The sequence below is a fragment of the Bufo bufo genome, chromosome 2, assembly GCF_905171765.1.
Source record: "Bufo bufo chromosome 2, aBufBuf1.1, whole genome shotgun sequence".
NCBI classification, from domain to species: domain Eukaryota; kingdom Metazoa; phylum Chordata; class Amphibia; order Anura; family Bufonidae; genus Bufo; species Bufo bufo.
Window position 1 is genome coordinate 529303900 of NC_053390.1, and position 144179 is coordinate 529448078.

The 144179-nt window shown below is 44.1% G+C and overlaps 1 protein-coding gene and 2 long non-coding RNA genes across 3 annotated transcripts; 1 reads left to right on the forward strand and 2 right to left on the reverse strand.

Annotated features, from left to right (window-relative positions):
• Nucleotides 1–29782: 29782 nt before the first annotated feature.
• Nucleotides 29783–49342, forward strand: LOC120989701. The gene is made up of 3 exons (XR_005776309.1): nt 29783–29793; nt 42969–42972; nt 49117–49342. It is a non-coding gene; the product is annotated as an uncharacterized LOC120989701 (long non-coding RNA).
• Nucleotides 39422–96037, reverse strand: LOC120989700 (17-beta-hydroxysteroid dehydrogenase 13-like). The gene is made up of 7 exons (XM_040417961.1): nt 95772–96037; nt 66062–66169; nt 56383–56514; nt 55242–55348; nt 49650–49787; nt 40481–40597; nt 39422–39795 (listed from the first exon to the last, which is right to left on the reverse strand). Exons 1-7 carry the CDS (start codon nt 95979–95981, stop codon nt 39705–39707), a joined length of 903 nt encoding a protein of 300 aa, XP_040273895.1. The 5' UTR covers nt 95982–96037; the 3' UTR covers nt 39422–39704.
• On the reverse strand, nt 79822–91905 carry LOC120989702. The gene is made up of 3 exons (XR_005776310.1): nt 91771–91905; nt 90649–90651; nt 79822–79832 (listed from the first exon to the last, which is right to left on the reverse strand). It is a non-coding gene; the product is annotated as an uncharacterized LOC120989702 (long non-coding RNA).
• Nucleotides 96038–144179: the final 48142 nt, after the last annotated feature.

The following is a 144179-nucleotide window of genomic DNA, read 5'->3' on the forward strand; positions in this document are numbered from 1 at the left end:
CCCCTCATAATCTGACTTCGGGGAAATCCTTCCTCCCAATCTCCTGGACAGTCGTCTCCACCGATGCCAGTCTCCTGGGTTGGGGCGGCGTTCTCCGGGCTCGGATGGTTCAGGGGGTGTGGTCAGAAGTGGAAGCTCGCCTTCCGATCAACATATTGGAGCTCAGAGCAATTTTCCCCTCTCTGTCTCATTGGACCCCCCTCCTAACGGGTCTCCCGGTAAGGATCCAGTCGGACAATGCCATAGCCATGGCCTACATCAATCACCAGGGCGGAACCCGCAGCCGGCCGGTGATGCAGGAGGTGAAGAGGATCCTCCAGTGGGCGGAGGCTCACGTTCCAATATTGTCTGCAGTGTACATCCCAGGGGTCGAAAACTGGACGGCGGACTTTCTCAGCCGCAAAGGGGTGGATCCGGGAGAGTGGTCTCTGCATCCGGACGTATTCGAGGACGTCTGTCACCGTTGGGGCCGCCCCGGACGTGGACTTGATGGCATCCAGGCTCAACAACAAGGTTCCCACGTTCCTGGCCCGAGCTCGGGATCCGGAGGCATACGGGGTGGACGCTCTGGTGTCTCTGTGGCAAGACTTCGCACTCCTCTATGTCTTCCCACCACTGCCTCTATTCCCAAAGGTTCTTCGCAGGGTCGCGGCAGAAGGAATCTCGACTATCCTCATCGCCCCCGATTGGCCTCGCCGCGCCTGGTTCTCGGAGGTCACTCGGATGCTGGCGCACGTTCCGTGGCCTCTTCCTCTCAGGGAGGACCTGCTGTCTCAAGGACCTCTCTTCCACCAGAATTTACAACCACTTCGTTTAACAGCGTGGCTGTTGAGACCACCATCTTGAAGAAGAGGGGCTTCTCGGACTCTGTCGTGAAGACCATGATCAAAGCCAGGAAACTAGCTTCCTCCCGGATATACTATCATACCTGGAAGGCCTTTCTTGCCTTTTGTGATAAGATAGGCGTTTTTCCCCTTCATTTCTCCGTTCCGGTGGTCCTCTCCTTTCTCCAGTCGGGTCTTGAAATGGGAATGTCCCTGAGCTCTCTGAAGGGTCAGGTCTCCGCTCTGGCCATTTTCTTTCAGCGCTCTCTGGCTCTGCTAGGTCCGGTGAGGACCTTCCTGCAGGGGGTGGCGCATTCGGTCCCTCCGTATGTCCCTCCTCTGCCCCCCTGGGATCTGAACCTGGTTCTGTCTTCTCTCTGTCTTTTTGGTGGCCGTCACCTCTATCAGGAGGGTATCGGAGCTGGCCGCCCTTTCCTCTAAAGAGCCCTTTTTGGTCTTCCACAAGGACAAGGTGGTACTGCGCCCTGTCCCTTCCTTTTTGCCCAAGGTGGTCTCCGCCTTCCACCTTAATGAGGACATAGTCCTGCCATCCTTTTGCCCCGCTCCGGCGAACCAAAAGGAGCGCACTCTCCATTCTCTGGATGTTGTCCGTGCTTTACGGGTGTACCTGTCTGTTACTGCTCCATTTCGTTGCTCGGATCCCCTTTTTGTGGTTCCCGCGGGGTCCCGTAAGGGTATGGCGGCCTCCAAGGTCACTGTGGCTCGGTGGATTCGGTCCACTATTGATATGGCCTATCGGTCCCGGGGTGGGGTTCCCCCGGCTGGGGTCACCGCGCACTCCACCAGGGCGGTGGGGCCTCCTGGGCTAGGCGCAATCGAGCCTCTATATCGCAGCTTTGTAAGGCGGCCACCTGGTCGTCCTTACATACCTTTACAAAGTTCTACCAGCTTCACTCTCTGGCGTCGGCTGATGCTGCCCTAGAGCGCAAGGTATTGCAGGCTGTGGTTCCTGTTTAACCATTGGATGTTTTCCCTCTGGAGGTGCTGGTCTTCCCACCCCATGGACTGCTCTAGGACGTCCCATGGTCTGTGTCCCCCAATGGAATGGGAGAGAAAAGGATATTTTTTGTGAAACTCACCTGTAAAACCTTTTTCTCGTCTTTTCCATTGGGGGACACAGCTCCCACCCATTCTTGTCTTTTGCAGGAGGGGTTGGTTCTATTCTATTTGGACCTAATGGTTTACGGCCCGATGGCGGTATTCCTCGGTTCTGTCTTTCTTTATTGCTATTGGTTTTTGGTCTCCTTCTCCTACTGCTTTTGAACGCACTGAGGTCCTCCTGTTGGAGCATGGGGGTATAGCCAGGGAGGAGGAGCTGTTTTTTCTTATTTGCATAGTGTCTCATCCTAGTAATGGCCTAAGCTATACCCATGGTCTGTGTCCCCCAAAAGATTTTACAGGTGAGTTTCACAAAAAATCTCCTTTTTGGCCCATCCTGCGTGTTCCCCTGATCTAAATCCAATTGAGAACCTTTGGGGATGGATGGTAAGCGAAGTTTACAAAAATGGACAACAGTTCCAGACAGTAGATGGCCTTCGTACGTCCGTCTTCACCACTTGGAGAAATGTTCCCACTCACCTCATGGAAACTCTTGCATCAAGCATGCCGAAACAAATTTTTGAAGTGATAAACAATAAAGGAGGAGCTACTTATTACTGAGTTCATGTTTGGAAGTTGGATTTCTGTTTTGGGGGAGGGGGGGGGGGTTAGTTTTTCTTTGGAGGTGTGGTCCTAAACTTTTGATCAGCTGAAAAACAGCCTGTTTCAGTTTATTTGTTGTTTTCATTAAATTTCCCCCCTCTGCATACAATATTATATGGGCCCCCCCTCTGCATACAATATTATACGGGGCCCCCCCCCTCTGCTTACAATATTATATGGGCCCCCCCTCTGCATACAATATTATACGGGTCCCCCCCTCTGCATACAATATTATACGGGGCCCCCCCCTCTGCATACAACATTATACGGGCCCCCCCTCTGCATACAATATTATACGGGGCCCCCCCCCCTCTGCATGCAACATTATACGGGCCACCCCTCTGCATACAATATTATACGGGCCCTCCCTCTCTGCATTCAATATTATACGGGCCCCCCTCTGCATACAATATTATACGGGGCCACCCCCCTCTGCATACAATATTATACGGGGCCCCCCCCTCTGCATACAATATTATACGGGGCCCCCCCCTGCATACAATATTATACGGGGCCCCCCCCTGCATACAATATTATACGGGGCCCCCCCCTCTGCATACAATATTATACGGGCCCCCCCTCTGCATACAATATTATACGGGGCCCCCCCTGCATACAATATTAAATGGGCCCCCCCCGCATACAATATTACACAACCCCCCGGATACAATATTACACAACCCCCCCCAAAAATACAATCCCACACGGCAGCCCCCCATCATACAATCTCACACCGTAGTCCCCCCCATCCCACGTGTCAGCCCCATCATACAATCTAACACGGTAGTCCCCCCCATCCCACATGGCAGCCCCCCGATCATACAATCTCACACCGTAGTCCCCCCCATCACACATGGCAGCCCCCATTATACAATCTCACATTGTAGACCCCCCCATCCCACATGGCAGCCCCCCCCATCATACAATCCCACACCGTAGTCCCCCCCCATCCCACATGGCAGCCCCCCATCATACAATCCCACACCGTAGTCCCCCCCATCCCACATGGCAGCCCCCATCATACAATCCCACACAGAAGCCCCCCATCATACAATCTCACACCGTAGTCCCCCCTATCCCACATGGCAGCCCCCCCATCATACAATCAGACACCGTAGTCCCCCCATCCCACATGGCAGCCCCCCATCATACAATCCCACACAGCAGCCCCCCCATCATACAATCTCACACCGTAGTCCTCCCCATCATACAATTCCATACAGAAGCCCCCCCATCATACAATCTCACACCGTAGTCCCCCCTATCCCACATGGCAGCCCCCCATCATACAATCCCACACAGCAGCCCCCCATCATACAATCCCACACAGCAGCCCCCCATCATACAATCCCACACCGTAGTCCCCCCCATCCCACATGGCAGTCCCCCCCATCATACAATCCCACACCGTAGTCCCCCCCATCCCACATGGCAGCCCCCCATCATACAATCCCACACGGCAGTCCCCCCTCACACCTCATAGAATTGTCAGCCCCCTCCACAGGCTTCACATGTACCTCTCAGGCAGACACTCTCCCCTGTTAGTGCTAAAGACGCTGGTGCGCAGAGCAGCCATGCCTAACTTTCCTACTGTAATGGTAGCACTGTAATAGAAGCGCGCGCTGGCTGCCGACCCACGTGACCTAGAAATGTCACGTGATAGTGTGACATCAGAAGGTCCGTTTCGTGTCTGGAGTTTAGCCGCTACCGTGTAATAATGTAGGTCAGGTGACCGACCCGGGGTATGAAGCGGCCTACAAACCAGAGCTGTCAGCCAGCAGCAGGATACAATGACTACACTGTGTCAGGGGGTGATACCTGTCTTTACAAACAGGGTGACCTGACAGAGCTGTGTGTTTTAGGGTTGTATGAGACCCCTCCCATGAGACAGCAGGGGTACGCATCAGTGATAACTGGCATGTGATACGGTACCACCTCAAAGATACCAAAATAATACCGCCACATTGTGCTTATATAGTATTTTAGTAAGGGTACTTTCCCACTAGTGTTTTTCTTTTCCGTCCTAGGGGCTCTATACCGGAAAATAACAGTTTTATCCCCATGCATTCTGGATAGAGAGCAATCCGTTCAGGATGCATCAGGATGTCTTCAGTTCAGTCTTTTTGACTTTTCAGGACGGAGATAATACCACAGCATGCTGCGGTTTTATCTCCGTCCAAAATTCCGGAACACTTGCCAGAATGCCGGATCATTAATTTAACCCCTTAAGGACCGGGCTCATTTTCACCTTAAGAACCAGGCCATTTTTTGGAAATCTGACCAGTGTCACTTTAAGTGCTAATAACTTTAAAACGCTTTGACTTATCCAGGCCATTCTAAGATTGTTTTTTCGTCACATATTGTACTTCATGACACTAGTAAAATGAAGTCAAAAAAATTATTTTTTTTGCACAAAAAAATACCTAATTTACCAAAAATTTGGAAAAATTTGCAAATTTCAACGTTTCAGTTTCTCTACTTCTGTAATACATAGTAATACCCAAAAAAATTGTGATGACTTTACATTCCTCATATGTCTACTTCATGTTTGAATTGTTTTGGGAATGATATTTTATTTTTTGGGGATGTTATAAGGCTTAGAAGTTTAGAAGCAAATCTTGAAATTTTTCAGAAATTTACAAAAACTAAATTTTTAGGGACCAGTTCAGGTCTGAAGTCGATTTGCGAGGCTTACATAATAGAAACCACCCAAAAATGACCCCATCTAAGAAACTACACCCCTCAAGGTATTCAAAACTGATTTTGCATACATTATTAACCCTTTAGGTGTTGCACAAGAGTTATTGGCAAATGGGGAGGAAATTTGAGAATTTCATTTTTTTGTCTAATTTTTCATTTTAACCCATTTTTTCCACTAACAAAGCAAGGGTTAACAGCCAAACAAGATTGTATCTTTATTGCCCTGACTCTGCCGTTTACAGAAACACCCAATATGTGGCCGTATGGTTTTTTGGAGGCTGATTTTTATGGACTGGTTTTTTGACACCATGTCCCATTTGAAGCCCCCTGATGCACCCCTAGAGGAGAAACTCCCTAAAAGTGACCCCATCTAAGAAACTACACCCCTCAAGGTATTCAAAACTGATTTTACATACGTCGTTAACCCTTTAGGTGTTGCACAAGAGTTATTGGCAAATGGGGATGAAATTTGAGAATTTCATTTTTTTGCCTAATTTTCAATTTTAACCCATTTTTTCCACTAACAAAGCAAGGGTTAACAGCCAAACAAGACTGTATCTTTATTGCCCTGACTCTGCTGTTTACAGAAACACCCCATATGTGGCCGTAAACGACTGTACGGGCACACAGTAGGGCGTAGAGTGAAAGGTGCGCCGTTTGGTTTTTGGAAGGCTGATTTTGCTGGACTGTTTTTTTGACACCATGTCCATTTGAAGCCCCCCTGATGCACCCCTAGAGTAGAAACTCCATAAAAGTGACCCCATCTAAGAAACTACACCCCTCAAGGTATTCAAAACTGATTTTACAAACGTTGTTAACCCTTTAGGTGTTGCACAAGATTTAATGGAAAATAGAGACACAATTTCAAAATTTCTAATTTTTGGCAGATTTTCCATTTTAATATTTTTTTTCCAGTTACAAAGCAAGGGTTAACAGCCAAACAAAACTCATTATTTATGGCCCTGATTCTGTAGTTTACAGAAACACCCCATATGTGGTCGTAAACAGCTGTACAGGCAAACGGCAGGGCGCAGAAGGAAAGGAATGCCATAAGGTTTTTGGAAGGCAGATTTTGCTGGACTGGTTTTTTTGACACCATGTCCCATTTGAAGCCCCCCTGATGCACCCCTAGAGTGGAAACTCCAAAAAAGTGACTCCATTTTAGAAACTACGGGATAGGGTGGCAGTTTTGTTGGTACTAGTTTAGGGTACATATGATTTTTGGTTGCTCTATATTACACTTTTTGTGCAGCAAGGTAACAAGAAATAGCTTTTTTGGCACGTTTTTTTTTTTTGTTATTTACAACATTCATCTGACAGGTTAGATCATGGGGTAATTTTATAGAGCAGGTTGTCACGGACGCGGCGATACCTAATATGTATCCATTTTTTTTTATTTATTTCAGCATAGATCTGTTCAGCACCATGGACAGCAGGACGCCTGAGCAGGCGTCCTGTTGCCATGGGAACCCTCCCCGTCTGCTCAGAACTTCGCAGACGGGGAAGGGTAAGCACGGGGCTAAGGGGGGCTCTCTGGGGGCTCTCTCCCTCTCCATCGGGGGGCTGCAAAGGCACAGCAGCCCCCCGATGGAGAGGGAGGGAGCTCCCTGACCGATGACAGATAACTTTTTCCATACAGCGGTCCGTACGGACCGCGGTATGGAAAGGGTTAAACGGCTGACATCTGCACAGATGTCAGCCGTTTATACCAGGGTGCCAGCAATGTGCTGGCACCCTGGTATAACCACTAGAAGCCAACGATCATTCATGGGGAGGCGGGCGGGGGATCGCGATCCCGCCTGCCGCACCGCCCGCCTCCCGCAACGCCCCCACCGCATGCGACACCCCCCCCGCACCACCCGCCGGCATCAAATCATGATGGGGTGCAGGGGGGGGGTGAAAAATATAGATTATAGGCACTCAAAAGTTTCTGATCCCCGCGGTCAGGGACCGCGGGCATCAGAAACTGCAAAAAGCGCAGCAAACCGCAGGTCTAAATTGACCTGCGGTTTGCTGCGATCGCCGACACGGGGGGGTCACATCACCCCCCCTGGCGTTGTCACAGGATGCCGGCTGAAGGATTTCAGCCGAAATCCCGTTCCGTTTAACCCCTCGGGCGCCGGAATCCCGATTTAAAAGTTAGGACGTACCGGTACGTCCTTGGTCCTTAAGGACTCGGGAAATAGGGCGTACCGGTACGTCCTATGTCCTTAAGGGGTTAAATTGAAATGTATTAGTGCCGGATCATAAAAAATACCGCAATGCCGGATCCGAAAAAAAATGTGAATAAAATAAATGTCAGATCCGTTTTCCCGGATGACAGACGGATCCTTTCTTGCAATGCATTTGTGAGACGGATCCGTCTACAAATGCTGTCCGTTTGCATGCAGATTGCCTGATCCGGCAGGCAGTTCCGGCAACGAAAGTGCTTGCTGGATTACTGTGCCGCAAGTGTGAAAGTAGCCTAAGGCCGGTCTCCCAAATACATAGTATCGGTGCATTTTAGCATGTGAATTACACACATAACACCAAGACCCCCGTGGATCCACTGAACCAAACATGGATCACCGTCAGGTTCTCTGGACTAGTACAGTTGTGAGGTCTTGGTGTTGCAGGCAGTAACATTTAATGTTAAAAGGGTTAAAAGAAATGTAGAAAATACTGCTTCAGTTACCTGACATCAGTGATGGTGTCATGTATTAATGGAGAAAACGCAGCAGGTGCACAGTGCACTCTCCTTCAATTCAGGGGGCCTGTTCTGGAGATAGGAATGGGTCCCAGAGGTAGGACTCACACCTATCTGATATTTGTGGCATATCCTGCCGATATACCATAAACGTTGAGATGGGACAACCCCTTATGAAGTTAAAGGGGGTTGTCTGGAATTTACAAAAAATACCAAATATCAAAATAAAATCCTGTATTCTTGTTTAGCCCAAGGGTGCCCCTTTAACCACCTCAGCCCCCATAGCTTAAACACCCTTAAAGAGGACCTTTCACCGATTCTTACCCTATGAACTAAGTATACAGACATGTGGAGCGGCGCCCGGGGATCTCTCTGCACTTACTATTATCCCCGGGCGCCGCTCCGTTCTCCTGCTATGTCCTCCGGTATCTCCGTTCCCTAAGTTATGGTAGGCGGAGTCTGCCCTAGCGCTGGCCAATCGCATTGCAGAGCTCACGGCCTGGGAGAAATTAACCTCCCAGGCTGTGAGCTCTGCGCTGCGATTGGCCAGCGCTAGGGCAGACTCCGCCTACCATAACTTAGGGACTGGTATCTCCGCCTACTATAACTTAGTGAGCGGAGATACCGGAGGACATAGCAGGAGGTCGGAGCGGCGCCCGGGGATAATAGTAAGTGCAGGGGGATCCCCGGGCGCCGCTCTACATATCTGTATAGTTAGTTCATAGGGTAAGAATCGGTGAAAGGTCCTCTTTAATGACCAGGCCACTTTTTACACTTCTGACCTACACTACTTTCACCGTTTATTGCTCGGTCATGCAACTTACCACCCAAATGAATTTTACCTCCTTTTCTTCTCACTAATAGAGCTTTCATTTGGTGGTATTTCATTGCTGCTGACATTTTTACTTTTTTTGTTATTAATCGAAATTTAACGATTTTTTTGCAAAATAATGACATTTTTCACTTTCAGGTGTAAAATTTTGCAAAAAAAAACGACATCCATATATAAATTTTTCTCTAAATTTATTGTTCTACATGTCTTTGATAAAAAAAAAATGTTTGGGTAAAAAAAAAATGGTTTGGGTAAAAGTTATAGCGTTTACAAACTATGGTACAAAAATGTGAATTTCCGCTTTTTGAAGCAGCTCTGACTTTCTGAGCACCTGTCATGTTTCCTGAGGTTCTACAATAGCCAGACAGTACAAACACCCCACAAATGACCCCATTTCGGAAAGTAGACACCCTAAGGTATTCGCTGATGGGCATAGTGAGTTCATAGAACTTTTTATTTTTTGTCACAAGCTAGTGGAAAATTATGATTTATTTATTTTTTATTTTTTCTTACAAAGTCTCATATTCCACTAACTTGTGACAAAAAATAAAAACTTCTATGAACTCACTATGCCCATCAGCGAATACCTTGGGGTGTCTTCTTTCCAAAATGGGGTCACTTGTGGGGTAGTTATACTGCCCTGGCATTCTAGGGGCCCAAATGTGTGGTAAGTTGTTTGAAATCAAAATCTGTAAAAAATGGCCGGTGAAATCCGAAAGGTGTTCTTTGGAATATGGGCCCCTTTGCCCACCTAGGCTGCAAAAAAGTGTCACACATGTGGTATCTCCGTACTCAGGAGAAGTTGGGGAATGTGTTTTGGGGTGTCATTTTACATATACCAATGCTGGGTGAGATAAATATCGTGGTCAAATGCCAACTTTGTATAAAAAAATGGGAAAAGTTGTCTTTTGCCAAGATATTTCTCTCACCCAGCATGGGTATATGTAAAATGACACCCCAAAACACATTGCCCAACTTCTCCTGAGTACGGAGATACCACATGTGTGACACTTTTTTGCAGCCTAGGTGGGCAAAGGGGCCCACATTCCAAAGAGCACCTTTCGGATTTCACCGGTCATTTTTTACACATTTTGATTTCAAACTTCTTACCACACATTTGGGCCCCTAGAATGCCAGGGCAGTATAACTACCCCACAAGTGACCCCATTTTGGAAAGAAGACACCCCAAGGTATTCCGTGAGGGGCATGGCGAGTTCCTAGAATTTTTTATTTTTTGTCACAAGTTAGCGGAAAATGAGGATTTTTTTTTTTTCTTACAAAGTCTCATATTCCACTAACTTGTGACAAAAAATAAAAACTTCTATGAACTCACTATGCCCATCAGCGAATACCTTGGGGTGTCTTCTTTCCAAAATGGGGTCACTTGTGGGGTAGTCATACTGCCCTGGCATTCTAGGGGCCCAAATGTGTGGTAAGTTGTTTGAAATAAAAATCTGTAAAAAATGGCCGGTGAAATCCGAAAGGTGCTCTTTGGAATATGGGCCCCTTTGCCCACCTAGGCTGCAAAAAAGTGTCACACATGTGGTATCTCCGTACTCAGGAGAAGTTGGGGAATGTGTTTTGGGGTGTCATTTTACATATACCCATGCTGGGTGAGATAAATATCTTGGTCAAATGCCAACTTTGTATAAAAAAATGGGAAATATGACACCCCAAAACACATTCCCCAACTTCTCCTGAGTACGGCGATACCACATGTGTGACACTTTTTTGCAGCCTAGATGTGCAAAGGGGCCCAAATTCCTTTTAGGAGGGCATTTTTAGACATTTGGATACCAGACTTCTTCTCACGCTTTGGGGCCCCTAAAATGCCAGGGCAGTATAAATACCCCACATGTGACCCCATTTTGGAAAGAAGACACCCCAAGGTATTCAATGAGGGGCATGGCGAGTTCATAGAAAAAAAAAAAATTTGGCACAAGTTAGCGGAAACTTGGGACAAAGATTTCAATCTTTCATGGACTCAATATGCCTCTCAGCGAATACCTTGGGGTGTCTTCTTTCCAAAATAGTGTTATTTGTGGGGTGTTTGTACTGCCCTGGCATTTGAGGGTCTCCGCAATCATTACATGTATGGCCAGCATTAGGAGTTTCTGCTATTTTCCTTATATTGAGCATACGGGTAATGAGATTTTTTTTTTCCTTTCAGCCTCTGGGCTGAAAGAAAAAAATGAACGGCACAGATTTCTTCATTCGCATCGATCAATGTGGATGAAAAAATCTCTGCCAAAAAAACAAAAAGGAGGGGAAAGGTGTCTGCCAGGACATAGGAGCTCCGCCCAACATCCATACCCACTTAGCTCGTATGCCCTGGCAAACCAGATTTCTCCATTCACATCAATCGATGTGGATGAATAAATCCTTGCCGGGATTTTTTTTTTAATATATACAAAGTGTTTGCCAAAGTATATGAACACCGCCACCTCCTCAGCTCATATGCCTCGGCAAACGTATCTTTTACTGCAGAGGAGAAATCTCGTCTTGCAGCGCCGCATACACCGACTTGCGTGTAATCTGACAGCAGCGCAATGCTTCTGTCAGAATGCACATCAGTGCTGCAGCTAGTCGATCGGTTGGTCCACCTGGAAGGTAAAAAAAAAAAAAAAAAAAAACCAGGCCGCAACGCAATAAATTTATTAACTTTTGAACAGAACATATAAACTTTTTTTAACTTTTTTAACTGAACGTTAACTTTTTTACTTACCGGTAATTTTTTTTTGTTTAGTTTTTTTTTACCTTTATAGAACAAACCTCTCCTTCCCCATGGGAAAATGTGCAAAGCGCAAATCGCCCAAAGATGTGGCGAAGTACGTTATGCACTTTATCCCAGGTGAAAGGAGAGGTTTGCAGCAGCTGTGAGTAAAAGGGCCCTAATAGCCCTGTGTGCCTGTCCTGTGAGATGCAATCTCTATGCTAAGTGTACCTGTGTGTGGTACTTCCGGAAACACTCTCCAAAGCATAGGGCAGGGTGGTCAGGACAGAAATAGCGGGTGTCACGCCTTATTCCACTCCTGCTACAGACACGACATCTTTTTCGGGGTGACGGTTGGGTTGAGGTACCAGGAATGACACTGGGGAAATGTCGCTCGTGTAGACGGCTAACTACACTGGTGGATGGGGACACGGAACCTTCTGGATACAGGAGGTTCTCGATGATCTCTTCCTGGAATTTGAGGAAGGATCGTGTTCTCCCAGCCTTACTGTAGAGAACAAAACTATTGTACAGAGCCAATTGAATTAAATATACAGACACCTTCTTATACCAGCGTCTGGTGCGTCGGGAAACTAAATACAGAGCCAACATCTGGTCATTGAAGTCCACCCCTCCCATGAGCAAATTATAGTCGTGGACTGAGAGGGGCTTTTCAATGACACGGGTTGCTCGCTCAATTTGTATTGTCGTGTCTGCGTGAATTGAGGAGAGCATGTAAACATCACGCTTGTCTCTCCATTTCACCGCGAGCAGTTCTTCGTTACACAAGGCAGCCCTCTTCCCCCTTGCAAGACGGGTGGTAACGAGCCGTTGGGGGAAGCCCACGCGACTAGTTCGCACGGTGCCACAGGCACAAATCTGTTCTAGAAACAAATGCCTAAAGAGGGCCACACTTGTGTAGAAATTGTCCACATAAAGATGGTACCCCTTGCCAAATAAGGGTGACACCAAGTCCCAGACTGTCTTCCCACTGCTCCCCAGGTAGTCAGGGCAACCGACCGGCTCCAGAGTCTGATCTTTTCCCTCATAGATCCGAAATTTGTGGGTATAGCCTGTGGCCCTTTCACAGAGCTTATACAATTTGACCCCATACCGGGCACGCTTGCTTGGGATGTATTGTTTGAAGCCAAGGCGCCCGGTAAAATGTATTAGGGACTCGTCTATGCAGATGTTTTGCTCTGGGGTATACAAATCTGCAAATTTCTGGTTGAAGTGGTCTATGAGGGGCGTAATTTTGTGGAGTCGGTCAAAAGCTGGGTGGCCTCTGGGACGGGAGGTGGTGTTGTCGCTAAAATGCAGGAAACGGAGGATGGCCTCAAATCGTGCCCTGGACATAGCAGCAGAGAACATGGGCATGTGATGAATCGGGTTCGTGGACCAATATGACCGCAATTCATGCTTTTTAGTTAGACCCATGTTGAGGAGAAGGCCCAGAAAAAATTTTATTTCGGAAACTTGGACTGGTTTCCACCGGAAAGGCTGGGCATAAAAGCTTCCCGGGTTGGCGGATATAAATTGTGTGGCATACCGATTTGTTTCTGCCACGACTAAGTCCAAGAGCTCCGCAGTCAAGAACAGCTCAAAAAATCCCAGGGCCGAACCGATCTGAGCCGTCTCAACCCAAACTCCAGACTGGGCGGTGAAAGGGGGAACTAATGGTGCGGCTGAAGTTGGTGACTGCCAATCAGGATTTGCCAGCACCTCAGGGACTCTAGGGGCTCTACGGGCCTGTCTGTGCGGTGGCTGCGACGGGGTAACTACTGCACGTGCCACCGTACCAGCTTCAACTGCCCTTCTGGTGCTCGCCACGTCACCATGTTGTACGGCAGTGCTGGTACTAGATCCAGGGAGGGCTGCGCTGCTGGTGTATGCCTCACCACGTGATCCGACAGCGCCAGCCCCACTCTGCTGCTCTTGAAGCGGATCCTGTGCAACCTGTGGTCTAGCGACACGGGGCCGGGTACGCCTGGTTCTATCAGGGACCTCCACCTCCTCGTCCGAACTTTGGGTCAGAGAGCCACTGCTTTCTACAGGTTCATATCCTGACCCGCTAGATTCATCAGATGAGGGTTCCCATTCCTCATCCGACTGGGTCAGAATCCTGTAGGCCTCTTCAGAAGAATACCCCCTGTTTGACATTTGGACTACTAAATTTAGGGGTATTCCCTGAGACTACCCAAGAAAAAAAGCAAGCCTGTCTTACAAAGGGGAGGCTAGCGAAGTACCGGAGGCCGCTGCGGTTGATAAAAAATATCAAAACTGATTTTTTTTATCGCCGCAGTGCGTGTAAAATGAATGTGCAGTGATCAAAAAATATATATTTTTTGTCACTGCGGCGGGGCGGGCGTGGGTGAACGCACGTGTGGGCGACCGATCAGGCCTGATCGGGCAAACACTGCGTTTTGGGTGGAGGGCGAGCTAAGGTGACACTAATACAATTATAGATCTGACTGTGATCAGTTTTGATCACTTACAGATACTATAAAAGTACAAATGCTGATTAGCGATACGCTAATCAGTGACTGCGGTGCGGTGGGCTGGGCGCTAACCGATCGCTAACTACCTAACCAAGGGGCCTAAACTATCCTAAAACAGCCAATACTAGTGAGAAAAAAAAAGTGACAGTTTACACTGATCACTTTTTGTCTTTCACTAAGTGATTGACAGGGGGCGATCAAGGGGTTAATTTGGATGATGGGGGTGATGGAAGGTGATCTGGGGCTAAGGGTAGTGTTTGGTGGGTACTCACAGTGATGTCTGCTCCTCTGCTGGAACCAACCGACGAAAAGGACCAGCAGAGGAGCAGACAAGCCATTTAACACATCATATTTACTAATATGATGTGTTATGTGGCTTCTGATTCGTTTTTTTGAAAATCGCCAGCCTGCCAGCCAATGATCGTTGCTGGCAGGCTGGTGACGAACTTGTCCTCTAACTTTTGCCGGCCCGTGATACGCATGCGCGGGCCGGCTTTGAGCGAAATCTCGCGTCTCGCAAGATGACGCGTATATGCGTGACTGTGCGCAGCGCTGCCGCCTCCGGAACGCGATCCTGCGTTAGGCGGTCCGGAGGCGGTTAAAGGGGTTGGTCTATCTCACACATTGTAGTATATCGCTAGGATATGCCACTAATGTCTGATAGATGTGGGTCCCACCTCTGGGACCTGTACCTATCTCTAGAACGGAGTCTGCAAAGTGAAGAAGAGTAGACCACGCAAGAAAGAAAATAGAAATTAATGGGAAGTGCAACATGCAAGTGTGACTACCGCTCTGTTCACTTCTATGGGACTGATGGAAGTAACTAAGCCAGTATTCAGCTATTTTTGGCAGTCAGAAATTAATGGAGGGTGGCTAAGCACGTGCTGTCTGCTCTCCTTCACTTTGCAGGCTCCATTCAAGAAGTGTGAGTCCCAGAGTTGAGACCCGCAGCTATTAGACATTGGTGGCATATTCTAGCAATATGCCACTAATGTGTGAGATGGACCAACCCCTTTAAGGATTTTGTACTTTAGGGCTTCTCACCTTTCCTTGTTTTTCCACCTCTGCCTTACAAGAACTTTTTTACCTTTACATTGTTGTAGGGCTGCCTTCTACTGGGTGTGTTGTATTTTTAATGGCACAATTTTAAGGTACTGTTGACAACGTCAGCTTTGAGATGCTGATGTGTTGTTAAACCCACACAGTGGTCTGGACCCACCTCCTGCTGTCATCTTTTGAGCGGGCCTAGCTGCCAGGCCCATTCATCCCTACTTTGGCCTGTTTGTGTCACGAGGGTGTCAAGAACCACGCCTGACTCCGTTATACCCGGGGTCAGGAAGTCGCAGCGGTTAGCTGCGCGCTCTATGTAAGATAGGGCTGTTTCCTTATGGTAGCTTTCTGGGTTTGCTTTGCAAACCCTTTTGGCTCACTCAGGGATCCGTAGCTCCTTCTCCTCAGCTGTTCCTTGTCCAGCACTCCCAACCTCCTTATATTCCCCTCTCACACTTCTCTGGTTGCCAGATATAGAGCTTCCTGCCTGGACATCTATTCTGACCCTCTGGAGCTGTGTTGCTGCGTTCTCTGGTTGTTGGTCCAGAAAGCTACCCTCCGGATCCCTGTTGGACCTTTGTGGTCTGCTGTGGTCGCCCACCTGGGTGTATGTGTTTGTCTGTATTGTCTGTCCTCTCCCTGGTGTTTCCCTCTTAGTGTCAGTGGTGCGGACTAGCGATCCCACCGGCCCGTTCACTATCTAGGGCTCATTTTAGGGAAAGCCAGGGTTTAGGCACGTGATCGCCGCACGGGTGAGGAACCCGTCTAGGGACGTCAGGGCAGTCAGGTGCCAGCCGCAAGGTGAGTCAGGGGTCACCACCTTACCCTCTCCCTTGGGCAGGGCTTTCCCTTTTCCCTCCCTGTGCATGACGCTGGTCATTACATTATATCTGGCCCTTATTTTGTGTAGGTAAAAAAAATAAAAAATAAAAATAAAAATATATATATATTTTTTTTACCTACTTAGAATCCAGTATGGATCAAATTGCTGCTCTGTCCAAACAATTTCATGGCCTGTCTTTGGAGGTGGCAGGATTGAAGGCGTCGGTCCTCCAATAACAGCAGCAATTACAACAGACCGCAAGCCCAGCGGTTGCTACTGGTAACCAGGTTGTTGCGGAACCCAAGGTCCCTCTCCCTTTTCTGGGGGAAGGGACAAGTTTTTGACATTCCGTGAGGCCTGTAAATTATACTTTAAACTGCGCCCTTACTCCTCTGGTAATGAAGAACAGCGGGTGGGGGTTGTTATTTCCCTGCTGCAGGGGGACCCGCAGTCATGGGCGTTCTCTTTACCTACTGATTCCCAGGCTCTTCGGTCAGTGGATGAGTTTTTCGGGGCCTTGGGTCTCATATATGACGACCCTGACCGAGTCACACTGGCTGAATCAAGATTACGGAGACTCCTACAAGGAGAGCGGCCGGTAGAGGAGTATTGCTCTGACTTCCGTAGGTGGGCTACGGATACCCAATGGAACGACCCGGCTCTCAGGAGTCAGTTCTGCTCTGGGTTATCCGAAAGGGTTAAGGATGCGCTTGCATTATATGAGACCCCCCTTTTCCCTTGATGCGGTTATGTCCCTTTCTATCCGAATAGATAGACGCCTTAGGGACAGGTTGAAAAAACCGGAGCCATTGGTAACCCCTCCCAAGCAGCAGTTAGTCTGTACGGACTTAGACGAGCCTATGCAGCTAGGAGGAACTACTCGTCAGGTCCGGCCTCCTGAGGCTCGCCGTAGGCGTGGGGTTTGTTTTTTTTGTCGGGAGAGGGGTCATTTCATTAATGTCTGTCCTTCTTTCCTCAGAAACAAAAGACCGTCGGAAAACTACTAACCCCAGGCTGTGTGGAGGATGTCAGCCGGGGGGTATACGTTTCCTCCATACGTACATCGCAATTTGTGTTGCCAGCGGTTATTGTTTTTGGTGATAAGACGGAGACTATTTCTTTCTTTCTAGACAGTGGAGCAGGGGTAAATTTGATAGATGCCCATTTTGCCCGCACTATGGGTTTGTCTCTCTGTACGCTACAGAGACCTATTCCCATATTCGCTATTGATTCTGCTCCTCTGTCTCAGAGAAACCTCACCCACATTGTTCATAATTTACACCTTCGGGTAGGGGACCACCATAACGAGATGCTTTCATGTTATGTTCTGGAGGGGCTTCCCACTCCGGTAGTGCTGGGTCTTCCCTGGTTGGTAGCACACAATCCAGTGGTGGATTGGCAGGCCAGGGAGATATTGGAGTGGAGTGAGCAGTGCAGAGAAAATTGCTTAAATAGCAATTGCTTAGTCGCCTTCATAACTACCCTACCTACATTTATTTTGGATTTTGAGGACGTTTTTTCTGAAAAGGGTTGTCAGAAGTTACCACCTCATCGTCCTTATGATTGCCCGGTTAACCTTATTCCCGGCGCAAAATTACCCAAGACCAGGTTATATAATCTTTCAGGTCCAGAGAGACAAGCCATGAAAGATTATATCTCCGAGAGCTTGGCTAAGGGACACTTCAGACCCTCTTCTTCACCCGTGGCTGCAGGGTTTTTCTTCGTTAAAAAGAAAGATGGGGGCCTGCGTCCTTGCCTAGATTTTCGTGAATTAAATCGGATAACCATCCGAGACCCATACCCTCTTCCTCTCATTCCTGACCTGTTTAACAGATTGCGGGTGCTAGGTGGTTCTCCAAACTTGATCTTAGGGGGGCCTACAATCTGATTCGTATTAAGGAGGGGGATGAGTAGAAGACAGCTTTTAACACCCCTGAGGGGCATTATGAAAATCTAGTTATGCCTTTCGGTCTGACCAATGCTCCTGCCGTCTTTCAACATTTCGTTAATGACATTTTTAGTCATCTAATCGGCAGGTTTGTGGTAATATACCTAGATGATATTTTAATTTATTCGTCTGATCTGAGAACACATGAGGTGCATGTCAGACAAGTACTGCAGGTCCTACGGACTAATAAATTATATGCTAAAATTTAAAAATGTGTCTTCGCCGTTCAGGAGATACAATTCCTAGGTTATTTTTTATCTGCTTCAGGTTTCCGTATGGATCCTAGGAAGGTCCAGGCAATTTTAGATTGGGATCTTCCTGAGAACCTCAAAGCACTACAACGGTTCTTGGGCTTCGCGAATTTCTATAGGAAATTCATCAAAAATTATTCACTTATTGTAAAACCCCTTACTGACATGACTAGGAAGGGGACTGATTGTTCTAAATGGTCTGACGCCGCTAAAGTTGCTTTTTCCTCTCTAAAAGAGAGGTTTACCTCAGCACCTGTACTAGTCCAACCTGATGTCTCTCAGCCTTTTATTGTTAAAGTCGATGCGTCAGAGGTGGGAGTGGGGGCGGTGCTGTCTCAGGGTCCGTCTCCTGGCAAATGGCGTCCTTGTGCTTTCTTTTCTAAAAAACTATATGCAGCAGAAAAGAACTACGATATTGGCAATAGGGAACTATTAGCTATTAAACTTGCGTTTGAGGAGTGGCGTCACTTTTTAGAGGGGGCAGTCCACCCCGTCACTGTGATTACGGACCACAAAAATCTTCTGTACCTCGAATCAGCTAAGCGTCTCACCCCTAGACAGGCTAGGTGGTCGCTATTTTTTACCAGGTTTAACTTTGTGATTACCTATCGTCCTGGGGCAAAGAATACCAAGGCTGATGCACTATCTCGTTGTTTCCCTGGAGGTGGTAATGTGAGTGATCCGGTGCCCATTCTTCAAAGAGGAGTGGGTGTTAGAGGCCCATGGGGACGCCCCGGTCTCTTGCCCCTCAGAGAAATTGTTTGTACCGTTGAACCTACGTTTCGAATTATTAAAGGAACATCATAATTCTTCACTTGCTGGGCACCCGGGTAGTAAAGCAACCTTGGAGCTATTGTCTCGTCGTTTTTGGTGGCCAAGGTTGCGTCAGGATGTATTGGATTCTTGTTCTACCTGTGCGCGCGCAAAAGTTTCACATACACGTCCTGCAGGGTCTCTATTACCACTCGTCATTCCCAATAGACCATGGACACATCTGTCAAGGATTTTATCACTGACTTACCTTTGTCTGCAGGTAAAACAGTTATTTTGGTAGTAGTGGACAGGTTTAGCAAAATGGTACACTTCATTGCGTTACCCGCACTACCTAATGCTAAGACTCTTGCTCAGGTATTCGTCAGTGAAATCGTGAAGCTTCACGGGGTCCCCTCCGATGTTGTTTCGGATCGGGGTACCCAGTTTATTTCTAAATTTTGGAAAGCTTTCTGTTCCCGTTTGGGGGTACACTTGTCCTTTTCCTCAGCTTTCCATCCTCAGTCGAATGGACAGACTGAGCGTACCAACCAAAACCTGGAGACATATCTAAGATGTTTTGTGTCTGAAAACCAAGAGTTGTGGTCATCATATTTACCGTTAGCTGAGTTTGCCATAAATAATCGTCGTCAGGAATCCACTGGCAAGTCACCATTTCTTGGTGCATATGGTTTTCATCCCCAATTCTGTACTTTCAAAGAGAAGGGGTCTTCTGGGGTTCCCGAGGAGGAACGGTTTTCGTCATCTCTTTCATCGGTATGGCAGAAGGTGCAAGCTAACTTGAAAAATATGGGAGGTAAATACAAATGCATGGCTGATAAGAGACGGTCGCCAGGTCCGGACCTAGGAGTGAATGACTATGTGTGGTTGTCTACTAGGAATATTAAATTGAAGGTTCCCTCTTGGAAACTGGGTCCTAGGTTTATTGGTCCTTACAAAATTGTAGCCATCATCAACCCGTGGCTTTTCGCCTGGAGTTACCTCAGACTTTTAAAATCCATAATGTCTTTCATAAGTCGTTACTCAAAAAATATGTTCCACCTCTAGAACCGTCACCGCTGCCACCCCCTCCTGTTGTCGTGGATGGTAATCTAGAATTTCAGATATCCAAAATTGTTAATTCTCGTCGGGTCCGCTGCTCTCTTCAATATCTGGTGCATTGGAGAGGTTACGGTCCCGAGGAAAGAATGTGGGTTCCTGCGTCTGAGGTAAACGCCGACAGGCTAGTTCGGGTTTTTCATGCCTCTCATCCTGAGAGACCTGGTCCTGAGTGTCCGGAGGCCCCTCGTAGGGACGGGGGTACTGTCACGAGGGTGTCAAGAACCACGCCTGACTCCGTTATACCCGGGGGGCAGGAAGTCGCAGCGGTTAGCTGCGCGCTCTATGTAAGATAGGGCTGTTTCCTTATGGTAGCTTTCTGGGTTCGCTTTGCAAACCCTTTTGGCTCACTCAGGGATCCGTAGCTCCTTCTCCTCAGCTGTTCCTTGTCCAGCACTCTCAACCTCCTTATATTCCCCTCTCACACTTCTCTGGTTGCCAGATATAGAGCTTCCTGCCTGGACATCTATTCTGACCCTCTGGAGCCGTGTTGCTGCGTTCTCTGGTTGTTGGTCCAGAACGCTACCCTCCGGATCCCTGTTGGACCTTTGTGGTCTGCTGTGGTCGCCCACCTGGGTGTATGTGTTTGTCTGTATTGTCTGTCCTCTCCCTGGTGTTTCCCTCTTAGTGTCAGTGGTGCGGACTAGCGATCCCACCGGCCCGTTCACTATCTAGGGCTCATTTTAGGGAAAGCCAGGGTTTAGGCACGTGATCGCCGCACGGGTGAGGAACCCGTCTAGGGACGTCAGGGCAGTCAGGTGCCAGCCGCAAGGTGAGTCAGGGGTCACCACCTTACCCTCTCCCTTGGGCAGGGCTTTCCCTTTTCCCTCCCTGTGCATGACGCCGATCATTACAGTTTGCTGGCAAGGCCTCTCCTCTCTTCCAGTAGCATGTATCCATTGATACAAAGGGGATATAAAGGGCTAGTGAGCGCACCCTTATCTTCACCAGCCAATGACTGCCAACCCTGGGGTACTCAGGCATCTTCCCCAGTTGGATAGTGACTGAGCAATAGGTTCCTTAGCTTGCTAAGTTCCTGTTAAGGTGTGCTGTATCCTTTCCCCTGGCCGTGTACCAATCTCTGCTTGTTTACCCTTGTCTGCCTGAGCTGACCCGTGCCAGTTACTGCATTGACCCTTTGTCGCCTGACCTGTGCCTGTTACCATATTGATTTTTCTCTGCCTGCCCTGACTTTGGTCTGATTCCTGTATTGCACGTTCTCTGCCAATCCTGACCTCAGCCCGTCACGGACTATGATTCTACCTGACCCCTCGGTGCCTGCATCAGTGTCTCTAAACCATGTGGGTCAGCTGTCAATCACACAGAGATTACTCCAAGAGGTTGCAACCTGGTGGTTCCCCTGCAGCAAAGTCCAGATCACTTGATAGGGGTTGAAGGGTGAATACCAGGGAACTGCCAGGATAATGCCCTCTGAATTAGTCCTAATCCAAATCTGTTGGTTAACACAGTGGTTCCAGTTGGGATCAGTGGGATGACAGGAAGTCCCCTTCTTCTGTCTAACCACTTAGAGGCCATGGTCACTATTAACTACAGTCGTGGCCAAAAGTTTTGAGAATGACACAAATATTAGTTTTCACAAAGTTTGCTGCTAAACTGCTTTTAGATCTTTGTTTCAGTTGTTTCTGTGATGTAGTGAAATATAATTACACGCACTTCATACGTTTCAAAGGCTTTTATCGACAATTACATGACATTTATGCAAAGAGTCAGTATTTGCAGTGTTGGCCCTTCTTTTTCAGGACCTCTGCAATTCGACTAGGCATGCTCTTAATCAACTTCTGGGCCAATTCCTGACTGATAGCAACCCATTCTTTCATAATCACTTCTTGGAGTTTGTCAGAATTAGTGGGTTTTTGTTTGTCCACCCGCCTCTTGAGGATTGACCACAATTCTCAATGGGATTAAAATCTGGGGAGTTTCCAGGCCATGGACCCAAAATGTCAACGTTTTGGTCCCCGAGCCACTTAGTTATCACTTTTGCCTTATGGCACGGTGCTCCATCATGCTGGAAAATGCATTGTTCTTCAACAAACTGTTGTTGGATTGTTGGAAGAAGTTGCTGTTGGAGGGTGTTTTGGTACCATTCTTTATTCATGGCTGTGTTTTTGGGCAAAATTGTGAGTGAGCCCACTCCCTTGGATGAGAAGCAACCCCACACATGAATGGTCTCAGGATGCTTTACTGTTGGCATGACACAGGACTGATGGTAGCGCTCACCTTTTCTTCTCCGGACAAGCCTTTTTCCAGATGTCCCAAACAATCGGAAAGAGGCTTCATCGGAGAATATGACTTTGCCCCAGTCCTCAGCAGTCCATTCACCATATTTTCTGCAGAAGTTCAATCTGTCCCTGATATTTTTTTTGGAGAGAAGTGGCTTCTTTGCTGCCCTTCTTGACACCAGGCCATCTTCCAAAAGTCTTCGCCTCACTGTGCGTGCAGATGCGCTCACACCTGCCTGCTGCCATTCCTGCACTGGTGGCACTCCGATCCCGCAGCTGAATCCTCTTTAAGAGACGATCCTGGCGCTTGCTGGACTTTCTTGGACGCCCTGAAGCCTTCTTAACAACTTTCCTTGAAGTTCTTGATGATCCTATAAATTGTTGATTGAGGTGCAATCTTAGTAGCCACAATATCCTTGCCTGTGAAGCCATTTTTATGCAACGCAATGATGGCTTCATGCGTTTCTTTGCAGGTCACCATGGTTAACAATGGAAGAACAATGATTTCAAGCATCACCCTCCTTTTAACAGGTCAAGTCTTCCATTTTAACCCAATCAGCCTGACATAATGATCTCCAGCCTTGTGCTCGTCAACATTCTCACCTGAGTTAACAAGACGATTACTGAAATGATCTCAGCAGGTCCTTTATTGATAGCAATGAAATGCAGTGGAAAGGTTTTTTTGAGATTAAGTTAATTTTCATGGCAAAGAAGGACTATGCAATTCATCTGATCACTCTTCATAACATTCTGGAGTATATGCAAATTGCTATTATAAAAACTTAAGCAGCAACTTTTCCAATTTCCAATATTTATGTAATTCTCAAAACTTTTGGCCATGACTGTACATGTCAAATGGTCAGAATATGTCTATATTCACTATAAGAGACCCTTGCCTGTAATAACAACAGTGGAGAACTACTGGAAAGGGCAGCTCTGGGGGCTTAAAGGGGATGTTTTAAGTAAATTTAAATCTTGCAAAAGCCACAATGTTATGCTTGGACAAAAAGGAAATAAAAAAACCGCAATAAAATTATTGTAATGAAATCTTGGTTAATTCCCCCCTGTTTCTCCAGCGTTGTTCTCTGTGCCTCCAGTCCAGTCCTGATTGTTTACTGTCCTCAACGGAAGAACTCACATATCCCGCTGCCCTGTTGATGCCATTGCTTCTCACTATCCCCTGTGTGTGCAGGGCTTTGATCAACAGATCAACAGATTTTGGCACTAAACTTGACTTCAATCATATATTTTTGCACTGATACAAAGTTTCCTGAATGTGCTCTTGAGCGTCAACTTTCATTATTGAGAATTTATATAATGTTCATGCTGCATTCCAAGAGCCATTACTTTTTTATTTTTCTATTGACATAACCATTTATTTTGAGAGACAAGTCTTTTTTTAATGGCATCATTTAGTGTTAAGAAAAAGGGGGTCAGTCAGCACATCCCAAAGCGCAGGGGCACGTTGCTATGGCTGAGAACAACACTGTAAAACAAAACATGCAATGCAACAGCTCTCTGCAAACCAAATAAAGTACAAAAAGGCATAATAATTGCTAATGCTATACTTATAAATTAGAGATGCTTGGCAAATCATTTTGTACAAAATTATTTGAGCCCGTCTGCCGCACCTCAAGGCGATCTCTGTAAGACGGCTTCCTAACACTAAATTCTATCTGTTGTGTGCCATGATGGCTACCATACAATTCAGGGAGTGTAGGTACCAACATGCATGCCGGGCCCAATTTTGTACAAAATGATTTGCCAAGCATCTCTAATTTATAAGTATAGCACTAGCAATTATTATGCATTTTTGTACTTTATTTTGTTTGCAGAGAGCGGTTGCATTGCCTGTTTTGTTTTACATAATTTAGTGTTACTTATACTGTATTATAAAGCTGTAAAAAAATTATTTGTGGGGCGGAATGGGAAAAAATGCAATTCTACCATTGTTTTTTTACGATATCCACTATGTGCTAAAAATGAGATAACCAAGTTTGTATAGTTTTTGTTAGGTTTTACTACTTGAATCAATTGACTACAAGCCAAATGAGCAGGAATTTAAATGGATGAAATATAAGTTTTACTGAACCTTTTCCCATAAAAGTAAAGTCAGGTCCATAAGTATTGGGACATCGACACAATTCTAAATTTTTGGGCTCTATACACCACCACAATGGATTGGAAATGAAACAAACAAGATGTGCTTTAACGGCAGACTGTCTGCTTTAATTTGAGGGTATTTACATCCAAATCAGGTGAACAGTGTAGGAATTACAACAGTTTGCATATGTGCCTCCTACTTGTTAAGGGACCAAAAGTAATGGGACAGAATAATAATCATAAAACAAACTTTCACTTTTTAATACTTGGTTGCAAATCCTTTGCAGTCAATTACAGCCTGAAGTCTGGAACGCATAAACATCACCAGACGCTGGGTTTCATCCCTGGTGATGCTCTGCCAGGCCTCTACTGCAACTGTCTTCAGTTCATGCTTGTTCTTGGGGCATTTTCCCTTCAGTTTTGTCTTCAGCAAGTGAAATGCATGCTCAATCGGATTCAGGTCAGGTGATTGACTTTGCCGTTGCATAACATTCCACTTCTTTCCCTTAAAAAAACTCTTTGGTTGCTTTTGCAGTATGCTTTGGGTCATTGTCCATCTGCACTATGAAGCGCCGTCCAATGAGTTCTGAAGCATTTGGCTGAATATGAGCAGATAATATTGCCCGAAACACTTCAGAATTCATCCTGCTGCTTTTGTCAGCAGTCACATCATCAATAAATACAAGAGAACCAGTTCCATTGGCAGCCATACATGCCCACGCCATGACACTACCACCACCATGCTTCACTGATGAGGTGGTATGCTTAGGATCATGAGCAGTTCCTTTCCTTCTCCATACTCTTCTCTTCCCATCACTCTGGTACAAGTTGATCTAACCATAGGATATTGTTCCAGAACTGTGAAGGCTTTTTTAGATGTCGTTTGGCAAACTCTAATCTGGCCTTCCTGTTTTTGAGGCTCACCAATGGTTTAAATCTTATGGTGAACCTGTAATGACCGGCGTCACGCACAGGGAGGGAAAAGGGAAAGCCCTGCCCAAGGGAGAGGGAAAGGTGGTGACCCCTGACTCACCTTGCGTCTGGCACCTGACTGCCCTGACGTCCCTAGACGGGTTCCTCACCCGTGCGGCGATCACGTGCCTAAACCCTGGCTTTCCCTAAAATGAGCCCTAGATAGTGAACGGGCCGGTGGGATCGCTAGTCCGCACCACTGACACTAAGAGGGAAACATCAGGGAGAGGACAGACAAACACATACACCCAGGTGGGCGACCACAGCAGACCACAAAGGTCCAACAGGGATCCGGAGGGTAGCGTTCTGGACCAACAACCAGAGAACGCAGCAACACAGCTCCAGAGGGTCAGAATAGATGTCCAGGCAGGAAGCTCTATATCTGGCAACCAGAGAAGTGTGAGAGGGGAATATAAGGAGGTTGGGAGTTCTGGACAAGGAACAGCTGAGGAGAAGGAGCTACGGATCCCTGAGTGAGCCAAAAAGGGTTGCAAAGCAAACCCAGAAAGCTACCATAAGGAAACAGCCCTATCTTACATAGAGCACGCAGCCAACCGCTGCGACTTCCTGACCCCGGGTATAACGGAGTCAGGCGTGGTTCTTGACACCCTCGTGACAGAACCCTCTCTATTCACTCTGGTGAAGTCTTCTCTTGATTGTTGACTTTGACACACTTACACCTACCTCCTGGAGAGTGTTCTGGCCAACTGTTGTGAAGGGTGTTTTCTTCACCAGGGAAAGAATTCTTCGGTCATCCACCATAGTTGTTTTCCATGGTCTTCCGGGTCTTTTGGTGTTGCTAAGCTCAGCGGTGCGTTCCTTCTTTTTAAGAATGTTTCAAACAGTTGTTTTGGCCACGCCGAATGTTTTTGCTATCTCTCTGATGGGTTTACTTTGTTTTTTCAACCTAATGATGGCTTGCTTCACTGATAGTGACAGCTCTTTGGATCTCATCTTGAGAGTTGACAGCAACAGATTCCAAATGCAAATAGCACACTTGAAATCAACTTTGGACCATTTATCTGCTCATTGTAATTGGGATAATGAGGGAATAACACACACCTGGCCATGGAACAACTGAGAAGCCAATTGTCCCATTACTTTTGGTTCCTTAACAAGTGGGAGGCACATATGCAAACTGTTGTAATTCCTACACCGTTCACCTGATTTGGATGTAAATACCCTCAAATTAAAGCTGACAGTCTGCAGTTAAAGCACATCTTGTTCGTTTCATTTCAAATCCATTGTGGTGGTGTATAGAGCCAAAAATGTTAGAATTGTGTCGATGTCCCAATATTTATGGACCTGACTGTATATACCAATCTGCTCAGCTCCCCCTGCTCTATAACATGCAGCTCAGACAATGTGTCCAATGTGACAAATTTCCATTATGTTTTATTAATCTTTATTTTTTATTTTTTTTGTACCCATAGAGTCCCCCTATATGTCATTGCTAGGGCTGCTCCATATTCCACTGTATTGTTGTCCGAAGGATATAGTTGAATACTGCAGCGGGGAACGGGAGTTAATGTCTCCCTGCCCTGTTATTCACTCTCGTAAGCCACTAGGCCTGCAGCGTATCAGAGGACAGCACATCCTATACAATAATGTCATCATTATCGCTGCTGACTGTGCCAGGATGCAAGTAAGGCTACTTTCACTCGCGTTTGGTGCGGATCTGTCATGGATCTGCACAAACGCATCCGTTCAGACAATACAACCGCATGCATCCGTTTAGAACGGATCAGTTTGTATTATCTTTAACATAGCCAAAACTGATCCGTCTTGAACACCATTGAAAGTCAATGGGGGACGGATCAGTTTTCTATTGTGCCATATTGTGTCAGTGAAAACTGATCCGTCCCCATTGACTTACATTGTGGATCAGTTTGGCTCAGTTTCGTCAGACGATATTATACTGGATAGCGGGGGGCACACCAAAAATGATATATAGGCGTGCAGGCCTGGCATAAGAACAAACATGAGCTAAACCAAGAAAAGAAATACCATAACAAAGCCGCACATCCAAAAATAAGATATAATTTATTTAGACATATAGATTAAAACCATAGAAACATATGGCCTGACCCCACAGAAGGGTAAAATAGAATCAACAATAACATCCATGAGCTAAACAATGCTAAAAAGACAAGATACAAATCACAATTTCTCAAAAATATACTTATCAGAGTAGCACAGTGGTAACACAAGGAGGATAAGCAATCCTTCAGTGAGGAGGGCAGGAAAAACCCTCACGCGTATCGCTAGTGCGCAGACTAGCTTCATCAGAGGTCCATATGGATACAACACACAGTTTCAAGATTCTAAGGCTGGGTTCACACTTGAGCGCATTTTATATGCGCGTTTAACGCACGTTTTTGTCGCACGTTTTTATGCACGTTTTTTGCAATAGTAAACGCGCGTTTGACGCTCGTTTGTGTGATTGACTGCAGTGTCCTATGGCCACAAACGCGCGTCAAAACGCCCCAAAGAAGCTCAAGAACTTGTTTGAGCGTAGGGCGTTTTTCAGCGCGTTCAAACGCGCTGTAAAACGCTCAAGTGAGAACCAGGGCCATAGGGAAGCATTGGTTTTCATGTGTTGAGCGTTTTACAGCGCGTTTGAACGCGCTGTAAAACGCTCAAGTGTGAACCCAGCCTTATAGTTACAATAATTAATCTAACATTGAATAAGGCTGTAGTCAAACCTATCAGATGGTTAGGAGGAGGAGACTGGGTGGAGGCATCAGGTGGTGCTCTCTGATGCCTCCACCCAGTCTCCTCCTCCTAACCATCTGATAGGTTTGACCACAGCCTTATTCAATGTTAGATTAATTATTGTAACTATAAAAATCTTGAAACTGTGTCTTGTATCCATATGGACCTCTGATGAAGCTAGTCTGCGCACTAGCGATACGCGTGAGGGTTTTTCCTGCCCTCCTCACTGAAGGATTGCTTATCCTCCTTGTGTTACCACTGTGATACTCTGATAAGTATATTTTTGAGAAATTGTGATTTGTATCTTGTCTTTTTAGCATTGTTTAGCTCATGGTGACGTTGGATGTTATTGTTGATTCTACTTTACCCTTCTGTGGGGTCAGGCCATATGTTTCTATGGTTTTAATCTATATGTCTAAATAAATTATATCTTATTTTTGGATGTGCGGCTTTGTTATGGTATTTCTTTTCTTGGTTTAGCTCAGTTTCGTCAGATGGACACCAAAATGCTGCAAGCAGAGTGGAATGGAGGCGGAACTGATGCATTCTGAGCGGATCCTTATCCATTCAGAAAGCATTAAGGGCAAAACTGATCCGTTTTGGACCGCTTGTGAGATCCCTGAACGTATCTCACAAACGGAAACCAAAATGCCAGTGTGAAAGTAGTCTAACTCCAGAAGCAGGCTGGATGAGGCCTGTGTCTTGAACCGAATTGCAGACAGGGGAATGGAACAGAAGTGAGTTAAGTATTTTATTTTCTTGGAGGGCACCAGGATGGGGAATTTGCATTGACAAGGGGAGGATTATGAAAAAGTGAGTAACCTAAGGTTTCTGTGTGGCAAATTCTGCAGAGACATGGCTGGAAGAAGTGTTCATGGTGGTCTGGGCCAAGTGGAGATGAGGAAAGAGAATTTTTATGAGCAGAGGAGATGTCACTGTATTAAATAGGTATGTAGTACTGTATAAACTTATATGTTTGCTGGCGCTGAAAGTAATTTAAGAAGTAATAGCCATCCATCATGGGTCCAAATGTGGCTAACATTTATAACTGATCTCTTAGGAGAACTCGGTTGGAACTTGCCACTAGCGGGTACTTGATGTGAAAAGGTAGAGAAGCACTACCCTAGGGCACTTGAACCCCACTGTCGATTGATTGTACATTATACTGCAATTCTTCTTTAACCCCTTAGTGATCACCAATATGTATTTTTCTGGTGGTCAATAAGCGGCCTTAGGCTGCCTTTTTATGGTCTCCCATGCAACGGAGAACCTGGACTTGGCTCTGACACTTCAGCCCCGCTCCTGCTCTAACAGCCCGGACCAGCAGGAGTGCTGATCCTGGCCGTTTAAACCTTACATGCCGGTAGCAATGGCACCCACAACATATAATCGGTTACACAGGGAGCAGACTCCCTCTGTCTCCCATTGGCATCCCGCAAATGAGATCACTGGGTGCGGATGCCATTCCATCTGCCTATTGTATCACTTGTATTCTGCATTTTTAGCAGTTACCCCTCCGTAGTCTCCATCTCTAATTCTCAGTTCTCCCAGAGTTAGTAGGTGCAGACTAGCTGCTTTGATGTCTACCCATAGACTACACATAGAAGCAGGAAACTTTGCTCCCTATTTCCCATTCCCTGAGAAGCACTATATAGGACATTATAGAGAAGCAGTGCGCAGTAGTGATGTGAATAAAGCAATTGGGGTAAGATATAAAACATACTATTTGTCTCACCTGGTAAGGTGGATCCACTGAGACTCTGGTCAGGATGCGCAAATATTATGCAGCACTGACAGGTGGCAAAGGTGCAGCAGGGCAGAAATATACAGTAGATTTAGCAGAGTCAGTTACATAGCAGAACTGGAGATGTAATTGAACTGGTGATGTAGCAGAATAATAGCTGTAGCAGAGTTGATGATGTAGCCTGAAGTGATTCAGAGTAAGTGGCATAGCAGAGCTGAAGATATTGTGGATTTGGTTGAGTAGCAGAGCCAAAAAGGTTGCAGAGTTGGTTGAGTAGCAAAGCTGAACAATTTGTGAAGTCAGTGATGTAGCAGAGCTGAAGCAGTTGCCCAGTTGGTGATGTAGGAGGGCTGAAGCTGTTACTGAGTTGATGTTGTAGGGCCCTGAAGTGGTTAAAGAGATGGTGATGTAGCAGGGCTGAAGTTGTTGCTAAATTGAGGGTATAGCAGGGCAGAGGTTGTGGCTGAGCTGTGGCAGACGGAATCAAGATAGAAGAACCAACTAGAGGTGAGTAGGTCAGTAGGGTCGCCAAACTACCTGAATAGTCAGGTGGTGTCCCGCTGCCCAAACCAGGCTTAAAGGGAACCTGTCACCTGGATTTTGGGAATAGAGCTGAGGACATGGGCTGCTAGATGGCCGCTAGCACATCCACAATATCCAGTCCCCATAGCTCTGTGTGCTTTTATTGTGTAAAAAAAAAACTATTTAATAGATATGCAAAGGAGGAGATTCGGAGGATGCAGGGCGGTGCTGGGCTCCTTCGCGCTGGACTCATCTCCAGGACAGGACTCATCTTAGGTTAATTTGCATATCTATCAAATCGTTTTTTTTTGACACAATAAAAGCACACAGAGCTATGAGGACTGGGTATTGCGGATGTGCTCGCGGTGATCTCGCAGCCCATGTCCTCAGCTCTATTCCCAAAATCCAGGTGACAGGTTCCCTTTAGGCTACTTTCAGACTAGCGTTCAGAGAGGATCCGTCTGGTGTCTCCACAGACGGATCCGCTCCTATAATGCAGACGTTTGGATCCGTTCAGAACGGATCCGTCTGCATTATAGTTTAGAAAAAATTCTAAGTCTGAAAGTTGTTCAGACGGATCCATCCAGACTTTACACTGAAAGTCAATGGGGGACGGATCCGTTTGAAAATTGAGCCATATTGTGTCAACTTCAAACGGATCCGTCCCCATTGACTTACATTGTAAGTCTGGACGGATCCGTTTGCCTCCGCATGGCCAGGCGGACACCCGAATGCTGCAAGCAGCGTTCGGGTGTCCGCCTGCTGAGCGGAGCGGAGGCTGAACGCTGCCAGACTCATGCATTCTGAGCGGATCCGCATCCACTCAGAATGCATTGGGGCTGGACGGATGCGGTACGGGGCCGCTTGTGAGCCCCTTCAAACGGAGCTCACAAGCGGAGCCCCGACGCTAGTGTGAAAGTAGCCTTAAATAACTTGTCAGACAGACACCAATGGTGCGATCAATATTTTGTTTGTTTGTCATTTGTACTAAAGTTCATTGCCAATAATTGTTCAGTGGAAAAGACATTTGCTTTGATATATCTATGTCTATCTCTGACTTAGTTTGGACAATTTTTTGGCCTGTTTAAAAGGACCACAAGCTAAGCATATTATTGGCATAAAATACCAGTAGCAGTAGCAATATTAATGTAGCTATACTTCTAGGGTACATAGGAGGGGTCACTTTATATTACCTATAATATTCAGTCCTTTGGCTAAGGTGTTTATTATATACAGTATCAAGCACTTGTATGTTGTTTAAAAAATGCATCACCTTATGAATAATTTTTTTTGTTACACAGCCATGTAAATAAAATGGCAATACCGGTTTTAGTGATACTGTTTAACCCTTTCTACCCCGGGCCAGTTTTCACCTTCACCAGGCCATTTTTTGCAAATCCGATATGTGTCACTTTATTTGGTAATAACTTTAAAATGCTTTTACTTATCCAGGCAATTCTGAGATTGTTTTTTTGTCACATATTGTACTTCATGACAGTGGTAAAATTGAGTCAAAAAATGTCATTTTTATTTATTAAAAAAAGAAGAAATTTACCAAAAATTTGGAAATATTTGCAAATTTCCAAATTTCAATTTCTCTACTTTTATAATAGATAGTAATAACTCCAAAAATAGTTATTACTTTACATTCCCCATATGTCTACTTCATGTTTAGATAATTTTGTGAATGCCATTTTATTTTTTGGGGATGTTAGAAGGCTTAGAAATGTAGAAGTTTAGAAGCAAATCTTGAAAATTTTCAGAAAAAACTACACCCTTCAAGGTGTTCCACCAGAATTAATGGAAAATGGAGATAAAATTTCTGAATTTCACTTTTTTGTCAGATTTTCCATTTGAATCAATTTTTTCCAGTAACAAAGCAAGGGTTAACAGCCAAACAAAACTCAATATTTATTGCCCTGATTCTGTAGTTTACAGAAACACCCCATGTGTGGTCGTAAACTGCTGTACGGGCACACAGTAGGGCGCAGAAGGAAAGGAACGCCATATGGTTTTTGGAAGGCAGATTTCACTGGGATAATTTTAAGCTGCCATGTCACATTTGAAGACCCCCTGATGCACCCCTAGAGTAGAAACTCCAAAAAAATGACCCCATTTTGGAAACTATGGCGTTGGCAGTTTTGTTGTTACTATTTTAGGGTAACATATGATTTTTGGTTGCTCTATATTATACTTTTTGTGAGGCAAGATAACAAAAAATAGTTGTTTTGGCACCATTTTTATGTTTTGTTATTTACAGTGTTCATCTGACAGGTTAGATCATGTGGTATTTTTATAGAGCAGGTTGTTATGGACGCGACAAAACCAAATATGACTATTGTTTGTTTCAGTTTTACATAATAAAGCATTTTTGAAACAAATTATTTTTTAATGTCTCCATATTCTGAAAGCCATAGTTTTTTTTATATTTTGGAAGACTGTCTTATGTAGGGGCTCATTTTTTTTGGTATGGGATGACGGTCTCTTTGGTACTATTTTAGGGTGCCTATGACTTTATCACTTGGTATTACACTTTTTAGGTGTAAGGTGACAAAAAAATGGCTTTTGTGACACCCTTTTCTTTTTTTACGGCGTTCACCTGAGGGTTTAGGTCATGTGATGTATACTTTTTTTATTTATTTAAGTTTTACACAATAACAGCATTTTTTAAACAAAAAAAAATCATGTTTTAGTGTCTCCATATTCTGAGAGCCATAGCTCTTTTATTTTTTGGGTGATTGTCTTAGGTAGGGTATCATTTTTGCGGGATGAGATGATGGTTTGATTGGCACTATTTTGGGGTGCATATGACTTTTTGATCGCTTGCTGTTACACTTTTTGTGATGTAAGGTGACAAAAAAATGGCTTTTTTGACACAGTTTTTATTTTAAAGGGGTTAGGTCATGTGATATTTTTATAGAGCAGGTTGTTGTGGACGCAGCAATACCTTATGTTTACTTTTTTTTTTTTTTTACATTTAACACAATAAAAGCATTTTTTAAACAAAAAAAAATCTTGTTTTAGTGTCTCCGTAGTCTGAGAGCCATAGTTTTTTTTTATTTTTTGGGCGATTATCTTAGGTAGGGGCTCATCTTTTGCGGCGGGGTCCGGCAGTCACACCAATGCAGGCGCAATAACCCTTGATATGCCGTGGTCAGTGCTGACCACGGCACGAGCGATGTGTGCAGAGGGAGAGAGCTTCTATCGGGTCCCCGCGCTGCTGTGACGGGGATCCAATGGCAGGGAAGGCAGCCTGATGCCTTACTTAGGCATCGTGGCTGCCTTCCGTGACAGCCTGTGAGATCCAGTCCACTAGATTTCACAGGAAGCAGGCTGTAAGTGTATTACAGTCTACACTTACAGCTAATGCATCACACGGCACAAGTCGGTGAGCAGCTCTGCGTGGGGTCGCCATGCTTCCTGTCTGCATGGTGGTTGTTGTGGCCGCGGCAGGTAAGTGCATGTTGTTTCTGGGCTCTTACCTGCTGCTTCAGTGACTGTTCACTGGCTGTCCCTTTCCTTGTAGCTAGGTCAGTGGAGACTCCTGTTCATCCGCTTCTGGGATGAACAGGTCATCTCCTGCTCCTAACCTCATTGCAGAAATCTTCAGGGCGACTCAGGGTCCGAGTTTCCTGTGTATGAGCCCACCTACCATCTGGGTCTGCTCATACGGTTAGGAGTCAGGGCCAGTATTAGGGCAGCATTAGGAGGTGACCTGCTCCCTTTTCCTGGTGTCCAGGCCTAGCTGCTTCCCCGTTTTTCTTGCGCTATACGGTGGGGAGTTGTTCCCCAATGTGACAGTATGTCTCGCTAGGAGGCCCTCCCACTGGACAGATGGTATATCCAGGAAAGAAGAAACACTCCAGATGACACAAAGGCTGAATGGCAACTGACCTCACAACACCAGGATATAAAGAGCCAAGAGGCCACACCCAAGACACACCTAGATCCCCACCAGACAGATTGTTAACCCCTCCAGCACCAAACGGGGAAGGGAATCAGGATAAAAGGTGCAGGCACCTACATGCTGCAGCAAACACACTTTGCCGCTGGCAAAAGCATGCACGGCAACCGTGTCATGGCGAACACAACTGAGGCCGTGACACACAGGTTGCCACAGGCAACACCATCCCACTGGTGGTGGCAGCCTTATGGTCTGGGGAATGTTTTTGTGGCATTCTCTGTGGCCACTCATCCGAGTGGAAGGCTCACTCAACCGATTTGGGCATGAATCGATCCTTGCAGATTATGTACATCCATACATGCTTATTGTCTCTCCTGAGGGCGGATGGGATCTTCCAGCAAGACAATGTCACATGGTTAGAAATGTCAGACTTTGGTTGGAAGAACATGGCCAAGACCTCCAAGTACTACCATGGCCCCCTAATTCGCCAGACTTTAACTCAGTTGTACTTCTGTAGGACTATCTTGGGTTCATTCTATGGATCCTTCCCCATGTACCCTCCAGCAGATGTGGGATGCACTACCATGAGCATAGCTCCAGATACCTATGACAACCTACCAGGACCATCCGAAGTCACTTTGCTCAAAACTTTGGATGCAGCTGTACAGAGATCCGTCTTTGTACAGCATTAAAATATACTGCCTCCAATTAGGCAAAGTTAGTTATTTGCAAAGTCACACGAGATTTCGTTGAATAACTTCAGTACTTGATTTTTAAAGTGGAAACCACTTTAAAACTTAGAACCGAATTCGGCTTCGGTTCTGACTGGTACCTCGGAACCGAAGCCGAGTTTTATATACAGTACAGACCAAAAGTTTGGACACACCTTCTCATTCAAAGAGTTTTCTTTATTTTCATGACTATGAAGGCATCAAAACTATGAATTAACACATGTGGAATTATATACATAACAAACAAGTGTGAAACAACAGAAAATATGTCATATTCTAGGTTCTTCAAAGTAGCCACCTTTTGCTTTGATTACTGCTTTGCACACTCTTGGCATTCTCTTGATGAGCTTCAAGAGGTAGTCCCCTGAAATGGTCTTCCAACAGTCTTGAAGGAGTTCCCAGAGATGCTTAGCACTTGTTGGCCCTTTTGCCTTCACTCTGCGGTCCAGCTCATCCCAAACCATCTCGATTGGGTTCAGGTTCGGTGACTGTGGAGGCAAGGTCATCTGGCGCAGCACCCCATCACTCTCCTTCATGGTCAAATAGCCCTTACTTTCAAAGTTTTCTCAATTTTTCGGCTGACTGACCTTCATTTCTTAAAGTAATGATGGCCACTCGTTTTTTTCTTAACTTAGCTGCTTTTTTCTTGCCATAATACAAATTCTTACAGTCTATTCAGTAGGACTATCAGCTGTGTATCCACCTGACTTCTCCTCAACGCAACTGATGGTCCCAACCCCATTTATAAAGCAAGAAATCCCACTTATTAAACCTGACAGGGCACACCTGTGAAGTGAAAACCATTTCAGGGGACTACCTCTTGAAGCTCATCAGTGCGCCTCCCCTCAGCGAGCATCCTCCCCTCAGTGCGCCTGCGCCGACTGAAGACAGGTACGGCACAGGCGCCAGATTTTGAATGCAGACAGGGCCAGCAGAGAACGAGCGCGTTCGCTGGCCCTGTCAATCAACATGAGGAGGGGGCGTGTTTATGAGAGGAGGATGCGGCTGCTACCAGCAAGTAGCCCCCCTACTTGCTGGTAGACAGGTAATTTGCATATGATAAGAGTCAGTTTTTTTTTATTATCCACTGAACGAAAATAATTAATAACATTATGTATTGATATATCGCAGTATAGGGATTATAAGTAGCAAAAAAAAAAATATGACTTTAGTGGGGTGACAGAAGCCCTTTTAAGATTTGATTTGTGACGGAACTTCATTATGTGCACTCTAACCTCCACAGAAAGATCGTTTGTGACACACTATCCCTGTTGGAACTCGGATGTTCGGTTGCATAGAAGAGCCTGATATAATCTGACCTAGCTTAGAAGCCTTTACTTGCACCTGGCAGCGTGATAACCTCCATGGAATAAGTACTGTTTAAAGTGAATTGAACCCACTTCACACGGAGATCAGCAGCGCTGTTAAGACACCATTTCAACGTAAAAGAGAACTTTCCCCTTTTTTCTTTGTGCTTTTTGTTTTGTCTTTTTATTTATTTTTATTGATTTTACATCTTGTCATCTACGCTGGATGAGGGACCAGTGGGTCTCAGTGCTGTTCACTGATGAAAGTCGATTCACGCTGAGAAGAAATTATGGCCGCCAACGATGTTGGAGGCGTCAAAGAGCGCTATGCATCAGCCACTGTTGTCACCAGACGAGCCTTTGGAGGTGGTGGTATTACAGTAAGGGCAGGTGTGTCTAGTCAATACAGAACTGCCCTACACTTTGTGAATGGTACAGTGACAAGCCCATACTACTTTAATAACTTCATTAATCCAGTCATTGTGCCTCTGCATGAACAACACAAGCCTAATTTCATCTTCATGGATGACAATGCACCAGCTCATCGAGGTCGAATTATTAGGGAACAGCAGCTGGAGACTGGTGTACCTCAAATGGAGTGGCCTACACTTTCTCCAGACCTGAATCCCATTGAAAACCTGTGAGATTGGCCCTGTAGAGGCTCGTAACTCTGTAACCCAGAACCTCAATGACCCGAGGTCTGCCCTTCAAGAAGAGTGGGATGCTGTGCCTCATCAGACAATAATTCAACTTGTGAACAGCATAAGATGTCGTTGTCAAGTTGGAATTGATGCTCAAGGCCACATGACAATTTTTTGAGATATTTCCATTTTTTGTGGGGGTATACCCACCACTGTTGGTGGCTTTTGTTCCAATAAATTGTTTGAGATAAGGAAATCACCATTGCATGCTTCTACTTAAAGGGGTTATCACAGCGTCTCCTGTTCGCTCTGTACTAACGCCTATTTCCTATGGCGTTGTCCTTTCTATTGATGGGCAGCTCGTCAGCGCTCTGCTGATCAGTTGACTCCGCCTCCTTTACTTGAGTGCGCGCTCCCGTTATAGCCGAACTTCATTCTGGGAGACGCCGCAGCGTTTTCTCTACCCTCTCACATCCTGCATTCTGCGGCTCTGTTTCAGAAGCAGCACAAGGGAATGAAGAACCGCACAGGCGCGGCCGGCAGCGTGCGCGTTCATGGAAGAAATGCAGCTGCACACTGGAAGGTGGATTCCGCTCGCCGTGCATGCGCGGCCATTGCATTCAGCCAGCGAAAGGTGGCCGTAACTAAGGGAGGACACAGTACAACAATGAGGTAAAAGGGGGAGGTTTTTAGCGAGAAGGGTAGGAATTGGCTTGAACATTATATTTAGGAAAATGATCATTGTCGCAGCGTGGACAAATTAAACTATGATCCTTTTGATGGGATAACCCCTTTAAATGCCCTACTTTTATGATATAATATCACTTTTTTTTACGTTTTCCATAAATTTCACCCGAAAGCCAAATATCCCTAACTTTGTTTGTAGTATATATGGCAGGGTAGCGCCATCCTGGGTAATTCAGCACACGGTCCTTTTTAGGGGAGTCTCTGCTCTTCCCTCACCTGCGCGGCATTTTGACTTTGGTGTTCTATCACACCTGGTCTCTTTTGTGGTTTGTTGTTTATTTTTCATACTGCACTTGCCAAACAAGCCTTGTCTCACTGCCGTGCGGGTCTGCTTGTGGACCATTGACTCACCTGTGTACTTAGGTCTTTACCTTGCTGTCGGGTCATAGGTTGATTTTTGTTTGTTATATTTTATGTCCTGTACCACAAACTGACAATAAAAGTGGCTGAGGTCAGTTGAACGAAATTCCCACTGTTTGGACTGAAATTTCTATGGTGATCCTGCTAAAATGTGACCATCTAGCCAGGAGACGATAACCCCACTACCTAATCCCTTACAATATATATATATATATATATACACACACAGCTTTTTCATAATTTATTTTAAGCTATTTCCATCACCAAATTAAAGGGGTTGTCTCTGACATAAAAAAAACAACAGTTTGAAGAAATTGAGAACCGCACTCTATTTGTTCCGTTTAGGTGCCAATCAAGGGCTATAGATAGCCAATAAATATATAAGTAAATTTGAGGCACACAATTTTTTGAGTTGCAAAACTGGGGCATTTATTCATTAGCATATAATGCTGTCATCCATAGGCCCAATCTTTTTCAAATTATACACATATTGGCAGAAACCGTACGTTTCGGTCGCGCAGGACCTTCATCTGCGGTTTTATCTGCTCAGACGGATGTGTGTGAGTGGGGCGCTGGATGCATCCTTTTAAACTCACGGTTCTTGAAAACAGATAAATGCATTGAATTGGCCCCTTTCTCTTTATTTCACACATAGGGGCCCAGATTTACAAATCCTATAGATGCCGTAAACTTAGGCGTCTAGACCTGCACCAAATTTATCACAGGGACTCCAGCTGGTTTAAATATGGTGCAGGGATAGACACTTTTGTCTAGCTCTATACCACCTATCGGTTAGCTTACATAGAGGCTCAATTTTCCGCCATAATTGTTGTGCAATTTAGTTTATCTTAGGCCACAGCCTTTCACATAAAGCCCTGCCTCCTTTTTGATGAGCCCCACCCCTTTTGCAGCAAGCCAAAAAAAAGTGTAGAAACCGTAGCTGTGCCGAATTGCACTAATTTTGCCACTTTAGACAGATTTTCGGTGCAGACACATTAGTAAATCTGGGGCAGTTTACATCTGTGTTTTCCTAGGCATTTATATTTGACTAAAATATTGTGGGCAATTACTTGCAGGCTACACACTCCATTGATCTCAATATGGGACAGAGTAGGTTATAATTGATACAGTCCCTATAGGCTATGTTCACATAGCGTCCAAGGTAATCCGGTAGTCTGTTCTGACAGAGAAACCAGAATTATCGTATCCAGCGTAGCCGGACACCGCCGGATCCCCAATAACTATAATGGGATCCGGAGGCTTTCTGGCATAAATACCGCTACACACAGATGTATTTGTCCTGCAGAAAGCCAGCATTTATGCCGGAAAGCCGCCTGATCCCTGTCAGATCTGATTATAGTCAATGGAGATCCAGCGGTGCACTGCAGGGTCCAGCCAGAACAGACTATCTGCTTACCTTAGCGGCTATGTGAACATAGTCTTACTTTCTCCCTGCTCATGTCACCTGCAGGAGTAGATGGATGAAAAACACAGACAGTTTGGGAGGGGTTTCTGTTAATAAAGTGGATATTTTTTTGCTTATTTGCAACAGATAACAGTAGCTTGAGATTGAGAGGTCCCATGAAGGTGGGCCAGTTTTGTTAAAAAGATTTGTAAAATTTTACTGACTTGCCTGCTACTGTAATCTGCTGCAGATTTTACTGCAAATCCACAGGTAAAATTCACAGCAAATCCGCTACGTGTAGATTAACCCCTTTCTGTAACATGATAAATGATAAATTTGTGTTGGGGAATTAGGAAGAAGTAGACAGTGAAGTTTTTTACACATTAATATTGTTTGTCTATTTGTCCTTCTCAGTGCTCCGTACTTTGGCATCAAACTTTACTCCTTGGAATGCATTGAGAGCCTTCAAAGCACGTTCTGGTAAAAACCTGAAAATAAAAGGCCAAACAAGGTTCATATCTACAGAAAAATCATAATAGTACATTTCATTTTGGATTTTGGAAGTTGCAGCTTGATGTCTACATGGAGGAAATCAGCTTTCAAAGATACTTTTCTCTTATATCTCTATGGTTATATCATAATTTGATAATCTGACACTTGTGAGGTATTAGATGCTGCATTAAAGGGGTTTTCTCACTTCAGCAAATGGCATTTATCATGTTAATACTGGTACTAATGTATTGTGATTGTCCATATTGTCTCCTTTGCTGGCTTGATTCATTTTTTCATTGCATTATACACTGCTCGTATCCAGGGTTAAGGCCATCTGTGCAGCACTGATACAAGGTGGTCGGGATGGGAGCTGCTGCACATGCGTGCCTATGCATGTCTCCATGATCCCCGCACCAGAGAGGCCAACACTTTTTCCTATAGTGTGCAAGCACGGCCACTGGATATCAGCAGTGGCCGCAATCCCTGGATAAGAGCAGTATATAATGTGATGGAAAAATGAATCAAGCCAGCATAGGAAGCAAAATGGACAATCACAATACACTAGTAAGTGCCTTGTATTAAGTTTCTCTACATGATAAATGCCATTTGCTGAAGTGGAACAACCCCTTTTAAAGTCTTTTACTTTGTTAGTGTGAATTTATGCAATAATAGTATACTTACAATTCTAATACCGGAGCAAGTGACACAAAAGGTGGGATATAAATCATCTTCTTGTTAATTAAAATACCATTTACTAATGTCTTGGCTACATCTTCAGGTAGTAGCACTGGAGCAAATCTGAAAAAAAGAAAAATCAAATTTTTTAATTTTTGATGGTCATTTGCAATGCAAAGGCTTATTATTTATTATGAAAGCACCATTCATTCCATGGCGCTGTGCATATGAAAAGGGGTGTACATACATAATAAAAAAAAACAAGTACAATAAGCATAAACAAAACGAGTTACAAACTGGAACAGAAGGAGAGAGGACCCTGCCTGTGAGGGCTTACAATCTACAAGGGATGGGGTAAGGATACAGTAAGTGAGGGTAAAGCTAGTCATGGCGTTATAGTGGCAGCAGGGTTACTGTAGGTTGTAGGCATGTCTGAAGAGGTGGGTTTTCAGGTTTCCTTTTAAGCTTTACGTGGTAGGTAAGCATCTGATATGTTGGGGTAAAGCGTTCCAGAGTACAGGGGCTGCACAGGAGAAATTTTGGAGACAATTGTGGGAAGAGGAGATAAGAGGAGAGTAGAGAATAAGGTTTTGTGAAGATCAGAGATTGCATGTGGGAAGGCATCAGGAGATCAGGTCAGAGATGTATGGAGGGGAGAGGTTGTGGACAGCCTTGTATGTCATTGTTAGTGTTTTGTACTAGATTCTCTGGGCAACGAGAAGCCAATTAAGAGATTGGCAGAGAGAAGAGACAGGAGAGTAATGGGGGAGGTGTATTTATTGAGTGGCAGAGTTGAGAATCGATTGGAGGGGTGTGAGTGCTAGATGGGAGGCCACAGAGAAGGATATTACAGTAGTCAAGGCGGGAGAGTATGAGGGGATGTACAAACATTTCTGCACACTTTGGATTGAGGATACTTTTGGAGTTGGAGGCAGCAGGAGGTGGAAAGGGCTTGCATGTGCGGTTTGAAGGACAGAGCAGAACCGAAGGTTACCCCAAGGCAGCGGACTTGGTTGACCGAGGAGAGTGTGCAGCCATTGACTGTGATAGATAGGCTTGATGGGAGGGCTGAGGGAGATCGGGGAAAAATTATAAGTTCTGTTTTATCCATGTTAAGTTTTAGAAAGCAGGAGGAGAAGAAGGAGGCTTTAGAAGATAGGCATTGTGGCGTTCTGAATAGTAGGATGGTGATATCTGGACCAGAGTGGTACATTTGCGTGTCCTCAGCATAGAAGTGATACTGAAAGCCATGGGACTCTCTGAGCTGTCACAGGCCGATGTTGTACATTGAGAAGGGCAGGGGTGCTAGGACAGAGCATGTGAAACACCAACAGAGAGAGGACGAGGCGAGGAGGTGGTGAGACACTAAATGTCTGATCTGTGAAGTATGATGTGATCCAGGAGAGGGCTGGTGATGCCAAGACATGAGAGTTTGTAGCACAAGGGAGTGGTCAACTGTGTCAAAGCCAGAGAATAGGTCAAGGAGAAGGAGGGCAGAGTAATGTTTGGCTTTGGCAGTTAGCAGGTTGTGGTGACTTTGATAAGGGCAGTTTTGGTACAGTGTTGGGGTCGGAATCCAGATTGTAGTCAGTGAAAAGCGGAAAAGAAATCGATGAGAGGACAGTTCAAGGTAGAAATGTTGTTTAAGTAATTTTGAGGAGAATGGGAATAGTGATATGGGACTATGGGGAGACAAAGAAGATCGGTCGAAGGAAGGCTTTTTGAGCATGGGTGTGGTGGAAGCATGTTTAAAACAGGAGGGAAAGAATCCGGTGGTTAGACATAGGTTGAAGAAATGGGTTAGGGCAGGGATAAACACTGTGGTGAGGTTGGGGATGAGGTAAGATGGGGTCGGTTCAAGTGCACAGGTGAAATGTGAACTGGAGAGTAGGGTGGAAAGTTTTTCTTCTGTAATGGTGGAGAAGCTGGATTTGGCTGTGGAGACTTTAGGCTGAAGCTTTCTCTGATGTTATCAATCTTTTGTTTTTATCAATTGTTCTGATGTTATCAATCTTTTTTTTTAAGTATGTGTCAAAGTCCTCGACGGAGAGGTGAGGGAGGGGGCACCCGGGGATGGAGAAGGGAGTTATGGTTGTTTAGGATTGTGAGACAGGGAAGATATGAAAGATGAGAAGTAGGCCTGTTTTGCATCAGCGAGCACGGACTTGAAGTTGACGAGGGATTGTTTGTATGTGACAGTGTTTTCCTTAGAATGGGTTTTCTTCCGTTACCACTCTGCAGGCTTGCTCTTTAGTCAGACTGGTATGTCAGGGTTGCCCATTGATTTTTCAGGTTTTGTTAAAGTATGTAAGACTGCAGCCAAAGACAAAAAGGAGAAGGTGAGGATTGATAGTAAGCAGCTGTTGGTGGGCGATTCCATCATAAGAGGTGTGAAGTTGGAGGAGAATGGTGTTGTGAGATGTCTCCCTGGTGCTACCGCTAGCAGGGATAGACGACGGATCCTAAATATTGTTAGGCAAGAAAAGCAGGAAAGGGAAGTGGATGTTATTCTCCATCTTGGGACAAACGATCTGGCTTGCAACGAGGTTTCAAAGGTGAAAGAAGCTTTTCATACACTTGGAAAGGATATACGGGAGGTTGCATCAACTGTTTCATTCTCTGCAGTTTTGCCGGTGCATAACCTTCAGCATGACAGGAAGATGCGCATTAAGGAATTCAATGTATGGCTTGGTGAATGGTGTCTGAACCAAGGGTTTGGTTTTGTGTCTCATGATAGCTCTTGTTGGAATGGAAAAGAACTGTACAAGAAAGATGGTTTGCATCTTTCTCTCAAGGGAACGAATGTCCTCGGTGAACAGTTCCAAGTATTTGCCAAGAAGCATTTAAACTAGGAAAGGGGGGCAAAAGAGTGATAATCCAGCAGTCCGACTGCCCCCCGGAACAATGCCAGAAGAGGCCAGTAGCACAAAGGTTAAGAAATGACAAGCTCAGAGTCTTGTCTACAAATGCTCGCAGTCTAGGGAATAAGATCAATGAGCTTGAGGCTATAATGGCATCTGAGAATATAGATGTAGTGGCTGTTACCGAGACGTGGTTCAAGGGGAGTAATGACTGGGATATATCAATACCAGGGTTCTCTCTATACAGGAAAGACAGAGAAGGCAAGAAGGAGGAGGGGTGGCCCTGTATGTGAAAGATAGCATAAAATCGAATTTGATACAAGTTAGCGAGAACAATTTAGAGTCAGTTTGGGTTACCTTGCAGCTTGATAATCATAAGGTAACTCGTGTAGGTGTTATATGTAGACCACCTACCCAAGTCAAAGAATTAGATGATCTACTAGTTGAGGAAATAGCTAAAATGACATTGAAGGGGGAAGTTATCATTATGGGAGACTTCAATCTTCCAGATGTGAACTGGAAAACCAAAATAGCTAGTTCTGCCAAGAGTACAGATATTCTAAATTCCCTACTGGTATTATCTCTACAGCAAGTAGTGGAGGAGCCAACCCGGAAGGAGGCCATTTTAGATTTAGTATTCACAAATGGGAATTTGGTATCTGATATTACTGTAGGGGAAAGCTTGGGATCTAGTGATCACCAGTCAGTGTGGTTTACTATAAGTACAGTGACTGAGTCACACCACACAAAAACAAAAGTTTTAGATTTTAGAAAAACTGACTTTTCTAAAATTAGATTAGTGGTATACGAGTCCCTATCAGACTGGAACAGTTTAATTGGAGTCCAGGAGAAATGGGACTACTTAAAAGTGGCACTATTGAAGGCAACAGAAGATTGCATTAGGCTTGTCAGTAAAAGCAAAAAAAGGAAGAGACCACTGTGGTACTCAGCAGAAATGGCCAAAATCATTAAAAACAAAAAGATAGCATTTAGGAATTATAAAAAAAAAAAAACGAGGATGACAGACAAATTTATAAGATTAGGCAGAGAGAGGCCAAACAAGTTATAAGAGCTTCTAAAGCACAGGCAGAAGAGAAATTAGCTCAGTCAGGGAAAAAAGGCGATAAGGCATTCTTCAGATACATAAATGAAAAAAGGAAACTAAAACAAGGAATTACCAAATTAAAAACTAAAGGAAGGTATATGGAAGAAGATAAAGAACTAGCTGACTGCCTCAATAAATACTTCTGTTCAGTTTTTACAAAGGAAAATGAAGGAGAAGGACCTCAGTTGGGAAAGAAGACTAATGAATCTTTTGACGCATGTGTCTTTACAGAGGAAGAGGTTCTAAGTCAACTGTCTAAAATTAATACAAATAAGTCACAGGGGCCTGATGGGATACACCCAAAGCTATTAAAAGAGCTCAGCGGTGAACTAGCAAAACCATTAACAGATTTATTTAACCAATCACTGGCAACAGGAGTCGTCCCAGAAGATTGGAAATTAGCAAATGTTGTGCCCATTCACAAGAAAGGTAGTAGGGAGGAATCGGGCAACTATAGGCCAGTAAGCCTGACATCAATAGTGGGGAAATTAATGGAAACCATACTTAAGGAGAGGATTGTGGACCATCTAAAATCCCATGGATTGAAAGATGAAAAACAGCATGGGTTTACTTCAGGGTGATCATGTCAAACTAATCTTATTGATTTTTTTGATTGGGTGACTAAAATAATAGATGGAGGAGGTACAGTAGACATCGCTTATCTAGACTTTAGTAAGGCTTTTGATACTGTCCCACATAGAAGGCTTATCAATAAAGTGCAGTCATTGGGCTTGGACTCCCATATTGTTGAATGGATTAGGCAGTGGCTGAGGGACAGGCAACAGAGGGTTGTAGTTAATGGAGTATATTCAGACCAAGGTCTTGTTACCAGTGGGGTACCTCAGGGATCTGTTCTGGGACCCATATTGTTTAATATCTTTATCAGCAAAATTGCAGAAGGCCTCAATGGTAAGGTGTGTCTTTTTGCTGATAACACAAAGATTTGTAACAGGGTTGACGTTCCTGGAGGAATACACCAAATGCAAAAGGACTTAGGAAAACTAGAGGAATGGTCAAAAATCTGGCAACTAAAATTTTATGTTGATAAGTGCAAGATAATGCACCTGGGACGTAAAAACCCAAGAGCAGAATATAAAATCAGTGATACAGTCCTAACCTCAGTATCTGAGGAAAGGGATTTAGGGATCATTATTTTAGAAGACTTAAAGGTAGGCAGACAATGTCACAGAGCAGCAGGAAATGCTAGCAGAATGCTTGGGTGTATAGCAAGAGGAATTACCAGTAGAAAGAGGGAGGTGCTCATGCCGCTCTACAGAGCACTAGTGAGACCTCATTTGGAGTATTGTGCTCAGTACTGGAGACCATATCTCCAGAAGGATATTGATACTTTGGAGAGAGTTCAGAGAAGAGCTACTAAGCTGGTACATGGATTGCAGGATAAAACTTACCAGGAAAGATTAAAGGACATTAACATGTATAGCTTGGAAGAAAGACGAGACAGAGGGGATATGATAGAAACTTTTAAATACATAAAGGGAATCAACAAGGTAAAAGAGGAAAGAATATTTAAAAGAAGAAAAACTGCTACAAGAGGACATAGTTTTAAATTAGAGGGGCAAAGGTTTAAAAGTAATATCAGGAAGTATTACTTTACTGAGAGAGTAGTGGATGCATGGAATAGCCTTCCTGCAGAAGTGGCAGCTGCAAATACAGTGGAGGAGTTTAAGCATGCATGGGATAGGCATAAGGCCATCCTTCATATAAGATAGGGCCAGGGGCTATCCATAGTATTTAGTATATTGGGCAGACTAGATGGGCCAAATGGTTCTTATCTGCCGACACATTCTATGTTTCTATGTTATGTATGAGGCAGGGACTGAGTTGAGAGCTGTAGTTATTGTGGTGTTATACAAAGTGGCAGTGGCATTTGCATCATGGAGGAATCACATGGTAGAAAGTGGCAGAAGAGAGTGAGAGATCACATGAAACTCAAGATGTTTAAGGTTCCTGCAAGGGTGTGCCAGTTTGTGAACAGGGGGGGCAGCTCTAAGAGACAAGTGAAGAGAACGTAAGTAGATTGCGGTCGGATATGGGGAGAGGTGAGTTACGGTGGTTAGATAGGGAACAGAGGTGGGTTAAGATAAGATCCAGTATGTGACCATCTTTGTGGATGGCAGTGGAGGACCACGGAGGGAAGCCAAAAGAGGAAGTAAGTACTAGAGGTTTAGAGGTAGCTAAGTGGAAAGTGTCAGTGAGGATGTTGAAATCACCCATGAAGATAGTGGGGATGTTGGTTGAAATAAAACATAGTAGCCAGGTGTTGAAGTTGTCAAGAAAGATGGTGGCTGTGTAAGAGGCAGCCCTGAATCAACCAGCAGCATTTCCAGCACTTATATCTATGCAGACTGTCATGTTTCCCTCCGGCCACCAGAGGCCACTGTGACTAAACAGGAACCTGAGTTGTGCTGGCCAGAGGCTAAGGAAGAGTTAAGAAGTTTTTCCCGGGCTGTTTGAGAAGTTGCTGGGGGCCTTGCTGAGATAACAGGGAGAGATGGACTGCTGAGAGATAACAGTAAAAGACTGGAGCAGCAGGAGGCTATATTAGCTGAGATTTTCCTGACAGCTGTGGAGCTGCACACAGAGGACTTCACTGTGTGTTCCAGAGGAGTGGGACCGTGTGTCAGAGACCAGTACAAGCCGGATCCTTCCTGCCAGAGCTGAAACTAGGTGGAGATCTGCATCTGTTGTGACCAGAGAGAGAAAGACAGCCAAGCAAGCGACCGGACCTGGATCCAGACTGCATCTTATTGTACCCAGGAGAATCTGCAGAACTGTGAGTGGCACCGGTGCTTTCCTGTGATAGGTTATAGAGTCAGGGACTTAGTCAGTGCGCTGTAGAAGCGTCCCCTGGGTAGCAGGGCTAGATAGGAAATTGGTAGTGAGAGTAGCTTGCAAGCTGACTGCTTACTGTTTAGCTCATTCTGTGTATATGCAAAACTCTATTTCCATTGTTGTTGATTTATGTTCACCTGTTAATACCATTCTTGTCTTTGACCCATTGTGCCTCTGGTGCGGTGGTACTGTATTGTTATTCAGGTTTTCCGGCAGTTTCATTTTGCTCCTTTAATAAAGCCGGTTTTTGCTTCAGTCTCCTTGTCCGCTGTACTGTACTTGAATCCTGCTTTGCGGTCTCTCCCTCCTTTGACAGCTACAGCTGAGCCAGAGGGGTGGTAGATTACAGCCACTTGAAGGTTGGCAGGAGAGTAGATGCAGACAGAGTGTACTTCAAATGAAGGTAGCATAAAGGAGGATGGCAGGGGAGTTAAGCCAAAGGAGCAGTTGTCCGACAAGAGAAGAAAAACTCCTCCACCACATTTGCTGCCGGGGTGGGGTGCGTGAGGAACATGAAATCTGCCAAAATAGAGTCCAACAGTGTCAGATGGTGTCAGCCATGTTTATGTCAAATTCAGGAGGGAAAGTTTGTTAGAGATGAAAAGTTTGTAAATGTAGGATAGTTTGTTGAAGACAAAGCACAACATAATGCTCCTGCAAGAGGCACAAGGGGAGCAGGGGCCAGGTGTGTTGAAGAAAGGATTAAATATATGGTTAAAATACACTGTAAAAGAAGACATAGTCCCCAGATATAAAAATTCACTGTATGCCGTATCCTTCAAATAGTTAATTGCTGTAATGTCATATTATTAAATTAAACACTTTGGCTTATAGTGCTGAGTAAACACTTTGTCTTATTGTGTTAGGTTGCTGGAAAATTTACCTGGATCCGCCCCCTGGTTAGTTAGAGTCAGTGCAGTTGAGTTCTAGGTGTGCTACAGTGAAGACTGGAATGTACAAGCTCCTCAGACCTGGGTCCAATTTCGGAGAATCCCCATCTCTGAGACTTCTACAGTCAATAAAGCGACTTTACCATCAACGTGCTCCAGGAAGAAGGATATTAGAAAGTCTAGGACACTCAAGGCAATGAACTTGAGTCAAACAGTAAGGTATTGTGCACGTTTATGGCTAAGAGACTTTGCTGCTGTGAGAGGGAACATCAGGAAGTAGCTTAGAAATATGGTAAAACGCACAACTGTAAATAGTAAAATATGAGGGCCACATATAATATAAAATATATAGTAGTTGGGTATAGTTCTGCATACAATTTGAGGCACTGTACCCCTTATTAGGCCACTTCAGCTGTGTGACATCCAATCATGTACTTCTTTCGCTGAGTTATATATCTTAATTGTGATATTTGGCATATTTATCAAAACTAGTGCATGGATTTAGTTATAGTTGCCCATTCCAACAAATTATATTTCAGCTGTTGTCACGTACCAGCCAGTGTGAACCCACTGTGCCACGTGTCCTACGTCCTCTAAGGGCATTGTCTAAGTGAACCCCTCAATCTTCACAGTACCCCTGATGGTGGGGATAGACTTTCCTGAGGTGAACACCAGGTCGCTACCTCTTGAGGAGGATAGGCACACTAGGTAGCTAATCCAGGCGGACCAGGAGGTACCTGAGAAAGGTACCAGAGGTACAGGCGTTGTCAGCAGGCTGAGTCGTTACCAGGAGCAACAGTGCAGGACCGAAGGATGAGGCAGAGGCGAAGTCAGACAGGCAATAGGTCAGAGCAGGCGGGACAAGTACAAGTCAGGCAATCCGGGTCGGCGAGCAGTCAAGGCAAGCAGGAAGGGATCAAACAGGTAGCAGAGTCCAGGAACACAAGCGGCTATCAAGAACCTTAGCAGGACACAAGGACCTTGACACTGAGGCATCTGGGAAGGGGGCTGAGCCACTCATATACGTGCAGAAGCGCTAGGATTGGTTGGCGCGGTCACATGATCCAACCCATAAAACACAGGAAGTGAAGCACGCCGGCCCTTAAGGAAATGCTGCAGGAAACAAGCAGCAAGCATGCTGTGGCCAGGGCTGAAAGGAAACACTGGCAGCAGATCACCGCTGAACACAGCGCCCAGGGACCGCGGCGGTAAGCAGGGGAACAGCGGCGCACAGCAGCTGCTGTTACAGCTCTCATGTGTCAGAAGCTCTTTGAAAATTAAATGCAGCCACCTTATTGGTTGCTATGACCAACTACTTCACCCTCTCCATCGTATTGTCTCTCAGAACTTGTGCTAATCAACGCTCTATGATCACCAAGCCAGTCTGGACTTTGAATTTCCGAAAAAAGTGCAGTATTGTCGTGACATCACAGTACTTGCCCATAAATAAGTGTTCAGGTTTTTACCTTGTACTTGGATTTTTAACAAAGCCTGTATCCACAAAAACAGGGCAAAGACACGATGTTTTTATTCCCGTCATCTGCAGAGCTGCAAGCTCAATGGTCAGTGCTTTATGGTATCCGACCGCAGCAAACTTTGTAGAGCTGTGACAGATCAATAGAATTCACATAGTCATTCATATTTTTCGAGTAAAGCAAAATCAATTGTGCTCATGCAACAATAGCCATTATGTTATATTTTAATAAAATGTAATATATTTCGGTCAGTAGTGATTATCGATCATTGCCAATTGTGTGGTGGACTGGATTCCATTGTACTGAACTGTGTGTAGCTGACAATTGACTAAATAATGAAATATAAGGAATATTGCTAAACGATGAAAGGGAATCTGTCCCCAGGAAAATCACTGTTCATTGCCTTGTAGTGCTAGTTCTCGGAATGGAATGATACTTTTCACTTTAATGATCCATTGTTTCATTCTGGAGAAAAAAACTTTTAATCCATATGCATATGAACAGTTAAAGGGCTTGTCTAGGTTCAGAGCTGAACCCGGACATACCCATAATTTCACCCAGGCAGCCCCCCTGACTTAAGCATCGGAGCAGTCCATGCTACGATGCTCTCCCTTGCCCTGCGCAGGATTGCGCAGGGCAAGGGCTCTTTTATTTACTATAAACACACTGCCGACGGAGGATTCCACCCAGCAATATGTTCGGTGACCTCACCGGCTCTGATGGGTGGGCTTTAGTGCTGCCCTAGCCGTTTTACAGTCACCGGGCTCACTGCTGGGTGGAAGCCTCCGCCTGGCAGCCCAAAGGAGAGCCCAGTACGTCACTGGAACTCCACAAAATGCCTTTGGCTTGCGCGATTCAGCACAGGGCAAAGGAGAGCATCGAAGCATGAAATGCTCTGATGCTCTTGTCAGGGGGGCTGCTTCTGAGTATGTCCGGGTTCAGCTCTGAACCCAGACAACCCCTTTAAGTGCAATGAGGGTGGGTCCAAGCCAGTCTGTGCACTCTTGCTCCTTTTGCTTCTATCAATCCCTCACTCCTTCTCTTTTTTCATTGACAGATGATTATTTTTGACTGATAGCTTCTAATACTTGACTGTTTATGGTGCAGTCAGATATTGAAGGGGTTGTGCAAAGTTTAGAAGTTATCCCCTATCCACAGGTAACTGATCACTGATGGTCTGACCACTTGGACTCCCACGATTCCGAGAACAGGGGTCCCATTTCCCTGATCTGATTGAGTGGCAGGTCGGAAATGTGCTCTACCACTCCATTGATTCTCAGTAGGAGTGCTCAGAATAGCCAAACACTGTACTTAGCTATCTCTGATGGATCATAAGGGCACATGCCTAACCTGCCGCTCTATCAGATCTGGGGATTGGGACCCTCGTTCTCTGGATTGTTGGGAGTCCCAGTGTTCAGACCCTAGTGATCCTGTGGATAGAGGATAACTTCTAAACTTGGCACAACACCTTTAAACAAACAATTGTATAGCCAGTCTAAATGACTATAACTGCCAACATGACTAAACCGTGTATGGTTTCACCTGATAAAAATGCAGTTTTTCTTCTTTTGATCCGAGGTTCTATTCGGCTCATTACTCTTGTTGTACCCAAGCTCTGCTCATTTCTGTGTCCACCCTCTTCCTGGCTGCTTTGCCAGGCCCTGTTAATCAAAGCTCCAAGGGAGGGGTTGGCCACAGAAATGAGTGGAGCTTGGGTGCAACAAGAGAAATAGTGACTCCCTCATTACATATTAAGAAAAAGTATCGTAACTCAGAAACGAAGCCGGGCTCAACAAAGGGAAAACAACATTATAATTATGTGACCAACAGGTATGTGTCTATGCAGACAGTTTTATAGGGAGGTCACTGGTGACCGTTTCCCTTTAATATTGATGGCCTTTGGATAGGCCATCAATATCTAAACATGGGGTGTAGCACTGCAGTTACTACACAATGGATGGAGCTGTGTCATTCTGGGGCCAGAACAGCAGATTGATGGGAGTGCGGAGTGTTGGACCCACGATGATCTGATGTTAACGACTTATCCTGAAAATATGCCATCAGCATTAATATCCTAGAAAACCCCCTTAAAGGGCTTCTGTCACCCCACTAAACAAATAATTTTTTTTTTGTGTACTTATAATCCCTATCCTGCCATATTACCATACATTAGGTTATTAATAATTTTCGTTCAGTAGATTTAGCAAAAAACTTACTTTTATGATATGCTAATTACCTTTCTACCAGCAAGTAGGGCGTCTACTTGCTGGTAGCAGCCGCAGAAAACCGCCTCCTCCTTCTGTTGATTGACAGGGCCAGCCGCGACCTCCTCCTCCGGCTGGCCCTGTCAGCATTTCAAAAATCGCGCGCCTGTGCTGCCTGCGCCGATGACGTCTTCTCTTTCGGTGACGTCATCGGAGCAGGTGCACTGAGGGAGTGCTGAGGAGGCGAGCCTCCTTATCTCAGAGCGCCTGCGCCGAATCAACACCGGCACGCGATTTTTTAAATGCTGACAGGGCTGGCCGGAGGAGGAGATCGCGGCTGGCCCTGTCAATCAACAAGAGGAGGGGGCGGTTTTCTGCGGCTGCTACCAGCAAGTAGACGCCCTACTTGCTGGTAGAAAGGTAATTAGCATATCATAAAAGTAAGTTTTTTGCTAAATCTACTGAACGAAAATTATTAATAACATAATGTATGGCAATATGGCAGGATAGGGATTATAAGTACACAAAAAAAAAAAAAAAAAAAAGAGTTTAGTGGGGTGACAGAAGCCCTTTAAGGGCTCATGCACATGAATGTATTTTTTTCCAGGTCCGTTCAGTTTTTTTTTTTTTTCAGCCTCTATGCGGAACCATTCACTTCAATGGGGCCAGAAAAAAACCCTGAAATTACTCTGTGTGCATTCCGTGTCTGTATGTCCGCATGGCCGTTTTGCATAAAAATAGAACGTGTCCTATTATTGTCCGCATTACAGAAAAGCATAGGACTTCCATTAAATGCAGAATGCACATGGCCAGTATCTGTGTTTTGCGGATCCACAATTTCAGACTGCCAAAACGCCAGCGGCCGTGTGCATGAGCCCTAAAGCTGGTGTCACGCATATTTTTTTTTTTTCTTGTGTTTTTGAGGATTTTTGGTGTTTTTGAGGATTTTTGGTATTTTTTTTTTCCTGGCATATTTTGCCATTTATTTTAGGCAAAAAATGCCAAGTCCAGATGCTGCATGGGAAATTTGAAATGCAGTTTTCCACCCTTGAGGTGCATTCTTTTTGTCAGTGGCATTTTTATTAAATGGCAGCATGCTCTGGGTCCGGCATTTCCCCCTTTCATTGCCTGGTGTTTTTCTCCCATAGACCTCCATTTCTATTTTTTTTTTGCCGCTCATGTGCAATATATTTTATGGCGTTTTTATTTTATTTTTATTTTTTTTACCAATGCTCATACAGTAACATTACAGTAAGACCCCTAAGGCTTCCTTCACACATTTTATGGGGGGTTTGTAAAAATGCATTTTAATGCATTTTTTTCAAGCTTTTTAATTAAAATTTTAACATGCCTGAAAATCCAACATATCCAGAGCAAGCTGTATTAAACACCATGGAGAAAAAAAAGCACCATAAGTAAAAAAAAAACTGTGAACAAAAAAAACATTGGTCATTTACGAACAGATATAGTGGCATATATTTGGTGCAGATTCTGTCGCACACCATGTTGCGGCATATTCTGCAACTTCTTCCCTGCTCACGCCAGGTCTAGTTTTGTGTATATTTGTTTCCAAGCTCGGCCCTAATAGTCTATGGAAGTGTAATACTCCAGACCTGCGGGTGTTACTATTGTGTTCTTTAATTGCGGTGTTCTTATACACTTTATATGCATTTCTGTGTAATCTAATGTATGTCACCTGTACCATGTCATTTTATCCAGCAGGGGAAATTATTGTGTGGCAGTGGCTGTCTGTAACAGGGTTTAATCACCCTGTTCAACCCCAACTGGTAGAGTGGGCTCGTCCGACTTCCTGCCAGAAAGGGGAAGTCTAGGTAGTTCAGTAATCTATAGTCAGAGTGAGGTGGAGAGGGGACATGAGAAGTCCTTTCCTGGTAGAGGGGGAGTGAGGAAGCAGCTCATAGAGCACCCACTCTTAGGAACTGTATCATATCCCCTGTGAGGCAGTGCAGGACCCAAATTATCCCTCTCTTGCCATAGAATGAGGAAACAGCTCATAGAGCACTCACTCTTAAGAACTGAAGGAAGGACTCAATTGAAGCCTTGAGATTCCAGACAGCAGAGTGAACTGCGACATCACTTCTACAGACACTGCTGTGAGATGAGGGACTACGGCTTAAGACACCCTCATAACCAAACAAACACTAGGCCAACAACTAAGTGCAGAATTGCAGTTATCCAGTCTGGATACCTCCTTAGCTGGTGCCGGAGAAGAATTGCTCTAAAGCCTGCTGCTACTGTATGTATTTTTAAATTCTACATTACACTTAGTAAAATGGACTTTGTTACGTTCAACGGCCTGCGGTAGGATACCGTGACACTACAACACTACATCAGGGCCACTACCACTCCTATACTCTAGAGCGCCTCCCACAGGTTGCCTCAGAATTGCATAAAAAATGAAGGTAGGAAGGAATATGCATGTAAATCCAGATTAATTAATGAAGCAATACTGATAACAATCTGGATGGTATATCCTCTGTAATATGTGCGTATTCCTGAAGCTGGAATGTGGACGGATTTGGATACGCTCTTGTGAAAGTGGCCTAAAGGGGTTGTCCAGGATTACAAAAAAAAGGTCTTCTTTTTTTTCCAGAAACAGTGCCTATCTTTCCCGTAGGTGTATCTGGTATTGCAATTCATCCCCATTCAAATGAGCTGCAATAGCAGAAGCAGCTCACGGAGAACAGAGGTGCAATTTTCTAGAAGAAAAAAAAGACCCCTTTAACATGCTTCGGACATACCACAGTGATTTGTTAGGAGATACACTCCTTTGATTCTAATTAAAGGAGTATTCTGGTTACTAAAAGTTATCCCCTATACACTATATCAGGGATCAGCAACATTCCACACTCCAGCTGCTTTGAAACTACAACTCCCAGCATGCATCATGCTCACCTGTTCTTCTAACTCTCATAGAAGTGAACAGAGCATTCTGAGAGTTGAAGTTTCAGAACAGCTGAAGTGCCAAAGGTTGCTGATCCCTGCACTAGATAAAAGATAACTATAAGGTCCAAACACAATTCTGTATAATTCTCACTAAGCCAACTTTTTAAAGGTTACCCTCTTCCGGATGGAGTGGCAGGTTGAGCATGCGCCCTGCTGCCCCATTCATCCTCTATGGGACAGAGAGATAGCCAAGTACAGCACTCAGCTGTATCCAGCAGTCCCATAGAGAATGAATGGAGCAGCACGACGCATGCTCAACTTGCCACTTCATCAGGAAGGTGGTAACTGTTAAAAGAGTTGGCTTAGTGAAAATTAAATTATTATGGTTCTTGACTTTACGGTATTGACTTTTGTTGTATTGAACTACTGTATTAAATATTGTTAGTTGTAAAAGTACATTATAAAATCATACCAATAGTCCACCAAAAATGCCACCCCAATCAGTCCGGCTGATGAAGCAATAGTTACAATGTGCCCGTGATTTTTTCTCATCATTGATGGCAGGAATTCTCGTGTGGTCTAATATTACAAAAAGAACATTCATCGGTACAAAATAGTATCAAACACATTAACAAAAGCAAGCATTGTTTTCCAAATGTAGATACATTGTTGCTGGCGTGCTGTTTAAAGGGCAGCATGAAAAATAATAACTCACTTGGCACAATTTAGATCAGGCAAAATCCCAGCCTGATAGTGGCTCCGACCATCTCAACTAATAGCATCAGAATACCAATGATGCTGTTATTTTGGTTGATTAAACCTGTGGTCAGCATGGGATTTCTGGCTGTAACACGAATGCAAAATACACCCATATTGCACCTGTGTGAAACTGGACTAAATCATGTGGCACTTCACAGTTGGTAATTTTTTGGTGCCAACATAATGTAAGGGCATGTTGGCTGACTGGTTATCAATGGTCCCTAGGGTTCTAGGTGTGACTCTGACCAAGGACAACATCTGCATAATTAGATGGTGAGCCCCACTAAGGACAGCAGGTGATGCTAATGTCTGTAAACCGCTGAGGAATATGTTGACGCTATATAAAATACAAGTTAAATAATGTGAGATCCTGGTTTTAATATCTAACCGACATTTTTCCCCCAAAAAATTTTAAGTGTTGGGTTAAAGGAGCTTTACATAGTCAACAGGCCATGCAACTTCCAGGCATCTGACTCTGAATCGGCGTTTCAGCCCTGTATTTATTCCTCAGTAATGAGGTTAGTAGCTACACATGGGTTTTCCTCAGGCTAGGGGAAAGTTTTGTACTGGAGTGGGGAGGGAATGGCATGTCCCACTACCAACTCCATAAAATTCCAGTCCCATAAAACACTTAAAAAAAATGTGATTCAGTAAACTGCACTTTGCTGAAACCATCCATTTAAGCATTCTTGGTGAGACATACACCCCCTTCCATGCTTTACCAGCCACTGTGTTATAAACTGTTCTTACCGCACGCTATATGAATGAACTAACTAGATGTTGCATATTTGACCTTAAATATTGCATAGTACAGTTATAAACAAATACTGTGGCTTTTCACCAGTTCTACTTACCCAAAAGTGAGCAAGCACATTCACTTCAAATATCTTCTGAATCTGACTATCCTGTAGTGACAGTAGGTCGGCACAGAACACAACACCTGCATTATTTATCAGAATATTGACATCACCCACTTCTTGCTTCACCTGGATGAGGGAATACGTTGTCAGTCAGGGATGCTAGCTTGGCCATTGCAAACAAATAATACATAATCATATATACATCTGATTGACTCTTAAAGAGGTTCTCTGAGAGCTACATACAGATGGCCTATCCTCAGGATAGTCCATCAATATCAGATCAGTGAGGGTCCAACACCCTTTACCTGATGATGAAGTTGTAGACTGGAAAGCATGATAACGCTGTTGAACAAGCTGCCAGTGGGTTTTCTTAGACTTATATACTGATGACCTATCCTCTGGATAGGTCATTAGTATCTGATTAGTGGGGGTCCGACACCCTGGACCCCTGCCAATCAGCTGTTTGAGAAGGCACCAGCGTTCCTTCCTGCTCACCATGCACACTTCAGTGGGGCTGAGTTGCACCTAGGCCACGTATCTCCTCCATTTATTAATATTCCCACTGTTTCTATTCCTGCACATGTGAGGGCATTACTGTCCCCTCCATGTGCTTCTCTGATGTGTTCTATCAGTCTAGATTTCTTATGTTCCCTAAATCTTATATATAAACATCTTATGGTTTTTCCTATATAGAACCTTCCACATGAACAAAATACACTGCCTGTCCAAAAAAAAAGTCGCCACCAAAAAAAAAATATATATATATTCTCAATGGGGTTAAGGTCTGGACTCTGTGGTGGCCAAATCCATGTGTGAAAATTATGTCTCATGCTCCCTGAACCACTCTTTCACAATTTGAGCCTGATGAATCCTGACATTGTCATCTTGGAATATGCCCGTGCCATCAGGGAATAACAAATCCATTGATGGAATAACCTGGTCATTCAGTATGTTCAGGTGCTCCTCATTCTTGGAGCACATACTGTTGCTGAACCTAGACCTGACGAACTGCAGCAAGCCCAGATCATAGCACTGCCCCCACAGGCTTGTACAGTAGGCACTAGGCATGATGAGTGCATCACTGCATCTGCCTCTCTTCTTACCCTGATGTGCCCATCACTCTGGAACAGGGTAAATCTGGACTCAGACCACATGACCTTCTTCCATTGCTCCAGAGTCCAATCTTTATGCTCCCTAGCAAATTGAAGCCTTTTTTTCTGGTTTGCCTCACTGATTAGTGGTTTTCTTATGGCTACACAGCTGTTCAGTCCCAATCCCTTGAGTTCCCTTCGCATTGTGCATGTGGAAATGCTCTTACTTTCACTATTAAACATAGCCCTGAGTTCTACTGTTGTTTTTCTTCAATTTGATTTGAGCCGGTCTGAAAACAAATGCGGTCACCGGGAGCAGGGAGTTCCGAGAACAGCCGATGAAGGCCCCCGGTTGCTGTTCTCGGAACTGCCTGCTCCCGCTGACCGCACTTGTTTACTGACCGGCTCGCGCACAGGCACAGGTAAGGGCTTACCTGTGCCTCGCCGAACTTTTGAAAAAAGATGGCAGCCCGCATATGTTCGTGGGTGAAAAATGCGAACTGGCCATCACTGTTGACCACATTTTTATTTTCCCTGTGGTGTTCCTTTTTCTAGCCAATTTTCTTTTCTGCTCTCAAACCTACTTCTTAATATCTTGTTTTTAATGGTCTGGCTCCTTCTAAAACTTATCAAAGGTGGATTCTTTTTTTTCCTTTAAATCCTCATCATGGGCAAGAATATTCCAGTTATTCAAGATGTTTTTTTTTATAATCGTGGCCATAGGTGTGTATTTAAAGGTGAACACTGCTCTACCTCTTTTCTCTTCTACTTGTTTATTATATCTCCTCTCTTTTTGATTACTCTCCTTCGCTGCTCTCAAAAATAAATCATTAATTATTTTTTCAGGGTACCCCCTCTCCAGTAGTCTTCTTTTTAAATCTGTAGACTGATCTATAAAGTCTACATCTTCACTAGCTATCCTTCTCAATCTTGTAAATTGCCCATAGGGTACCGCTTTTTTTTTTTTTTTACATGTGGGGGGTGGGAGCTCCTGAAGTGTAAGAGGGAATTTGTGGCAGTAAATTTTCTATATACTTTAGGTCTTAATGTCTCCCCTTGTACATTAACCCTTACATCTAAAAATTCCAATTCTCTTGAACTTACTTTACTAGTAAATTTCATATTAATATTATTTTGAGTATTTAAATACTCCACGAATTCCTCAAATTGCCCTTCATTTCCTCTCCATATAATAAAAACATCATCAATAAATCTCAAAAAAAGCTTTATATTGCTCACATACTTATTTTTAGTGGTGAACACATATTCGTCCTCAAAGGTAGACAGGTATAAATTTGCGAAAGTACAGGAGACTGGTGTCCCCATACAGTAGCTGTTCCCGTTCTTTGGTAATACCATTTATTATCAAATGTGAAGGCTTTACGTGTCAAAACAAATCTCAAGATGTGGCCAACAATGTGTTCACCACATCGTTATTAACTTGGTGCTGTACTTTACTCATGGCAGCAGTGCCGACACCGGGATTGCTCTCTTTATATATACATTGAATGTTGGACTGTGGTAGTCTGAGCACGCTGCTTGATAATAGGGGAGAAAATGGAGACATGGAAACTATAATTCCGCAAATTGTGGATCCGCAAAACACGGATACCGGCCGTGTGCATTCTGCAATTTGCGGACCGCACATGGCCAGCGCTATATAGAGAATCCCTAAGCTGGTCTGCGGTTGCGGACAAGAATAGGACAGGCTCTATCTTTTTGCAGGGCCACGGAACGGAACAACGGATGCAGACAGCACACAGTGTGCTGTCCGCATCTTTTGCGGCCCCATTGAAATAAATGGGTCCGCACCTGTTCCGCAAATTTTCAGAACGGATGCGGATCCATTTATACGGTCGTGTGAATGCACCCTTATAATTAAATCTAGGAATGTAAATATAGGAGGAGTGAAACCTACAGTATGACAGTTTCTCTCATGTAAAACACAGTTTCTGGTTTATGTTATATTTTGTTCATGTGGAAGGTTCTATATAAGAAAAACCATCAGATGTTTATATATAAGACTTAGGGAACCTAAGAAATCTATTGAGACAGGAATTGGTTCACCGAGACTGATAGAACACATCAGAGAAGCACATGGAGGAGACAGTAACGTCCTCACATGTGCAGGAATAGAAACGGTGGGAATATTAATAAATGGAGGAGATAGACATCGCATATTACGACAAAAAGAAGCCTAATAAAAACAAATGCAATGAGACCTTTGGGCCTAAATGATAAGAATGATTTAGCTGTTTTCATTTAATAAGGCATGTTAATAGTGTTTTGTCGTCAGACAGTACATAGAGAGGAGCGTCCTGACGCCATCACGTGGGAGGCCAGACGAAGCCTGGATTGCTCGGCCATTGCCGGTGGCTGAGTGAGTGCCCGCACCAGCGACCATGTTTTAACTTTGAATAAACAGCTGCAAAGAAAATTGGGTGAGTGCCTCAAGTTGTCTTCTACATATTACATTTCAATCAGATACTGATGACCTATCCAAAGGATAGGTCATTAGTATATAAATACTGAAAAACCCTTTAACTAAGTTGCCCATTGCAACCTTACACTGAACTGCAGGATGTGTCATAAGTGTCTATAGGTGCAGAACATGAGAAGGGCACCAGTACTACGGCCACAGTGAATGGAAAGATGGCCGTGTATGTGCATCACTCTCCAAAAAACAACAAGTATGCCTATATTTATGGAGCTTCCTTAGAAGTGAACGGAGAGAGCTGGGCATGTGTGACCACCTCTATTCATAGTGGCTCTTTTCAAGATAGGTGCGGCTTCAAGAATTTGGACTCGCACCTATGAGACCAGGTTCTGACTGGCCGACAGGGGAACAGGTGAATCCCCCAGTGGGTGCCTGAGCCAGGGTGGGCCCCTAGTCCCCCACCCCCTGCACAAGCGGCACATAGAACAGTACACTGACTGCACTATATACAGATATTCAGTGTCTAGCATCTCAACCAACCTATGCGTCCATATAAAAAACTACCCAGTTTATTATTTTAGATGTATCAGTGTAGAAACAGTGGGAGAGAATTATGAAAAGTGGTGCAAAAGGAAACTGGCTTAGTTAGCAAACCTTTAATTTTCCATAGGAGATCTGAACAATTAAAGATGGAATCCGATTGGTTGCTATGGGCAACGACACCGGTTTTCTTTTGCACCAGTTTTGATAAATCTTCCCCAGTGTCTCCAGGACAGAACAGTCTGAGGTACAAACTAGGCCTGACTACTACTGAAAATAAATGTGTACTGCTGCAGTTTTAGGGATTTACAAATGGAAGAGCAAGGTAATATTTGTATGTAGCTGTATATTGGGCCCCAGAATGAATTTTACTGGCGGGCCCTTGGCCCCCGTCTGACACTGTATTAGGCTGGGTTCACACGAGCGTGTCCGGATTAGTTCCGGATGCGTCCCGGTGTGTTGCGGCAAACCCGCGCGAGTAGGAATGCAATTGCAGTCAGTTTTGACTGCGATTGCGTTCCGATGTTCAGTTTTTATCGCGCGGGTGCAATGTGTTTTGCACGCGCGTGATAAAAAACCGACTGTGGTACCCAGACCCGAACTTCTTCACAGAAGTTCAGGTTTGGGTTCGGTGTTGTGTAGATGTTATTATTTTCCCTTATAACATGGTTATAAGGGAAAATAATAGCATTCTGAAAACAGAATGCTTAGTAGGTGATCAATTGAGGGTCAAAAAAATAAAATAAAAATTAACTCACCTTCTCCTCTTGTTCACGTAGTTCCCGGTCTCTTCTTTACTTCTTAAAAGATGAACTATCGGCTAGGACCTGTGGTGACATCAGATCACATGCTCCAATCACATGGTCCATCACCGCGGTGATGGACCATGTGATTGGAGCATGTGATCTGACGTCACCAAAGGTCCTTTAGCCCATAGTTCATCTTTAAAGAAGTAAAGAGACCGGGACCTACGCGAACAAGAGGAGAAGGTGAGTTATTTTTTTTATTTTTTTTTAACCCTCAATTGATCACCTACTAAGCGTTCTGTATTCAGAATGCTATTATTTTCCCTTATAACCATGTTATAAGGGAAAATAATATAGTGAATAGACTGTCACCTAGCAACCATGCATGAAAATCGCACCGCATCCGCACTTGCTTGCGGATGCTTGCGATTTTCAAGCAACCCCATTCACTTCTATGGGGCCTGCGTTGCGTGAAAAACGCAGAATATAGAGCATGCTGCGATTTTCACGCAACGCACAAGTGATGCGTGAAAATCACTGCTCATCTGAACAGCCCCATAGAAATGAATGGGTCAGGATTCAGTGCGGGTGCAATACGTTCACCTACCGCATTGCACCCGCGCGGAATACTCGCCCGTGTGAACGCAGCCTTAGACATACTGTATATCCTCTGTTCTGAGTGACTGCTGTTGTTGGACTCCTGGTTGGATGTCTCCAGCTTGGTCACTGCTGGCATATTCTTGTGGATGGCCGAGCAGGAGGCATGTCTATCAGAGCTGGATGGGTGGGCTTACAGCAGCGGCACAGCGTTTCGGTATGCCGGGTACATTTTATAAAGCTAATTTCTTCAAAATGGCTATGATAAGAAACAAGCAGCAATTAGGGATGGGAACAATATGACAGCGGCAGGATGTAATTAGTTACATAGCGCCGATCTGATGACAGGTTCCATTTAATGAAAACAGAATTGAAAGCCTGTGGTTATTTGGAAAGATTGCAAAGTGTATTTAGAGTGAGACTCAGGAAGGACTACTACTGCCATCATTGCTACTACCTATGCACAACTATTTGTAGAATCCTACTCTGTAACATACCTCAGAACTGTGCCTTTTGCTGCTGTATGAACTATTACTCCCATTATCTACTCAGTAAACAGACTTAATTTATTGCAACAAAACAGGTCTGGGCTGATTTAATGGACTCCATTATCACCGTCCCTGCACCTCCCCTCCTGCCTTGCACACTAATACTGATCACTGTCAAGGGCACGCCAAGTATCAGGGGTGAGTCCCCAAAATGCCCAGGGTGTGCCCCAAGGGAAGAAAGGGTGCACCATCCAGTCTCTGCACAACCCCAGAGGGTGTCAGAGTGAGAGTGCATTGGGATGTGCTGACTAACTCCCCTCTTTTATTCTTTGCAGTTTGTACTGGAGGTGTGGCTGCCTCCATTAGGTCGTGCACTCCTGATCAGCCTGTTTGCCTCATGGGCTGATTTTAATTAGCATGAGTATAAAGCTTAGGCTACTTTCACACTAGCGTTCGGGTGTCGGCTTGTGAGCTCCGTTTGAAGGGGCTCACAAGCGGCCCCGAACGCATCCGTACTGCCCTAATGCATTCTGAGTGGACGCGGATCCGCTCAGAATGCATCAGTCTGGCAGCGTTCAGCCTCCGCTCAGCAAGCGGACACCTGAACGCTGCATGCAGCGTTCGGGTGTCCGCCTGGCCGTGCGGAGGCAAGCGGATCCGTCCAGACTTACAATGTAAGTCAATGGGGACGGATCCGTTTGAAGATGACACAATATGGCTATCTGTACCACCACTACCACTCCCATTCTCAACCAAGCACTCCCCTTGCATAATACCTATCTAGCTCTGACAGTATACCTCTAAGGCTGGGTTCACACTTGAGCATATTTGATATGCGCGTTTAACGCGCGTTTGTGTCACGCGTTTTTGTCCATAGTCAACGCGCGTATTACGCGCGTTTGTGTGATTAACAGCAGTGTCCTATGGCTGCAAACGCGCGACAAAACGCCCCAAAGAAGCTCAAGAACTTGTTTGAGCGTAGGGCGTTTTTCAGCGCGTTCAAACGCGCTGTAAAACGCTCGAGTGAGAACCAGGGCCATAGGGAAGCATTGCTTTTCATGTGTTGAGCGTTTTACAGCGCGTTTGAACGCGCTGTAAAACGCTCAAGTGTGAACCCAGCCTAAATAATACAGACACGCAGTTACCAAGTGATACCACTATTCAATTAGTATTGCTGCATCATGACCACACAAACAGATGGGGAGCGCCGATGAGGTGACAGAGGGAGATCCTGTCTCTCTTAAGGTGGATTTACAGTTAGGTCCATAAATATTGGGACATCGACACAATTAAAAAAAATTTGTCTCTATACACCACCACAATGGATTTGAAATGAAACAAACAAGATGTGCTTTAACTGCAGACTGTCAGCTTTAATTTGAGGGTATTTACATCCAAATCAGGTGAACGGTGTAGGAATTACAACAGTTTGCATATGTGCCTCCCACTTGTTAAGGAACCAAAAGTAATGGGACAGAATAATAATCATAAAACAATCTTTCACTTTTTAATACTTGGTTGCAAATCATTTGCAGCCAATTACAGCCTGAAGTCTGGAAGGCATAGACATCACCAGACGCTGGGTTTCATCCCTGGTGATGCTCTGCCAGGCCTCTACTGCAACTGTCTTCAGTTTCTGCTTGTTCTTGGGGTATTTTCCCTTCAGTTTTGTCTTCAGCAAGTGAAATGCATGCTCAATCGGATTCAGGTCAGGTGATTGACTTGGCCATTGCATAACATTCCACTTCTTAACCTTAAAAAACTCTTTGGTTGCTTTTGCAGTATGCTTAGGGTCATTGTCCATCTGCACTGTGAAGCACCGTCCAATGAGCTCTGAAGCATTTGGCTGAATATGAGCAGATAATATTGCCCGAAACACTTCAGAATTCATCCTGCTGCTTTTGTCAGCAGTCACATAATTAATAAATACAAGAGAACCAGTTCCATTGGCAGCCATACATGCCCACGCCATGACACTACCACCACCATGCTTCACTGATGAGGTGGTATGCTTAAGATCATGAGCAGTTCCTTTCCTTCTCCATACTCTTCTCTTCCCATCACTCTGGTACAAGTTGATCTTGGTCTCATCTGTCCATAGGATGTTGTTCCAGAACTGTGAAGGCTTTTTTAGATGTCGTTTGGCAAACTCTAATCTGGCCTTCCTGTTTTTGAGGCTCACCAAAGGTTTACATCTTGTGGTGAACCTTCTGTATTTACTCTGGTGAAGTCTTCTCCTGATTGTTGACTTTGACAGACATACACCTACCTCCTGGAGAGTGTTCTTGATCTGGCCAACTGTTGTGAAGGGTGTTTTCTTCACCAGGGAAAGAATTCTTCGGTCATCCACCACAGTTGTTTTCCGTGGTCTTCCGGGTCTTTTGGTGTTGCTGAGCTCACCAGTGCGTTCCTTCTTTTTAAGAATGTTCCAAACAGTTGTTCTGGCCACGCCTAATGTTTTTGCTATCTCTCTGAAGGGTTTGTTTTGTTTTTTCAGCCTAATGATGGCTTGCTTCACTGATAGTGACAGCTCTTTGGATCTCATCTTGAGAGTTGACAGCAACAGATTCCAAATGTAAATAGCACACTTGAAATGAACTCTGGACCTTTTATCTGCTCATTGTAATTGGGATAATGAGGGAATAACACAGACCTGGCCATGGAACAGCTGAGAAGCCAATTGTCCCATTACTTTTGGTCCCTTAACAAGTGGGAGGCACATATGCAAACTGTTGTAATTCCTACACCGTTCACCTGATTTGGATGTAAATACCCTCAAATTAAAGCTGACAGTCTGCAGTTAAAGCACATCTTGTTTGTTTCAGTTCAAATCCATTGTGGTGGTGTATAGAGCCAAAAATGTTACAATTGTGTCAATGTCCCAATATTTATGGACCTGACTGTACATGGGGCGACTATAAACTGATTGTCAGGAAGGAAGCCTGCATCCCCTACAATCAGCTGCTTGTTCAGTAGGGGTGAAGAGGTGCATTTATATACAGAGATCACCTCCATGATGACTACTGCGATCGCTCATCCTCATACATCTGCATTGTTTCTGGGCAGCAGATTACTGTGTAGACAGCACAATCTTCTGCCGAGAAACAATATATTATGCACCTGCACTAACATCAGTTCCACCCAATGAACAAGCATTTCGCTCATTCATCAGGTGATCAGCTGCACGTTTAGACAGGCAGATTGTCGGGAACGAACCTTCGCAGGAACGTTCGTCCCCGATAATCTGCCCGAATATCTAAATCCACCTTTAGGCCAGCTGCACACGTTGCAGAATACATGCAGTTTTTCCACGCAGAAAAACCACAGCGTATTGCAGTACCTACAAAGTGTATGAGATTACACAAATCTCATGTACACTTTGCGGAAATTCTAAATAAATAGCATGTCAATTATGTTTGTGGTTTTAGCTGCGGATTTCACCCTTTTCAATGGAAGGGTGAGATCTGCAGCAAAACTGCATACAAATCTGCACCAAAAAACGCTGTTAGGCATTGTGGATTTTGATGTGGATATGCAGCAGAAATGCACATAAATTGTGAGTCATTAGACAACGAGCATCCACCCTAGCTGGCACAAAACACCCCTACAGAAACACTTCTTTGTAGCCTGAAGCTCCTTAGTGACCATCATAAAAATTGATTATTGGCGGTCTCTATGGAGCTAGATGTTAATTATTCTACTATATGAAATGGTAAAGGGAATGAACATAAAGAGCTTATTATAAAAAAAATAGTATTTAGGTACAGTAAGTACCTTATCTGCAGCTTTACTGATCTCCTCACGTTTGCTGCAGTCCACCAAATATGTAAATACTTTGGCTCCTTCTTTTCGGCATTGTGCAGCGGTTTCCTCAACACCATTCTGTCCAAAAAAAAAAGAGAATTGTCATTAATCATTACAGTACTTTGGGGGGAATTTTTCATGAAGAGAATATTTGAAGTCAGATATAAACACCAAAACTACTTTCCCTTATAAAGTAACATTAACCCATATATATATAATATACTATAAAACCAATAGAGGTATATACGGTTAGATAATAGAAAGCTCAATAGTCACACTGTAGACATGATCATATAATTAATTTTATTTAACAAGTGTTATCAACATGATTGAAATACAAGTTAAAAAAGTTAAAAACAACACAAATGTGGTGGTCTGACAGCAGCATGAAGGTATTAAAGTGCAAGTTCATGATAATTAGATGGCATTACAAGCACAACATAACAATATAGCTGTAAAAGAAACTGCTCAATGTAAGGCCGAATGCACACGGCCGTGTTCCGCGGCCGAGAGCAGTCCGTGGTAACCCGGCCGGGATTCCTGCTGACAGCAGGAGCGCACGGCGTCATTGGTTGCTATGACGCCGTGCGCTCCTGCTGTCAGCAGGAATCCCGGCCGGGTTACCACGGACTGCTCTCGGCCGCGGAACACGGCCGTGTGCATGAGGCCTAAGGGTAATATAGCCAGGCACCAACAAAACACATGGGGCCAGATTTATCATTACTCTGACAGCTCACTCCACTTTCACATATGGCTAAAGTCAGTTTTAGCCAAGTCAGATTTATGATCGGCCCTTTAAGACTCTAATAAATGTGGTTTGACAGTAGCAGTTTATCTGTCAGTAAGTAGCTTTACAAAAGTCGCACATCTTTATGAAAAAGTCGCATGTTCTATTAAAAAGTCGCATAAGATAAGCATGGTCCTCACTGGAGTGAAATTGCGCATTTTTTTTGCGACTTTTTTGCGACTTTTTAAATAGTCCCAATAGTAAGTCTGTCTAGAGATTCATTTACATAAGAAAACACGCCCACTTTCAGAAAACTGGCGAGCATAGTGCAGAGCAAAAAAAGTTGCAAATTTGTGCGCAGTTTTAGCGTTTGCGCATTTTTTGGTGACTTTTTCACTCCATTATTCTGACTTGAGCTAATGATAAATCTGGCCCATGATATCTAAATAGAATAAATCAATAAGAAGCAGTTAATACAGACCAAAAGTAAACGATCCCGCACAAAGTCAGACCACCACCACTCCCCGACACGCGCTTCGTGTGACTATTGAGCTTTCTATTATCTAACAGCCTATACCTCTCTTGGTTTTGTAATATTTGAAGCCAGTTTTGCTTGAGTCTGTGTTGGAGTACTTTGTACATGTTGTTTGATAAATTTGTCTTCTCCTTAAACCTAGCACTTGTGTCTACAGAAGCTACTCCAGTTTTCCTACTCCACCCTCTTCTGGGAGTGAGATTGCGACTTATTTGCGACTTTTAAAAAAAAGTCACAATGATAAATTTGGAGTGAAACATAGCTAACCAGACCCACTTTTCCACCCATATTACAAAACTGGAGTGAGTGGTGTAAAAATGCAAAAAGTCACGAAACATTGCGCAAGTGAGTGTAAAAAGATGCAAATTCTTGCGCAAGCGAGTGCAAAAAAGTCGCAAAAGCCCTATTTTGCAATTTTTTGAAAGGCCAGAATTCTAGAGTGAAAGTATGATAAATCAGGGCCTTTGTCTTTAATCAGAACTTGGTGATTATGTGGTTGATGTTCTTATGCAAAGAGGTATTTCCCAGAGAACAAGACCATGCTTTAAAGGGTTTGTCCAGCAGTATAATTTTTTTTTTATATACATATATGGCTAAAAAAAAAAAAAAAAAGAAGTGGTACTCGCTTTCAATGATCCCCCACTGCTTGCCATTCCTACGCTGGTCTGGTTAATTATTCTTGACCTTTAAGTTGAAGTCCTGTCAGAAATATTTGCATCCCCACAATTTCAGTCAAATAATGGGGAAAAGGTAGCAGTTAAGCCAAATCCCCTTTTTATAAGGTGCCCAAGACATCATAATGGGTTTTTAAAAAAATCTATGCACATGTTGCTGTTTCCGCTGATTGACATGGCCATTGATCTCTTTCTGGTGCATGCATGAGATTTCAGGGCCAGGCTTCATCACTGTTCCAAAACCTGGTCCTGCCCAGTTTACTAGGTTTGATCATGCTGACAGACGCTCTTTAATAAAGATATGAGGGGGAATTTATCATGAGGGTAATATTTAAAGTCAGTATACCTTGAGTGTGCGTTGGTGTACTTAGCAAATGTTGCACGCTGTTTGTTAAATTTGGTGCATCTTTTAACACTTTTATCTAGAAATGTTACTCCAGTTTTTCTATACCGCCTGTGTACTGGAGTGAGTGTGTTACTTAAAAAAAAAAAGTTTTAGTGATAAATCTGGAGGGAACATTATTAACATAGTTAACCATGTCCACTTCTCCACCCACTCTTCAAAACTGGAGTGGATGGTGGAGAAATGTAAAAGGGACCCAACAAGTTGCAAGTTTGTTTTTTGAAGCCAGAATTCTGGAGTGCAGAGCGTGATAAATCCACCCCATGGTATGTCTATGTCCCAAGGAAAAACTTACCCTTATGTGCTGCAGAATTACATTTCAGTGTGTTTTATCTTTTCTGTGCACCTAAATTTATTATAAATTAGCACAAGCAGTTACCTAATATCGTTATCTTCATCTACAACTGGGTGGATTTCAAAAATACAGCAAGGGCGTTCGGAGTCCTAGTGACTGACCTCTCCTCTATATCTGTTATTGTATAACAGACGTTGGCAGTTTTACAATAGCCTACAGTCTAGAGTCCGTAATGAGTCTTTAGTCTGCCACAAACAGCAGTCTGCTTTAGGGTTCTTTAAGAAGAGCTGTCACCTGTCCTGCCTGTTTTAGTTACTACTTGCATTCCCTATGCGAGAATAATTCTGAAGTATCTGTTCATATAGCTTTGTGTTGTGCCATTTCTTTATTATTGATTTTAGATGTTTAGGAAGAAATAGGCATTTCTACAATGGGCCGTCTGTTCCGTTCCGCAAATTGCGGAAGGCACACGGGCGGCTTCCGTTTTTTTGTGGATCCGCGGTTAATACAAATGTCTGCATCCGTTCAGAACGGATCTGCTTGTATTATCTGTAAAATAGCCAAGACAGATTAGTCGTGAACTCCATTGAAAGTCAACGGAGGACGGATCCGTTTTCTATTGTGTCATAGAAAACGGATCCGTCCCCGTTGACTTACATTGTGTGTCAGAACGGATCAGTTTGGCTCAGTTTCGTCAGACGGACGCTGCAGGCAGCGTTTTGGTGTCCGCCTCCAAAGCGAAATGGAGACGGAACAGAGGCAAACTGATGCATTCTGAGCGGATCCTTTTCTATTCAGAATGCATTAGGGCAAAACTGATCCGTTTTGGACCGCTTGTGAGAGCCCTGAATGGATCTCGCAAACGGAAAGCCAAAACGCCAGTGTGAAAGTAGCCAATTAAATTGAATGGGTAATTAGAAAATGATCTATTGTTTAAATCAAGTTTTTATTTGAACCATATTTTTAAAGTATTTTTGGGCAGTTATTTTAATTTCACTGTCACTAACTATAGTACTGTGCAAAAGGTGTAGGCAGGTGTGGAAAAATGCTGCAAAGTAAGAATACTATCCAAACGTTTATGTTGTTTATTTTGTATCAATTAATAAAATGAACAAAATAGAAATCTAAATCAAATCAATATCTGGTGCAACCACCCTTTGTCTTCAGAATCAATTCTTCTGGGTACACTTGCACACAGGTTTTGAAGGATCTTGGAAGAGAGGTTGTTCCAACCATCTTGGAGAACTAACCACAGATCTGGTCAAATCCTTCTGTCTCTTCATGTAATCCTAGACAGACTCGATATTGAGATCAGGGCACAGTGAGGGCCATATCATCACTTTCAGGACTCTTTGGGCCAGATTTATCATGACTCTGACAGCTCACTCCACTTTAACATATGGCTAAAGTCAGTTTTAGCCAAGTCAGATTTATGATCGGCCCTTTAAGACTGTAATAAATGTGGTTTGACGGTAGCAGTTTATCCGTCAGTAAGCAGCTTTACAAAAGTCACACATCTTTACGAAAAAGTCGCACATTTTTATGAAAAAGTCGCATGTTCTATTAAAAAGTCTCGACTTTTTAAATAGTCCCAATAGTAAATCTGTCTAGAGATTCATTTACATAAGAAAACACGCCCACTTTCAGAAAACTGGAGAGCATAGTGCAGAGCAGAAAAAAGTCGCAAATTTGTGCGCAGTTTTAGCGTTTGGGACTTTTTTTGGGACTTTTTCACTCCATTATTCTGACCTGAGCTAATGATAAATCTGGCCCTTTGTTTTTCTTTGGACTGAAGATAGTTCTTAGTGACACTGGCTATATGTTTGTGGTCCTTGTCCTGCTGCAGAAGGGACAACCATCAGGGAGGAGTCTCATTGCCTCCAAATGTGTTCTGTAGCAGGACAACGACCACAAGCATACAGCTAATGAGCCCTCATCTCAATATAATCAAGTCTTTCTGGAATTACATGAATAGACAGAAGGATTTGAGCAAGCCTACATCCACAAAAGATTTGTGTAGGTTCATCAAGATGTTTGCAACAATGCCCCTTTATTCACTTTACATTTTGTAAATTGATCAAAATAAACTATTAACAGAATGACTGATATTAACTCTGTATAGATATCACAGGATATACCATTCACAATAAAGTGATGTTACAGTTTATCTACTCACTCCTGACCTCTGCACAAGTCACAGAACATGCCTAGAAAATCCCCCCGTAGATGTCAATTAGGTCCCTTCTAGTCCATTGTGCCTATGACCCATGGTGGCTGCTGTAAAGCACATCTCTAAATGTTGTAAACACAGCTCAGTAAGATGGCTGCCCCCATAATCCTGTTCTGGAAATAGAATATAGAATCTTCATTCAGAAAATAAAATCAGATTAGAAGGAAGCATCTGGTTTTAACTGGTAGAAAAAAATGATATGTGACACATTCATTTTAACAAATTACATTTTATCCAATTTCCAAAGAAGTAATCAATATCCACACTAGATCAATTAGACCTCAAGCACACAGGAGTGTTAAGGCTTAATATAACCAGGGGCGGACTGGGAACTCTTAGGCTGGGTTCACACGAGCGTGTCCGGATTAGGTCTGGATGCGTCCCGGTGTGTTGCGGCAAACCCGCGCGAGTAGGAATGCAATTGCAGTCAGTTTTGACTGCGATTGCATTCCGATGTTCAGTTTTTATCGCGCGGGTGCAATGTGCTCTGCACGCGCGTGATAAAAAACCGACTGTGGTACCCAGACGCGAACCCGGACTTCTTCACAGAAGTTCAGGTTTGGGTTAGTTGTAGTGTAGATTGTATTATTTTCCCTTATAACATGGTTATAAGGGAAAATAATAGCATTCTGAATACAGAATGCTTAGTAAAATAGCGCTGGAGGGGTTAAAAAAACAAAACAAATTAACTCACCTTCTCCTCTTGTTCGCGAAGTTCCCGGTATGATGAGTTGTGGGCTAAAGGACCTTTGGTGACGTCAGATCACATGCTCCAATCACATGGTACATCACCATGGTGATGGACCATGTGATTGGAGCATGTGATCTGACGTCACCAAAGGTCCTTTAGCCCACAACTCATCATTAAAGAAGTAAAGAAGAGACCGGGAACTTCGCGATCAAGAGGAGAAGGTGAGTTAATTTGTTTATTTTTTTTTAACCCCTCCAGCGCTATTTTACTAAGCATTCTGTATTCAGAATGCTATTATTTTCCCTTATAACCATGTTATAAGGGAAAATAATACAGTGAATATACTGTGACCTAGCAACCATGCGTGAAAATCGCACCGCATCCGCACTTGCTTGCGGATGCTTGCGATTTTCACGCAACCCCATTCACTTCTATGGGGCCTGCGTTGCGTGAAAAACGCAGAATATAGAGCATGCTGCGATTTTCACGCAACGCACAAGTGATGCGTGAAAATCATCGCTCATCTGAACAGCCCCATTGAAATGAATGGGTCCGGATTCAGTGCGGGTGCAATGCGTTCACCTACCGCATTGCACCCGCGCGGAAATCTCGCCCGTGTGAACGCAGCCTAAGGCCTCTTTCACACGGGCGTTGCGGGAAAATGTGCGGGTGCGTTACGGGAACACTCGTGATTTTTCCACGCGAGTGCAAAACATTGTAATGCGTTTTGCACTCGCGTGAGAAAAATAGCGCATGTTTGGTACCCAAACCCAAACTTCTTCACAGAAGTTCGGGCTTGGGTTAGGTGTTCTGTAGATTGTATTATTTCCCCTTATAACATAGTTATAAGGGAAAATAATAGCATTCTGAATACAGAATGCATAGTAAAATAGCGCTGGAGGGGTTAAAAAAAAAAAAAAAAAAAATTTAACTCACCTTAGTCCACTTGATCGCGATGCCCGGCATCTCCTTCTGTCTCCTTTACTGAACAGGACCTGTGGTGAGCATTCATTACAGGTCAAGGACCTGTGGTGATGTCACTCCGGTCATCACATGATCCATCACCATGGTAAAAGATCATGTGATGGATTATGTGATGACCGGAGTGACGTCACCACAGGTCCTTGACCTATAATGAATGCTCACCACAGGTCCTGTTCAGTAAAGGAGACAGAAGGAGATGCCGGGCATCGCAATCAAATGGACTAAGGTGAGTTAAATATAAAAAAAAATAATTTAACCCCTCCAGCGCTATTTTATTATGCATTCTGTATTCAGAATGCTATTATTTTCCCTTATAACCATGTTATAAGGGAAAATAATAATGATCGGGTCTCCATCCCGATCGTCTCCTAGCAACCGTGCGTGAAAATCGCACCGCATCCGCACTTGCTTGCGGATGCTTGCGATTTTCACGCAACCCCATTCACTTCTATGGGGCCTGCGTTGCGTGAAAAACGCAGAATATAGAGCATGCTGCGATTTTCATGCAACGCACAAGTGATGCGTGAAAATCACCGCTCATGTGAACAGCCCCATAGAAATGAATGGGTCGGTATTCAGTGCGGGTGCAATGCGTTCAACTCACGCATCGCATCCGCGCGGAATACTCGCCCGTGTGAAAGGGGCCTAAGTGGCCCTGGAAAAAAATACTAAAAGTGGCCCTGTTTTGTAGTCGGGTCCAAATAGATGGAAGGCAGAGCCAGCAATACCATATTGTAGCAAATTATACCACCCCAACAGAGCTAAATACCACAGTCCATCACAAAATACTGCCTCCAACAGCACAAAATACATCACCAAAAACTGCCACTGGCCGGCCATGAGGAGGGCTCAGGCAGTCCCCTGGGCATTGGCCCACGGGGAAATTTCCCTATAAGGTCTATGACCAATACACCCCTGCATATAACCATGTTATATGAAACCTTATAGAGCTAAAATATGGTGTCCCTAGACTTCAATGGGGTTTACTGTTCTTTTTTCAAATTTCATATAAGGCATACAAGAATTGTGAACTTCTCTCCCAGCATTGCTTCTAGGAGATACACTCACAATACAGTGCCATATGGAGCACCTGCTGGCACACAGAGTGCCTACAGCATTGCATTGCAGAAAAATGTGCGATTTTTCCACGCGAGTGCAAAGCGTTTTAATGCGTTTTGCACGCGCGTGAGAAAAATCGGCATGTTTGGTACCCAGACCCGAACCCGGACTTCTTCACTGAAGTTCGGGTTTGGGTTAGGTGTTGTGTAGATTTTATTATTTTCCCTTTAGCATGGTTATAAGGGAAAATAATAGCATTTTTAATACAGAAAGCTTACTAAAATGTCCATTGAGGGGTTAAAAAATGGTCTATGGTGACGGACCATGTGATGAGCGCAGTGACGTCATCAAAGGTCCTTTACCCAGGTCCTGAAGAAAGTAGAAAGAAGAGGAGATCTGCTTCGCGATCAAGTGGATGGGGTGAGTTAAATTTGTTTATTATTTTTAACCCCTTAATGGACATTTTGCTAAGCATTCTGTATTAAGAATGCTATTATTTTCCCTTATAACCATGTTATAAGGGAAAATAATAAAGATCGGGTCCCCATCCCGATCGTTTCCTAGCAACCATGTGTGAAAATCGCACTGCATCCGCACTTGCTTGCGGATGCTTGCGATTTTCAATCAGCCCTATTCAATTCTATGGGGCCTGCGTTGCGTGAAAAACGCACATAATAGAGCTTGCTGCGATTTTCACGTAATGCACCAGTGATGCGTGAAAATCACCGCTCATGTACACAGCCCCATTGAAGTGAATGGGTCCGGATTCAGTGCGGGTGCAATGCGTTCTCCTCATGCATTGCACCCGCGCTGAATTCTCGCACGTGTGAAAGGGGCCTTACTGCAGGAATATCATGTGCCTCTATATCAAATACAGAGCTTTTTTTAACAGTTAATAGCAGTTCAGCCTTTAGCACAGAACACACCTTATAAAATAACATTTATATCTTGTGTTGTGTCATAGGGCATATTTCCAAGGCTTTAGTTATCTAAGTACTTTGAACTAGGGCTCTGTAAGCATCAAGTTTGAGAATATATTTTGGGAGTATTGCCTAGCATATACCTCCAACAGAAGACTCCGAACCATGACACTGAAAAGGCATACAGTGGCATACGCTCCCTATTGACTCCCATTGTGAAAAACGTATACTGCACATTATCGATGTAGACCAGCCTAACAGTAGCCAAAAGTATGGTCTTTTGGCTTTAATTCGATGAAACGACCCCTACGATTACATTTGATGTAAACAGTAAGGCCTCTTTCAGACGGGCATTGCGGGAAAATGTGCGGGTGCGTTGCGGGAACACACGCGATTTTTCAGCGCGAGTGCAAAACATTGTAATGCGTTTTGCACTCGCGTGAGAAAAATCGCACATGTTTGGTACCCAAACCCGAACTTCTTCACAGAAGTTCGGGCTTGGGATCGGGGTTGTGTAGATTGTATTATTTCCCCTTATAACATGGTTATAAGGGCAAATAATAGCATTCTGAATACAGAATGCATAGTAAAATAGCGCTGGAGGGGTTAAAATAAATAAATAAATTATTTAACTTGCCTTAATCCACTTGCTCGTGCTGCCAGCATCTCGTCTGTCTCCTTCTTTGCTGAACAGGACCTGTGGTGAGCATTCATTGCAGGAACAGGACCTGTGGTGACGTCACTCCGGTCATCACATGATACATCACATGACCCATCACCATGGTAAAAGATCATGTGATGGATCATGTGATGACTGGAGTGACGTCACCACAGGTCCTGTTCCTGCAATGAATGCTCACCACAGGTCCTGTTCAGCAAAGAAGGAGACAGACGAGATGCCGGCAGCGCGAGCAAGTGGATTAAGATGAGTTAAATTATTTTATTTATTTTTTTAACCCCTCCAGCTCTATTTTACTATGCATTCTGTATTCAGAATGCTATTATTTTCCCTTATAACCATGTTATAAGGGAAAATAATAATGATCGGGTCTCCTAGCAACCGTGCGTAAAAATCGCACCGCATCCGCACTTGCTTGCGGGTGCTTGCGATTTTCACGCAATCCCATTCACTTCTATGGGGCCTGCGTTGCGTGAAAAACGCTGAATATAGAGCATGCTGCGATTTTCACGCAACGCACAAGTGATGCGTGAAAATCACCGCTCATTTGAACAGCCCCATAGAAATGAATGGGTCGGGATTCAGTGCGGGTGCAATGCGTTCAGCTCACGCATCGCATCCACGCGGAATACTCGCCCGTGTGAAAGGGGCCTAAATGTGAGGCTCATGCTCAAGGTGAACAAAGCCTACTCTGTATAGCATATATAATAACATACCACCCAACTGTTGGTGCCCAATGAGGGACAACAGCAGCAGTGTGCATAGCAGGCCTTGCTAAAAATGTTCTTTACAGTAAGATATGCCTCTAACCGCTGTGCCTGTCTATACACACTCAATACTGCTGAGTCCCTTTTGTGCCCTCCCACAGTAGTTATTCCCCTTACAGTAGTTACGCTTCCTTAGTGTCCTCCTTACAATAATTCTGCCCCTTAGAGCTTCCTTACCGTAGTGCTGCCCCTGTATTGTTAATAAAATAGTAATACTCACCTAACCCCATTTCAGAGATGAACAGAGTACATCATGCTTTCCCCAGCAGCAGGCACTATGTAGTGACCCCATTACACCCGCTGAGCTGATAGGATAGCTCTCAGATCAAGGAATCATCCTTAACCTGTGGACTCTCCCGTCCCGTGTGCCTGCTTCTGAGGAGAACACAGACTGGGGACTGGTGGAGCAGGGAACTAAAAGCTCCCTGCTTCACCATTGTATTCAACTGTATCTTCATCCTCAGGACTAAGATGCAGTTGAAATCGGGACATACTTCAGCCGTCCCAGGGCCAAAATCTGGGATTACCCTGCAGGATCCAGGATTGTTGGGATGTATAGTAACAGAAGCAGCTCTATATGAAACAAAAATTTTAATCTACATACCACAAAAATACTGAAAACAAGGTGAAAATGTCAAATAATGATATGGGACAAACATAAGATATAAAACACTTTTAGTTTTATGTCTGAGAAAAAAGATTATAAAAAGAACAGATTATTTTGGGCGTGTGTCCTACTCATAAAAGTATTGCAAACGCCTATGTAAATCTTGGCATAAATACTCTATACTGGTATACACCCAACAAAAATTATTAAAGTGAAACAGAGCATGGCAATTACTGGAAGAGGAAGCATGCAATGCTATGAAACAACTGCTTTAGCAAGTATATAAGGGAACATTTCATTTAACCCCTTCAAGACCAATCTAGTTTTTACCTTCCTGCCCAGGCCATTTTTAGCAAATCTGAAATGAGTCACTTTATGTGGTAATAACTGTAAAACACTTTTACTTATCCAAGCCATTCTGAGATTGTTTTCTTGTCACATATTGTACTTCATGACAGTGGTAAAATTGAGTCAAAAATGTAATTTTTATTTATTAAAAAAATACCAAATTTACCAAAAATTTTGAAAAATTTCCAAATTTCAATTTCTCTACTTTTATAATAGACCGTAATACCTCCAAAAATAGTTATTACTTTACATTTCCCATATGTCTACTTCAAGTTTGGATCATTTTGTGAATGCCATTTTATTTTTTGGGGGCGTTAGAAGGCTTAGGCCCCTTTCACACGAGCGAGTTTTCCGCGCGGGTGCAATGCGTGGCGTGAACGCATAGCACCCGCACTGAATCCTGACCCATTCATTTCAATGGGTCTGTGTATATGAGTGTTGTTTTTCACGCATCAGTTCTGCATTGCGTAAAAATCGCAGCATGTTCTATAATCAGCGTTTTTCACGCAGCCCTGGCCCCATAGGCCTCTTTCACACGAGCGTGTCTGGATAAGGTCCGGATGCATTGCGGCAAACCCGCGCGAGTAGGTACGCAATTGCAGTCAGTTTTGACTGCGATTGTGTTCCGTTTTTATCGCGCGGGTGCAATGCGATAAAAACTTAGCCCTCTTTCACACGAGCATGACATGAAACTCGCACCATTTTGCAAGCAGTTTTGTCTGCGATTGCGTTCAGTTGTTCAGTTTTTTCGGCGCGGGTGCAATGCGTTTTGATGCGTTTTTCACGCGCGTGATAAAAAACTGAAGGTTTACAAACAACATCTCTTAGCAACCAGAAGTTTAGAAGCAAATCTTGAAATTTTTCAGAAAATTTCCAAAACCCACTTTTTAAGGACCAGTTCAGCTCTGAAGTCACCTTGTGAGGCTTACATATTAGAAACCACTCAAAAATGACATTTTAGAAACTACACCCTCAAGGTATTATAAAAAAATTGTTAATCCTTTAGGTGTTCCCCAAGAATTAAAGGAAAATGGAGATGAAATTTCAGAATTTCACTTTTTTGGCAGATTTTCCATTTCAATCCATTTTTTCCAGTAACAAAGCAAGGGTTAACAGCCAAACAAAACTCAATATTTATTACCCTGATTCTGTAGATTACAGAAACACCCCATTTGTGATCCTAAACTGCTGTATGAGCACACGGCAGGGCGCAGAGGGAATGGAATGCCATATGGTTTTTGGAGGGCCATGTCACATTTAAAGACCCCCTGATGCACCCCTAGAGTAGAAACTCCAAAAAATAACCCCATTTTGGAAACTACAGGATAAGGCCTCATGCACACGACCGTTTTTTTTTTAAGGTCCGCAAAAACAGGGTCCGTAGGTCTGTGATCCGTGACCGTTTTTTCGTCCGTGGGTCTTCCTTGATTTTTGGAGGATCCACGGACATGAAAAAAAAGTCGTTTTGGTGTCCGCCTGGCCGTGCAGAGCCAAACTGATCCGTCCTGAATTACAATGCAAGTCAATGGGGACGGATCCGTTTGACGTTGACACAATATGGTGCAATTGCAAACGGATCCGTCCCCCATTGACTTTCAATGTAAAGTCAGGAGTCCCTATTATACCATCGGATCTGAGTTTTCTCCAATCTGATGGTATATTTTAACTTGAAGCGTCCCCATCACCATGGGAACGCCTCTATGTTAGAATATACCATCGGATTTGAGTTAGATCGTTAAAACTCATATCCGACAGTATATTCTAACACAGAGGCGTTCCCATAGTGATGGGGATGCTTCAAGTTAGAATATACTTTGAACTGTGTACATGACTGCCCCCTGCTGCCTGGCAGCACCCGATCTCTTACAGGGGGCTGTGATCCGTACAATTAACCCCTCAGGTCCTGAGGGGTTAATTGTGCGTATCATAGCCCCCTGTAAAAGATCATGTGCTGCCAGGCAGGAGGGGGCACACCCCCCTCCCTCCCCAGTTTTAAATTCATTGGTGGCCAGTGGGCCCCCTCTCCCTCCCCTGTAGTACTGTAGATTTATTGGTGGGCAGTGGGCCCCCCTCCCTCCCCTTTAGTACTGTAGATTCATTGGTGGCCAGTGGGCCCCAAAATCTCCCCCCCTATCATTGGTGGCAGCGGAGAGTTCCGATCAGAGTCCCAGTTTAATAGCTGGGGCTCCGATCGGTAACCATGGCAACCAGGACGCTACTGCAGTCCTGGTTGCCATGGTTACTTAGCAATTTTTAGAAGCATTATACTTACCTGCAAGCTGCGATGTCTGTGACCGGCCGGGCGCTCCTCCTACTGGTAAGTGAAAGGTCTGTGCGGCGCATTGCTTATAGCACAGACCTTTCACTTACCAGTAGGAGGAGCGCCCGGCCGGACACAGACATCGCAGCTCGCAGGTAAGTATAATGCTTCTAAAAATTGCTAAGTAACCAATGATAGGGGGGGGGGGGAGATTTTAATTAGGAGGGGGAGGGAGGGGGGGCCCACTGGCCACCAATGAATCTACAGAACTACAGGGGAGGGATGGGGGGCCCACTGGCCACCAATGAATCTACAGTAATACAGGGGAGGGGAGGGAGGGGGGCCCACTGGCCACCAATGAATCTACAGTACTACAGGAGAGGGAGGGGGGGGCACTGGCCACCAATGAATCTACAGTACTACAGGGGAGGGAGGGGGGGCCCACTGGCCACCAATGAATTTAAAACTGGGGAGGGAGGGGGGTATGCCCCCTCCTGCCTGGCAGCACATGATCTCTTACAGGGGGCTATGATATGCACAATTAACCCCTCAGGTGCAGCACCTGAGGGGTTAATTGTGCGGATCACAGCCCCCTGTAAGAGATCGGGTGCTGCCAGGCAGCAGGGGGCAGTCATGTACACAGTTCAAAGTATATTCTAACTAGAAGCGTCCCCATCACTATGGGAACACCTCTGTGTTAGAACATACTGTCGGATCTGAGTTTTCACAAAGTGAAAACTCAGCTCTGAAAAAGCTTTTATGCAGACGGATCTGCGGATCCATCTGTGTGAAAGTAGCCTACGGCCACGGATGCCAATCTTGTTTGCATCCGTGTTTTTTCACGGACTTATTGACTTGAATGGGTCCGTGAACCGTTGTCCGTCAAAAAAATAGGACAGGTCATATTTTTTGGACGGACAGGAAACACGGATCACGGCGCGGATGAACAACGGTGCATTTCCCGAGTTTTCAACGGACCCATTGAAAGTCAATGGGTCCGCAGAAAATCACGGAAAACGGCACAACGGCCATAGATGCACACAACGGTCGTGTGCATGAGGCCTAAGGTGGCAGTTTTGTTGGTACTATTTTAGGATACATATGATTTTTGGTTGCTCTGTATTACACTTTTTGTGAGGAAAGGTAACAAAAAATAGCTGTTTTGGCACCATTTTTTTTTTTTTGTTCTTTACAATGTTCATCTGCCAGGTTAGATCATGTGGTATTTTTATAAAGCAGGTTGTTACAGATGCGACAATACCAATTATGACTACTTTTTTTGGTTGTTTGGTTCAGTTTTACATAATAAAGCGTAATATTTTTAGTGTTTCCATATTCTAAAAAGCCATATTTTTATTTATTTTTTTGGTCGACTGTCTTATGTTGGGTCTCATTTTTTGCAGGATGAGATGACTGTTTTATTGGTACAATTTTGGAGTGTGTATGACTTTTTGATTGCTTGGTATTACACTTTTTGTGATGTAAGGTGACAAAAAATAGCTTCGTCCTCTGGCTGGCCCTGTCTGCGTTTTAAATCTCGCGCCTTCACCGTACCGGTCTTCAGTCAGCGCAGGCGCACTGATAGGAGGACGCTCGCTCGGCCGCATCTTCCTCAGTGCGCCTGTGCCAGGTGTAGATGTGACGTCATCGGCGCAGGCGCATTGAGGAAGGAGCGGCCGAGCGAGTGTCCTCCTCTCAGTGCACCTGTGCCAACTGAAGACCGGTACGGCGCAGGCGCAAGATTTAGAACGCAGACAGGGCCAGCCAGAGGACGAGAGCGCTCGCTGGCCCTGTCAATTAACATGAGGAGGGGGCGTCTTTTTAAAAGGAGGATGCGGCTGCTACCAGCAAGTAGCCGCCCTACTTGCTGGTAGAGAGGTAATTTACGTATTATAAAAGTCCGTTTTTTGAAGAAACTACTGAACGAAAAAGAGTACGAGCACTATATATTGATAAATCGCAGTATAAGGATTTTAAGTAGCCAAAAAATGAAAAATGACTTTAGGGGGGTGACAGAAGCCCTTTAACCTCCTCAGGACCGCCGTACGCAGGATTGCGTCTTTGCGGCGGCCCTGCTCTTCTGGGTGGACGCGCCGGCGCGTCCTCTCGCGAGACGCGAGATTTCCTGTGAACGCGCGCACACAGGCGCGCGCGTTCACAGGAACGGAAGGTAAGAGAGTGGATCTCCAGCCTGCCAGCAGCGATCGTTCGCTGGCAGGCTGGAGATGTGTTTTTTTTAACCCCTAACAGGTATATTAGACGCTGTTTTGATAACAGCGTCTAATATACCTGCTACCTGGTCCTCTGGTGGTCCCCTTTGTTTGGATCGACCACCAGAGGACACAGGTAGCTCAGTAAATATGTTGCACCAAGCACCACTACACTACACCCCCCCCCACTGTCACTTATTAACCCCTTATTCACCCTTGATCACCCCTGATCACCCCATATAGACTCCCTGATCACCCCCTGTCATTGATTACCCCCCTGTCATTGATCAACCCCCTGTAAAGCTCCATTCAGATGTCCGCATGATTTTTACGGATCCACTGATAGATGGATCGGATCCGCAAAACGCATACGGACGTCTGAATGAAGCCTTACAGGGGCGTGATCAATGACTGTGGTTATCACCCCATATAGACTCCCTGATCACCCCCCTGTCATTGATTACACCCCTGTCATTGATCAACCCCCTGTAAAGCTCCATTCAGATGTCCGCATGATTTTTACGGATCCACTGATAGATGGATCGGATCCGCAAAACGCATACGGACGTCTGAATGAAGCCTTACAGGGGCGTGATCAATGACTGTGGTTATCACCCCATATAGACTCCCTGATCACCCCCCTGTCATTGATTACCCCCCTGTCATTGATCAACCCCCTGTAAAGCTCCATTCAGATGTCCGCATGATTTTTACGGATCCACTGATAGATGGATCGGATCCGCAAAACGCATACGGACGTCTGAATGAAGCCTTACAGGGGCGTGATCAATGACTGTGGTTATCACCCCATATAGACTCCCTGATCACCCCCCTGTCATTGATTACACCCCTGTCATTGATCAACCCCCTGTAAAGCTCCATTCAGATGTCCGCATGATTTTTACGGATCCACTGATAGATGGATCGGATCCGCAAAACGCATACGGACGTCTGAATGAAGCCTTACAGGGGTGTGATCAATGACTGTGGTTATCACCCCATATAGACTCCCTGATCACCCCCCTGTCATTGATTACCCCCCTGTCATTGATCAACCCCCTGTAAAGCTCCATTCAGATGTCCGCATGATTTTTACGGATCCACTGATAGATGGATCGGATCCGCAAAACGCATACGGACGTCTGAATGAAGCCTTACAGGGGCGTGATCAATGACTGTGGTTATCACCCCATATAGACTCCCTGATCACCCCCCTGTCATTGATTACACCCCTGTCATTGATCAACCCCCTGTAAAGCTCCATTCAGATGTCCGCATGATTTTTACGGATCCACTGATAGATGGATCGGATCCGCAAAACGCATACGGACGTCTGAATGAAGCCTTACAGGGGCGTGATCAATGACTGTGGTTATCACCCCATATAGACTCCCTGATCACCCCCCTGTCATTGATTACCCCCCTGTCATTGATCAACCCCCTGTAAAGCTCCATTCAGATGTCGCATGATTTTTACGGATCCACTGATAGATGGATCGGATCCGCAAAACGCATACGGGCGTCTGAATGAAGCCTTACAGGGGCGTGATCAATGACTGTGGTTATCACCCCATATAGACTCCCTGATCACCCCCCTGTCATTGATTACACCCCTGTCATTGATCAACCCCCTGTAAAGCTCCATTCAGATGTCCGCATGATTTTTACGGATCCACTGATAGATGGATCGGATCCGCAAAACACATACATGCGTCTCCCTGGAGCCTTCCAGGGGGGGTGATCACCCCATATAGACTCCCTGATCACCCCCCTGTCATTGATTACCCCCCTGTCATTGATCAACCCCCTGTAAAGCTCCATTCAGATGTCCGCATGATTTTTACGGATCCACTGATAGATGGATCGGATCCGCAAAACGCATACGGACGTCTGAATGAAGCCTTACAGGGGCGTGATCAATGACTGTTGTGATCACCCCATATAGACTCCCTGATCACCCCCCTGTCATTGATTACACCCCTGTCATTGATCAACCCCCTGTAAAGCTCCATTCAGATGTCCGCATGATTTTTACGGATCCACTGATAGATGGATCGGATCCGCAAAACGCATACGGGCGTCTGAATGAAGCCTTACAGGGGCGTGATCAATGACTGTGGTTATCACCCCATATAGACTCCCTGATCACCCCCCTGTCATTGATTACACCCCTGTCATTGATCAACCCCCTGTAAAGCTCCATTCAGATGTCCGCATGATTTTTACGGATCCACTGATAGATGGATCGGATCCGCAAAACACATACATGCGTCTCCCTGGAGCCTTCCAGGGGGGGTGATCACCCCATATAGACTCCCTGATCACCCCCCTGTCATTGATCACCCCCCCTGTCATGCTGCATTCAGATGTCCGTATGATTTTTACGGATCCACTGATAGATGGATCGGATCCGCAAAACACATACATGCGTCTCCCTGGAGCCTTCCAGGGGGGGTGATCACCCCATATAGACTCCCTGATCACCCCCCTGTCATTGATCACCCCCCCCTGTCATGCTGCATTCAGATGTCCGTATGATTTTTACGGATCCACGGATACATGGATCGGATCCGCAAAACACATACGGACATCTGAATGGAGCCTTACAGGGGGGTGATCAATGACAGGGGGGTGATCACCCCATATTGACTCTCTGATCACCCCCCTGTCATTGATCACCCCCCTGTCATTGATCACCCCCCTGTAAGGCTCCATTCAGACATTTTTTTGGCCCAAGTTAGCGGAAATTATTATTTTTTTTCTTACAAAGTCTCATATTCCACTAACTTGTGTCAAAAAATAAAATCTCACATGAACTCACCATACCCCTCACGGAATCCAAATGCGTAAAATTTTTTAGACATTTATATTCCAGACTTCTTCTCACGCTTTAGGGCCCCTTGAATGCCAGGGCAGTATAAATACCCCACATGTGACCCCATTTCGGAAAGAAGACACCCCAAGGTATTCCGTGAGGGACATATTGAGTCCATGAAAGATTGAAATTTTTGTCCCAAGTTAGCGGAAAGGGAGACTTTGTGAGAAAAAAAAAATATATAAATTTCTGCTAACTTGTGCCAAAAAAAAAAAATTTCTATGAACTCGCCATGCCCCTCATTGAATACCTTGGGGTGTCTTCTTTCCAAAATGGGGTCACATGTGGGGTATTTATACTGCCCTGGCATTCTAGGGGTCCTAAAGCGTGAGAAGAAGTCTGGGATCCAAATGTCTAAAAATGCCCTCATAAAATGAATGTGGGCCCCTTTGCGCATCTAGGCTGCAAAAAAGTGTCACACATGTGGTATCGCCGTACTCAGGAGAAGTTGGGGAATGTGTTTTGGGGTGTCATTTTACATATACCCATGCTGGGTGAGATAAATATCTTGGTCAAATGCCAACTTTGTATAAAAAAATGGGAAAAGTTGTCTTTTGCCGAGATATTTCTTTCACCCAGCATGGGTATATGTAAAAAGACACCCCAAAACACATTCCCCAACGTCTCCTGAATACGGAGATACCAGATGTGTGACACTTTTTTGCAGCCTAGGTGGGCAAAGGGGCCCACATTCCAAAGAGCACCTTTAGGATTTCACAGGTCATTTACCTACTTACCACACATTAGGGCCCCTGGAAAATGCCAGGGCAGTATAACTACCCCACAAGTGACCCCATTTTGGAAAGAAGACACCCCAAGGTATTCCGTGAGGGGCATGGCGAGTTCCTAGAATTTTTTATTTTTTGTCACAAGTTAGTGGAAAATGATGATTTTTTATTTTTATTTTTTTTCATACAAAGTCTCATATTCCACTAACTTGTGACAAAAAATAAAAACTTCCATGAACTCACTATGCCCATCAGCGAATACCGTGGGGTCTCTTCTTTCCAAAATGGGGTCACTTGTGGGGTAGTTATACTGCCCTGGCATTCTAGGGGCCCAAATGTGTGGTAAGGAGTTTGAAATCAAATTCTGTAAAAAATGACCAGTGAAATCCGAAAGGTGCTCTTTGGAATATGGGCCCCTTTGCCCACCTAGGCTGCAAAAAAGTGTCACACATCTGGTATCTCCGTACTCAGGAGAAGTTGGGGAATGTGTTTTGGGGTGTCATTTTACATATACCCATGCTGGGTGAGAGAAATATCTTGGCAAAAGACAACTTTTCCCATTTATTTATACAAAGTTGGCATTTGACCAAGATATTTATCTCACCCAGCATGGGTATATGTAAAAAGACACCCCAAAACACATTCCTCAACTTCTCCTGAATACAGAGATACCAGATGTGTGACACTTTTTTGCAGCCTAGGTGGGCAAAGGGGCCCATATTCCAAAGAGCACCTTTCGGATTTCACTGGTCATTTTTTACAGAATTTGATTTCAAACTCCTTACCACACATTTGGGCCCCTAGAATGCCAGGGCAGTATAACTACCCCACAAGTGACCCCATTTTGGAAAGAAGAGACCCCAAGGTATTTCGTGATGGGCATAGTGAGTTCATAGAACTTTTTATTTTTTGTCACAAGTTAGTGGAGACTTTGTAAGAAAAAAAAATAAAAAATCATCATTTTCCGCTAACTTGTGACAAAAAATAAAAAGTTCTATGAACTCACTATGCCCATCAGCGAATACCTTAGGGTGTGTACTTTCCGAAATGGGGTCATTTGTGGGGTGTTTGTACTGTCTGGGCATTGTAGAACCTCAGGAAACATGACAGGTGCTCAGAAAGTCAGAGCTGCTTCAAAAAGCGGAAATTCACATTTTTGTACCATAGTTTGTAAACGCTATAACTTTTACCCAAACCATTTTTTTTTTTACCCAAACATTTTTTTTTTATCAAAGACATGTAGAACAATAAATTTAGAGCAAAATTTATATATGGATCTCGTTTTTTTTGCAAAATTTCACAACTGAAAGTGAAAAATGTCATTTTTTTGCAAAAAAATCGTTAAATTTCGATTAATAACAAAAAAAGTAAAAATGTCAGCAGCAATGAAATACCACCAAATGAAAGCTCTATTAGTGAGAAGAAAAGGAGGTAAAATTCATTTGGGTGGTAAGTTGCATGACCGAGCAATAAACGGTGAAAGTAGTGTAGGTCAGAAGTGTAAAAAGTGGCCTGGTCTTTCAGGGTGTTTAAGCACTGGGGGCTGAGGTGGTTAAACTAGAAAAATTATGTTTTAGTGTCTCCATAGTCTGAAAGACATAGCTTTTTTATTTTTTGGCCGATTGTCTTAGGTAGGGTCTCATTTTTTGCGGGATGAGGTGACGGTTTTTATTGATATTATTTTGGTCTATATTTAACTTTTTGATCGCTTGGCATTACGCTTTTTTTTGTAAGGTGACAAAAAATGGCTTTTTTGTGACAATTTTTTATTTTTATTTACACGCCATTCGCCTTAGGGGGTATGTCATGGGATATTTTTATAGAGCAGGTTGTTATGGACGCGACAATATTTATTATGTCTATTTTTATTATTTTTATTTGGTTTTACACAATAAAAGAATATTTGAAAAAAAATCATGTTTTTGTGTGTCCATTTTCTGAAAGCCATATTTTTTTATTTTTTGGGCGATCATCTCATGTAGGGGCTTCTTTTTTTGTGGGACGAGGTGACAGTTTGATTGGTACTAATTTTGGGAACATATAACTTTTTTGATCACTTTTCATACCATTTTTTGGGAAGTGATGTGGGCAAAATTGCAATTCCATCAAAGTTTTTTTTATTTTTTATTTTTTTTTATGGTGTTCACCATTAGAGATGGCCTTGCGGTTCGCCCGGTGGTCGTTTCGCGGCGAACTTTGCATGTCCGCGATTCCGCCAATTGAGACGTTTCAGCACATGGACATACCCCCTACCTTATAAATAAACCTGATCTGGCCGCCATTTTACATTCAGTGTTTTGCCAGTGTAGGGAGAGGTTGCTGTGTGGAGCAGGGACAGGCTGTTAGGGACACCAAACTCTAGCTAATAGGGCCACAAAAGTCATTTTAAGGACTAGTATAGGTGTGCTATCGATAGGTGTGATACACAGAGGGGTGCGATATACTTATAATATACTTTTATAATGAGTCAAAAACACATAGATCTATATAGTGATCACCTGGAAATCAGGGGCCTAGGGGCTTACTAGGGCCATTTTTATATAGGGTAAGGTTCCGGACGGGGTCGCTCTTATTAGGGTGGGTGGTCTGTGGTTAGGCTATCAGGGCCAGAATAGCACCCCCCGGTAGGGCAATATCAGGGACAGTTCTTTGCCCACCCTGTCCTTCAATACCACATCATCATCTAGCCCAGGGATGGATTTTTTTTTGCTTTCCCTCCGGAATTCATCGATGTGCACTGGAACCCCCCAGATTGTGGTAGGACATATGGTTTCTGATTTGGTGCCGCCGAGCACCTGATTTAGTGCCGCCGAGCACTTTCCTATTGCCTACCACATCTATGCTTTTTGCTTAACTTTAACAATTTAATTTATTTTCATTCTGAGGGATATCTTTTCCATTCACACGTCCGCAAAATGGGTCTGGATCCGTTCCGCAATTTTGCGGAACGGGTGCAGACCCATTCATTTTCAATGGGGCCGGAATGTGCTGTCCGCATCCGCATTTGTGGATTCACATCCGTACTTCCGCATCTTTGCTTCCGTTTCCGCAAAAAAATAGAACATGTTCTATTCTTGTCCGCAATTGCAGACAAGATTAGGCATTTTCTATTATAGTGCCGGCAATGTGCGATCCACAAATTGCGGAATGCACATTACCAGTGTCCGTGTTTTGCAGATCCGCAAAACACTTACGGACGTGTGAATGGACCCTCATAGTAACATTATTAAAGGTTGCGTTTTATCTTTATGTATATTCTAATGGATTGCCTTCCGTGTACAATGTTATAATATACTTTCTATGTTAGAAAGTATATTATAGTGCATTTGTATTGTGCGGCAGTTGTGTGCGGTTCTGCTGCGATACTGCAGGTATATAGAGGGACGAGCGTTATTGGAACAAATAATTTCTACTGGTGTGATATACCCCCAAAAAACAGATTGAAGCGGGTTGTTATATACCAATATACTTTCTTTATAGTGCATTTGCGCATGCGCGTACGCGAAAATTATATTGCCGATATTTTGCATTGAAAAAAAAATTCATGGAGATTGCAAATTCGAATAATACATCTGGTATGTCAATGTCCATGTTGTGGGACTATTTGTGCACTTCTAGTAATTATTTCTTGGCTGCAAATATGAGCTGAAGGTTTTTCAGGTTCGCCTGCCATTAAAATGAATGGGACCCGCCGCGAACTTGCGGTTCGCGAACATTTGATCGCGTTCGTGAACCATCCCGGCAGATGTTCGTCCATCACTATTCACCATGCAGTAAAAGTAATGTGATCTTTTTATAGATAAGGTCGTTATGGATGCGGCGATACCAAACATGTGCAGAGTTGTTTTTTTTTTTTTTTTCATTTTTACTCAATCATAAATGTGCGGATATGGGAAAATGTTAGATATTTTTTATTTTTTTAATTCACTTTTTTTTAACACTTTTTGTACCCAGACCCACTTGGTTTGTGAAGATCCAGTGGGTCTTATGGCTCTACAATACACTGCAGTACACTGTATAGCGTACTGCAGTGTATTGTGACAACACTTTGCCTGATCAGGCTCCTATCTTTAGCAGGAGCCTGATCATGCTTAGATATAACATGGCAAGCCTGATGACTGTGTAAGGAATCTGGTTGCCATGGTAACCACCTGGACCCTGCCACAGCAGAGCAGCGGCCCGATGGGAGGGGGAGGGAGATTCCTCCCTCTGTTATGATCAAACCATCGGGACGCTGCCACAGCAGCACAGCGGCCCGATGGGGAGGGAGCTTCCTCCCTGTTAACCCCTCCCATACAGCAGTCCCTATGGGCCGTGGCATGGAAGGAGTTAAACGGCCGACATCAGTGCCAGCAGCGATGTCAGCCATTACACTATGTATGTTACAGCTGACACACTACTACCGCTCGACTGTCCTGAATAATTGTGGTGGCGGTACAGGTGTTTTTTTTTTTTTGGGTGATTATGGGGGTCCCGTTCGAACATCCTGAATGGGGGATGATCACCACTCACTGAGGAGATCGGAGCTGCGCTGCTGAACGCTGCGATTAGTCAGTCAAATCTAACACCACATCATGACGTACACAGTACGTCATTGGTCATTAAGGGGTCAGTGTATAACATACCTACAGGTAGTATACCTATTGCCATATAATAGATTTATTTCTTCACTACTTTATAATGTGTGGTTATTAGTTTCCTAATAAGGTAGGACTCTTCAGAGCCATTGATATGATTAGTTGCACTTTTCTAATGTACTTTGGGGAACATCTATTAGGACCGGCGATTTAGATGATGGTCTTAGTCCCTCTGCGCTGCCAGCGGATATGCCAAAGTTATGTGAAGGCGCATGCCTCTACATAACTTTGGCGCTTCCTCCAGCAGGCCGTGCGACATACTAAAATCTACTGGTAAGTCATTTTCAAAAACTGGCATGGAAACTGATAAATGAGATGGGCCTGTCGGCCTGCCCTCTTCCCCGCTCAAAAAGTCACAGATTTTGCTGAAAAAATTAATTGTGACAAAATCTGCAACATTAATTTGCCAAAAAGTGGCATATAATTCATAATAAATGCCCCCCTTTGTCTTTATAGGGGTTATCCAAGATCTAGAATGCCCCCCCATATGCCCGGGCCCTCACAGAGGTTGTACTAACCTCACTCCCCGGCACCCGCTACGCTTCTAATACCGGCACGGCTGCCGCTACAATAGCGGGCCACAACGGGGATGAGCCTCCCTAGCATCGCGGGTGACGTTAGGAAGGCTCGTCCCCCGTCGAGGTAAGTACAGCCTCTGTGAGGGGCCCAGGAATATGGGGGGGAGGCATTCTAGCACTTGGATAAACCCTCACAGAGGTTGTACTTACCTCAACGGGGGATGAGCCTCCCTAGTGTCACCCGCGATGCTAGGGAGGCTGGTCCCCATTGCGGCCTGCTATGGCAGGTATGAGAAGCATCGCAGGTGCCAGGGAGCGAGGTTAGTACAACCTCTGTGAGGGGCCCGAGCATATGTCGGGGCATTCTAGATCTTGGATAACCCCTTTAACTTCCAAGATTTCTAGTTTACTGTCTGGTTTGCGCTAGAACTACACAGCGCCATCCAAAGTGTAGTAGACTTGGTTGGTAGCCAGAGCGCTTCTCTGATGCATGAATCTTTATACCAACTAATGCCAAATTGCCATCAATATTTCCATTAAAGTGCCTTCTGCTGCGGCAGATTATGTTACAGAAAATATCTGCAACTGAAAATCAGTATCATTCATCTGAATGGGCTTGTTTTGATGGGAAGCACATGGATTTCTACAAGCCCTATTATTTTCAGTGGCAGTAATTTTCCGCAACAAAATCTGCCACGTGTGAAGGCAAACCCCCCCCCCCCAAAAAAAAAACCCCATAATGGCACTTTATATAATTATTAGTGTTAGGCTGGGGTTACTTAGCAGCATGTGTCACCTGACATGAAGATTGTGATGTCACATTGCAATATCACATCTCATAATTGTCAGTGGGGTTTCAATGTGACAGGTGACATGCTGTGACGCAACATCGGATTGGATCTGACTTTTGTCATCGTAGACCACAATGCAATTTCCATGTTGCAGTTTGTGTTTTTACAGCCAAATCACAGCTCTAAAATAGTTATGAGACAGCAAGTTGCACTCAAGCTGCACAGGTATTTTTGGCTGTGAGACTTGCTGTCATAATAATAATAATACTAATAATAATGTTTATTTATATAGCGCTACCATATTCCGCAGCGTTTTACAATTTCATATGGTTTATGTATAAAAAAAAAAGTAACTGGCTAATATGCAACTGAAACACTAGGAGTGAGGGCCCTGCTCGCAAGAGCTTACAATCTATGAGGAATTGGGGGTGACACATAAGGTAGTTGATTGTGATAAGTAGTATTCAAGCCATTATTGAACTGAAAGCAGTGGTGTAGGCTGATCTGCGAGGAGTTGGTGGGGAAGAGGTTTACTCAGGGAATAGTCATCCTAGGTAGCTTGATAAGCCTGCCTGAAAAGATGTGTTTTTAAGGCACGTTTAAAGGTGAAGAAGTTGTGAATTGACCTAATATTCCGGGGCAAAGTATTCCAGAGAGTAGGTGCAGCTCGAGAAAAGTCTTGAAGACGGGAGTGAAAGGTACAAACGATGGAGGATGTTAATCTTAGGTCGCTAACAGAACAGAGAGCATGAGTAGGGTTGTAGACGGAAATGAGGGAGGAGATGTATGGAGGTGCAGCACTGTGGAGAGCTTTGTGGGTGAGAAGTTTGAACTGTATTCTGTGGTGGACGGGCTACCAGTGAAGTGACTGGCACAGACTAGTAGCATCAGTGTAGTGGTTGGATGGATAGATGAGCCTGGCTGCAGCATTTAGGACAGACTGAAGGGGGAGAGTTTAGTGAGAGGAAGACCATTAGTAATTAATTAAAGTAGTCAAGACGAGAATGAATCAAAGCAACAACAAGAGTTTTTGCCGTTTCCACTGTAAGAAAAGGGCAGATTCTGGCGATATTCTTGAGGGGCAGACGACAAGCGCGTGCAAGTGATTGAATATGGGGAACAAAGGAAAGATCTGAGTCAAACGTGGTCCCAAGACAGCGGGCATGTTGCACAGGAGTTATGATTGTCGTACAACAGAAGTTACCACTTAGCCCCCAGTTTCAAAGGGGTTTTCCAAGTTTTTACTGCTGACATATCCTCAGGATAGGTCATCAGAATCTGATTGGTGAGGTCCGACACCCGGGACCGCCGATGAGCTGTTTGAGAAGGCACCGGTGCTCCTGTGAGTGCAGCGGCCTTCTCTCTGCTTTCCCTATGCCAGTGACGACACGTTCATCAGTCACATGGCCTAGGCGAAAATTCTTACCATGGTTCTGATGTTTCAGTAAAGGGGTTGTCTCACTTCAGTAAACGGCATTTATCATGTAGAGAAAGTTAATACAAGGCACTTACTAATGTATTGTGATTGTCCATATTGTTTCCTTTGCTGGCTTCATAAATTTTTCCATCACATTATACACTGCTCGTATCCAGGGGTTACGACCACCCTGTAATCCAGAAGCAGTGGCAGTGCTTGCACATAATAGAAAAAGGCACTTTTTACCTATAGTGTGCAAGCACGTTCACCACTGCTGGATTCTAGCCTGGTTGTAACCATGGAAACAAGCAGGGTATAATGTGATGAAAAATGAATCAAGCCATAAAAGGAGGCAATTTGGACAATCACAATGCATTAGTAATTGCCTTGTATTAACGTTCTCTACATGATAAATGCTGTTTGCTAAAGTGAGACAACCCCTTTAAGTCTGGTTTTAGGTAAGCGCCCAGTTTCATAAATGCACAGCAGGTGTACTAAATAGATTACCCTAGAATTCACCCTAGATTTCCTTTGGGTGTAGTCTCTCAGAGCAACTGCCTCAAAAAGGGCAACCCCAGATGGAACCTAGGTGACTTTGTGCCTCTATTATGCCCTATATTTTATTTGTATTTTAACTCATTAGGGGACATAACAATTGCTAAGTGGGGAGTATGTGTTCCATTCATTCCCCACTTAAGTAGGATAGACATAGTTCTATTATACTATTACAGAGGTAAAAAAAAAATTCATAGAGAGGGTCTAAGTGATAGAAGTATTAGCTTCCATTTGGTGAGGTGTGCACACACACGGCGATGAAGGCGTAGGAGAAACGAGCATCGGGTGTGGTGGGTGAGCCTAGTATGTGTACTCTCTATTCTTTATACACTTACGGTACATTAAAACTGTTGTACTTGTTATGTGGTGTAGCAAAACTAATCCAGCACCACAAACAGTCCAATAAATAAATATTACAAAAAGTCCATATACAGGAGGCCACTCTGTTACAGTTCTGAAAACCTGATACTCCAGGAGTGAACTGCACAGATACTGTGAATTTCTTATAAAGATACATTTTTGTTGGTACTCTTGGGTCCAATCCAGCACCATCTTTTGGTCTTTCTTCTTGGTGTTGTGTTTTAACCCATAATAGAGCTCGCTTCCATTTCTCTATGGGGAACGAAGAATCTAGACCAGGCATGGCCAACCTCCCAGCATGCCTAGACTGCTTACAGCTATCAGCCTACATTAGGGAATGGTGGGAGTTGTAGTTTTACAACAGCTGGAGAGCCGCAGGTTGGCCATCCCTGATCTAGACCTTCCCATTATGTTATATAATGGGATTTCTTTTGGAAGTATGGTGTTTAGAAGACCTCATAGTTTACAAGGAAGATATTCCCTTTTTAGTAGAAGAAGATAGTGAATAAAAAAGTGGAGATTGAGATAAAGTCCCCAAGAGGATGTGTCTAATTTTAAAGGGGGCGTAGGGAAACCTCCTGGGCAGACATGTGAAGGGAAGCATACTTACCTGCTTCCCGACGCTGGCTCCCAGCTCCTTTCTTCTCTGGCCTCCACTGCTCCGCTTGGGACCTGTAATGTAAACTTCTGTTTTGACGCTGCTGCAGCCAATAGCTGGCCGCAGTGGAGACCTTCTGCCCTTGTGTTATATGACCATCTTCCTCTCCAACATTACACTGCATATCTTCTCAGCGGTACTTTCACTTGAATGGGACAAACACTTGCAGTGTAATCTTGAAGTGGAAACAGTGTTCGCACAAGTGCTGCCTCCACTTTAGACAGCTGGTCAGTTGTCAGACCCCCGCCGATCTGCTATTGACCTATCCTGAGGATAGGTTATCAATATCTACCTTCTGCACAGCCCCTTTTAGATGAGGAACACTAGCCCCCAAGGCATATGTTTCCCCTGATATACACACAAAAAAATTATCATTTATATGTATATAAATGATCAAATAATACCTCTATACCTAACATTATAACCATACAGTGAAGATTATCTCTAAACTGTTACTGAACAAATAATACTGCCACACTAGGACGAATACATAGTGACTGAATAATATTAGCATCCTGTTACTGAATGAAAATCACTGCCAAAAGACAAGTGGTGCCAATAGTGCAACTATAATACAGCCACACCATAACCACTAGCATTAGCACTCGTCATTAAATATAATTTCATACAGTCGCTGAATAAATCCAATATACAATGACCAATACTACCACTAGACCTTAGGACACGGATACAGCTGAATGCGGTAGTCCCCAGGATATGAGCAAAAAATCATGTGTCCTAGATGGTGGGTGCATGGTGCTGAAGTAGGGGCATACAGTATATAGATACCCTATAGCCCTAGAGAAAAAGTTAGGATACCGCCCCCCTCCAAATACAAATGTTTTTACTATCCACCTGCCTTACTATTATGGTGTAATGACATTTGGAGGTGCTGGTTATCTTATACAGAATTTACTGTTCATTTACTCATAATTTTTATGATGTTGTGGGCAATCAAGATCAGTGATAAACTGGGGTTTTATGATTTATTGCCGGGATCCTTTTTATAATATACACCAGTCAATAATCATTATGATGTATGTAAACCCTGTCTAAGAATACATAATGCTACATACATAAAAACACATGATATATATATATACTTGCATACTAACATATATATGAGTGCACATTACACACATACACATTACATTTACACCCAAATACACTTACAGTACATTTCATGGAGGATCACTGGTTTCAATAAAAAGAGAAAAGGGATTGTGTCAATTCAGCAAATGGCATTTATCATGTAGAGAAAGTGAATACAAGGTACTTACTAATGTATTGTTATTATCCATATTGCCTCCTTTGCTGGCTGGATTCATTTTTCTATTGCATTATACATTGCTTGTTTGCAAGGGTTAGTGCTGAAACGAGGTGGCCGGGAAGGGAGCTGCTTTGCATGCATACCTATGAATACGGAGCAGTGATTGTAACCCAATGACAACGAGCAGGGTATAATATGACTTATAAATGAATCCAGCCAGCAAAGGAAGCAATATGGACAATCACAATACATTAGTACGTGCCTTGTATTAACTTTCTCAACATGATAAATGCCATTTGCTGAGGTGACACAACCTCTTTAAGAAACCAGTAGCTTTACAAGACCCTCAGGGGGGCTGCATACATCTCCCACTCATTCCTGATATGAGGTTCCTTCCCCCCCTCGGACTGCCGACTACCTTTGCTTACCCTATGTCCCGACCATGATAACAGATCTAGCCTCTGCTGTATAGTATATCTCACCTTATTAATGTCCCATAACACCAGGACGCTGTGAAGTTTTGCAAACTCTGTTGCTGTGATCTTTCCTATGCCATGACCAGCACCAGTGATGAGTACAATTTCTCCACTCACTGATTTTCTTTTCACAGGTATGAATAACTTTACCAGAGACTCCAAGTATGAGTAGATAATGGTGAGGAGCAGCAGAAGGATTTCTAGAATAATATTCATTGTCTCTGGTGGTGTAGACAAAGCTGATCACTGCTTTCTACTGAAGGGAAAGCTGTGAAAGCAACCTTATAGTTTGAAGGCGTGCCTAGATACAGTTAACTCATTCAATGCCTTGCTAAATCTACAGATAAGTTATTATTTGCAAATGTGGATGTTATGGTGACATTTCCAATATGTTTCCTTTATCCCTAAAATGCCAGGGCAGTATAAATACCCCACAAGTGACCCCATTTTGGAAAGAAGACATCCCAAGGTATTCCGTGAGGGGCATGGCGAGTTCATAAATTATTTTTTTTGGCACAAGTTAGCGGAATTTTTTTTCTTTTTTTTTTTCTTACAAAGTCTCATATTCCACTAACTTGTGACAAAAAATTTAATTTTACATGAACTCGCCATGCCCCTCACGGAATACCTTGGGGTGTCTTCTTTCCAAAATGGGGTCACTTGTGGGGAATTTATACTGCCCTGGCATTTTAGGGGCCCTAAAGCGTGAGAAGTAGTTTGGAATCCAAATGCGTAAAAAATGCCCTGTGAAATCCTAAAGGTACTCATTGGAATTTGGGCCCCTTTGTGCACCTAGGCTGCAAAAAAGTGTCACACATGTGGTGATGCCATACTCAGAAGAAGTAGGGCAATGTGTTTTGGGGTGTATTTTTACATATACCCATGCTGGGTGAGAGAAATATCTCTGTAAATTGACAACTTTGTATAAAATTAAAAAAAAGTTGTCATTTACAGAGATATTTCTCACACACAGGATGGGTATGTGTGAAAAGACACCCCAAAACACATTACCCTACTTCTCCTGAGTACGGCGATACCACATGTGCGACACTTTTTTGCAGCCTAGGTGCGCAAAGGGGCCCAAATTCCAATGAGTACCTTTTAGGAGGGCATTTTTAGACATTTGGATTCCAGACTTCTTCTCACGCTTTAGGGCCCCTAAAATGCCAGGGCAGTATAAATACCCCACATGTGACCCCATTTTGGAAAGAAGACACCCCAAGGTATTCCGTGAGGGGCATGGCGAGTTCATAGATTATTTTTTTTGGCACAAGTTAGCGGAATTTTATTTATTTATTTTTTTCTCACAAAGTCTCCCTTTCCGCTAACTTGTGACAAAAAGTTCAATCTTTCATGGACTCGCCCCTCAGCGAATACCTTGGGGTGTCTTTTTTCCAAAATGGGGTCATTTGTGGGGTGTTTGTACTGCCCTGGCATTTGAGGGTCTCCACAATCATTACATGTATGGCCAGCATTAGGAGTTTCTGCTATTCTCCTTATATTGAGCATACGGGTAATGAGATTTTTTTTTCCGTTCAGCCTCTGGGCTGAAAGAAAAAATGAGCAGCACAGATTTCTTCATTCGCATCGATCAATGTGGATGAAAAAATCTCTGCCCAAAAATGTGCAACAAAAAAAAAAAGAGGGGAAAGGCAACTGCCAGGACATAGGAGCTCCGCCCAACATCCAAACCCACTTCAGCTCGTATGCCCTGGCAAACCCGATTTCTCCATTCACATCAATCGATGTGGATGAATAAATCATTGCCAGAATTTTTTATTTTTTTATAAAAAATGTTTGCCAAAGCATATGCCTCGGCAAACGTATCTTTTTTACTGCAGAGGAGAAATCTCGTCTTGCAGCGCCGCATACACCTACTTTGTGTAATCTGACAGCAGCGCAATGCTTCTGTCAGAATGCACATCAGTGCTGCAGCTGGTTGATCGCTTGGTCACCCAGAGATGTGGCAAAGTACATTATGCACTTTGTCCCAGGTGAAAGGAGAGGTTTGTAGCAGCTCTGTGTGAAGGGGACCTAAGACCCCTGTGTGCCTGTCCTGTGTCACGCGATCCCTACACTAATAGTGTACCTGTGTGTGGTACTTGCGGAAACACTCCCCTATGCATAGGGCAGGCTGGTCAGGACAGTCAGGACAAAAAACGGTGGTGTCACGCCTTATTCCAGCCCTGCTACAGACATGACATCTTTTTCTTGGGGAATGTTGAGTTGGGGTACCAGGATAGACACTCGGGAAGTGTCAGTCATGTAGCCGGCTGACTACATCAGGGACTTGGGGCACGGACCCTCCTGGATACAGGAGTTCCGAAATGATCTCTTCCTGGAATTTTAGGAAGGATCCTGTTCTCCCAGCCTTACTGTAGAGAACAAAACTATTATAGACAGCCAATTGAATTAAATAAACAGACACCTTCTTATACCAGCGTCTGGTGCGGCGGGACACTAAATAGGGAGCCAACATCTGGTCATTGAAGTCCACCCCTCCCATGTGAAGGTTATAGTCGTGGACAGAGAGGGGTTTCTCAATGACTCCAGTTGCCCTTTCAATTTGGACAGTCGTGTCTGCGTGAATGGTGGACAGAAGGTAAACGTCCCTCTTGTCCCTCCACTTCACCGCGAGCAGTTCTTGGTCACACAAGGCAGCCCTCTCCCCCCGTGCAAGTCGGGTATTAACGAGCCGTTGGGGGAAGCCCCGGCGACTAGGTCGCGCAGTGCCACAGCATTGAATTCCGACTATATGTATATGCCGAAAGAGGGCCACGCTTGTGTAAAAATTGTCCACGTACAGTACAGACCAAAAGTTTGGACACACCTTCTCATTCAAAGAATTCTCTTTATTTTCATGACTATGAAAATTGTAGATTCACACTGAAGGCATCAAAACTATGAATTAACACATGTGGAATTATATACATAACAAACAAGTGTAAAACAACTGAAAATATGTCATATTCTAGGTTCTTCAAAGTAGCCACCTTTTGCTTTGATTAATGCTTTGCACACTCTTGGCATTCTCTTGATGAGCTTCAAGAGGTAGTCCCCTGAAATGGTTTTCACTTCACAGGTGTGCCCTGTCAGGTTTAATAAGTGGGATTTCTTGCCTTATAAATGGGGTTGGGACCATCAGTTGCGTTGAGGAGAAGTCAGGTGGATACACAGCTGATAGTCCTACTGAATAGACTGTTAGAATTTGTATTATGGCAAGAAAAAAGCAGCTAAGTAAAGAAAAACAAGTGGCCATCATTACTTTAAGAAATGAAGGTCAGTCAGTCAGCTGAAAATTTGGGAAAACTTTGAAAGTAAGGGCTATTTGACCATGAAGGAGAGTGATGGGGTGCTGCGCCAGATGACCTGGCCTCCACAGTCACCGGACCTGAACCCAATCGAGATGGTTTGGGGTGAGCTGGACCGCAGAGTGAAGGCCAAAGGGGCAACAAGTGCAAAGCATCTCTGGGAACTCCTTCAAGACTCTTGGAAGACCATTTCAGGGGACTACCTCTTGAAGCTCATCAAGAGAATGCCAAGAGTGTGCAAAGCATTAATCAAAGCAAAAGGTGGCTACTTTGAAGAACCTAGAATATGACATATTTTCTGTTGTTTCACACTTGTTTGTTATGTATATAATTCCACATGTGTTAATTCATAGTTTTGATGCCTTCATAGTCATGAAAATAAAGAAAACTCTTTGAATGAGAAGGTGTGTCCAAACTTTTGGTCTGTACTGTATAAGCGGTACCCCTTGTGGAGTAAGGGTGACACCAAGTCCCAGACAATCTTACCACTGCTCCCCAGGTATTCAGGGCATTGACCGGATCCAGTTTTGAGTCTTTTCCCTCATAGACCCTAAAACGATATGTATAGCCTGTGGCCCTTTCACAGAGCTTATACAGTTTGACCTCATACCGGGCGCGCTTGCTGGGGATGTACTGTTTGATACCAAGGCGGCCGGTAAAATGTACAAGGGACTCGTCTATGCAGATGTTCTGATTGGGGGTATACACATCTGCAAACCTGGATGACAAACGGTCTATGAGGGGCCGAGTTTTGTGGAGCCGGTCATAAGCAGGGTGGTCTCTTGGATGACAGGTTTTATTGTCAGTAAAATGCATAAAGCGCATGATGCCCTCAAAACGTTCCCTGGACCATGGGCGTAGGAAGCGGGGGGGACGGATCCCCCCCAGGAAATAATGCAGGGGGGACAGGTATGGTCAAATCCCCCCCAGCGGCGGCGGGGCAGGCACTGAGATGAGCGCTTCCATTGTGGAAGCGAAGCGCTCATCTCCATAGTGATCTGTTTGTATCGCCGTCCTCAGGACAGCGATACAAACACAAGGCTGCGGAGGAGCAGGGCAGGGAGGTGTGTCCCTTTCCTGTTCCTCTGATATGCTGCCGGCACTACTAGGCCGGCAGCCTATCAGAGGCCGGCGTAGGCGGCGAGATGACGTCATCGCGCCGCCTGAGCCGTACAGCGCTGGAGTCGGGACACAGTGACAGGCCAGAAGAGGCCTGCATCGCATCGCTCTAAAGAGGTAAGTATAAGTGTTAATTTTTTTTTTTTATATATATACAATACTTTGTTTTACTGGCACATGATATTACTGGCACTTGATTGGGGGGGGGGCTATTACTGGCACTTGATTGGGGGGGCTATTACTGGCACTTGATTGGGGGGGCTATTACTGGCACTTGATTGGGGGGGCTATTACTGGCACTTGATTGGGGGGGCTATTACTGGCATTTGATTGGGGGGGCTGTTACTGGCACTTGATTGGTGGGGCTATTACTGGCACTTGATTGGGGGGGCTGTTACTGGCACTTGATTGGGGGGCTGTTACTGGCACATGATTGGAGGGGCTATTACTGGCACATGATTGGGGGGCTATTACTGGCACATGATTGGGGGGGCTATTACTGGCACATGATTGGGGGGGCTATTACTGGCACATGATTGGGGGGGCTATTACTGGCACATGATTGGGGGGGGCTGCTATTACTGGCACATGATTGGGGGGGCTGCTATTACTGGCACATGATTGGGGGGGCTGTTATTACTGGCACATGATTGGGGGGCTGTTATTACTGGCACATAATTGGGGGGGGGCTGTTATTACTGGCTGATGAGAGGCACTGGGGGGCTGATGAGAGGCACTGGGGGCTGCTATGAGGCATGGGGCTCTTATCTGAGGTCTGATTGGGGGTCATTCATATTTGGGTCTGAGCTGAAGTGTGAACTGAGGTCTTATTAACATTGGGGATCTTATTGGGGCTGTTAGCTGAGGTCTGATTAACATTGGGGGTCTGATTGATGGTCTGACCTGAGGTGTAATGAAAAATATTTTTTTCTTATTGTGCCCACTTCCAGCCCGGAGCCCAGCTGCCCAGAGCACTGATCCGGAGCAGCTTGGAGAAAAAGGCCTCACAGTCTCCCACACTCCTTCTGCCCGGCCAAGCCAGCCAGCACCCTTGAGGCCAAGCCAGCCAGCACCCCTGAGTCTTCAGAACTGTAAGTAAGTGTGTGTGTGTGTGTGTGTGTGGGGGGGGGGGGGGTTCACACACACTTAAAATTTAACGATATAAACAACTCGCAGTTTATTGAATAAGAATATACCCGGCGAGCAAAAATGCTGTCCCCCCCCAGATATTTTTTGGGGTTCCTACACCCATGCCCTGGACATAGCAGCAGAGAACATGGGCATGTAATGTATTTAGACCAATAGGACCGCAATACATTTTTTTTAGTTAGACCCATGCTGAGGATAAGGCCCAAAAATATTTTAAATTCGGAAACTGTGACTGGTTTCCACCGGAAAGGCTGGGCATAGAAGCTTTCCGGATTGGCGGTTATATACTGGCGTAGCGGTTGGTTTCTGCCACAACAAAGTCATAGAGATCCGCGGTGAAGAACAGCTCAAAAAACACAAGGGCTGATCCTAAATGATCTGTCTCCACGCGAACTCCAGACTGGGCGGTGAAAGGGGGCAATACGGGTGCGGCGGAAGCAGGGGATTGCCAATTTGGGTTTGCCAGCACCTCTGGGAGACTAAGGGCTCTACTGGCCTGTGAACGTGGTGGCTGCGACGGGGGAGTTACTGCATGTGCCACCGTTGTCATATATCTTCTATATGAAAGAATCTTCATATAAAAGAGAGGATAAAAAAAAATATAAAAATTATATTATCCTTCAGGCGGACATAAACACGCCTCTAAGTTCTTTTTATCAAGTATCTTAATTTGATTTGTGCAAGCAGTAAAACAAAGGGACAATTGTATATGCAAAAATATATAATCGTTTATTATAAAAACAAAGAATATAAAAACAATACAACTGCAAAACAAATGATGAAGTTACAAAGGAACACCCAAAATGTACCACACGATGGTGTTAACACACCCCTATCTGATTAGCACAGTATGATTTAGTGATTTATGACAACCAGTGTCATACTTTTAATAAACAGACTCATATACCAAGAGAAACTTAGGATCTTCTGTTATCAAACAGGCTATAACAATAAAACACGGATATATAGGAAAATAACTGTTATCCCTTGACTCTGTTTTCCTATGACCAATCAAAAATATATGATATTAATATGATAAAATATTCAGCTCGGCAATCAGACTAATGAAAATAACTTTCCAAGGGTTTAGTCCTCTTTTCAAATAATGTCAGCTCTTCCATTAACAATATGCATCTTTGCTAAGAGAATAATCAGCATTATGGAGGCACCTAACACTATATATTCCCACAATATGGGAACTCTTGGCTATATACCGAGAGAAATATCTTATTAATATCACGAGTAGTAAACAAAATATACATTACCGGGTCAAAGGTAGACAGAGTTCAGATGGGATCAGTTCTGAAGAACTTTGCTAGTAATCCAAAAAGAATAATCCAAGTTTCTTCTGGTAAAGTTTTTCTTTTTGATTGAATGAATGAATGGATCAATGGATATACGGATCTTTATGGCTTTTTTTTTTATCTTTGGATCTATAGATCTCCCTTGCTACTCCGCACACGAGTAATTATTCCCCCCCCTTATCTAAGAATCATCCCCTTTAGATTAGGGATTCCCAATCAGGTGGGTGTATTCGCATGCTAATAACACCATGATGTCATATCAACTCCTAATATGGTATAGAACAAATAATGAAATAATATAATATTGTCCATCTGCCTCCAGATGGCACTGCGGTACTGTAGATAAGCATTAAAATTAAATATCTAATAATACGTTCACATGACCTCGTTGACCTTTTTATATAAATCATTGAGGAAGGTCTTTTCCTGACACTTTGAATTACCTATATCCTGGACTTGTTGGAGTTGGCTGTCTTCTCCTATCTTTTTGAAATATAGGTTCACTTGATGAAAATGAAAATTTTATATAGCGGCTTTGATGCTTGGCATCGGAACTTGTACATTTCACTTATCTACATCCATGAATAACTATTGTTTTAAAATAACATCTACTCTTCTCAGAAATCCAATTAACATAAACTTACTTCAATGTTTCTGTACCTTCTACAATACCTTCTAAATGATAAAATACATGGTATAACATATATATAAATCGATACATTGTTACTCATAGATAATACATTATATGAATTATTGATTAACATATGTTGTAAACTAAATATACCATACAGAGATATACACTCACCTAAAGAATTATTAGGAACACCTGTTCTATTTCTCATTAATGCAATTATCTAGTCAACCAATCACATGGCAGTTGCTTCAATGCATTTAGGGGGGTGGTCCTGGTCAAGACAATCTCCTGAACGCCAAACTGAATGTCAGAATGGGAAAGAAAGGGGATTTAAGCAATTTTGAGCGTGGCATGGTTGTTGGTGCCAGACGGGCCGGTCTGAGTATTTCACAATCTGCTCAGTTACTGGGATTTTCACGCACAACCATTTCTAGGGTTTACAAAGAATGGTGTGAAAAGGGAAAAACATCCAGTATGCGGCAGTCCTGTGGGCGAAAATGCCTTGTTGATGCTAGAGGTCAGAGGAGAATGGGCCGACTGATTCAAGCTGATAGAAGAGCAACGTTGACTGAAATAACCACTCGTTACAACCGAGGTATGCAGCAAAGCATTTGTGAAGCCACAACACGCACAACCTTGAGGCGGATGGGCTACAACAGCAGAAGACCCCACCGGGTACCACTCATCTCCACAAATAGGAAAAAGAGGCTACAATTTGCACAAGCTCACCAAAATTGGACTGTTGAAGACTGGAAAAATTTTGCCTGGTCTGATGAGTCTCGATTTCTGTTGAGACATTCAAATGGTAGAGTCCGAATTTGGCGTAAACAGAATGAGAACATGTATCCATCATGCCTTGTTACCACTGTGCAGGCTGGTGGTGGTGGTGTAATGGTGTGGGGGATGTTTTCTGGGCACACTTTAGGCCCCTTAGTGCCAATTTGGCATCGTTTAAATGCCACGGGCTACCTGAGCATTGTTTCTGACCATGTCCATCCTTTCATGACCACCATGTACCCATCCTCTGATGGCTACTTCCAGCAGGATAATGCACCATGTCACAAAGCTCGAATCATTTCAAATTGGTTTCTTGAACATGACAATGAGTTCACTGTACTAAAATGACCCCCACAGTCACCAGATCTCAACCCAATAGAGCATCTTTGGGATGTGGTGGAACGGGAGCTTCGTGCCCTGGATGTGCATCCCTCAAATCTCTATCAACTGCAAGATGTTATCCTATCAATATGAGCCAACATTTCTAAAGAATGCTATCAGCACCTTGTTGAATCAATTCCACGTAGAATTAAGGCAGTTCTGAAGGCAAAAGGGGGTCCAACACCGTATTAGTATAGTGTTCCTAATAATTCTTTAGGTGAGTGTATATAATATAATTATGAATATATAAATTGAACCTCATACAGCAGGTGTGCCTCAAGGATATGAGTCCTTATCAAGTAATTGCTTATTCACCAAATAACCTTGTTCCCACCAGACAGACATGTCTTAGGAAGTTGGCATACTCCCCCTAGATAGTCCCATATCTTTAGTAATAACTTTTAAATACAATGTCCGTTTATGTTCACAATTATTTTTATATAAACTGAACTTGCCATGAACTCATCTTGGCTTCCTCAGCCACATAATAGAACTTTGGTTCAGGCTGATTTTATTCTTAAAGGCAATGAGATGAGCATACATTTTGATTATAATGTCATTAGATAATATTGTATACGTATGAAAATGCACAACACCGTACCAGCTTGAACTGCCCTTCTGGTGCTCGCCACTTCACCAGGGAATACGGCAGTGCTGGTAGAAGATCCAGGATGTGCTGCACTGCTGGTGTATGCCGCACCATAAAAAAGATCAGCGCTAGCACCACTCTGCTGCAAATGAGGCTCATCACGCGGGATATGCAGAACACTGACATGGGGTCGGGTACGCCTGACCATAGCAGGGACCTCAACCTCGTCATCTTCACTAACGGTTAGAGTGCCACTGCTGTCTACAGGTTCATATTCTGAACCACTGGATTCAGCGGGTGAGGCGTCCCCATCGCTTTCATCCATCACGGCCAGAATCCTGTAGGCCTCTTCAGCGGAATACCCCTTTGACATTTTGGGCTAACTAAATTTAGGGGGTATTCTTCTGAGACTACTTAGGAAAAAGAGCACACCTGCCTAGTAAAAAGGAGTGCTTGCGAAGTAAAGCTGCGATCACTAATAAAGATCCAGAAAGCTCAAAAGTGATCTTTATAGCGCCGCAGCGATTTTACAGTGTTTTTGCAGTGATCAGAAAAAAATTAATACTGTCACTGCGGTGGGGCGGACTGAACGCAAGTGTGCGCACAAGATCAGGCCTGATCGGGCGAACACTGCATTTTTTGTAGAGCCTAAGGTGACCCTAATGTACTTATATACAGTTGCAAGAAAAAGTATGTGAACCCTTTGGAATGATATGGATTTCTGCACAAATTGGTCATAAAATATGATCTGATCTTCATCTAAGTCACAACAATAGACAATCACAGTCTGCTTAAACTAATAACACACAAAGATTTAAATGTTACCATGTTTTTATTGAACACACCATGTAAACATTCACAGTGCAGGTGGAAAAAGTATGTGAACCCTTGGATTTAATAACTGGTTGAACCTCCTTTAGCAGCAATAACTTCAACCAAACGTTTCCTGTAGTTGCAGATCAGACGTGCACAACGGTCAGGAGTAATTCTTGACCATTCCTCTTTACAGAACTGTTTCAGTTCTGCAATATTCTTGGGATGTCTGGTGTGAATCGCTTTCTTGAGGTCATGCCACAGTATCTCAATCGGGTTGAGGTCAGGACTCTGACTGGGCCACTCCAGAAGGCATATTTTCTTCTGTTTAAGCCATTCTGTCGTTGATTTACTTCTATGCTTTGGGTCGTTGTCCTGTGGCAACATCCATCTTCTGTTGAGCTTCAGCTGGTGGACAGATGGCCTTAAGTTCTCCTGCAAAATTTCTTGATAAACTTGGGAATTAATTTTTCCTTCGATGATAGCAATCCGTCCAGGCCCTGACGCAGCAAAGCAGCCTCAAACCATGATGCCCCCACCACCATACTTCACAGTTGGGATGAGGTTTTGATGTTGGTGTGCTGTGCCTCTTTTTCTCCACACATAGTGTTGTGTGTTTCTTCCAAACAACTCAACTTTGGTTTCATCTGTCCACAGAATATTTTGCCAGTACTGCTGTGGAACATCCAGGTGCTCTTGTATAAACTGTAAACATGCAGCAATGTTTTTTTTTTGGACAGCAGTGGCTTCCTCTGTGGTATCCTCCCATGAAATCCATTCTTGTTTAGGGTTTTACGTATCATAGATTCGCTAACAGGGATGTTAGCATATGCCAGAGACTTTTGTAAGTCTTTAGCTGACACTCTAGGATTCTTCTTCACCTCATTGAGCAGTCTGCGCTGTGCTCTTGCAGTCATCTTTGCAGGACGGCCACTCCTAGGGAGAGTAGCAGCAGTGTTGAACTTTCTCCATTTATAGACAATTTGTCTTACCGTGGACTGATGAACAGCGAGGCTTTTGGAGATACTTTTATAACCCTTTCCAGCTTTATGCAAGTCAACAATTCTTAATCGTAGGTCTTCTGAGAGCTCTTTTGTGCGAGGCATCATTCACATCAGGCAATGCTTCTTGTGAAAACCAAACCCAGAACTGGTGTGTGTTTTTTATAGGGCAGGGCAGCTGTAACCAACACCTCCAATCTCATCTCATTGATTGGACTCCAGTTGGCTGACACCTCACTCCACTTAGCTCTTGGAGATGTCATTAGTCTAGGGGTTCACATACTTTTTCCACCTGCACTGTGAATGTTTACATGGTGTGTTCAATAAAAACATGGTAACATTTAATTATTTGTGTGTTATTAGTTTAAGCAGACTGTGATTGTCTATTGTTGTGACTTAGATGAAGATCAGATCACATTTTATGACCAATTTGTGCAGAAATCCATATCATTCCAAAGGGTTCACATACTTTTTCTTGCAACTGTAGATCTGAATGCGATCAGTCTTGATCACTTACAGATACTATATAGTACTAGTGCTGATTAGCAACAGCAATGACGCTAATCAGCGACTGTGGTGCGGTGGGCTAACTACCTAACAAGTAGCTAAGTAACTGGCGGTGATGAGGGACCCTTACAGGGGGGTGATCAATGACAGGGGGGGTGATCAAGGAGTATATATGGGGTGATCAGGGGTTAATAAGGGGTTAATAAGTGACAGGGGGGGGGTGTAATGTGTGTGTGTGTGTGTGTGTGTGGTGTTTGGTGCTACTTACAGAGCTGCCTGTGTCCTCTGGTGGTCGATCCAAGCAAAAGGGACCACCAGAGGAGCAGGTAGCAGGTATATCAGACGCTATTTACAAAAAAGCGTCTGACATACCTATTTCATTGGTTATTTTAAAAATCTACAGCCTATCGGTGTTACAGTGGCGGCAAGCGGTTAATTTCAATGTGGCCCAAAAGAAAATGCGGACAGCACAAAGTGTGCTGTCAACATCAGTATGTCAGCCCACAAATAAGAGCATGTCCTATCTTTGTCTGTTTTGCAGACAAGGATAGGACATTTTTACAGAAGTAAAAAAAAATGGCGGCATGCACACGGCCGGTATCCATATTTTCTGAAATGAGATCTAAGATTCCTTAAAGCAGCACAACATATGAGGACCAGGGATTTACCCTAGGTCAGTCTCTTCTATAGATCTTTACAAAGTCTTATTTGGAGTAAAGAAAGAATTAGGAATGGTTACGAAACCACTATATGTTTATTTTACTTATTTATATAGCACTGACATATTCTGCAGAGCTTTACAGCCCCAGCCCAGCCCCCACCACTCCCAGGTGGTGTGAAAGGCATAAAAACACCCTTGTGACCAAATATTGTCACGCAGGCGTTGAAAAAGTTGCAAAAAGAATAGCAAATTTTTTATTCCAAAAACTGGCATAGCAATCTTGTTGTAGAATATATCACTCTCAAGAAATGCAATCTTTAGGAAGAGTAAGGTTTATTATGGCAGCCAGGAGCATTAACACTTTCAGCACACAAAAAAAAATGCTCAAAGGGGGTAGTGACTTTTAAGAATAGTCTTTTGCAGCATGAAAATAACAACAAGCCTAAGGGTCCATTCACACGTCTGTATGTGTTTTGCGGATGTGCAAATTGCGGATCCGCAAAACACGGACACCGGCAATGTGCGTTCCGCATTTTGCGGACCGCACATCGCCGGCACTCTCATAGAAAATCCCTTTTCTTGTCCGACATGTTCTATTTTTTTGCGGAACGGAAGTGCGGATCATATGTTTCATATGTCCATACCACAAATGCTCTTCAAAATGATTACTATTGGTTAATTCAACAGTAATACTATTAGGGTCCACAATACTTCTACGATACGTATGAATATTGGTAAATCTACAGCTGTGTCATCGCTAGCGCTCCTTTTTTCTGCATAACGTTACTGCTGAAGCGCGAGTTCTCATCCTTCGCTATGAAAGAAACAACCACTGTAACTGCAATACACCACAACCCCAGTAGATGGCAGTGTTTACCTAAAGTAAGTAATTACACTACACAATCCACTATGCCTGATACTCCTCTGCAAACTAACTGGCTGCCCTCATGCCTACGCTGTTATTCTTATGATATCCTATGGTTTCAATGCACAAATATTATAAATGAGTAAGTGGACCGGCACTCAAATCTGTGGCCAGGCGGAACTATGTATAAAAATGACTCATTTATTAATGCATAATAGGTTTCATTCAAAAAAATACAGCTTTGCCAGTGAATGAGAGTAATTTTCCCACGGTCATGTGAGCCAGAGACAAGTTCACAGGCAATTAAGGTTAATTGCCTTGTTCATATTTGTTAACAACTAATGTCTTAGAATCCATAAAATACCCCCATGTTCCTCACCTCTGGTACTTGGATACTGAGGTGCAGATTAATGCCAACTCTAGCCTGATTTATGTGTTGATTGGTGGATTTTGGGTGGCGGAGTCAAATCACCTGCCTTGCTCTCTTTTCACAAATTGGCGTAGTTCGGCAGGATCCGCCTACCAGAATGGACGGCGACGCACCCGTTAGGAGGGATGGTGCTGGAGGAAGAATGCCAGCAGGGGCTGTAATGAGTCTGTTAGCAAAGTTTGATGGCAATAATATGTCTTTGAGTGTGTGGGCAGAGCAGATACGAATGGTACAGCGCATGTACCAGACCGCACCAGAAGTACTAGTAGAGCTAGCCATATTGACGTTACAAGGAGATGCTAAGACTACAGTGATATTGCGGCCATTTGAACAAAGACAGACATTTGAGCAAGTTGTCCAGATTCTAGAAACTATCTATGGAGAAACCGCATTGCTGGGGTCCCTGCAGGCACGGTTCTTCCAGAGGGTACAAAAGGAGAATGAAAGTCTCCCTCAGTATGCAAATGCCCTACAAGAACTGCTCCGAGATATTCAAGGGAAGGAAAGAGGGGGCTCACCAGCCTTCTGTAACCCTGACCGGACACTCCGTGACCAGTTTATTCTGGGGATCCGTGATGGCAGTTTGTTGCTATGCAAGACTTTATACGACGGGAGACTGATGCTAAATTTCATGACGTACAGGTAGAGGCCATCTCACGTGCCAATAGTATGGTTCAGAATCCTCAGACCGCAGTTGGAGTCACATTGTTGCAGGGGGCTAGCTCTGGCCCAGAAACAGTGGAAAAAGGGACAGTTAAAGAGATACTTACAGTAATGCAGAAATTGCAAGAGCAAATGGAACACCTATAAACCATTTGTAATGAGAATTCTATGAGAATTGCAGGCCTCCATAAAACTAGAGACGAAGGGGTGGGCCGTTCACACCAAAAAGGTCAGAATCACCCACAACCCCGCTGGAGGGATGAGGATAGGACCTACCGAAGGGGTCCCAATAATGTAGTACAACTCTCAGGAGTGACCGATGGGGCTTACCGAAGGGGCCCAAACCGATGGCCAGAGCGACGGGAGATACGCTGCTGGGAGTGTGGACGCGTGGGCCACATTGCTGCTAGATGTCCAGAGCAGCGACAAGTTTATGAGAGACCGCCGTTAAACTGAAATCCCCTGCTGCAGTAGGGCGGGCAGTAGGGGAAACTGAGAAGGAGACTATGAGGGGAGAATGCCCTGAAGAGGACCTGATCGCTGCAAGTCCCATCATACAGATGGAATTGGAAGGTATTCCGGTTACCGGGATGATTGACACGGGTTCCCAAGTAACGACCCTGAGTAGAGACTGTTACGAACTGTACTTTCAGCAACATGTGAAATATGATCCCCATACATTCATACGAGTGGTTGCAGCTAATCAGTTACCAGTAACGGTGGTGGGAGTGGCCTGGATGAATGTCAGTATATGTGGCCAAGATCTAGCCAAGAAAGGCATTGTGGTGGTACAGGAGTCACATGAAGTACAGGTCCCTGTCATCTTGGGGATGAATGTGTTAAAAGAATTGGATCAGATTCTCTTTGAAAAGAAAGGTCACAGTTATTGGAGAGAAACCACTAGCCATCGGCCTACTCAAACAGCCTTCCAGCGGCTGGTCCGAACATGTGGCTTACAGAAAAGTTCAGATGCACAGTGTCCTCTTGCTCGAATTTCGGTCCCTCTGCATACAAAAGTTACATTGCCACCCAGACGGGAGATGATAGTGTCCATGCCTGTAGGCACCTGTAGGAAACTAGAGGGCATAACTGTGTTCATAGAACCACTGCCGACAGCCGGAAGAAGTGTTGATCCACTAGTTGCCCGTTCCTTGGCAGTAGTCCGCAATGGGAGAGTACCCCTCCAGGATCAGAGTGTAGACCTAGCCCCAGGAAGGCTGCTGGCTAACCTCTATGTGACTCCGGAGGAAGTGAGGAAAAAAAACCCTGATGCAGTTGAGGCCGGCTGAACGAGGTGAATGGACCGTAACCGCGTCTATGGGGGAAGGCGAGAACCCCACCCCTAAATGGAATGGCGGTGCAATTTGAGAACAGATGAAGATAGAGACTTCTTTGTGTTCTCTCGAACAGATCCGGAAGGTAGATGAACTGTTATGGGAAAACCGCACAACCTTTGCACGTCATGCTGAAGATTTTGGATGTACAACAGGGATCTACCATGAGATTCCCACAGGAGACACCCCTCCAATCAGAGAGCGCTACCGACAAATTCCTTCACAGATGTATTAGGAGGTGAAAGAACTGTTGACCCAGATGCTGCAGAGTGGGATCATTCAAGAAAGCCAAAGTCCCTGGGCAGCTCCAGTGGTACTAGTAAGGAAGAAAGATGGGTCCATTCGGTTTTGCGTAGACTATCGAAAGTTGAACACCTGCACCAAACGAGATTCCTACCCCTTACCTCGGATTGAGGAGTCTCTTTCGGCACTAGGACTATACGAATTTAACCGGATGCCCTTTGGGTTGACAAATGCACCTGGAACGTTTCAACGATTGATGGAGAAATGTCTTGGTGACTTCAACTTTGAGTTCACTCTCATCTACTTGGACGACATTATAGTGTACTCTGCAACCTTTGAGGACCATCTCCACCAGTTGGGACAAGTATTTCAACGATTGCAGGAACATGGGCTCAAACTGAAACCCAGTAAATGTCGGTTGTTCCAATCTGAAATTGATTACTTGGGTCATTGTGTATCAGGAGAAGGGGTAAGGCCATCGAGGGACAAGATAGCGGCTGTTCAAGATTGGCCGACACCGACTATCCTGCGAGAGGTGAGAGCGTTCCTGGGAGTAGCCGGCTACTATCGACGGTTTATTAAGGACTTTGCTAGAGTAGCAGCACCACTTAATGCTCTCCTACGAGGCACCTCCGAGGGTCCGAAGAACCGGTCCGTGAAATGGGGCCCTGAACAAGAACACACCTTCCAGGCATTGAAGGATGCTCTGACAACGGCCCCAATCTTGGCGTATGCTGATTACCACTTGCCCTTCCAGTTATATACGGATGCAAGCCTGTATGGTCTCGGAGCGGTGCTTTCTCAGTTCCAGGATGGCCAAGAGCGTGTCATAGCGTATGCCAGCCGATCTTTGCGAGATTCTGAGAGAAATCCTGACAATTATAGTTCATTTAAGTTAGAACTGTTGGCACTGGTTTGGGCCATGACTGAGAAATTCTCTGAGTATCTGACCGGAGCTGAAGTCTTAGTACTGACTGATAACAACCCATTAGCTCACCAGGAAAATGCCAAGCTCGGGCTTTGGAGCAGAGGTGGATAGCCCGAATGTCTAAGTTCAATTACCGCATTAAGTATCGGTCCAAGACAGAGAACCAAAATGCCGATGGACTTTCTAGGGTGACTACCCAGGCCCCCAGCGGAGACGTTGATCATGAGTTAGAGCATGTGGAGGTGCCTGACTACAGCAGATTTTGACAAGCCTTGGTCATTGCTATGCAGTGTGCAGTGGAAGGGACCGAAACGGCTCCTTTCTTTGGCCCCTCACGACAGGAATGGGTGCAAATACAGCAGGCCCATGAGGGGCTGGCGAAAATGATCAAGTGTGTTGAGAAAGGCAAGAAGCCCTGTAAAGAGGAAAGAGAACGACTGACACGTGAAATGCTATCAGTCCTGAGTCAGTGGGAAAAGTTAGAGATAAAAAATGGAGTGCTATGCCGAAAGGTATATCTACCTTCTGAAATCGACATTCGTTACCAAATCGTAGTGCCTAGTGAACTAGCTCAATCATTGGCTCTTGAGGCTCATAATAAGAATGGACATTTTGGTCATGAGAAGACATTTTGTTGGCTACAGCGACTGATTTACTGCCCAGGCCTCCGTCAAATGGTCGAAGAAGTATGTCATAGATGTCAAACTTGTGAGATCCATAAAGCGATAGAACAAAGAGCTCCCCTGCAAACCATAGTGACCCAGGAACCTTTGGAGATCGTCATGATAGACTACCTAATGGTGGGCCCATCCAACAGTGGGCACCAGTACTGTCTCGTAATGGTTGACCACTTCACCAAATTTGCGGTGTTGACCGCCACCAAGGACCAGACCGCTGAGTCGGCAGCTCGAGCCCTATGCCAAGATTTCATCCGAGTGTACGGGTGTCCACAATGCATCCACTCTGACCAAGGGGCTTGCTTTGAGGGACATGTGATGAAAGAGGTTCAACGTATCTACGGGATAAAGAAGTCGCACACGACTCCATACCATCCCCAAGGAAATGGAGCCTGCGAACGATTCAATAGAACTCTGCTTCAGATGGTGCGGACTTTGGAGGAGGACAAGAAGTTACAGTGGCCTCAGTTCTTGTCTGAGATGGTGTGGGCCTATAACAATCAGGTCTATTCTACAACAGGGTATTCTCCTTATACTCTCCTCTTTGGATGGTCTGGGCGAAGTGTCAGAGAGTTACAGTTAAATGATGTGGATGGGTTCCCTCCAAGAGATCCAGCCTCCTGGGTGCGGGCACATCGGCAGAGACTTGAGACAGTTCATCGATTGGTGCGGCAGCGTCTGCAAGAAAATTCTCATCCTGATAAGACCCCGGTGCAAAGGGCACCATTGCAGCCAGGTGACCTGGTGCTGGTACGTGTCAAGAAGCCTCAAGGAAAATTGGAAAGCAGGTGGGAGGCTGTGCCGTATAGTGTAGTTGCCTGGAAGTATGCAAATGGGCCAGTGTACGAAGTCCAGAAGGAAGGAACTGATTGTGTCCGAGTACTTCACAGAAATATGTTGCGCCTGTGTCAATCTGAAGAAGCAAATTGTGATGGAACTGATAATGTCAACAAGCTCCCACAGTCAGAGACTGGTGGTGTGGAATGGGCTTACGATGATGAAGATGATTGTTGGCCAATCCCTACTCCTGAGGATGTTCCACCTGTGACTACTGTGCCCCCAGCCTGTGCCCCCTCTGGTGCGGAGTCTGCTGGTCCTTCTCAGCCTATGGCTACAGCACCCCAGAGTATACCAGTGGTTCTCAGACGCACCACTAGACAAAATGCTGGCACTCCCCCTGTTCGGTATGCGCAGGATGAGTTTATTTGGCCTGCCATACAACGGTACATTACCACTCTACGTATAAGAGTACAGCCCTCTGGATATTCAGTCATTGGCAGGAACTGACAATCTTAAAGTGAGGGGAATATGTAAGAAACAGTCATGTAATGTCTCTAAGTTTCATTATCCTGGTAAACTGTGTTAAAATTTAATGTAAAATGCCTGCAGTATTCGTTTGGTCAATAGATGGCAGCATAGGACCAATTTGCATTGGAGTTTACATAGAGAAAGTGTATTACTGTGATACTAGTTCTTTAAGGCAGCAGCTAAGTGTTGAAGTGACACGTCCCTTATGATGTCACCCTGCCTCAGTGTGAGCAGGAAGAAGGAGGAAGAGAGACTTGAACTACAACTGCCGCCATATTGGCAAGATAGAAAACAAGTTCTGTGTTGTGTAAGTGTCACGAGGGTGTCAAGAACCACGCCTGACTCCGTTATACCCGGGGTCAGGAAGTCGCAGCGGTTGGCTGCGCGCTCTATGTAAGATAGGGCTGTTTCCTTATGGTAGCTTTCTGGGTTTGCTTTGCAACCCTTTTTGGCTCACTCAGGGATCCGTAGCTCCTTCTCCTCAGCTGTTCCTTTACCAGCACTCCCAAACCTCCTTATATTCCCCTCTTACACTTCTCTGGTTGCCAGATATAGAGCTTCCTGCCTGGACATCTATTCTGACCCTCTGGAGCTGTGTTGCTGCGTTCTCTGGTTGTTGGTCCAGAACGCTACCCTCCGGATCCCTGTTGGACCTTTGTGGTCTGCTGTGGTCGCCCACCTGGGTGTATGTGTTTGTCTGTATTGTCTGTCCTCTCCCTGGTGTTTCCCTCTTAGTGTCAGTGGTGCGGACTAGCGATCCCACCGGCCCGTTCACTATCTAGGGCTCATTTAGGGAAAGCCAGGGTTTAGGCACGTGATCGCCGCACGGGTGAGGAACCCGTCTAGGGACATCAGGGCAGTCAGGTGCCAGCCGCAAGGTGAGTCATGGGTCACCACCTTTCCCTCTCCCTTGGGCAGGGCTTTCCCTTTTCCCTCCCTGTGCGTGTCGCCGGTCATTACATTATATCTGGCCCTTATTTTGTGTAGGTAAAAAAATAAATATTTTTTTTTTACCTACTTAGAATCAGTCCAGTATGGATCAAATTGCTGCTCTGTCCAAACAGTTTCATGGCCTGTCTTTGGAGGTGGCAGGATTAAAGGCGTCGGTCCTCCAGCAACAGCAGCAATTACAACTGACCGCAAGCCCAGCGGTTGCTACTGGTAACCAGGTTGTTGCGGAACCCAAGGTCCCTCTCCCTGACAGATTTTCTGGGGGAAGGGACAAGTTTTTGACATTCCGTGAGGCCTGTAAATTATATTTTAAACTGCGCCCTTACTCCTCTGGTAATGAAGAACAGCGGGTGGGGGTTGTTATTTCCCTGCTGCAGGGGGACCCGCAGTCCTGGGCGTTCTCTTTACCTACTGATTCCCAGGCTCTTCGGTCAGTGGATGAGTTTTTCGGGGCCTTGGGTCTCATATATGACGACCCTGACCGAGTCACACTGGCTGAATCAAGATTACGGAGACTCCTACAAGGAGAGCGGCCGGTAGAGGAGTATTGCTCTGACTTCCGTAGGTGGGCTACGGATACCCAATGGAACGACCCGGCTCTCAGGAGTCAGTTCTGCTCTGGGTTATCCGAAAGGGTTAAGGATGCGCTTGCATTATATGAGACCCCCTTTTCCCTGTGCGTGACGCCGGTCATTACAGTAAGACGTGTGTGGATTGCCCCAAACAGTAAAGAGACTCACAGTGCTGTCGAGGTACCGGACAGTAACTGTAATAATCCTGGATTATATTCAACTGGTTTTCCGGCCTGCTGAGGAGGACTTCTTTGTTGCGGATCCTGCGCTGGTTAAAGGAAAAGGACGACATTGGGCCCCACCGTGCACTTCCACAAACTGTAAGCGGTCCACTTGGACCACTGGGATAAGGGGGGTGCGCACCCGCTTGAAAGTTAGGGTCAGTTAGGAACAGTTTCTGGGACTATTATTTCTTAGTGTCCGCACTGCGAATACGGACACAACAAAGGTGAAAATTGTTGCAGTGTTTAACTTGTATTGTTTATACTGTTTTGAAGATTTTGCTCGTCTTTACCTCTGTAACTTCACTGTTAACCTGCTTTTATTAATTTATAGTAAATGCAATTTTCTTAATCTTGACTTCTGCGTACACAGTCTTTTCTGGTGGCAGAGTCAAATCACCTGCCTTGCTCTCAGTTCACATTTGTTGTTAGACAGTACGGATCCTTCTTTGTGCGGTCACGATACTTAGTAACATTTGGTATGGTATTTTCAACTATGTGAATGCAATCAGTTACATAGAAAAGCACATTGTAGCCTTACCCGTTATGTTAAAACATTGCCATGGTTGCGGTGTTCCGTTATTACAGATAAACAAGGCAGGACAAAAAATTGTTGGCCTGGCCGTTTCACATGATGTTCCTCAGGGGATCTTTAAAGGGGTTCTGCACTTTCATTTAACTGATGATCTATCCTCTGGATAGATCATCAGCTTCTGATCGGCGGGGGTCCGACACCCGGGACCCCCGCCGATCAGCTGTTTGAGAAGGCAGCGGCGCTCCAGCAGCGCCGCGGCCTTCTCACTGTTTACCACCGGGCCGCCGGCCCACTGACGTCACGACTAGTATCAACTAGCGTGGGCGCGGCTAAGCTCTATTCACTTGAATGGAGCTTTGCCGCGCCCGCGCTAGTTGAGAAGGCCGCGGCGCTGCTGGAGGGCCGCTGCCTTCTCAAACAGCTGATCGGCGGGGGTCCCGGGTGTCCAGAGGATAGATCATCAGTTAAATGAAAGTGCAGAACCCCTTTAATGTGATGTCAGCCCCGAAGAAGCGTCACATAACGTGAAACAATGATTATTTTTTGTCTCCCCATGTTTATCTGTAATTTGGCATAGATTGAATAAAGCTGTCGAAACAGGACCAGCGAGTGCAGCTTTATGTATTCTATGGAAGATAAATGTTTGATTTTGGAGGCGAGCACCACAGAAAGGCTGTGTGACTGTCCGGGAAATTCTGGATTGTTATTAAGGGTTAATCCTGTTGCAGAGGAGTGGTGCTGGTGCAGTGTTGATTCGTTGAGGTGATGAATAATGCATACATTATTCGTACTTTCGAAAATTCCAAAGATGGTTACAGACATGACTATTGTGTTTAAGAGGACATTCCATAAGCTCACTCTCAACTATCTCTGGAGCAAGATTAAAGAATCTGTCATCAGGTCCATGGTGCCCTAAGGCCAGTATATGTCACTTGACTTTAGATGGCGAGACAGATTTCTATTCATATCACTATATTGGACATAGTGACAGGGAAAAAATTAAGTCTTCTATCAAATCTGGCCAAATTTGGGTTCTGCTTTGGACTAGAGATGAGCGAATTTATTCATAAGAATTGATTTGTTTCATCAAGCAGAATTCTGCACCTGTTACGGGGTGTCCCTAAACTAAGGACACTACCCTTGCCATTTCATTGACAGGCCCGGACATCTCAGCCGGGCTAAGCCGGGCATGACAATCTCGCACTGAGAAGCAGCACGGGTGCAGAGCAGGTGCCGCTACTGGCACATGCAAAGTCGCTGCTCCATTAGTAGAAGCAGAGCCTCAGTACTTGCACCACTACTTGGAACAGCAGCATAGGTACGAGATTCACATTGTCATTGAGATGTTTGGACTTCTCAATCAAGCGGCAGGGGAAGCATCCTCAGCTTTGGGGATACCCTGTCGCAGGTGCAGAACTCTGCTTGACGAGACGAGTTGATTTTTACAAATGAATTCCATTATTTCTACTTAGAATATTGGGAAAATTTCTTTCTCCATTAGTGTGCTTTTTCCACATTGATTCCAGCTATGTTTTTATTATCAAAAATACATGTAAAAAATGAAATTAAAAATAATAAAAATAGAATGTTAATAGAAATAAAAAACTGAAATGGAGATACTAATAAATTATTACCAATACATACATCTATATCATAGTAGGTTGAGCATTGCCCCTGTATGGTGTTGGTTTGCAGCCTCACAATCACAAGGAGACGTTATACTGTATGGGGGCAGCCACAAGGAGACGTTATACTGTATGGGGGCATCCACAAGGAGACGTTATACTGTATGGGGGCAGCCACAAGGAGACGTTATACTGTATGGGGGCAGCCACAAGGAGACGTTATACTGTATGGGGGCATCCACAAGGAGACATTATACTGTATGGGGGCATCCACAAGGAGACGTTATACTGTATGGGGGCAGCCACAAGGAGACGTTATACTGTATGGGGGCAGCCACAAGGAGACGTTATACTGTATGGGGGCAGCCACAAGGAGACGTTATACTGTATGGGGGGCAGCCACAAGGAGACGTTATACTATATGGGGGCAGCCACAAGGAGACATTATACTGTATGTGGGCCACAAGGAGATGTTATACTGTATGGGGGCAGCTACAAGGAGATGTTATACTGTATAGGGGAAGCTACAAGGAGACGTTATACTGTATGGGGGCAGCCACAAGGAGACGTTATACTATATGGGGGCAGCCACAAGGAGACGTTATACTGTATGGGGGCCACAAGTAGACGCTACTGTAAGGAGTCAGGACAACAATTTTTGAAGCCCCCCCCTCCTCAGTATAATAGTCTTGTGGCCATCATACAGTAATGTATATTTCTTCTTGCCCTAATGCCTGCTTTTAGAGATCAATGTGCAGCTTGCAGGCAGGAAGGACCAGGGCCATAGAAGACAGACACAACACCTTTATTTCTTTCTGTCTGTGACCACTTGGGCTGGTTATAATCTTCTAACTAAGCTTTATACACTTACTAGGGTCGGTTCCTATAACTTTTAAAACTACTGGCAGGCGAACTCTGTTTCAGGAGGCCGGAGGGTGGACTCTGGACTCTGGAGAGGCTTTTCCCGCGGCTGGCTTGCTCCTGGGCTCCGATTCGGAGATCAGATGTCTGTGTGGAGTCATCGGGAACATGGGGGGAGGGGCCGGGGACGGCCGCTGCGGAAAGTGTGAATCAGAGCAGCCGCGGGAAAAGTCTCTTTCCAGGCAACCTCCTAACACCACATGCAGAAATGGTCACGTCGGATGGCTGTGGGCGGAGTCTTAAACATACGTGGAGCCGGGGATAGCAGAGGCCGCTGGTAATCAGGGCGAGGGGCGGAGACTGGGAGCAAGAAGAAGCTGTATTTGCTGTGCGAGATGCAGGCCGCGGACGGACACAGACACATTTAGAAGCGGCGCACAGGTATCGGCAGTGGTATCGGGGACATTTGCACAAGTACATGTACTCGTGCAAATGTCCGGTATCGGTCCCGATACCGATACTGGTATCGGTATCGGGACATCCCTAGAAAGAAAGGCGATTTAAGCAATTTTGAGCGTGGCATGGTTGTTGGTGCCAGACGGGCTGGTCTGAGTATTTCACAATCTGCTCAGTTACTGGGATTTTCATGCACAACCATTTCTAGGGTTTACAAAGAATGGTGTGAAAAGGGAAAAACATCCAGTATGCGGCAGTCCTGTGGGCAAAAATGCCTTGTGGATGCTAGAGGTCAGAGGAGAATGGGCCGACTGATTCAAGCTGATAGAAGAGTAACGTTGACTAAAATAACCACTCGTTACAACCGAGGTATGCAGCAAAGCATTTGTGAAGCCACAACACGCACAACCTTGAGGCGGATGGGCTACAACAGCAGAAGACCCCACCGGGTACCACTCATCTCCACTACAAATAGGAAAAAGAGGCTACAATTTGCACGAGCTCACCAAAATTGGACTGTTGAAGACTGGAAAAATGTTGCCTGGTCTGATGAGTCTCGATTTCTGTTGAGACATTCAAATGGTAGAGTCCGAATTTGGCGTAAACAGAATGAGAACATGTATCCATCCTCTGATGGCTACTTCCAGCAGGATAATGCACCATGTCACAAAGCTCGAATCATTTCAAATTGGTTTCTTGAACATGACAATGAGTTCACTGTACTAAAATGACCCCCACAGTCACCAGATCTTAACCCAATATAGCATCTTTGGGATGTGGTGGAACGGGAGCTTTGTGCCCTGGATGTGCATCCCTCAAATCTCCATCAACTGCAAGATGCTATCCTATCAATATGGGCCAACATTTCTAAAGAATGCTATCAGCACCTTGTTGAATCAATGCCATGTAGAATTAAGGCAGTTCTGAAGGCAAAAGGGGATCCAACACCGTATTGGTATGATGTTCCTAATAATTATTTATGTGAGTGTGTATGTGTGTGTGTGTGTGTATATATATATATATATATATATATACACACACATATATACAGAGCACATGTATATAGTAAGAGGAGGAAGATGAAGTCCGGTATGTGCGGCACCCCACCACCGCTGCAGGTTCACTCTGTGCACCGGCATTCATTGAATTCATGCCCTTAAAATTAATCTCCACATGGCAGCTGCCATCCTCATTTAGAAGATACATATAATCCTGGCAGCCGGACATCTTAAGTCTTGACACCTACAGTACTTCTACAGTATCTCCACAGCGATACTTTGATATTTACAGTATAGCGCACATCAACTAAGTAACTGACTGTAGTTCCATGCGCCATCTGGTGTTCACAAACCAACATTGCACCCTGATTTTTCTCAATGGCTATTTACGCGATTCGGGTTTGCTCATTGAATTGGAAATCGCTTTGCGTTCCCGCGATTCTGAAGGGAGCGCTAGCGATGTTGTATCTGTACATACACCTAAAGCCGAGAATAAAGTTGTTGTAATAGACATTGTTATAAATCAATAACACTGGTAACCTACCACGATTATAAAAAATAAACCAAATTTACATACACTAATGAGCAAAAGGGTAACAATGTTTTGAACTTTTGACTTTCAGGCTCCATATCTCACCATCCACTACAGCTTTAAACGTGACACTACCATCATTTTATAGACAATCATCTTTGCTATCTCATACATGAATTGGACTTGCAACTATTTAGCATATGATTAGTTATGTAGATTCTTGTCATGTTACTGTTTTGCTCCTGGTGGTGAAACAATCTTTTTCTTCTTGTATACTATAAATTACAACCTGTTCTCACATTCCCTAATAGTTCAGTGTGTTATTAGGTTGATTCCCAAGTGAAAGGTCACTGGTTTGAATCCAGGAGCAGCTATGGAAAAAAAAAGATTTCCCAAGAAAAGAGAAACAACATCATTCAGCTCATCGATAGCGGTATCTCGGCCAAGAAAATTGTCAAACTGCATCATATGAGTGCCAGGACAGTTGGAAGAATACATAATGAAGTCCGTCCATTCCAAAGCCAAGAGGTGGACATCCATGCAAAATATCAGAGTCAAGAAGTAGGCTAATCACAAGGTCTATCAGTTCTGGAGCGACAAACATGGTAGTGATGGTGGCTAGTATACTTCGTATTAGTGAGATCACAGACGTCCATACAAGCAAAATGCGACACGCATTACACAAGTCTGAAATGGTAGTCCTAAAAAAGGTGAAGAAGCCTCGACTCCAATATTATCATAAGAAGTCTCAGATCGAGTTTGCAAAAAAGTGTGAACAGTAGAAGATTGGAAATGGGTAATTTGGAGCGATAAGATGAAAGTGAATAGACTAGGCTCTGATGGGTGCAAATGGGTATGGAAGACACAAGGGAAAAGGGTGCTAACGGATAGAGATATTGAAGGAACTGTCAAGTTCGGTGGAGGAAGCCTGATGATGGGTTGTTTCACAACCAAAAGCGTTGGATATTTGACCAGGATCGATGGTGGTCTCAATGCGGAGCTATATGCGAGTATCCTACAAGACGAGTTACTTCCTACACTCGAGTACTATGGGTATGAAAAGGACGACATAGTGTTCCAACAGGACAACGACCCTAAGCATACAACGAGATTGGCGAAGAAATGATGCAATGACAATGAAGTAGAGGTGCTGGATTGGCCCCCACAGTCCCCAGACCTCAACGCAATTGAACACGTGGGTAGAGTTGAAGAAAAAGCTGTAATCGTACCCAAGTGAGTCGGCAGTATGCACCAACATTGGGAATGTGTAGAAAAGACCTGGGAACAGATTTTAGTCGTCAACATGCTTGAATCTGATCGAGAGCATGCCCAGAAGGATTCAGGCAGTGTTAAAAGCCAAAGGTGGATTTACAAAATACTAACAATAATAAAAATTTAAATTTAGAATTTTAGGAGCAAAACAGTAACAATGCAGTTACACGAATCTGCATGACTTATCATATGCTAAATAGTTACAAGTCCAATTTATGTATGATATAGCCAAGATGATTGTCTATAAAATGATGGTAGTCTCACATTCGAAGCTCTAGTGGATGGTGAGATATGGAGCCTGAAAGTCAAAAGTTCCATTTTTTTTTACCCTTTTGCACGTCAGTGTATATACTTATTGTATATCATATAACAATGTGAGAGGATGTGCCCCCTCTGTATTTTGGAACTTTTCTGCAGTGGGTTAGATAAATCGATACTGATCTCTCTTTCACTGTTGGCATCGCAAAGATTACTTTAGAAGGGTCCAGAAACCTTGGCTGCTTCCACCCACTTTTCTGGTTGCAAGTATAAACTTGTGTGGGTTCACTGGCAGTGGTTCCTTTTGCTTGGATGGCTGTTTCACGGTCACCTGTTGAAAACAAAATCTAGTAGCTTTGGTTAATTCCCTCAGATATGTTTGAATTTATTCTGCTTAACAATTATCATACCTGTGTCAATTGAGGGGACATCATGGGTCTTCCTGTCACTAGCTCATGGGGAGTAAGATGATGATCCTAGCCCCTTATGATTCTGAAAGACATAAGCAAGAGGCAAGAAATATAGCCAATTTTTCCTAATTGTCTGACATAATTTACCTAACTTTACATTAAAGGCTATGTACACCTTCGGGACAATTTTTTAATAGCATTTTACTCATGTTGGGCTAAAAAAAAATTTTTTGGTGGGTCTTTATTAAAAATATTCAGCCGTTCTGTCACAAAGGGTAAACTGTTTGTCTAGCTTTGTAAATCCTACTTTCAGCTTCTGCTGGTCATCGAAAACCCCTTATCTCTAAATTACTAAAACATAAACACTTATTTAAGCCACATTCTCATGAATAACATAAGAATTGAGCTATAATGAGTGTTTACCAGATCAGTGATAAGGAGCCATCAGCAGAGATTTTTGATGGAACCAAGTGAAAACAGACAGCATGCTCCTAGAGAAAGCTGTACAGAGAAAAGGACTCACAATTTTTAATAAAGACCAATTGAAAAAAGCATTGGTTTGTGTTATATCTAATTGCTTGCACACGTGTGTGATTATTTTATTTGAAAAAATGGGCCCACCTATAATTAGATGTCTAGCTACTGTTTTCCGCTTCTGCTTTTACACACAGGAATGCCTCAATCCACCTAGAATATCGACATACCACCCCAAGTATATATAGATTTTTTGTATTTTTTCTCTCATATCTGTAAAATCCATATTCAGATGTTAAAAAGGTCCACTGGGTTTAGGAATTTGAGCTCATACAACCCTTACAGCCCTTTCTTTTATCTTATATATTTATATTTTTTCCATATCTTATGTTCATTGTGTCTGTAGCCCATGTGGCTGTTCTCAAAGAAAATAATGTTTTGACATATTTTAGGCCTAGTGGCCAATGTGTAAATTGCCTGATTTTAGGACATATAAAATTAAAAACAAAAATCACCAAAAATTCTAAAAAAAAGTTTTTGTTTTTTACATGCAGCAATCACCTCCACTGAATGGGGACGAGCAATGGCTACTGCATTTTACTGCAATCATTTAATGTGCTACGTAAACAATCAATTCACCCAATGAATGATCTGCGGCACCTTTACATAGGCAGATTATTCGGAACATGTGTTTGTACTAATGTTCTTTCCCGATTAACAGCCTGACAATTGACCAGTGGAAATCACCCTTGAAGACATCATAGTACATGACAATATCTGTCTAATAAAGCTAGAACCAGCCCTGTACCTCACATGGATCCAGAGATCTCCCCATTTATTGCTGACAGCTCAAGGGGTGTGTCTTTTCTGCTGCAGCTCACTCCCTATGGCCTCTTTCAGACGGGCGTTGCGGGAAAATGTGCGGGTGCGTTACGGGAACACCCACGATTTTTCCGCGCGAGTGCAAAACATTGTAATGCGTTTTGCACTCGCGTGAGAAAAATCGCGCATGTTTGGTACCCAAACCCGAACTTCTTCACAGAAGTTCGGGCTTGGGATCGGTGTTCTGTAGATTGTATTATTTTACCTTATAACATGGTTATAAGGGAAAATAATAGCATTCTGAATACAGAATGCATAGTAAAACATCGCTGGAGGGGTTAAAAAAATAAAATAAAAATTTAACTCACCTTAGTCCACTTGATCGCGTAGCCCGGCATCTCCTTCTGTCTTCATCTGATCTCTGTGCAGCAACAGGACCTGTGGTGACGTCATTCCGGTCATCACATGATCCATCACCATGGTAAAAGATCATGTGATGGATCATGTGATGACCGAAGTGACGTCACCACAGGTCCTATTGCTGCACAGAGATCAGATGAAGACAGAAGGAGATGCCGGGCTACGCGATCAAGTTTTTTTAACCCCTCCAGCGATATTTTACTATGCATTCTGTATTCAGAATGCTATTATTTTCCCTTATAACCATGTTATAAGGGAAAATAATAATGATCGGGTCTCCATCCCGATCGACTCCTAGCAACCGTGCGTGAAAATCGCACCTCATCCGCACTTGCTTGCGATTTTCACGCAACCCCATTCACTTCTATGGGGCCTGCGTTGCGTGAAAAACGCAGAATATAGAACATGCTGCGATTTTCATGCAACGCACAAGTGATGCGTGAAAATCACCGCTCATGTGAACAGCCCCATAGAAATTAATGGGTCGGTATTCAGTGCGGGTGCAATGCGTTGAACTCACGCATCGCATCCGCGCGGAATACTCGCCCGTGTGAAAGGGGCCTATCACAGCTCGAGAGGCAGTTGAAGGATGAAACTGAGCATGTGCGGCCATCTCAGTGAGCAGGTCAAAGAAATAAGAAAAAAGAACAAACAGCAGGTGGCGCTATACAGATACATTTTATTGAATAACTCAGCGGTTGTACAAAATTTTTAATTACATGCAACTAGAAAAGTATTCAGATCCAGGTGCTGGTTTTAAAACTGTAGAATATAGGTGTGGCGAAAGCCACTTCACCACGGTGTTTTGGAGGGGGCTGTTTGCCAGCCTCCTGCCCCAGGATTACGGCCCTTTAAGATACTTTTACTAACCTTTAAACCCCTGAACCTATTCAAGTGAATTTTGGATAGGTTTGTCCCCAAGTTATACTGTATACACCAATATATAAATCACAAAAGTGAGTACTCGTGCCAAGCCTGCACGTAAGATGAAACACCAAAGAAAAAAGGCCAGCACAGAAATGAATATATAATTAATCTTTATTATGGTCTCAAACCGGGACCGGAGGTAAAAATACAGATAAAATACAATACTATGATGGATGGGAGACACACAGGAAGAAAAAGACCAACACCACTGGTAATGAGCATATAAATAAAATATATATATGTCAATAAGATATCAAAGCAAATGGAATCATATAAATATACATAGTGTATAGATGAATAAAAAAAAGCCAGATATCTAAAAAACAGGCAAAGTCATGGATAATACAAACGGATGAAAAATCCAAAAAACAGTACAGGGATAGATAAAGTGCAAAGTGCCAAAATGCAAGTACATGGATCAGATTAGTGAAACATCCGTATAAAGACTAATGACATATAATACCTGAGTGGTGAACTGGATAGCCCCAACGCACGTTTCGCGTTAGCTTCTTCAGGGGACAAGGTGTGTCTTTATCTATCCCTGTACTGTTTTTTGGATTTTTCATCCGTTTGTATTATCCATGACTTTGCCTGTTTTTTAGATATCTGGCTTTTTTTTATTCATCTATACACTATGTATATTTATATGATTCCATTTGCTTTGATATCTTATTGACATATATATATTTTATTTATATGCTCATTACCAGTGGTGTTGGTCTTTTTCTTCCTGTGTGTCTCCCATCCATCATAGTATTGTATTTTATCTGTATTTTTACCTCCGGTCCCGGTTTGAGACCATAATAAAGATTAATTATATATTCATTTCTGTGCTGGCCTTTTTTCTTTGGTGTTTCATCCCAAGTTATACTGGTTAAATTGAGATAAGTTATATGTATGTACAATGTAAACTCACAAAGTTGTAACAATTTATAAGTGTAACTTTTCAGCTTAGTAGATAGTTGTGTAGATACAGAAATTGACTCAATTATCTCCTAGACAGAGTGGAGGAATATGCTGGGTGTGTTTCTATTGTCCCATTGTGCCATTGTCCCATTGTGTCCGATTTGCTGCTGTACTTACATTGTATGTGTTGTAATATATTGATTGGTTGTATTTCAAAACCCTGTGGGCAGTACTATGTTTGTGGATTGTGAATAAAAGAGGCTGTATGCCCCAGGACAGTCAGTTCTGCTTGACCTCAAAACGAAGTATCGTCTCGTTCTTGGGGGAATTGGATTGTATGCTGATTGCCAGGAGTGTAAGCCGATTGAATGCTTTTCCTGTTCCGCGGTTTCCAGTGTTCGTGTAGTTTGCAGTTCGGCAGACTGGTGCTTGCAGTAGCTGCCTGTGCATTGAAAGGAGGATATTGTCTGAACGGAGCTGTGTGCTGAACGGTCCGTTACAATTGGTGGCAAGCGACGGGATCATTCTCACGGCCCAGAAGGACAGCTACAAGGCAACACCAGTTCCTGGATTACAAATTGAGGCCAACGCTAGTACCCGTACAGCGCCCCTATCTACAAAGGAACCAAAATAAGCAGAGCAAGCATGGAGCCCTGCTACACTCAGGAGAAGTTTGATAGCGAGGTTAATGGGGTGCTGTCTCTCTTGGGACCCAACCCCGCAGAAAACCTCGTACAGATGGTGAAGTGGAGGATCAGAGAGTACCTGCAGGCCATGGCAGCGGTAGACAGGAGGGAGATACCCCAGCGGCCGAGCAAGTTCCCGGGAGCTGAAGGTGCCGTCCTTGCTCCCCAGAGGCAGTGTGAGTTACAGGGAGCTGAAGGTGCCGTCATTCCTCCCCAACAGCCGAGTATTGTATTGGGAGCAGAGACAACCAGTCTCTCTCTCCAGCGGCAGTGTGTACCCTTAGGAGAAGAGACAGTCGTTCCTCTCCCCCAACAGGAACCAGAAGTACCGGAGGTCACGGACCTCATAGACTAGTCCTGGGAGGACTCCTAGCAGGCAGGGGGAGATGGGACCGAAGTCTCTCTACCGGCCCTACAGGGATGCTGGGCAGTCGGCCCAGATCTCCAGCGGCAGTGTGAGTACCAGGAGGAGGAGGTAAGCGATCCTTACCCTCCACAGCTAACCCCTACCAAGGTACTGAGGTCAGTAGAGGAGCCATTAGCTTCCACTGACCCCCTCCCAGCAGAAGAGTTGGCATCTGGGCAGAGCGCCGCTGGCCTCTGCCCTAACTTTCCCTTTGTCACCGGGCAGAACTATACCCCGGTTGCTCCAGCGGAAGAGCTGGCAACTGGGCAGAGCACAGTTTGCCTCTGCCCTCCTTTGTCCCCTTGTCCCAGACTTGCCTATCTGCAGGTCCCCCCAGCTGAAGCGTTGGCACCAGGGCAGAGTACCGCCGGTCTCTGCTCACTCAGCGACCCACAAAGCCAAGAGACCAGTGCCCAACACAGCCATGGTGAAGCCATGGGACGGAAACAAGCTACAAAATTCCCCGGGTGCAGTAACCAAGTGTTGGGGGTTGATTGTAATTTACTGTGGGTGGGTGACTCGACTAACTCAGGCACTGACCGACAGAAGGTCAGCTACCTGGTTAGTCTCCCCCCGAATGGGAAGATATGTGGCGAAAGCCATTTCGCCACAGTGTTTTGGAGGGGGCTGTTTGCCAGCCTCCTGCCCCAGGATTACGGCCCTTTAAGATACTTTTACTAACTTTTAAACCCCTGAACCTATTCAAGTGAATTTTGGATAGGTTTGTCCCCAAGTTATACTGGTTAAATTGAGATAAGGTATATGTATGTACAATGTAAACTCACAAAGTTGTAACAATTTATAAGAAGTGTAACTTTTCAGCTTAGGAGATAGTTGTGTAGATACAGAAATTGACTCAATTATCTCCTAGACAGAGGGGAGGAATATGCTGGGTGTGTTTCTATTGTCCCATTGTGCCATTGTGTCCGATTTGCTGCTGTACTTACATTGTATGTGTTGTAATATATTAATTGGTTGTATTTCAAAACCCTGTGGGCAGTACTATGTTTGTGGATTGTGAATAAAAGAGGCTGTATGCCCCAGGACAGTCAGTTCTGCTTGACCTCAAAACGAAGTGTCGTCTCGTTCTTGGGGGAATTGGATTGTATGCTGATTGCCAGGAGTGTAAGCCGATTGTATGCTTTTCCTGTTCCGTAGTTTGCAGTTCGGCAGACTGGTGCTTGCAGTAGCTGCCTGTGCATTGAAAGGAGGATATCGTCTGAATGGAGCTGTGTGCTGAACGGTCCGTTACAATAGGATTATCCCTTTAAACCACACCACACAATTCCAGGGATGTAGAAAACGTGTCTGGCGTCTAGGCTCTAGTCCTGTTGTTAGTAAGCAACTATATCATGTCCCATATCAATATTTTTAGGCAGAAAGTTTTATGCAGATTAACCTAAATTTCTTGAGATTAGAAAAGATCAATCCATTCTTGGAATGATTCTGTTAATTGCAGTGGCTGTTAAATCAACTGGTTTGACTTTGGGCTAATCCTAAGGGGGTTATCTTGGCAGACCCCTGATTAGGGGTGTAGCTGCAGGGCCCGAACTAAGAAGTAGTATTTTAAATATTATAGTGGCTCACCCTCTATGTGGCACCAGAAAAGGTGCTCTTACTCAAAAAGTGATTCACCCAATCACAAAAAAATATTGAAATGTAGGTCAAAAAGGAGTAGGCACTCACCATCTGGTTGCATATAGGTCAATAAACACATATTTATTCACTCTAAAATTACATATAAAATATACAATAAACTAAAGTAAAATAATTGATTTAAATCCCAAATAAACGACTGTTGACGCTAATGTATTTGTTGTAGTTAGTAATATCCTCTGGTATTTCTATTTCGCCAGTGACCATGGACTTATGTGTCGAGTCCTCAGTGAGATAGCAGCAGTTCAAAAATATAGCAGCATTTGAAATAGCAGCGGTTCAAAAGATAGTATTGGTTAGCCAGTGACCATAGATTCGTATGTCAAGTCCTCAGTGGGATAGCAGAAATTCAAAAATATAGCAGCAATACAAAAATATAGCAGCAGTTGAAATAGCAGCGGTTCAAAGAATAGTTAGTAATGGTTAGTTAACAGTGAGTCCTTAATGTATAGTCACAGTTCAAAAACAGTTGAGGCTCAATTAGTATGTTAACTGATAGTAGCAGTTCATATTAGTAATATTGGCAGTGATAGTTATTAATAGCAGAGGTAAGAATAACAGTGGTTTAATTGATACGTAGCAGTGTTGGCAGTAGTAGTTAGTAGCAGCAATAGTGGTTGGAGTTGGAGTAAATATACTTCAAGTTGTTACTCCATATATGGTTAATATGTATCCAAAACAAGTCAACATAACCCCGTTCAAGGGAATATAGTAGAATATGGTCAGTTATAAACAACTTCACAGAATTAACATTAATTCTAAGACATAACTTTTAATAAATCATTGTTAAAAAAGCCATTGGACCCTTATGATACAAAAATAAATAATAAATGCCAAAATAAATCAAAAAACCTAAATGTGGAAAAGGTATTCCACTAGCCTATGTTTGCAGGAAAGGCAGCCAAATATTTGTTCAATAGGCTATTGGGGCAATAACCCTGATGCTAGCCTTATTAATGTTGCCCTGCCTGCAAATGGAATAGCCGCCCCGATAGGGGCGATCCCGTGTCTCGTACCTCCTATTAATCCCTGGAAGGCCCTGATACGGGTATTGGATACAGCACAATAATGCTGTCCCTACTATGAGACCTAGGCTACTATAAGTATCAAAAAAATAACAAACAACATGCATAAATAGCCCCCCCGTGAGGTGGCAAAGGACCATCCATTAACATATAGTGCAAGAAAATTTGTCTAAAGTGATGCAGTACATATACAAGTCATGTGTCACATAGACACTCCTGACCACCCTGTGCCAACGCGTTTCGCCTCGTTGGTTTCAGGCTCCTCAGGGGACAAAAACATTAATGAAACATAGCAGAGTGTCCAACACCACAAAAATTTCACCGGAGTATAGAGAGACTACGATGATTAATCTCTCATCATGAAGTGGTTACTGATGTATAAAACCACTAATAGACATTTAATTCAAAGCTATATAGCTATAGAGACCAGGTATAGGGACTATTCAATAGTCAGATCATCAACAACAAATAATGATAGGATGATTATTAGTACAGACCACTGTTAGTAGCACTATTTAAATGAAACTATAGTGCACCAGGATGCGCATTCATATGGTTAGTATATTTAGTATATTTCATCTGCACCCTTTATGGACCAAAAATTTACAGTAGAGATGTGTAACCAATATGGTGACCATCTCCTATGATGTCAATACAGCTGATGTATAAATATATTGAGGCTTGTAGCATAGATATCCTCTACATTTAAATCATTAAAGTATGTTGGTCTCTATGATAGGAGAACAAGCTTGTATTGCCAGCTGTACTTGCGTCACCAACGGGTGTATGCAGCGGCCTCCCACGTGGCTCAATCCAGTATATATCCACTGATGAGGAAGAGGATAATGCGGTCTGCAGATGTAGACATGTGCTGTCCCGGCGTGCCCGCGGTCAGGATAGAAACGAGGCAGCAACCTATGCTTACCATCTGCGCTATTTAAACCCTGCTTCCGGGTATGACGTGGGTCCGGCACATGATTCCCTGGCGATCACATGATCGCACTGCCGTATAAGGTCACATGACTCCTAGTGGCGTCCCTGGATACCAAGCTCAGCTATATATGCTAAGCTTGAACATGCCGGTCGCTCATGTTTATCTCCGATCATGTGGCCTCTTGAATAAATGTATAGATCGAAAAGAACTTGAATTCCTGCTACCTACCAATCCAAAAATAGCAACTTTTTATGGACTCCCAAAAGTCCATAAGGGGTTCATCCCGTTAAAAGGACGCCCCATAGTTTCGGGAATCGATAGCCTCACCCAACATGTTGGGACCTATATTGATCACATTCTTCGCCCTTTCGTTTCCTCTCTACCTTCCTATCTCCGTGACACAACCGATCTACTCAAAAGACTAGAGGGCATACCATGGAACCAGATAGTTGGTTTGCCTCGATTGACGTAGAGGCACTTTATACATCAATCCCCCATGACAAGGGCCTCTTAGCTGTGAGGTATTTCCTGGAGTCCAGATCTAAAAACATGAGTCACCATAACCAGTTTGTTCTGGAACTCCTGAATTTTGTTTTAACACACAACTACTTTGTATTTGAGGATCGTCTGTACCACCAGCTCAGGGGCACCGCTATAGGTAGCCCCTGTGCACCAACTTATGCTAACTTTCTCCTGGGCTGGTGGGAAGACATGATTGTTTTCTCTGAAGCCATGACTGAATGGACCAAATATATATCTCTGTGGTCCAGATTTATTGACGATGTCCTGCTTCTGTGGTCAGGGACTGAGAGGGAATTCCAACACTTCATGGAGAAACTGAATTCCTGTCACATAGGCCTCTATTTCACGTCAGAAATTCATCGAAATACAATTACGTTTTTAGACGTAGCCCTCGAGAGAGATGAAAACAACTATATATCAAAACTACGTTATTTCGAAAAAAGACCTCCACAAATAGCCTCTTACGGTGGGAGAGCTTTCATCCAAGGTCCCTCAAAAAGGGTATCCCTAAAGGCCAGTTCTTGAGGGTACGTCGTAACTGCTCTGACCCTCAGACCTTTACACGGGAGGCCTCTAAGTTATTTCACCACTTTAGGGAAAGGGGATACCCCAGTCAATGCCTCCATGAGGCCTGGAATTGGGCCAACTCCGGAGAACGGTCCTCCCTATTACAACCATAATTAAAAACTACAAGTCCCCAAGGACCAATTAGAGTCATCGGCACCTTTGACTCTGAGTCACAACAGGTTCGTGACATTTTGAGTCGTTACTGGTCTCTAATTAAAACAGATCCAGACCTAACTAAGGTATTGCCAGAAAACCTGTCTATCACTTTCAGACGAGGTCGGAGTATAGGGGACGCACTGGTCAATAGCCATTTAGATCCACCTGAAACCAGTACATGGCTGACCAACAGGCAAGTAGGCACTTTTAGGTGTGGTAAATGCAAAGCTTGCAAGTTTATTTCCCCAGGCAACACATTTAAAAACAGCTCGGAAGATAGAACCTTCTATATCCGCAACTTTGCGAATTGCAATACCACTGGAATGGTCTATCTGGCCACCTGTGTCTGTGGTATAAAATATATAGGAAAGACAAAGAGGATGTTTAAGACAAGAATCTTAGAACACGTTGGAGACATCCGCAACAAACGTGATAAACCCATCTCTCGCCATGTGTGGGCAAATCATGCTGGGGCTGCAGAGGTTGTCCGATTTTCAACAATTGAAGTACTCAAACCCACAACCAGAAGGGGGGATTTAGATAAGTTCCTAAGACAAAAAGAGTCCAGATGGATCTTTATGCTTAATACTGTTATACTGTCTGGACTCAATGAACACATTGACTTTGCGTGTTTTCTGTGAAGAGGTCTCCTACATCCTTGAATGAGATGGGGAACAATTTATCAATGGTATCATGCTATATAATAATAATTAAATAACACAGGGATAAATCCCTTTGTACTTTATCCCCATCTCTGGTGAGGTAATGCCTTTGGACCAGATCAGGTTCCACGGTAGGCTCTATGGACTAGTCATCAATAAAAATAGACCACGGTCAGTATGTTTTATAAACAACAATATAACGTACCCCCCCTTGCAGTCAATTTTATATTACTAATAACCCAATAGGCTTATTGTATAAATAAATTGAGATATCTGTAAGGGCAATATCTAGCGGCCCTTTGTTCCCAGATATATTAATTAACCAATCCTACTGGGTTAGCAGAGAGATTATTTGTCATTCACACATGTCACCAGCTTATGGCTCAATCTATATAGCACTAAACTGTGTCGAAACGCAATTTTGTCTGGGCGCTCTGTGCTAGCAGGGGGTCACATGATCGGAGATAAACATGAGCGACCGGCATGTTCAAGCTTAGCATATATAGCTGAGCTTGGTATCCAGGGACGCCACTAGGAGTCATGTGATCGCAATAAACACATGACCTTATACGGCAGTGCGATCATGTGATCGACCAGGGAATCATGTGCCGGACCCACCCGGAAGCAGAGTTTAAATAGCGCAGATGGTAAGCATAGGTTGCTCCCTTTTTTGTATCCTGACCGCGGGCACGCCGGGACAGCACATGTCTACATCTTTAGACCGCCTTATCCTCTTCCTCATCAGTGGATATATACTGGATTGAGCCACGTGGGAGGCCGCTGCATACACCCGTTGGTGACGCAAGTACAGCTGGCAATACAAGCTTGTTCTCCTATCATAGAGACCAACATACTTTAATGATTTAAATGTAGAGGATATCTATGCTACAAGCCTCAATATAATTATACATCAGCTGTATTGACATCATAGGAGATGGTCACCATATTGGTTACACATCTCTACTGTAAATTTTTGGTCCATAAAGGGTGCACTGTACGGCGTCTCACGTGGTTTACTGCTGTTCCGGCTTTGGCGTCCCACGCGACTAGGCAAGTGTCACGTGGTTCTCTCTCCTTCTTCAGTGTTTCTTGTGGATTTGTTTAGGGTTTTCTAAACGCGTTTCGAGGTTCCCAGACCTCTTCCTCAGTAGCCATGTTTAGAAACACCATAGAACCTCCTTTTAAACTCATTGGGGGTTGCTTGGAAAACCCACCTCGGATCTTGTTGTGGGTTATTTTGGAAGACCCGGCATGGAGTTTAATTGAATTGTTTATTGATTATACAAATATATAATAATATTGTTTGGGACCTTCTCAGCCCTTAGTGGTCCTTTTGCACTTGGATAAGGTTCTAAATGACTGGATCATGAATGGAAGGATTGCAAGATAGTGGATTTCTGACAAATGGGAGTTACATTGTGAAGTACACTGAGTTTATAATCTAGCCCAGATATTTGATAGTTGTGATAAGAGTCATGATTGGTTTCCCCAAGTTCAGAGGAGGCTCAGTCTGATCTAAATCATTCTGTAGGTAACCTTCTAAAATGACTCAGGTCATTGAGGTTCTGGGGTACAGAGTTACAAGCCTCTACACGGCGACTCAGCTGATCCCATAGAGAAAGTGCAGGCAACTCCATTTGAGGTACCCCAATCTGCAGCAGCCGTTCCCTAATGATGCAACCTCGATGAGCTGGTGTATTGTCATCCATGAAAATGAAATTAGGCATGTGTTGTTCATGCAGAGGGACAATGACTGGATAAATGATGGGCTTGTCACTGTACCATTCACAAAGTGTAGGGCAGTTCTTTATTGACTAGACACACCTGCCCACACTATAACACCACTACCACCAAAGGCTCGTCTGGTGGCAACAGTGGCTGATGCATAGAGTTCTTCTTGACGCCTCCAACATCGCTGGCGGCCATCATTTCTGCTCAGCGTGAATCGACTTTCATCAGTGAACAGCACTGTGGCCCACTGGTCCCCCGTCCAGCGTAGATGCTCCCTGGCCCATGCAATACGATGACGCCTGTGTTCAGGTACCCTTGAAGGGTGTCTAGCATGCAGACCACACTAAATGGTCGAATGGTCTGCCGTGACGGTTGGGTGCCTCTTACCTCCCTTAAATCTAGCTGGAGTTAAGTGGCATTCATCATCAGGTTCCGAAGGGCATTGTTCACAATGAAGCAGTCATCAGTGTGAGATGTGGCCAAAGGATGTCCACTTCTATGCCTTCTATACAGTCTCTCTGTATCTCTGTTGCAACCTAATGATGACATTCTGTGAAACTCTAAGCTCAGTGGCCACTTCCATCTGAGAAAATCTTGCTTGAAGACTTGCAATGGCGAAGTACTGTTGATCAATTGTTAGGTGTTGGTCTCATGATGTCAAAATGTGAACAGCATGATGAGGAGGACTGTTTAAATACCAATTCTAATTGAACCAGGAAATTTATTGGGCGATTCATGGTTCAAACATCTGTTGTGAATCTTGCCGTTAAGCTCCTTGTTAGAGAACAGCAAGTTGTGCAAAAAGTACTGAAACATTGAACAGTTGTACATGTGCATTCAAAAGTTTAGAGAAGTTCACATTACGTTCACCTTTAAAGGTTATAGTGCATTTTAGGTTTATCCTGAAATTTCACCCACAAGCCAAATATCCCTAACTTTGTGAGTAATGTATATGCTGTATGTACACGTCACCTCAAATCTCCTGCCCCTAGTTAGCCACAAATTCTGTCAATAAGACATAATTAAAATACAAAGATTACTAGAAAAGCAATCATATAGCACGACATATAGACAAAGTTTGACCGTATATAATATTACAATAATGTAACATAAGATCAGTCCTCACATTTGGGTATGTACTGTTTAACATAAAAACCCAATAAATTGCAATTTTGTCAAGTACATTCAGATGATTTGTCTAGCTTTGGATTCAGGGGAACATAGAGAGTTAATTGCTTAATGAGAGATGCAATTGAAGGAGAACCCTCCTGAATCCTGAAATTTATTTTGTTACTTGAAGACACTTTCTACTCATGTACCACAGTGAGTTAACGAAAGATACTTTCTACTCATTCACCAAGGTTAAGTGAGCTGAATTGTTTCCTTGTGTTTCCATTTGTACCCTCTCAGGAAACGTGCATGCTCATCCTCTACTAATCATGGACACGGTAAAAGGTTACTGACTAACTCCAATGCTGGGTCATGCAGATTCTGGACCCTCTTGGTTCTCTGGGGTACTGTAAACATGGTGAGATAATCCTCAGAGAAGATGATTCTCTGGAACGTTTGTCTAGTCCTGTGAGGAGTGGAGCACATGTCACAACTCTCCTTTCCATCTCCAACTCTAGACTATACTGAGCTAGGGTCGGATCAACACCTAACTTCCTACAGGGCCTGAGGCAGGATTATTAACCCTGACCAATCCCTACAAAAGCTATTCTGGGTATATTACAAGGAACGGATTGAAAACTGGCTGAAGGACCCTGTCCAGAGAGTTATGGTCAATGATTCCTATTCAGAATGGTCCTGGGTTATAAGTGGTGTACCCCAAGTTCAGTGCTGGGTCCTCTATTATTTAATTTATTTATTATTGATATCGAGGACAGGATTAATAGCACCATTTCTATTTTTGCAGATGACACTAAGCTGTGTAGTACTATGGAAGATGTCCATAAAATACAAGCTGACTTGAACACTCTGAGTAATTGGGCATCAACTTGGCAAATGAGGTTCAATGTGGATAAATGTAAAGTTATGCATTTTGGTAGTAATAATCTCCGTGCTTCATATGTCCTAGGTGATGTAACACTGGGAGAGTCACTTATAGAGAAGGATTTGGGTGTCCTTGTAGATGCTACCACACAAAAAAACGCTTTTGCAGTGAATATCCATAGAGGAAGAATAAGACAATATAATCATGAACACCTTCCCAATTTAAAATATACCTTTTATTAATTGTCTACTGAAAACTGGCCTACAGCCGGACTACATATAACAAGAGGGTCAAGAAGGCACATATACAACACAAACTATGTGGTCATACTCAGAACTATATAGGTGTTTGCTCACAGTTAGCTGGATTCACAGAAAAAAAAAAAAAAGATGAGAAAATGTGAGCGCACCCAGTGCAAGGATACTCAATATATTACTCACGATCAGCTGAAATATCGATAAACAAAGTAATTTTCAGCTTAGTGGTCACCCGGTATTATTGAGACCAAATGGAATACACAGATGAAAAACATGGTCGCATTCAATATAGAGATACTCAGTATTTACTCACGGTTAGCTGAAATACCAATAGATGAAGTATTTCTCAACCAGGTGGTCATCCAACACTGGTGAAAACAATCAGGTAGTCATCCAACACTGATGAGATCCGGTATAGTCCAGAGACAGTAGTAGTGATGGTAGATCCTTGAGAGATATTATCCAGTAGGTCAAATCACCCTTATAGAGAAACGGTAAGGAATAACTATCCTACACACTTCCCTATGTCACCCTAACTAGACTAAGCCCAGGGACACCCCTTGAAGGTAGGAGCTCCCTGTCCTCGTACCTAACCTGGTATGCCCTTTATTACCCTATCCTATATAATGCTGAGTAGAGAACATATATGCAAACACATTAACATAGAAAGAAAACAAAAAACAAATCCCAACGTTACGTTTCCCTAGCCGTTATATATTCCGACTGGTTTGTCAGGGGAAGAGGAGGATGATGCTCCAGCAACAGTGTCTCATACTAGAGATTTTCTATATAGTGTCCCTCAATCGAGACCCTCCAGGAGTAGGAGCCCAAATGAAGGCTAAAGATGACCGGTGTCCCCATGTCTAAGTCAAACTTGGCGCCTTATAAAAAGTCCACCCATAATAAGTCCCTCCCCCTTAGAACTTACTCCCTCTCCTATCTATGATATAAGGAATTCCAAAATCTATATAATACATCTATAGTCCCCCATTCAATCGATCCCCATAGAGCTGTGTGTTAGAATTAAATCAAAGAACACCTTCAAGAAAGTGCAGCATTAGTATATCATGTGGACGCCGATTTGGAACGCAAATGTGTTCCACAGACCGGACGTGGTGTTAGAAACCGGAAGTGACGTAGACAGTCGCACTCCGCAAAACCGGAAGTCACTCTGGAACGCAAATGCGTTCCACCATGCGATTCAGGACTTCAATCTCAGACCGGAAATGACAAATATCATGCACTCGGCGATACATACAGCTTCCAGCCGATTATATCTCTCAATCAAATGGCCAAATGTTAACAGGGCACAAAGTTTCAAGATACGCCGATGGTTGCAACATCATATTCCCTTTCTATAAGATATTTAAATGGGAGCTACTTTGTACGGGAATGATATGAAAAAAATAAAATAACTATATACTGAAAGGGGAAAGAGGGGGGGGGGAAGGTTAGGGCAATATCAGGGTTGGACATTCATTAACAATAGGACATCAGTTCCACCGGATAAAACATTCTTCATTCAACCATTACAGGGAAAACAACAATTATAAGATAGACCCAGTTATGGCTGTACGATATATATAATAGGATCATTCTCGATCCAATAATTCATAAAGATGGCAGGAATAATGATATAACTTAAATCCTCACTGGTAGTTGGTTAATAGGGAGAAGGAGGAGGAGATAATCAAGAGAGTCGGAAACCAGACCAACAAACAACAGGACAAAATTAATAGTTGTGCCCAAGTGGGTTGGGTATGAGGCAGAGGGAGACGGAGAGGGCAAGAGGAAGGGAGAGAGAGAGAGCGAGAGAGCACCCGGTTCATAAAAAACAGGCAAATGATAGTTGTTCATTTAAGCCATATGGACTATATGTTTTTAATCTATAAATCCACTGGCACTCCTTCTGTAAGATCTTCTTGTCCCAATCCCCCTTACATGAAGAGGGTGGGATAATCTCAATAATTTGGAAGCCCAGGGATCTGGCATCGCCCCCATGGAATTCATGAACATGATTTGCCATAGGTTTGTCTCGTCCATGTCTGATATCTCCTAGGTGCTCTCCCACTCTCCTCCTCAATTCCCTCTTAGTCTTGCCCACATAGTTCATCGGACATAGGCATGTTATCAGATAGACCACTCCGCAACTCTTACAATTGCCATAGTCCCTCATTTCAAAGGTTCTACCCGTTGAGACACTTCTGAAGGTTTTCGATATGATGATAAACGGACATGCAATGCACCCACTGCACTTAAACATTCCCAGCGGTCTCCTATCTAGCCAAGTACCACAGATTTTTGGTGTCGTGTAAAGACTATGTACTAGGAGATCCCTTATCGATTTTCCCCTCCTAAAGGTGATCCCTGGTTTGAGTGGGAGTACATCCACGAGGTCCCTATTTGTTTGAAGGATACCCCAATGTCTTCTAAGGATTTCCAAGATCCTCTCATGAGAGTTATCGAAAGTCCCGATAACTCTAATGACCTTATCCTGTACTCTACCCTTTTTTTGTGGGTCCAGAAAACGGTCTCCATTGGTGGCCAGGGAATGTTTAAAGGCCTTCTTCAGTGTCTCATCTGGGTAGCCTCTGCTCAAAAACCTGTCCCTTAAGTCCCTTGATTGTTTCATGAATGTAGAGGTATCTGTGCAGTTTCTTCTAATACGGATGTATTGGCCCTTCGGAATGCCTCTTTTGACTGGGTTCGGATGAAAACTGCCCCAGTGTAAAAGGCTATTAGTAGCCGTTGGCTTCCTAAAAGTTTCGGTACACAGCATTCCATCCCTTTTAGAGATTTTAATATCTAGGAATGAGATCTCCCTGTTACTTATTTCACAGGTAAATCTCAAACCAATGGGATTGTGATTAAGTGATGTGACAAATGACCTAAAGGCAACCTCTGGACCATCCCACAGTAGGAAGATATCATCAATATACCTTCCCCAGAAGGTAATGTGGGTGGTCCAGGGTTCCTCCACATCGCTAAACACAAGTTGGTCCTCCCACCAGCCCAGGAGCAAATTTGCGTAAGTTGGTGCACAAAGGCTACCCATCGCGGTGCCCCTGAGCTGGTGGTAAAACACATTCTTAAAAAGGAAGAAATTATGTGTTAATACGAATCTGAGGATGGAAATCATGAAAGAGTTATGGGCCCTAAACTGAATACCCCTAGTCATCAAAAAAGAATCAACTGCCTTGATACCCCATTCATGAGGTATACTGCTGTGGAGGGCCTCAACATCAATGGAGGCCAAGAATGTCTTTTCCTCTACAGCAGTATCCTGAATGCGCAAAAATAGATCCGTCGTATCCCTTATATAGGAAGGTAATGCCGAGAAACGACTATTCATTTTGTCCTGTTGTTTGTTGGTCTGGTTTTCGACTCTCTTGATTATCTCCTCCTCCTTCTCCCTATTAACCAACTACCAGTGGGGATTTAAGTTATATCATTATTCTTGCCATCTTTATGAATTATCGGATCGAGAATGATCCTATTATATATATCGTACAGCCACAACTGGCTCTATCTTATAATTGTTGTTTTCCCTGTAATGGTTGAATGAAGAATGTTTTATCCGGTGGAACTGATGTCCTATTGTTAATGAATGTCCAACCCTGATATTCCCCTAACCTTCTCTCCCCCCCCCCCTCTTTCCCCTTTCAGTATATAGTTATTTTATTTTTTTCATATCATTCCCGTACAAAGTAGCTCCCATTTAAATATCTTATAGAAAGGGAATATGATGTTGCAACTAGGGATGAGCGAACCCGAACTGTATAGTTCGGGTTCGTACCGAATTTTGGGGTGTCCGTGACACGGACCCGAACCCGAACATTTTCATAAAAGTCCGGGTTCGAGTTCGGTGTGCAAAGCAGCCAATCAACAAGCATCATACTACTTGCCCCAAGAGGCCATCACAGCCATGCCTACTATTGGCATGGCTGTGATTGGCCAGTGCAGCATGTGACCCAGCCTCTATATAATCTTGGGTCACGTAGCGCTGCACGTCACTCTGCTGATACAAGTGTAGGGAGAGGTTGCAGCTGCGACGTTAGGGTGAGATTAGGCAGATTAACTCCTCCAAAAGACTTCATTCTGTGATCGATCTGCAGCTGTGGATCATTGAACTGCTGCTATTCAATTGCTCAGTGTTTTTAGGCTGCCCAGAGCGTTTTTCAGTCACTTTTTTCTGGGGTGATCGGCGGCCATTTTGTGGCTTGCTTGTGCGCCAGCACAAGCTGCCACCAAGTACATTTAACCATCAATAGTGTGGTTATTTTTTGCTATATCCTACATCAGGGTCAAGCTTTCATCAAGTGCATTTAACCATCAATAGTGTGGTTATTTTTTGGCCATATACTACATCAGGGGCAAGCTGAGCCTGTGTCACCCAAGTGCATTTAACCATCAATAGTGTGGTTATTTTTTGCTATATCCTACATCAGGGTCAAGCTTTCATCAAGTGCATTTAACCATCAATAGTGTGGTTATTTTTTGGCCATATACTACATCAGGGGCAAGTTGAGCCTGTCACAAAGTGCATTTAACCATCAATAGTGTGGTTATTTTTTGCTATATCCTACATCAGGGTCAAGCTTTCATCAAGTGCATTTAACCATCAATAGTGTGGTTATTTTTTGGCCATATACTACATCAGGGGCAAGCTGAGCCTGTGTCACCCAAGTGCATTTAACCATCAATAGTGTGGTTATTTTTTGCTATATCCTACATCAGGGTCAAGCTTTCATCAAGTGCATTTAACCATCAATAGTGTGGTTATTTTTTGGCCATATACTACATCAGGGGCAAGTTGAGCCTGTCACCCAGCGCCTAAAAAATAGGCCTCACATTTATATTCATCCAAATCTGTCATTACTGTTTTAGCTGGTCAAGTTATTTTTAGTGTCCGTCAAAGCACAGTTTTTGTTCTGGGTTGAAAAACAATTCCCAATTTTGCAATTCTCAAAATTAGTGGTTTCTGCTGTATCAGGCCTACTTTAAATCTATCCCTAAAAGGGTATATTAGATTCAAGGTGCTGATAGGGTAATTCTCAAGAACTTCACACACACGCTACAGTGCAGATCCAAGTCTAATTCTGTGATTAAACGTATACCTGTCACCCAGCGCCTAAAAAATAGGCCTCACATTTATATTCATCCAAATCTGTCATTACTGTTTTAGCTGGTCAAGTTATTTAGTGTCCGTCAAAGCACAGTTTTTGTTCTGGGTTGAAAAACAATTCCCAATTTTGCAATTCTCAAAATTAGTGGTTTCTGCTGTATCAGGCCTACTTTAAATCTATCCCTAAAAGGGTATATTAGATTCAAGGTGCTGATAGGGTAATTCTCAAGAACTTCACACACACGCTACAGTGCAGATCCAAGTCTAATTCTGTGATTAAACGTATACCTGTCACCCAGCGCCTAAAAAATAGGCCTCACATTTATATTCATCCAAATCTGTCATTACTGTTTTAGCTGGTCAAGTTATTTAGTGTCCGTCAAAGCACAGTTTTTGTTCTGGGTTGAAAAACAATTCCCAATTTTGCAATTCTCAAAATTAGTGGTTTCTGCTGTATCAGGCCTACTTTAAATCTATCCCTAAAAGGGTATATTAGATTCAAGGTGCTGATAGGGTAATTCTCAAGAACTTCACACACACGCGACAGTGCAGATCCAAGTCTAATTCTGTGATTAAATGTATACCTGTCACCCAGCGCCTAAAAAATAGGCCTCACATTTATATTCATCCAAATCTGTCATTACTGTTTTAGCTGGTCAAGTTATTTAGTGTCCGTCAAAGCACAGTTTTTGTTCTGGGTTGAAAAACAATTCCCAATTTTGCAATTCTCAAAATTAGTGGTTTCTGCTGTATCAGGCCTACTTTAAATCTATCCCTAAAAGGGTATATTAGATTCAAGGTGCTGATAGGGTAATTCTCAAGAACTTCCCACACACGCTACAGTGCAGATCCAAGTCTAATTCTGTCCGTAAACGTATACCTGTCACCCAGCGCCTAAATAATAGGCCTCAAATTTGTATTCAGCTAAATCTGTCATTACTGGTGTGCCTGTATTAGTGTAATACGGTACCTAAATAGATAGCCAGATAGTGTTAGGTGTCTGTAAAAAAAGGCCTGAATTTGAATTCAATACATTGGCCTGAATAATATTTTTCTTATTGTGGTGAACGGTAACAATGAGGAAAACATCTAGTAAGGGACGCGGACGCGGTCGTGGTGGTGTTAGTGGACCCTCTGGTGCTGGGAGAGGACGTGGCCGTTCTGCCACAGCCACACGTCCTAGTGTACCAACTACCTCAGGTCCCAGTAGCCGCCAGAATTTCCAGCAATATTTGGTGGGTCCCAATGCCGTTCTAAGGATGGTAAGGCCTGAGCAGGTACAGGCATTAGTCATTATCTCCCACCCAGTCTTCTGCAGAAAGCGCACAGATGGCGCATGAAAACCAAGCCCATCAGTCTGTCACATCACCCCCATGCATATCAGGGAAACTGTCTGAGCCTCAAGTTATGCAGCAGTCTCTTATGCTGTTTGAAGACTCTGCTGGCAGGGTTTCCCAAGGGCATCCACCTAGCCCTTCCCCAGGGGTGGAAGAGATAGAATGCACTAACGCACAACCACTTATGTTTCCTGATGATGAGGACATGGGAATACCACCTCAGCACGTCTCTGATGATGACGAAACACAGGTGCCAACTGCTGCGTCTTTCTGCAGTGTGCAGACTGAACAGGAGGTCAGGGATCAAGACTGGGTGGAAGACGATTCAGGGGACGATGAGGTCCTAGACCCCACATGGAATGAAGGTCATGCCACTGACTTTCACAGTTCGGAGGAAGAGGCAGTGGTGAGACCGAGCCAACA

What these genes read in the sequence shown, in the direction of transcription:
- LOC120989700 (XM_040417961.1), bottom strand. Translation starts at nt 95,981, where the DNA reads ATGAATATTATTCTAGAAATCCTTCTGCTGCTCCTCACCATTATCTAC. An exon ending in GCATTTTTGGTGGACTATTG is followed by an intron (nt 49,788 to 55,241) that starts GTATGATTTTAT and finishes GATCTGTCACAG; the next exon opens with CTCTACAAAGTTTGCTGCGG. An exon ending in GTTAAAAATCCAAGTACAAG is followed by an intron (nt 40,598 to 49,649) that starts GTAAAAACCTGA and finishes TCTTTTTTTCAG; the next exon opens with ATTTGCTCCAGTGCTACTAC.